Source organism: Podarcis raffonei, chromosome 1 (assembly GCF_027172205.1).
Source record: "Podarcis raffonei isolate rPodRaf1 chromosome 1, rPodRaf1.pri, whole genome shotgun sequence".
NCBI lineage: Eukaryota > Metazoa > Chordata > Lepidosauria > Squamata > Lacertidae > Podarcis > Podarcis raffonei.
This window is the reverse complement of record NC_070602.1, coordinates 46,774,833-46,896,728: the sequence shown is the minus strand read 5'-3', so window position 1 is coordinate 46,896,728 and position 121,896 is coordinate 46,774,833. Positions and strand designations below refer to the sequence as shown.

General features: G+C 43.8%; 3 protein-coding genes and 1 long non-coding RNA gene across 4 annotated transcripts; 1 reads left to right on the top strand and 3 right to left on the bottom strand.

Annotated features, from left to right (window-relative positions):
- Positions 1–4,657: 4,657 nt before the first annotated feature.
- On the bottom strand, positions 4,658–42,939 carry LOC128412025 (cytochrome c oxidase assembly protein COX16 homolog, mitochondrial). The gene is given in 6 exon segments (XM_053384808.1): positions 4,658–4,926; positions 21,463–21,525; positions 33,676–33,753; positions 42,755–42,790; positions 42,792–42,890; positions 42,892–42,939. Coding segments are annotated over 6 exon segments (402 nt in total). The 5' UTR covers positions 42,925–42,939; the 3' UTR covers positions 4,658–4,833.
- Positions 42,940–47,772: 4,833 nt separating this feature from the next.
- On the bottom strand, positions 47,773–50,361 carry LOC128412018 (uncharacterized protein K02A2.6-like; the record flags this gene model as incomplete). The annotated part of the gene is made up of 2 exons (XM_053384763.1): positions 47,773–47,898; positions 48,520–50,361. Coding segments are annotated over 2 exons (1,968 nt in total), but the record flags the coding sequence as incomplete, so codon positions are not given.
- A 14,028-nt stretch (positions 50,362–64,389) lies between these two features.
- On the bottom strand, positions 64,390–107,325 carry LOC128412019 (deubiquitinase DESI2-like). Its single transcript, XM_053384779.1, has 5 exons — positions 106,884–107,325; positions 75,191–75,263; positions 74,341–74,434; positions 72,611–72,752; positions 64,390–66,125 (listed from the first exon to the last, which is right to left on the bottom strand). The coding sequence occupies exons 1-5, from the start codon at positions 106,920–106,922 to the stop codon at positions 65,883–65,885; spliced, it is 591 nt and encodes a 196-aa protein (XP_053240754.1). The 5' UTR covers positions 106,923–107,325; the 3' UTR covers positions 64,390–65,882.
- Positions 107,326–108,140: 815 nt separating this feature from the next.
- LOC128412030 (uncharacterized) lies at positions 108,141–109,783 on the top strand. Its single transcript, XR_008330019.1, has 2 exons — positions 108,141–108,233; positions 109,476–109,783. It is a non-coding gene; the product is annotated as an uncharacterized LOC128412030 (long non-coding RNA).
- The last annotated feature ends 12,113 nt before the right edge of the window (positions 109,784–121,896 follow it).

The following is a 121,896-nucleotide window of genomic DNA, read 5'->3' as shown; positions in this document are numbered from 1 at the left end:
GCTCTGGTCCATGGGGTCACGAAGAGTCGGACACGACTAAACGACTAAACAACAACAACATATTAAACAAAGCTTATAACTGAACTAGGAATTAAAAATCTACAAATTTGCGGTGGAATTCATATTTTTGTGTATGTCATAATAACACCACACCCTTGAATAAAGCCTTTTATATTTGCCAAATTAGGCCAGTATTAGTCCTCCAGATGTTGTTGGGCCACAGGTTTGTTACACCTGCTTTAGTAGGGTGGATTGGATGCCAAAGAATGGCAGAAGCAAGACAAGAGATCTTCCACAATGCAGGTCTGAACAGTATCAAAATGTGTGGCTCAGTAACTCAAGATCCCTGTGGATTTCCTCTCAGACTTACGCTGGGAGATATCTCAAGGGTAATGACAAAGAAATCCCCAGAGATTGTAAGTACTGTGCTTCCACAGAGACACACTGACGGAGGCCATCCTTTAAAAAAAAAAGTGGGGGAGAGTGTCCTTAAAGGGAATACTTTTCTATTAAGTCACTCAAGATTTTCTTCTCCTGCGAAGATGGTTTGGGTTGGGTTTTTTTTTTTTACTCCCTAGGCTCACAGTAATTATGTGTTATGCTCTGCTAAGCTAGAGTTCTCAAAGGCCCAAGGCGAAGCAGCCAACAAGGATTTAAACCTTTAAATTTCAGATTGCATTTGTAATTAAAACATTCTTCCTAGCAAATGCTTCATGCATAGGATGAAATTTACTCAAATTGGTATGTAAGCTTCCAAGCAATAATCCATATGAATCTCTAATGAAACACTGGAGGAAACACCCCCTCTGTGCCTGAAGACGTGTACCATATAACATAAAATTCTCTCTGATCGCATAATAAAACAACGCCATGAATAACAGCTTCTAATCTAAGGCTTCTAATTCAGGGAAGATTCCCCATCCAGTTTATTCCAGTGTGCAGCCCAAGTCCAATGCTAGGTTCCTCTAGACTTTCAGGATTTTGCAGGAGGGATTCACACGCATACTGTAAATTTAAATGAGGTTTTCCGCGCTTAAAACGGATCATGTTGCTCTGTTGCCCTAGCACAGGGGTCGGCGAGGTTTACCTTGCCTGAGCCAGTTCACTCCAGTGGAGATCCAATGTCTGTGTAGACGCAATTTCCGGCGTCTGTGTCTGCGCAGACATGATTTTCGGCATCTGCGCATGTGCAGACGCGATTTCTGGTGCCGTGGAAGCGAGTCCCAGTGCTGTGCTGCACTGGTTTAGCACAGTGCATGGGGACTCACCGAGTGGGCGGCTTGGTTCGGGGGCAGCTCGTGGGCCGCTTGTGGCCCATGGGCCTTAGGTTGCCTACCCCTGCTCTAGCACAACAAATCCACTTTTAAAAAACAGCAATATTTTTTGCAGCTTGGGAAATGATGGGTAAAACGTATTGGCCCCAATGGCTCAGTTGTTTAATGGGATTTGCTTCAAGTAAGTTGTTGGCTTAGTCTCACAAATGCATCACTCCTGAGGACCGTTCTGTACAACCCAGGACTGATTAGGGGTTATAAATACCAGAAAGTGAGACACTTGGGAAAACAGGCAAAGTTACTATTTCAACTCAGGCCTCCATCACACTTGTACGACGACACACTGGAGTTACTTCTCTGTTGCAGCTACAAGGCGTGTGTGACACTGCAATCATATGGACAGGATGTGATCCTCCTGCCAAAAGGAAGAGTGCCAATTGGCTGGGGGCATGGCAAACAATTGGTCTTGCTGTTCTGGCATTTACCCAAATTGCAAATGTACGGACTATCAACCTAGGCGGGGTGGGAGGGGGTATGACTCCCACAGTTGTATGCATGCAAACAGAGCCCCACACATCAGGGGGCATTTTATAGAAAGGTGATGGTAAGATGCAAAGGTCTGCTGTAAACTTACAGAACTCTGAACACAAGTTGGATATTTGTGGCCCAGCCAGGAAATGGTATTTGGATTCTGGGACAGCTGCTTCTCCTCTGGCTGAGGTGAAACCAAAAACCTGCTTCCAAAATTGTGGGCCAAGGAACATTTTCATGGTAGACATCCCTCTTTTCACTGAACATATGAATGTTCCATGGCAGCTTTATTTTTTGTTTGTTTGCCACCTTGATTTGTACTCATGTCTGGAAAGATATAAATATCTTTAAAATAAATATATTCCAAATATTAATGCAGAAAGAATCACACAAGACGACAGAATAAAACAACTGGGCTTGGCCTCCCTAAATCTCAACAGACGGAGGGGGCATGATGAGAAAATGCTCTTACAAAGTGCCACACTTCAGTGTGTGTGTGTGTGTACTGGATCGCACATCGCATATAAAGACTCTTAGATTTCGCACAGGGAAAAGCTGCCAGCAGCAAGACCACTGCAAAATAAAATATGTAGCAGGCAGAATGAGCCATTCATGAGGCACAACTGAGGCTAATGGAACAACAATAAGTCCTCTGGGAAGTGCTAGACTATAGCATCTCGTAACAGCAAATGGAACTCTCTGTGTAAGAAAAGGTTACCTATGGATCACTGCGAGTCCTTAAGGGATGGTCTTGTCAAGTTCTCCCTGCCCCACAGACAGACAGCTAGGAAGCTTGAAACAGGCTTAAGAATCAGAGTTGGAAGGGACCCCTAAGGGTTGTTTAGTCCAATGCCCTGCAATGCAGGAATCTCAACTAAAACATCCATGACCACAATCCAAATTCCAATAGCCTTTCTAGGCCAATGCTCAGCAGTTACAGCACATGCTTTGCATGCACACCCCTGAAATAAAATTTGGAAGAAGCATTCTTCTGGAGCAAACAGAATCCATTTTGGAGAATGCCTGTGACAATTTCTCTGGTTTGGAAATGTGCCCACAGCCCCCCCCCCAAGTTGGCAACCCCTGCATTAAGAGATCTCAAGTACCAAGGCTGAAAAAGAGCTGACGGAGATGCCAGGATTGTCAGCTCTGAGCATTTTCTGTTCAGAATAAACAATACCAGGCTAGATGAACCAAAGCCCTGCTGGCCAAAAGGGTATTGTCAGGGAACTGCCATCGCAGCCAGGAGTGGAGGAAGGGCTCCCAAGCGATGCCGGAGAAGGGCCCAGCAGGGAAAGAGGGGACTCAGCGGCCGGGGAAGGAAATCAGCGTTACACCAGGGAGAAAGGCGGGCAGAGGCGGGCTTTGGAGAGATGGCTCCAGGACTCTTCGCCAGAGACCAGCGGGGAGAGCACGGGTCCTCCACTGCCCACACCCACCCTGCGCAGAAGACTTCCGCGCAGGGAGGCTAGGCGGAGACTATCTGTCAAGGAACTTTTATGTTGGAAGAAGTTCAGGAAACGCCCACTGACGGATTCTGCCAGTGACTGAGACAGACGCAGAATCAGGACTGTCCAGCCAGGGCAAGGTTTATCCAGGCAACCTCGCCGAGAGTGGCGGCAACTTACGCACGAGCAACTCCCAATTCCCATTACAGGTATGAACTTAGAAATGAACTTCGAAACAAAAGCAACAATTCCAATGATTTATTGAAGGAAGAAACGTGCCCAGACCAGCACTGAAGCCTTTTGTCCTGCCTGCCCACCTCAAAAACTGTCCCACAGCTTGGACGTATTTAGTTTTATTATTGCTATATTATTATTAATAATAAATTTATTGCCCACCCCCACCAGCAGGTCCAAGTGCACGTTGCAACAATTTAAAAATTAAAATTTAAAACTGTTAAAATAGATTACAGTTGCAGGAACATGGTGGGTCTGGAAAAGACACATCTCAGGTGTCAAAGGCCACACAAAAGGGGGAAGCTGTATCGCGAAGAAGCCCATTGCACCTCTGTGGGGTAATATGGTGCCGGCTGAAAGAAATCACCATTTAGATAGCCCAGGGCTGGATTTAGGGGCAGGCATCCCCGGCTACTGACTGGGTGCTACCCTTGGGAGACGTGTCATGGGCTATCCTCTCAACTATCCACTCAAGAGCTGAACAAATTGCCCGAACAGTGAAACTTCAATATATAGCTGGTAATCCTGGCCTCTGTGACCAGTGTTATGTTCATGTTCTTTATCATTGTTCTTTGGGGAAATTACAATAAATTATAAAAACCACTTTAGTCACTGCGATCAGATCCATGTTCAAAATTGTAATGCCTTATATGACAGGGATAAATTGTGTATGCAAGTCATGTATTGAAGTTGTGAAGTGTATTGGAAATGCGATCAAAAATAAAATCTGAAGGTTGGTCCTGAAGGGACTCCTTTTTGCATTACTGTAAGGTCTAGCGCCAGACCTGGCTGGACCTATTAATAAGGTGAGAACCTGGACTGAGTAGCTAAATAGCAATCTACCTTTTGGTGTGAGGATTCTGTCCTTAAATCCGCTGAAGAAGCAAAAATAAACTCTTGATGTTCTTAGTGGGAAATGGTCTGTCCATTCTAGAAATGTGTGTAGTAGAGGAATCATCAATGTGGTGCTTGCAGACAAACATGAGCTTGCAGAGGCATTCCCTGGTACCTATAGGATCCCTCCTATGCTTAAAAGAAGCATTCCTTTGTACCTAATAGAACAGGTTGCAGTGCGCATATGGTGCCAACAGTTTCTTTGGTTTGCAAAGATGCCCATGGGTCCAAAAAGGTTGGCAGCCCCTGGGTAGAATATTGCTAATCATTGGGAAACACAGTGCTTCACAATGTTTATTTACAAGGCTTCTGCTAAGACATTCTGTCAGATCAAAACGGTTCTTTTCACGCTAGGGTTAGCTACTGCTTCACCTGTCTGCCGGAAAGAAACAGTTCAAGGTCACAGCAAGCGAAGGCAGTGAGGCTGGCCTCCAGCCAAGGCTTTGCTGGCGCTACCGCTTCTGCTCTTGTAACGACTTGGAATCTTCCCATGGACGGGGCCCTCTGATGTTCTTCCAGTCATCAAAGTTGGCATCTTTCAATTTCTGTAGGCATAAACAACAACAAAATAAACTAATAAACTAGAGGGAAAACATTCTAAACACCCTCAGGTTCTCTTTATAAATTAAAGTGTCTCCTTTGGAACACATAACGACTAAGATTTGTAGAGGAAACCATTAAGGAAGCATCCCAAGATCAACACAAATGAAGCCACAATTCAGCGTGAGCACCGCTATTTCTCTGTAGCTAAAGAAAAACAGGGACTGGAGAAGCAAGATAAGTACCTGGCTCTTTGCAGCACCCCTGGAGCATCTCTTACATTTTGCTGTATCTTGCTTTTGACTTCACCCGTTCTCAACTTCTGAAGCAGGTGGAATTTGTGTGGGAAATAAGAAGCAGTACTGCTCCTCTTGTTCCTGGAAGCCATTTCCCCTCTGAAGTGGCTCTCAACAGCTAAGCTACCTGTTACCTACAAAACTGGTGTGTTTGGAGGAGCAAGAGCATAGCATGCGAATGCACACAAGGGGAAGTCAATGAGGCCCAGCCGTCAAATGATTTTTATTTTTTTTACTGTGGCTTTGAAACCACCACCATCACAACCTAAAGACTCCCATCCCTGCTGGAGAATAAAATAAGGGGGCTGCTGGGTATTTTTTGTCAGCTGTAGTGCTGAGAATGCAAGGCTTACTGTAATTTTAGTCACTGCCTTATCACAAGGATAGCATAGCCACCAACGTTGTTTTCTAAATTTTCTACCCATAACCTAACTATGTGAGGTTGCCCTAACTACTTTATTCTTGCCCACTAACAATCACGGAGTTCAGATGTAGTCAAAATGGATTAGAAAACGTATTTTATCCAGCTTTGTTTTATTATGGAGAAAAGGCAAACTACCGAAAATATATTTAGGAAGATGTTCCAAGCCCTGTTGAGCTCAAGTTAGGGGGCTTCTGATAGGCATCTGTTTGGCTACTATGAGACTAGATTGGCCTTTGACCTGGTCCAGCAGGCTTGTTTATGTTTGTAACCCAGGAGTGGATAAAGAAAGAAGGCAGGCCAAAGCAGAAAAAGAGATGCTTGTATAAAATAGGGTTGCCATACGTTTGTAAATTCCCAGACTTTTTGAAATATGGCAACCCTAGTATAAAATGGCTCCAGCTACTCCAAGTAGGCAGTAATTGCCTGACCGGCTGGCAGGAGAAGTGAAAAGAGTATTCGTTCCTCTGGGGTGGATCAATCAAATAAATTCTTTAATTTACCATATCTTATATGGAAATATTTTTCTAGCCAAGAAATAAGCAAGCTATTGTACAACTTGCCCAGTAATTACAGCAATAGTAATAATGGTGTGGAGTGCAGGAAGATGTAGATGTGAAGGGGGGGCTTTTTCACCTCCAGGGCCTCATTCCCTTTAAGGCAACCTACTGGCACCCACAGGGCAGTGGTGGGTGGGAACAAATCAATGTAAACATTATCTTTGTACAGTGAGCTAGTTTCTACACACAGAGAGACACCCTCTACTCTTCATCCAGGCCAGCAAGATGAAGGATCAGGTTCCAAAGACACATTCTAGCCTGGCCAAAGCACACAAGGAAGGTGCGAAGCAAGCCTGGCGACGGTGTGTGGCTCGGAAGAGGGGTGTAACCTGTGGAGAGTCCCCAAGGGCCAGGTAGACTGGGAGGGCAGCCTTGATCTCCCAGACCTCAGGTTCCTCATCTGTGATCTCCAAAGTAGTGGGACCCAAACTACTGACAAGCATTCTCAGGTACTGAAGTAAGGTGAAACATTAAAAAAATATGCATGGTTTGGAGTGTTTAAAACCATGGTACTAACAGAGCAAGACATGGCTCTTCGTTTTGCATTCACGGTTGTAAGCTGAAATATACTGGGAGTCGAGAGTGGATTTCATGCTCTTTATTCAGCTCATAGTGGTGAGGAGGAATGGAAGTTCCCTCAGAATGTCTGCTTTATATACATTATTTACACAATGGGCCCCACGTGATTGGCTAATTCCGGGATTCACCTGTAGGCCAATCAGGTTGCGGATTCACTTCCACCTGGAGCTGGATTGGGTGGCTCCTGTGGACCAATCAGACTACTGCATTCTGAATCCTATTGTTCTAGGACCAATCAGACTGCTGCATTCTGAATCCTATTGTTCTAGGACCAATCAGCCTGCTGCCTTTTGGATCCTATTCAACTCAGTACATAACATAAGCCATCGGATATTCCATCAGAGCCACATAAAAAAAGAGCCTAGATGAACACAACTGTGGGTTTTAAATGCAGCAAATAAAATCCAAAGGAAATATGAACAGGGACCAACATACTCCACCTCCCCTTCAATCAATAAGATGTCTTTTATAGCCAATTTATTCTGCTTAAGAAGGGCCCCCATGATTCCTTTTAAGTGAGAACCTCAAACCACCTTCTGTCTGGTTAAGGCATTTTATACTCCCTGAGCCAAAAGGTTTTGTTGCTCTATTACCAACTCAATTTTTCATCTTGCTGGTTTGGTTTTCTTTTTGAGAGAGAGAGAAAGAGACTAAAGAGTTGCTATTTCTTGCCTTTTGTTGCTGGGCCAGTGACTGAAAGTTTAATATCTTGTGAATGTGAATAGTTTCTCTCTAACTAACAACCTCCTATGGGGAGGCAGGTTCCTTACAGGTCAGGGCTCCTACTAGTGTTGCAGACATTCAACTGGTGCAATTTCTTCTGTATGTCAACTGTGCATGGATTGTGCAGAAGCTTTACAGGAGCATAGTCTGCTCTAGTCCATTATTTGGCCACTGTGTTAAATACTGTTCTACTGGGAAAGGCAGCATTGAACATCAAATGGCTTCTGGCATTCCACAGAAGATCCTAAACAGAATCTTATTAAGAAACTTCATCAAGAAGTAAGACAGGGCAGCAAAAGTGAACAGCTGACAATTCAAGAGCCCTCTGGTAAAACATTCCATGATAAGAATAAAAAGTTCATCTATTATATATTTTGGAAAGCGGTTTGTCTCTTTGCCTGTCTCTATGCATTTGGACACCTCTTAAGATATTGTAACCAAATTTGCATTATGGTTCCAAAGATCAAAGAGTAGGATTTCTCTATAGTTGCATATAATTGGACACTATTTTGAATTATTGGTTTAATATTTTGATGTTTGGGCTCTTTTGGGAAGAAAGGCAGGATAAAAAAATAACTAATAAAGAAATAAGATGGCAGACTGAGCTTTTCAAAACTGCAAATTTTAATCAAATCATAATCAAAATTTGCACGATGGTGCTTGAAATGAAGGAGCAGTGGTTTTTGTCAGTTTTGTCTAATTGGATGCCATTTGGTATCAAGATGGTGACCCGTATCTTTCAAAACTGCAGATTTTAACCACTGATTCCAAAACTGGTATCTTAGAATTCCTGAGCAATGTTATGCACTCTTTGCCAATTCTAATTTGTAATGTGAGAGGAGATAATTATTTCAACCAAAACACACACACACACACACACACAGAGAGAGAGAGAGAGAGAGAGAGAGAGAGAGAGAGAGAGAGAGAGATATTATGTCAGGCCACTTATGAGGCACCAATATACTTGGATCAACGACACCTTGAAGTGTGGTTCATTCCTTCTGGATCTGGCAATGACTCTGTTGTTACTTTTGGAAACACAAAAAGGGGAACTAGTGCATAAAGAAATGACTGTGTTCATGTTTGTAGTTACTCAGACAGAAAGAGCATGTCACCGGAAGACAGCAAACTTTTTGGTAAAGGGATGGACTACCAAAGTCTGGCAGCTTGCCTTGCCTGAGAAGCTTACACAACATTGCAGAGCTAGCAGAGGACCTAAAGTGAAGGACAAATTTGCAAATACTTGGATGCCTTGCCTAATGTACATTGGCAAAGGTACCCCAGCATTGATCCCACCTTCAGCACATAAAGAGAGGTGTGGCTGCACATTCGTAATGCTTGAATGTGTTGCAATGGAAGTGTGAACTCAAAGAGGAAAATAGGTGACGGGACAAGAGCATCAGTACTCCAAAGTTCGTTGGAGGTTGTTAAGAGTTCATTGTTGTAACAGAGAATAAAAATACCAATCACAAAGTTTAAAGTACCGTATTTTTCACCCTATAGAACGCACTTTTCCCCCTCCAAAAATGAAGGGGAAATCTGTGTGCGTTCTATGGGGCGAATGCAGGCTTTCGCTGATGCTTGGAGAGTGAGAGGGGTTGGTGTGCACCGACCCCTCTCGCTCTCCAGGCTTCAGGAAGCTATCAGCAAGCCTGGGGAGCCCGCGGGAGTTCCCGCAGGGCTCCCCAGGCTGTGGATAGCAGCCTGCTTGCCGAAGCGCGGGGCGCCCTGAAGCAGAGCGCCCCGCGCTTCGGGAAGCTATCCACAGCCTGGGGAGCCCGCGGGAGTTCCCACAGGGCTCCCTAGGCTGCGGATAGCAGCCTGCTGCACGGAGCGCGGGGAGCGCTGAAGCAGAGCGCCCTGCGCTTCGGGCAGACATCGGGTAGCCCCACAAGCTCGGGGGACAGCGGGGAGGCGCAGCGCCGCCATCCCACTGTTCCCCGACCTGGTTTGGGGGGTAGAAATAAAGGAAATTTTTTTTCTTTATTTCCCCCCCCCAAAAAAAAACTAGGTGCGTCCTATGAAGAAGAAGAAGAAGAGTTTGGATTTGATATCCCGCCTTTCACTCCCCTTCAGGAGTCTCAAAGCGGCTAACATTCTCCTTTCCCTTCCTCCCCCACAACAAACACTCTGTGAGGTGAGTGGGGCTGAGAGACTTCAAAGAAGTGTGACTGGCCCAAGGTCACCCAGCAGCTGCACGTGGAGGAGCGGAGACGCGAACCCGATTCCCCAGATTACGAGACTACCGCTCTAAACCGCTACACCACACTGGCTCTATGGGCCACACTATGGGCACACTATGGGCCGGTGCGTCCTATGGGACGAAAAATACGGTACCTCCATGACAAAGGGAGCCAAGTGCTAATGTTATTTTTCTCCTGTTCTAAGCTACGTGTCACTGTAATTGACAGACCACACAGCTGGGGAGGGGGCGAGGCTACAGTGTTTTATATATATATATATTTCACACTAACAGTGAAAAATATTTACCCTTGCCCTTTTCTTCACCAACAGACTGCTAAAGTTCATTCTCTCATGCTCATACAGGGCTTATTGACCCTTCCCTTTTGCCCAGCTCTTCCCAAGAATAGGTTCCCACTTTAAAGCTCCATGTCTGAGTGTTGGGGTTTTTATGCTCCGGTGCTTTCCCTGCAAAAACCTGCTCTTTAGCACTCACTCAGAGCAAACATCGATTTGCGTTTTCTACTGACTGCTGTTTGCTCCGATTTAGCTTTGCAGTGAGGGTTTTCACAGGGAAAGCTGCAGAGACAAAAAAAGGGGCATTCGGACACAGAATTTTAAAGCGCGGATGATGCCTGGAAAGAGTGAAGAAAAAGTAAGTGTGGATAAACCCTCTTGCACACCCAGGAGGCAAAACAGTTGAGTAGTTATGTAAGAGAGATTTTGAACTCTGCCAGAAGAGTGGGTAGCTTCTTATTTGCTTTATCAACAGTGTTGAGTTAGCACTTTCCACGCCTCATGCTACTGCTCCTAGTCAGCCAGGATCACCATCCTTCTAGTCTTCCTTTGCTCCTTAGCTCCTGGAGGGGGAGAAGTGGCTGATGGGCCGAGAAAGGGTGCAAGAGGCTTCTTGGGATCGGGCCTTCCAGCTCACTTGAGAAGGCTGTGGGGTTTGGAGCAGAAACTGGTGTGCTGTAGTTAAAATGCATATGTATTCAAAGTGCTTGGCTTATGAAGACCTCTGCATGGCGTACCTTACACACACAGGTTTATGCTAGCATTCTGTTGGAGCTAATGGGGTACCATGTACAGATTTTTTTAAAAAAATGATTTTCATTTCATTACACAAATATTGGGAGTTTAAATCCTAGTTATGCTCAGGAACTTGAGTGTGTTTGAACCCTTTTTTTAAGCTACATTGCAGAATCCAAATTAAGAACTGAGGTCAAAGCATTCATGTTTTGGGTTGGTGTTTACTTTTTTTTTTAAGTGCTCTATTAAAGGTGAGATGTAAGTGGATTTAGTCTGTATGTATTGGAGGGTAGGGGTTGCTGTGGAATTTATGCCTTTCAATTTTTGTCTGTAGCCAAATTTTTGTCATATACCCTTTGTATGCTATAATATATTAGCAAACTGTGAATAAACCAGTTACAGATAGGTAGCCGTGTTGGTCTGCCATAGTCAAAACAAAAAAATTTTTTCCTTCCAGTAGCACCTTAAAGACCAACTAAGTTAGTTCTTGGTATGAGCTTTCGTGTGCATGCACACGAAAGCTCATACCAAGAACTAACTTAGTTGGTCTTTAAGGTGCTACTGGAAGGAAAAATTTTTTGTTGTTGTGAATAAACCATTCACAATTTAGTTGTGGGGGGGGGGGGAGAGAAAGTGGCTCGTGACCCTGCCTTCTCCCCATGGTTCAGGCTCTCACCCATTCACCATGCTGTGGTTGGAATTCATTATCTCCTGCAGTACCTCCAGTTAAACTATTTCATTAAGAAGAAACGGCACAAGTTTAAAAATAAAGAAGACATTGGGAGAGAAGAAACTGGTTATGGATGTGTTGTGACTTTGCTAGTTTGGGAGCAGCAGTGAGGGGATCTGACAGGAAAAAGAGGGCACTTGCCTGGGGACAGAGCTTCTTGCCTCCCTTGGGTGTTCAGAAGGTGGGGGGCCCAGAGAGCTGCAAGGAGAAGCTGCCACTTAATCAGAAGACAGAAAAAGTGACAAAAATAAAATTGCAGCCAAAGACAGGAGACAGGTTCTTCTTTTCTCCCCCGTCTCTTGAACAGCAATCAATCAAGCCAAGCAAGTTGCTCTGAGCAACAGGGCAAAGGATAGGGAAAGACGTGTGCAAAGTGGCGATAGATTTGTCTTCCCTAAATGTCAGTGCACACCCAAAACACACACCTCTTTCAGAAGTCAGAAGGGTGGCACTAAGGCTGTCTCCACTTGAGAAGAATGCACTGCTCTTCTTTTTAAAAAGGTCAGCAAAATTATGACATGGGAAAAATGAAACAGAACTGGGGGTGGGGGTGGGGAGAAAGTATGGCCGTGTGTCACATGGATACCTCACGCAAAGCGAATGTACAAATCATGGCTCTTGAACATTAAAACACTAGTGTAGCAATACCCTCAGTCTATTCATTCAGCGGGACGCGGGTGGCACTGTGGGTTAAACCACGGAGCCTAGGACTTGCTGATCAGAAGGTCGGCAGTTCGAATCCCCGCGATGTGGTGAGCTCCCGTTGTTCGGTCCCTGCTCCTGCCAACAGTTCGAAAGCACGTCAAAGTGCAAAGTAGATAAATAGGTACCGCTCCGGCAGGAAGGTAAACTGCATTTCTGTGAGCTACTCTGGTTCGCCAGAAGTTGCTTAGTCATGCTGGCCACATGACCCGGAAGCCGGCTCCCTCGGCCAGTAAAGCGAGATGCTCACGCAACCCCAGAGTCGTCCGCGACTGGACCTAACGGTCAGGGGTCCCTTTATCTTTACCTTTACTCATTCAGCAGAAAGAGGTGATGAAGTCTGGACAGAAGGCTTCATGCGGTGGAATATCATTTTTAGAATGCTTCCACACATAAAAGAAAAGAAAGCCAGAAGAAATGACCTCGGAGAATTTGTGGAGATACAAGGTAGGGGCTAGAATCTGCTGTGTGGATTGTATTTCTCTTTTCTGTCAGTAATATCCACTGCAAGCAACCTGAAATGATGCAGCCTATTTCACCAAGGCTTTACCACCTCTTTTATTTGCATGTGTAGTTTCAGCTTGAAGTCTAGAGTTTACAGAATGTCTATGTAGACAACTTAGCCTGCTTGCACACTATACCTTTAGAGCATATTCAAAGCACATTCCCCCCTCAAAGAATTATGGGCACTGTAGTTTGTTAAAGGGTTGCTGGGAACTGTAACTGTGAGGGGGTAAATTAGAGTTATTGGGAGGGGAAAATGAGCTTCAAATGTGCTTTGAAGGTATAGCATGTGCAGCCTATGGCTATTCCATATATAGCTTGAAATCTTCAGTTCCTTCGGCTCAGTTACTCTAGTATGAGGTATGAAAGGCCTCTCTCTCCTTGCCTCAGTTCCCATTCCCCAAGTGTGATGCCATCACTTAATGGCTGAGCAAGATCAGCTCCTCCCTTCTAGCATGGAGCTAACCCATCCAGTGTGTACCAGTTGCTTGACAAAAACACCTAATTGTGTGTGGGCCCTGAACACCTTTTTCACCCCTCAGAAGTGCACGTATCTTCGGGGGGAACGGGGAGAGTGAATGAAGTCACCTAAACTGAGTTTTCCACTGATCACATGCTGTGTGGTCTTGAGTTACACTACATGTCAACGGGGAACTGGAGTAGAGGGGGACAAGTACACACTTTCAGTACAAAAATTAGGGTGTCTTCAACAAGTTTGATTAAGGTGCATATAGGAAGGAGGTAGTTCAAGGGGGATGACTTAATCCTTGATTGATTGATTGATTGATTGATTGATTGATGTAAGGTGGAGAAGACTGGATGCATCAATACTTTTGAGAAAACATGCATGCCGTAACAGTCAGAGATAAGATGAGAGACTCAGGCAAGGTCAGCTACTTCCCCTGTGATCCACCAATGCTTGTGCTTGGAAGAAAAATGTGGGTGTTCCTTTGCTCCCTCTCCCAATTTTCCATGATATTGCAGGGTCCGTATTTGCTACTTCCCAGCTGGCTTTTCTCCATGCAGATGAGTGTAAGGAAGCAGTCTCTGCACGACAGAAAGACAATATAACCTCCTGCAAGCACCATGAATTGGAATAGACAGAGATATGCAACAACTTGACAGTACATGCGACAGAACTGTCACTTTTGGGAAAGGCCTGTGCAAGCTTCCAGGTCAGGTGAGTATCTAGCAGAGGCAAGGCTCAAGCGCCAAGCACACTTGAGATCCAGCTGGTTCCCTCAAGCTCCATCCCAAAGAGGGTTAGCTTAAATGTTCAAGACAAGCAAAGGATTGTTAGGTGGAAGGAGGAGAAAACAACCTCTGCTCAGCTAGACCCTGGGCTATTTTGCACTTTGCAAATGAATAGACATCAGACAAAGTCAGGTACTGTGTTGTCATGGGGATTAAGTTATTTATTTTACATCACATTGGCTCCATTTAAACAGGGACAATTTCCCCTGCTGCCAACCATGCCCAAGCAGGAAGGAGCATTGTAGAGCCATTAGTTTAGAGTCTTTAGAGGTACAGCATTAGTGAAACTTGGGTTTCCTTGCCTCTTTCTCTTGTCACATCCATTCAGAAGGGACAGTCTGTTATTGTTTCTTTCTGGAAAACTGTTAATTCGCATATTTACAGGTTCAGAAAGAAAGAATGAATGAATGAGAAGAGGCAGAAGCAAGGCAGACCCCAGACCTGGAGGCTAATAAGCTTGGAGGTAAAACTGTCACCTACCCCACTGAAAAAGTGTGTGCGTTTGTGCACCCACCAACCCACACAACACGTGCATGGTGTCTGACTTTATTTTACTATACTATATCTTCCCTAGAATTGCTGAAGCTATCCAATTTTTAGTTTTCTTATGAGGAAATCAATATAAAAGCAGAAAAACAGGGTACAATACATGTAAAAATATTAAGATTTTTACTTCCAGGGTGTGGTGTTTGGGACCTGCTTGAGCAAGTTGTTCCAACAGACTAATGAGAAAGATGAAAATGACAAGAGGAAGTGTGGACAAAAAGAATTGGAAAAAGAGGGGAAACACAACCGGGATTAAATTTACGGCATGTAATGCCTTAAGAGAGAATATTATGAAAATGATATACAGGTGGTACATGACCCCAGTCAAGCTTGCAAAAATCTATCATTTGCCCGATAATAAATGTTGGAAATGTAAGGAAAATGAAGGTACATTCTTTCACCTTTGGTGGACGTGCCCCAGGATTAAGGCTTTCTGGGAAATGATATATAACGAATTGAAAAAGGTATTTAAATATACCTTCTTGAAAAAACCAGAGGCCTTTTTCTTGGGCATGGCCGGCCAAGTGGTGCCAAAGAAGGACAGAACTTTTTTCATGTATGCTACAACAGCAGCAAGAATACTCATTGCAAAGTATTGGAAGACGCAAGATCTACCCACTCTGGAAGAATGGCAGATGAAATTGATTGACTGTATGGGACTGGCAGAAATGACGAGCAGAATCCGTGACCAGGGAGAAGAGTCGGCAGAAGAAGATTGGAAAAAATTTAAGGATTATTTACAGAAATATTGTAAGATTAAGGAAAGTTGAATGGTGTTGGATTGAAATTGAGTGGTTTCTAGCTGTAATGATATAAAGGAACATGGATGGGGGAAAAGGGGGTTTTGAAAATAAGGGGATATTATAAGCTGTAATGCTTTAAGTTAAGGATTTGCTGAATAAATAATTTTTAAATGGAATACAAGAAGGGGAGGTATGAGGAGGTCAGAGAAATTTGTTATTGAAAAGTATGCTTTATGAACTATATGTGTTACTTTTTTAATCTGTTTGTTTGTTTGTTTTGTTTGTATAAAAAATTGGAAAATTTAATAAATATCTTTTAAAAAAAAGGAAAAAGAGGGGAAACAGATTCTTTCTTTCAATTCCTCTATGCATTATTCCAGTTATAAGCAAGACATATTTAATACACATACGCAGTGTGGTACAGAAGTCAGAGTGTTGGGCTTGTTGGTGGGAAACAAAACACTGCATTGGCCTGAATATAAGCTGCCCCCCCCCCCAAGTTCCAACTGTGAAAAGTTAAAATGTGGCTTATACTCGGAGCCAAGTGCCGACACCGTCTTGGGGAGCGAGGCACTGAGCGCTGGAAACCCATCCCCATCCCTAGTTCAGGGCAGTAGTGCTAGGAGGCAGGCCACACCCGCAAATAAGCCTTAAATTTTAAAGGTACAGCTTATTTGCTGGTGCGGCTTATAGTTGGGCCAATATGGTACCCACCACAACTGGGTTGCCTTGGGCACGTCACTTGCCTGTACCCAGAAGACTTTGACTTTCATGGATGGAAAGGTTTCACACATCCATTGAAGGCTTTTGACCCAGTGGAGAGAGCCCACCGACAGGGATGGGGAAGCTACCTTTGCCGATTTCCCCCTTCCCCTGCAGCCTCTACCACCATTGGCCCCATTGTTTCAGAGGGTTCCATATCGCCTCAGACCAGAATCAGACAGCAGCAGCCACATGCCTTTTGTGATGAGAGCAGCAGCCCCACATCTACTTTTCCCTCTCTGTCCATGTCCGTTACTGCAAAACATGTGGTGACCTCTCACTCTGCTGTGTATTCTCTTGCTCCAATTCCACGTGAAGGGGCAGGGGAACTCAAAGTGACATCCTGCAATGTATTTTGTAAGGCTAGTTATTATGGGGTAAGAGAGAAAGCGGTGGCAACAGAAGGGCTGCTGCTTTGGAGCTCTTGCGATGTCTGTTTCTGTCCTCACCTGACTCATCAAGGGTCTGGGAACCAAACCTTATGAGGAACGGTTGAAGGAGTTGGGTATGTTTAGCCTGGGAAAGAGGAGACTGAGAGGAGATATCTAAAGAGCTGTCACAGGGGAGAGGGAGAAAGCTTATTTCCTGCTGCTCTGCAGAGTAGGACTTGAACCAATGGCTTTAAGTTACAAGAAAGGAGATTCTGACTGAACATATAGAAAAACCTTATGATGGTAAGAGCTGTTCCGACAGTGGAACAGTCTCCCTCAGGAGGTTGTACTCTCCTTCCTTTTTAGGCAGAGGTTGGATGGCCATCTGTCATGGATGCTTTAGCTGAGATTCCTGCATTGCAGAGGGTTGGACTAGATGACCCTTGGGTCCCTTCCAACTACGATTCTATGATTTTATGATTGCTGTGAGGCAAAGGCCTATCACTTCAGTCATCAGGTGGAGGGTCAAATGACTGAATGCTCCACTGTAACTCCATGTAGAAAGCAAGAATTGAGAGTCTAGGCTACAGCCCTTCTTGCTGACATTCTACTTTTTCTGCAGAAGGAATTCAGCATGGGCCCCACCTGAAGTCTGAAATGGCATAGCCCAGGCACAAATTTGACACCTTTGTGAGTATAAGGCCTAAATTAAGGTTACCAGACATCCCTGTTTCCTGGGGCCAGTCCCCAGATTTACAAATCAGTCCCCATACAAAACCAACTGAGTTGATAAGTGTCCCCGGATTCATTGAAAAAAAATCTGATAACCTTAGCCTAAATGGCTGCTCTTGAGTTCCTCAGAGAAAAAGCAAGGTAAAAAAAATTAACATAAATATGCTACTTTGTAGCTCTGAGGAAGTTTTTTCAGGGTGTGTGTTTTTAACCCTACAGTTCTGTTGACTATTTAAAGCAAATTATCTGTTAGGGATTCGTTTGCCACTTGTACCTGTGTTGGTTTATTTTTGGATTTTCACCCGTGCCCCGCCGCTTCAAATAATGTAGACCGCGGTGTCCAAGCATGAAATGCTATGCTTTGCATTTTTACAATCTGCTTTACAAGGTGCATCCCAGAAGCAGAGCTACATTCCCATTAGTTCTGGTGGCACTTATAGAAAGAGCAATGATTTATTAGGCAAATGAGACAGCCAGGCCTAGCTGACTGCATAAGAACATATAAGTGTGTGAGCAGAATGCTTTAAACTCTGTAGGTGGATGTGGGGGAAACTGGGGGAAGGAGCTTACTCCCAGACAGGATAGAGTTCATGATAGACCTAGAATCATAGAATCATAGAATCATAGAGTTGGAAGAGACCACAAGGGCCATCGAGTCCAACCCCCTGCCAAGCAGGAAACACCATCAGAGCACTCCTGACATATGGTTGTCAAGCCTCTGCTTAAAGACCTCCAAAGAAGGAGACTCCACCACACTCCTTGGCAGCAAATTCCACTGTCGAACAGCTCTTACTGTCAGGAAGTTCTTCCTAATGTTTAGGTGGAATCTTCTTTCTTGTAGTTTGGAACCATTGCTCCGTGTCCGCTTCTCTGGAGCAGCAGAAAACAACCTTTCTCCCTCCTCTATGTGACATCCTTTTATATATTTGAACATGGCTATCATATCACTCCTTAACCTCCTCTTCTCCAGGCTAAACATGCCCAGCTCCCTTAGCCGTTCCTCATAAGGCGTTGTTTCCAGGCCTTTGACCATTTTGGTTGCCCTCCTCTGGACACGTTCCAGTTTGTCAGTGTCCTTCTTGAACTGTGGTGCCCAGAACTGGACACAGTACTCCAGGTGAGATCTGACCAGAGCAGAATACAGTGGCACTATTACTTCCCTTGATCTAGATGCTATACTCCTATTGATGCAGCCCAGAATTGCATTGGCTTTTTTAGCTGCCGCGTCACACTGTTGGCTCATGTTGACCTGAAAGTGCAGTCATTTGCTATATAAATATATGCACCAATTGTAGCTCTCCCTTGAGATCTTGAACACCATATCCAAAGCAGAACTTCGCGCATCTTATACAATTGTTTAGTCGTTTAGTCGTGTCCGACTCTTTGTGACCCCATGGACCAGCACACACCAGGCACTCCTGTCTTCCACTGCCTCCCGCAGTTTGGTCAAACTCATGTTCGTAGCTTCGAGAACACTGTCCAACCATCTCATCCTCTGTTGTCCCCTTCTCCTTGTGCCCTCAGTCTTTTCCAACATCAGGGTTTTTTCCAGGGCGTCTTCTCTTCTCATGAGGTGGCCAAAGTATTGGAGCCTCAGCTTCAGGATCTGTCCTTCCAGTGAGCACTCAGGGCTGATTTCCTTAAGAATGGATAGGTTTTATCTTCTTGCAGTCCATGGGACTCTCAAGAGTCTCCTCCAGCACCATAATTCAAAAGCATCAATTCTTCGACGATCAGCCTTCTTAATGGTCCAGCTCTCACTTCCATACATCACTACTGGGAAATCCATAGCTTTAACTATACGGACCATTGTCAGCAAGGTGATGTCTCTGCTTTTTAAGATGCTGTCTAGGTTTGTCATTGCTTTTCTCCCAAGAAGCAGGTGTCTTTTAATTTCGTGACTGCTGTCACCATCTGCAATGATCATGGAGCCCAAGAGCTTATACAATACAGCTTTGTAATTATTCAGAGGCATAAGCGCCTTCTTGAAATATATGGTACAAGTACTAAGTTGAAACCTTCTGTAAATTCAGAAACGGGTGGGCCCACGGTGGATCAGGATCTACTGGCAGAACTCAGAGCAACTTCTGGAAAACTGGCAAGGATTTCCGACTCCCAATAGCAAATGTCTATCCCCACTTCCAACTGCTAAAATGAAAAAAAGTTATTGGGGCGGCAGTAACCAGAAGTGGAGTTTTGTGTAGAAGGTCTGTAAGCTTTATTATGTTTTTGTTCTTCTAAAAAATTCCTGGGCTCAGAATTCTTTAATTCTAAGTGTATGTCTTTGGCACCAGGTTCCATTTGACAGGTATAAGAGTTCAGAGCAGGGGTGGAGAGGGGTATCAGATTATGCAAATCTGAAATCTACCCACTCCTTATACATATTTTAAAGACTATGTTCCTCTTTGTATTTCAAAAAAGAACTCAATTCACGGGTGGGGAGCCTCTTGCCTGTGAGTCAGTTTTGACCCAACAGGTCTCCTCCCCATGTGACCCACGAGGCTGCTTTGGGCAAGACATGGCCACCTGCCCTCATACATTATGTCAGGTGTGGGGTAGGAAAGGAGGGTGCTTGGTCAACAGGGACCTTGTGCACTGCTTCCCAAAACGTCCAACAACCAACTGAAGCTTCTTCAGCCCTGTGTTCTGTGATTCTCTTTTGGAAAAGCACTATTTGTAGTGTTGGATCAAAAAAAATTTTTTAATAGAAAACCCTCCACTACCAGCTGCTGGCTAGATTGAATTCCCTCTACACAGCCGCATAATTAAAGAAGCCCAACACCTTGAGAGTTTACAGCTCTGTGTACATGTATTTAGCTAAACCCCATTGATTATAAGGTACTTTCAAAACCGAGACAATTTAAATTCCCTTCCACTACGAGAGTTGTTTGGATTTGGCCTCAGTGGGTTTTCAGGCAAAGCAGAAGGATTTTTCAGCCACTTCCTCATCTAGTACAATTCTTGCAAGCATCATCTGAACAGATTTAATGTTTTAAAATTTCATGTTTCTCTGTGCCACTTTTGTGTCATTACTTCTGAATTTCCCATGAGACTCAATACCATTCTGGCAATCTAAATACTGGTCTTCAAGCAGCTACTAAAACCTGGTGGGGAGAAAGTACTGCATATCCAAATTGGCACACAATTCTGAGATGAGTTGTGTGTCAAGTGTAAAGGAGAGAGCCTCTTCTTTGCATTATATGATGGTTTCTTTACATAAATAAATCAGAGCAGAGTTACAATAACCAGCAAGGGAATATAGAAGACAAAAGGCTCTCGAAAGGCAACAGAATTGTGTTAATGGATTTTTAAGTTATGAGTTTGAGGCAAACAATTTCATTCCACTTGCAAAGAATGATGCTTTCTGTCACCCAAACGATGCAGAATGAAATGCATTTTTAAGCATGTCTCCAAGGATTATTGTTGGGCTTTTGTTTGTTTTTACACCAAGGTGAATAGTAAAGCTTGAAGTGAAAGGGTTATTTACAGGAAATGCCTTAGAACGTAGGAAGAGCCCTGATGGATCAGCCCAAAGGCCCATCGAGTCCAGCATCCTTTTCCTCACAGTGGCCACCCAGATGCTTAAGGGAAACCCACAACACATAAGCACAGTTTCACTCTCTCACTCATGTTCCCCAGCAACTGGTATTAATATGCACCAGAGACCATACACAAAGACCACAAGAGGGCTGAATCTACATTGGTCCCAACCCTCTTTGGTGCTCCTTGGGACCTGTAACATACTAGGGATTTGGGGGAGGGGGGTGAGATTGAGCTATGGTCAAGTACGAAAAAAATTATGGAAGCCTCTCCTGACAGAGACGAAATTAATGTTTAATTCCACAGTCTCCCCACCACAACTGCCACCAAACATTTCCCAAGGAAATGAAAAACATTTCTTTGCAAGAGTGTGTGTGTGTGTGTGTGTGTATATATATATATATATATATATATATATATATATATGCTGCAAAAGAGAGCCAGAAAACCTGAAATGTTACAAGTGGTTTGAGAGAACAATTATTTAACAGCCAGTGTCACTAAAGTAATCATATGGTTTTGGAATTAGCCACATGGATCCCATTATAATATTAGCAATATAAATGGAGACTCCTGCACATTCCAGTCAGACCTGCAAATCTTTTATAGACTAACCACAGGAGCAGTTAAAATGTATTTGCAGTGTTGTATTTGGCAGGCGGACATCAAAGAAGAGGAGTGCTATAAAAGGCTTTGAACTCTCAAATATTGCTTCTATCCAAAAGCAAAGGCTGCTTTTACTGGATGCCCATGAATCAAAGCCAGGGCTGTTTTAATTTTAGCTAGGGGAAGAAACACCATTATTATCACTAGTGAAGGGTAGCAAAGAAAAGCCTTCAGTGCTAGAACATGCAGTGAACCATACCTCATATTCTGATTCCAGAGTCACTTTATTCTTCTTGATTCTTTCTGCCAGAGCTGGATCAATCTGCCAAGTCAAAAAGACCAGAAAATATCTATCAAACACTGTACAGTTAAGTTTCGAAAAAACATTCAAAACAGGAAATATCCCCTCCAGTCTGTTGCAGTGTGCTGTTCCTCTGCATAGGAGAAGAATCAAGAACTGCATTTCCAGTTGGCTCTTTGTCACAGTAGATTCTGGCAATATCTCTGAAGCAGAGAGACTTCTGCAAAGAATGCTCCACTTAAAATCCACAGCCTTTCACCTTGATGGTACTACACCTTAAGTCTAAAGAACTGTGGAAGGGAAAAGATGATCTGCATATGAAAAACAGATCATTGAAGATGTCTCTCATACATTTCCATTCATAAAGTGGGAAACTGGGACATGTACACAATTACCTCTCTCTTCTAAAAATGAAAATGAACTCCTTTAGTTCAGTTTTGATCACAAACTAAACAATTTAAGATTGCAAGAGGCTTGCTTAAACTCAGTGTCTCAGAATGGATCACACCAGGAATATGAATGCAAGAACCCTCCCTTTGGGAAGCCACCTTGGAAACTGCAGACTGGCATTCTAGAGACTTGGAAGAAAAGCCCAGCTCTCACATTCAAACACAGCGCTAATGAAATTCAAACAATGAACCGACCATTCGGATTTATCTCCAATGTCTCCTAGGGCTGAATAGTTCCTTTTAGCAGCACAGTGCTCATTCAGATTTGGTTTCCCTTGGAAGGACATCACTAGAGGCTTATGCTATTTTGTAATATTTTATTTATATACAGGTTGAACACAGGTGGAGTCACAGCTTGACCCTCTAACGGACAGCTAAATTGGACAGAGAGGCAGCCCTAACCCCTGATGCACTTAGCTTACAGAATCTTAAAACTTAAGTCTCTCTATTGATCAGAGTCTCCGACTCAAATTACAGTTTCCCAAATTACATTGTCCTTAGCGAAGAATGGGGGACATGCTATCTTTTCAGGTATTTCCTAGCCATTCTGAAGAATTAAGTAAGATTGTCTTAACAGTTAGCTCCAAGGAAAACCCACCACCAACAGAATACCCCCCAGGCTTAGCAAGTTCAAAACTCTCAGACATTGCCTTAAGCTAGGGTTTCCCAAACATTGGGGACATCTAGTAGCATACCGTACAGCACTGATGCTCTTTCTGTAGTGTGTGCTTTATTGCCATTAGTTTTTGAAAAGAACTTTAGGGAACTGTGAGTACTCTTCATCTTCACTGTCTGGAGCCAATCTCCCCCTGAGCCTCTAGCAATAGTCAACAGTATGTTGTGGGGCAGAGATGTGCTATTTTCAAACACATCTGTGATCCTGACAATTCCATCTTTGTCTCAATAAAGGAGAGAGAGGACATCTGTGCTTAATTCCCCTTCCAAATTGTCACCTTAGAGCTAGAATACAACTAAGATAGGTTGTATTTAGGAACCACTGCCCTACCCTCATGTGACTCAATAGGTGAAGGATGACAGACAGAATCACAGCAAGGAACGAGATGAGTGATTGTTAAATGAAAGTAATTTATTTATTCATTATTTAAAAGACCAGATTTTGGAGAGGCCTAGGGGGCCACAAATAATATTTTGTTATTACAGTGGGGTACCTATGGGAGCAGTTAAACTTTTTTTTTTAAAAAAAAAGACAAACCTTGTGAGCACAGAACACTTTAAGTAAGGAAATTTGCATATACTACTGCTATATATACCTTATGATAGTTAAATCACCACAATGGCTTGTTTTGGTCCAAGAATAATCTAGTTTCAAAGCAAGATCTGAACTGCATAAATGCAACTCTCTGTTTTCAGAAAGAATAAAGAAGGAAGGTGGGGGAGTAAGCCTAGCATAGAGTGCAGGTCTCCAAAGCAGACTGGCAATGTCAGTTTCATTCAGCAATCAGAAATAAGAGAAAAGATCCTTTGATGTTTGAGGATCCCCACTCCTATGCCTGCTTAGGACACCATCTCTATCAACCACTGCAGTGAATTCATTCTTGTGTTGTAGAAACATTTCATACCCACTATTTATTTATAGATACAATTTCTGGGCCAAAGGACTGAGATTCACAGTAAAACAAAATCTGCTTTGTCTAAGACCTTTTCCCAAAAGGCCAGAGGCCTTCCTACTAGGAATAATTGGGGATGAAATCAAAAAAGAAGATAAGACATTATTCCAGTATGCTACAGTTGCCGCTAGAATATTAATTGCCCAAAATTGGAAAAGTCCAAACACCCCAGCGATTAGAGATTGGCAAATAAAATTATTTGAATTTGTTGAATTAGCAAAAATGACACAAAAAAATCAGAAACCAAAAAAATACAAAGTTTATTAGCGACTGGAATAAATTTATGATATACATTGAAGGGAATTATAGAAACTTAAAAACTATAGCAGGTTTGATATAGATCTTACGATGTGTAAACCATTAACAATTATCGGCTGCAGGAAAAAGAAAGTATTTATATTAAGAAGCCTGAAATCGGGAGGGATGGAGGTCAATAGGTGTGTAGAGGAAAGATTTAAACATATAAAGATATAAAGACTCAAGTGTGAAGACAAAGAACTGTAACGGAAACTGATGTTATTTTTATGTTATGTTTGGATATCTCTTTTGTAATTGTTGATTTGTTTTCCCTTTTGGTTATCTAAGTGAAATTCAATAAAAAGAAATGGAAAAAAAAAGACCTGGCTGATATTGACCCCATAACATATTACAAAAAAAGAATGTTTTTACAAAAAAAATGACTTTGGAGGTCAACTGTGTGCCTAAGTTCCTAACCAGATCCCTCAGCCCAAGACGTTTTAGTGGACCTTGGACTGTTGTCAGGTAAAACTGGCCACATTCTACCCAGAGGTTGGCAATAACTGAACAAATGTTTGTACTGCAGGATTTTATGGGCTACAAAACTAATTTACACTGCTAGACAGTTCCAGTACATTTAGAACAGTTGTTTTCACCCCAGAAATAATTATTTATAAACGGTACTGTTTACAAATGGAGATCCCTTTCCTGTCATAACCCACCAAGTATAAAATGAATTCAGCTTTCATCCTGGGAGGGGAAAAGAAGTTAATTTCTTTCCTTGTCCCGGCATCAATCATGAAAGGAAGCATACACAGTGAATCCTAGGTTCCAGCAGAGGTTGCTTTTACTGTGTGCTCAAGGCTTGAATCTGGGGAACCTCTCAGATAATTGTGTCTATGTAGGCGGCATTGACATGGTTGAAGAGAATGGCTTCAGGAGACTATAAGTTAGCCGATCAATTTATTGAGTCAAAAAACAAAGATTATCAATTCACATATCCACTCTTGATCAATGCCATATCGGAGACAGAGCATGCCCAATACCCAATGCCCAATACCATTATTTGCAACCACCAGGAAACAATCATCTCATTTTGCAAAGCTTTTAGCTTCCTTTTGGTTATCTTCCCCCAAAGCAATATAAATTGCCCAGCAAGGAAAAGTGGCCCTGCCATCTCCCCTTCCTTTTGCTATGTTGCCATATCCAAATAGGAGAATAGTTGCACACCACTAAAATTGCATACCAGTGAAGACTTTCACTAGTATGACTATGTCTCGAGTCTGTTCTGCCGTTGATTCTAGCAGGTGTTTTTCCTTATGTCTTTCATAACTTCTTCAAGGATTTACCATATTTTTTGCTCTATAAGACTCACTTTTTCCCTCCCAAAAAGTAAGGGGAAATGTGTGTGCATCTTATGGAGCGAATACAGGCTGCACAGCTATCCCAGAAGCCAGAACAGCAAGAGGGATCACTGTGCAGCAATCCCTCTTGCTGTTCTGGCTTCTGAGATTCAGAATATTATTTTTTCTTGTTTTCCTCCTTATGGTCTGGTGCGTCTTATAGAGCGAAAAATACGGTACTCATTTTTTTCATTTTGCCTTAGAGCAGGAGTGGGGGATCTTTTCCAGATCGCGGTCTGGATTCTCACCTTCCCCAACTCCTGACAAAGCCACTGCCATCAGATGAAGACTTTACTTTGCCCAGGGGGTGGATTTCAAACTGCAAACCCTGCTTTTGGAAGGAATTGCATATTTACTTGCTCCATACCTGACAATGTATATGGTGTCAGGTGTAGGGCAAGTGGGTGTGGCTTGGGGGAAATGACCTTGTGGGCCAAATTAAGGCTGCTGCCCATGGGCTGGTGGTTCCCCACCACTGTTTTATATAGCACATCCATTTTCACATTCATTCATAAAGCATCAAAACGTGCTCTGAAATTTGTGTTCAGAATACAAGACAACCCACTCCCTCGTGGGTTTCTGCATTCTCCCATTTTCAGTGACAAATAGCAATGGCTAAATGTGGTCTTTAAACTGCCTGCACAGTGAGGTCTTAAATACAAGTTTAATCTTCCAAAAGACACTCCATATCATTTTCACACTCTCATTCAATAGAATTTTACTAGCTGTCAGTAGCTATCCCAAATATTCATGATGTGAGGTTCAGAATATCACTTCTTTTATCTGTTCAGGAAGCAAGTAAAGGAGAGTTAAAATTGTTTGTGAAGTACAGGATGAATTGTTTTTCCACTACCCAAGTCCTCCGAGGGAAAAAGAAGGGCAAACCTTGGAATGTGTCCTAAATGTTAACAAATTCCACAGTGCATCACCTTTCTCTGGTCACGCTCAGCTACAGAACTTATCCAACTCCCTTGTGTTAAGCTATGAAGTCTAGCCTGTGTGAACCTACTGCACCTTTCTGTGCATTCGTTTCATGGATTTCTTTCTTACCTCAGCTATATATAGAAAAAGAAAAAGCAAGCAACCCCTAAGGCATCCCACTACACATACTCAAATGACTGTAAAAAAATAAAATCAATGCTTTACTCTGAAAAGATGTAAGTAGCAGAGGCTCCTCCTCCTGTCCAACTTCTCCCCCTGACTCTCAGCCACCTGTTTGCTTCTTGTCTTTCATGTGCCTGGGACCTGGGCCCTGCCACTCTACAAGGGGAAGAGAGATCTGAATCATGCCACCAATATGTGTGTAATTTTAAATGATTAAATTTAAATAGCAATTATTTATTTAACTAATACACATACGTGACAATTTACCCTATAATGTTTCATATTTGTATATGAATTTATGTATAATTATTTGTTATCCTGCCCTTCGGTTCTACAACTCCTACAGCTTGCAGTCCAATTAAGAACAAATAAGCAACCAAATAATATGAATTTAAATGAGTATCAAAATAAAATAAAATAAGCTAACTGAAGTAACACTGGTTTTGGCCTATGTAGTCATGGAAATTGCAGGAGCCAGGACAATGAAACCCACTAGTGCACTGGGTTCCCCCCCATTCCCCATGTGCCCCCCGATTGGCTCGGGGTGGTGGGGAGTGCCCCCGTAACAATGCATGGAGGTAGGAGAAGAAAAACTGTTCCGTCCATGTTTGCACTGATGAATTATTGCCTTAGAACAGGGGTAGGCAACCTAAGGCCCGTGGGCTGGATGCGGCCCAATCGCCTTCTCAATCCAGCCAGCAGACAGTCCGGGAATCAGTGTTTTTTTACATGAGTGGAATGTGTCCTTTTATTTAAAATGCATCTCTGGGTTATTTGTGGGGCATAGGAATTCGTTCTCCCCCCCCCCCAATATAGTCTGGCCCACCACATGGTCTGAGGGATGGTGGACCGGCCCGTGGCTGAAAAAGGTTGCTGACCCCTGCCTTAGAACAATGTTGAACTCCATCTGATATCTGAGAAAAGCGGAGGAGAATGTGAAATTCAGAAAATTCTGCAGAGAACGGAAATCAATAACAGATGTGGGTGCAAACAAATTGGAGTGGTGCATAATGAGAAAGGAGAAGTGTTATAGAGGAGAAATAGAAAAGGAGGGGTGGTTAACAGAAGGAAGAGTTCAAAGGAAGCTGTGGGGTGCAAAGAAAGAAGAGAGCATGTGGGACACAGTTAGTGAAATGATGTGCTCCTCTCAAATTAACAAGTGAATGTAAAAGAAGCCCTTGGTTTAGAGCTGTGGTTCCCAACCTTTTTGGGGGGGCCATGACCCACCTAAGCATCTCTAAAATCATGACTGCCCACCCCCACGACATATAATTCTTTTTATTCAAACTCCTATTCACGTGGAGGAAGCCTAAAAGGCTATTCACTGTTAATAACTCATTCTCAAATTGCCCCCCTTAAAAATCAATTTGCCCCCCTGTGGGGCGAGTGCCCTACGTTGGGAACCACAGGGTTAGAGGAAATAAAATATCCTATTTATCTAGAGCATCCATTTACTACTTTTTCAATTAAAAATTCTGGGGCTGGCATATACTCTACTGTGTAAAAAAGCAGGACTGCTGTTGAAAAATGCAGAATTCTTTTGGAACTGGAACTCTGCTGCTGAAGAGCCGGCTGACTCATCCTGAACATAATGGAGGTAGATAGGGCAGGGGAGTAAGAAAAGTAAGACACCTATGTTTAAAATATTAAAAGACAATTCCTCAAGGTGCCTTTGCAAAGCCTCTTTAATATGCTATACCTGTTCTTTTACAAACCACTTAAATAGCCTGAAGTGCAGGATTTAAAATGAAATGCCCTCGAGGCCTGGGCCGAGAAAGAGGAAATGTTACATAGTGCAGAGTTTCAAAACTTCCCTTCTTTTCTTCTGTTCTTCAAAAACGGCGTAATTGTATGAAAAATTCACTGACATTTTCTGCTAGGATTTGAAGTCTTTAAAACGTCAAACTTGCATCTTGAAGTCTCATCTACTGCAGTGTCTTTAAAGAGAAAATCTGCTGGGTCATCACAATTATATCTGTACCATGTGCTCCTAAGTCTTAAAAAACAAAAAACAAAAAACAAACCCAAAACCCCCACCTCTGTATTTGAAACCATTTTTAAATATATGCTCCAGTCTTCCCATTATTCATGTAGCCAGCCCTACTCTACACTGGAACAGTTTGTTGTCTTTTGACGCCACAATGGCACTGGAGTACCTGGTAAAAAATAACTGAGGAGGCTGAAATGACACAGTCCAAAGGCCCAGGCCTCCTTGAGTATGTTCAAATAAACAAACAACAATCCAATTCTATCAGGATACAAGTAATTACTGTACAGTATCTAACCAAACACTACTACTACTACTACTACACAGCCACAATAAGTTTCAAAATGGTGCTTATGTGGGAGCAACTTGGAAGTCTAATAGGGTTACATACCCTACATATATGTAAATAAATTGTGGGATTTAGTCACAGTCTTTTGGCTGATAAGTCTAGTGAAATGTTCTTCAATATTTCATTGAAGGTATCAGGTCTTTAAATCAAACTAATTTGCTTTTCCTTGGGGCTTAAATGGCATAGCAATAAAGAAGGATTCACTTCAAGATTCTCTAAATACCAGTCAAAGTAACTTCTATACTGACATCTAGTGAACTTCTATAGCAACAAGAAATAACACAAGAATTTTAAGCATTTACATAGTACTTTTCATGTTTAAAGTGCTTTACAAATGCTCACTTCCAAATCCTCTGTAGGTAAAATGAGAATATATGCCTTTCTATTATTCTTTTTTATATTTCCAGGAAGCATTTGGATATATATTTTTTTAAAAAAATACCACTTTGTTTTTGTAGCTAATATTCCAGTTTCTTGGAAAGTGTCATTAGAAACATCTAGAGAAGTTACGATTCAGAAAATTTGCATTCAAAATATTATTGATAAAATTGCCAACATTGTTATATGTATATTTTTGGACCACTGCATTCAGGCTTTTTCATCTGGATTCTGCATTCTGGCTTTTTCATTTGAGGCTGGCAAAGATGAGGAGTTTTTAGAAATCACAATTAGCCTGAACCATCATCAATTGCCATGGGTGAAAAGTTGCTATGATTACCAGACAGAAAAAAGGACATACTGACATAATAACCATAAAAGGTACAGCTTCTCATGCAGGTGAAGAAAATAAAAAGCTGCACCTGCCAACATTCAGTCTTCATATAACCATTTGAAGTACATGTACCAGCATGGATTTACTACACCCTGATGTGGCTAACTACATTTTACTCAAAGTAGACCCATTTAAATGAACGGACCTAAGTTAGTCAGGTCCATTAATTCAAATGGATCTACTCAGAGTACAGTATTGGGTACAACTCCAACATTCTAACCCTGACAATGAGAAGTTCATAACAAACTATTAATCTCATCATCGCTTTGGGGACCTTGGCCAAAAAGAGGTATCAAGGAAATATGAAATATACCCCAAATGCGCAGCTGCTTTCGTGTGAATATAGAAGGGCTCTTGGTGGTAAGCTAACATATTAAAGCAATTCTGAGAATTTGTCACAAACACATAGCTATATCAGCAGGAACTTTGAGGCCACTTTATCTCATCTAAAATTATTTCAGCTTCTCTGTATAGAACACAATTTTTGAGCCTCCCCCCGTCATAAGATGAGCTCTGCTGGATCAGACTGAAGGCCTATCTAGTTCAGCATTCTGTTCTCACAGTGACTACCTAGATCTTTGAAAATGCATGGGCCTATCTGTCAATTTTGGGTTCGCTCGTGTTATTATTTTTCCAATCTTAAATTCATTTTGGTACATTTCCACATCAGTTTGAGATTTTTTATTTACTTTAAAAGTCTTTATGGTTTATTTATTTTTTGCATTTTAGTGTGCATTTCTCATGCACAATTTTACCCAGTATACACATTTTTGCAAGCACCTTCCTAATATAATGCATTTTTGTACATTTAACTAGGATTGCCCTAGTACAGACATTTTTGATTGGAGAACTGAATTAAGAGAAGTGCTGATTTTCAAGAATAGCTGTGTTTTGTTTACATATTGTTTTGCGATGTGTGAACTGGATGTGTTTGCATTAAAATGCAAACCAAATTTCTTCTCCGGCCTTACCTATGAGAAGCCCACAAACAGAATACAACCGCCATAGCACACTCCTGCTTGTGATCCCCAGCAATTGTATTCAGAAGCATGCCACCTCTGATTTTGGAGGTTACCAACATGACTTGGAGATTACATAATGACTAGAAACCTAGAAACCTTATCTTCCATGAATCTGTCTAACCCTTCTTTCAAAGCTGTTCAAGCTGGTGGCTCTCAATACATATTGTGGTAGAGAATTCTACTGCTTAACTATGGACTGTGTTAAGAAGTTTTATCTGTCCTGAATATCCCACAGCCTTAAACAGGCTAGATGATCTGATCACAGAACATTCAAAAACAACACACACAGCCAGCATTGTTGCCACATTTTCTCCAGCTACTGTTATCATGGGAACGGCTGGGGCTCCATCTATGTACAACAGCTTGGGCTCATACTAACACTTCCGCATGTGTCCGAAGAGGGACCACTGTAATTGATTGCATGAAAAGGGAAACTCAGTAAAGCCATGATGTATTTTTAAAAAGGATATCATCCCTTCACTCCTCTCTGCTGTGTTCTCTTAGCTTAGTTCAAAACGTAGGCTCAAATAGAGTCTAAGATTATTCACCAGAAGCAAAGCCATTTCTATCAACAACCAATTCTGCATGAAAGGAAAAACAAAAATTGCAGTATTAATTATGCAACTGCATTAAACCTTCCATCAACTGGGATGTGCAGCAATGAACTAGGCTTGAAAGCAAAATTTATTTAAATTAAGCAAATGACTTTTGTTAGTAGAATTCTAATGAATAACAATAAGCTGCTGTTGTTTGATATGAGTACAAAGAAAGTATCTGAATCACTCACAAACCTTGCACATGCTAAATTGCGCTTCCAAGTTTTCTTAAAAATAAATAAATAAATTAGGGGGTGCAGCCAAGTTGCCATACTAATGAATTTATTCTCTGCAAATCAACTTACACAGAGAAATTAGCAAAGGTTTATCTTCATTAAACTTGGAACATAGGCCTTATTGGACCTGCTTAACAAGAAGGGAGGGGGAAAATGATCAGTGATCATCATCAATCCCCTGCCGCATGAAGTCACTGCAATTAGTTTACTGAAAAGCCAATTAAATGTAGAAAGCCTGGCTAGACAAGAGAAGACAATAGTAGAGTCTGCTTCTGCTTTACTGGTTATTTACTCTATGTCTCTCACTCACATACACACGTATCCAATACAGGGCTGTCCACCGCCAATTACCCTATGGAAATATTTCCAAGAGAGAGAGAAGAAAGTAGGGGGAAAGAGGAAATCTTTTACATGCAAAAGCTCCCTAGTTCATGTCTAGGTAGGGCTAGGAGAGAATCCTCTCTGAAATCCTGAGGAGCTGCTGCCAGCCAGTACCAGCTGAGTTAGATGGACCAGAGGTCTGAGGTAGGTTCCTAGATTCTATGTATACAGATAAAGATCACTTCAGAGCCTGTATCAACTGAACCATCCCTGCTCGCGCTCCTGTCAGGTCTTTCTACCACCAACTACCTGTGGGGAAGGATCCCAATGACTTTTTATTAGTTAATTTTTAAAAAAAATGTAATTTAATGTTTCTGTAAGATGCCTGGGGAGGATTTATATCCTTAATGCCAGGGTAATAAATAAACAAGTACAGTGGTACCTCGGGTTACATACACTTCAGGTTACATACGCTTCAGATTACAGACTCCGCTAACGCAGAAGTAGTACCTCGGGTTAAGAACTTTGCTTCAGGATGAGAACAGAAATCGCGGCGCGGCGGCAGCGGGAGGCCCCATTAGCTAAAGTGGTGCTTCAGGTTAAGAACAGTTTCAGGTTAAGAACGGACCTCCGGAACGAATTAAGTACTTTGCCATGAAGTTATAGTTCATACATTGTTTTCCAGTTTTTGATTTGCCTTAATTAAAAAAGCAGGAGATAATATTCCAACATCCTTCTAAGGCCACACTGCCCAATAGACCTAAATTGAAGGCAAGTCCACAATGCAACTTCCACAATGCAAGCCTACAAACAACTTCTAAGGAGCAGCAGTTTAATGCAATCTGCTCAGCGACCAAAATCATGACTAAACGGTATTACAGATGCCATTCTTGTTTATGTCCTTGCTACTCTCCGATACCAAGGAAATTCTCCAACTTTTTGAAGGCAGCCCAGTCCTGTAAGGCTAAACCTCAAAAGAGCTAGTCAAGCCTTTTATTTCTTGTTCACTATCCTTCAGACTTTACCTGCTCAGTGCTGCACAGAGTCCATACATATTTTAACACAGAAAGTGGCCTGTGAGGAAATTAAACGTACTGAACCAAAAGGGCAGCTGCCTGGGGTCTCAATGCTCTGAGGGCACACACACAGCTCAGCAAAATGCAAATGTCCTAGTCAATACCAGGGCAAATTCCAGGTTTGAGGGGGGCCTCAGCAAAGTGGCTTTAGGTGGGCTCCCCTCCTACACCAGAGGAGTCTGGTGGGCTTACCTGGCAGTGGCACCTGGCAACAGTGCTGCATCAGCATTGGACAGATTAGAACTGCCATTTAAAATTTCCGACAGTGGTTCCAATGCAATGATGCTCCAGGGCGTTATGGAGAATTTTATATGGTGGCTCCAAACTACTTGGCAGTGGGTCAGGCAAGTGTCAGTTCAGCAGCAGTGTGCTCTGCCAGCGACAACCCAAAAATGCCATGCACTGATACTGGGGCTGAGGCAATGCAAATTCAACTTCACAGTTATTTACACTCAGAAACTGGGAATATATAGAACCCAAGAAAACAAAAATAGGCACACCAAGTTCTATGCTAAGAAAATCAAGATGTTGTGCTCAGTGAATTAATTTCATCTGTAATGAAATTTGCACAAGCCAGAAGCTTGAGTTCATAATCACATTGCCCATATATTTCAAGCCTAACTCCTCAACCAGGATGTTCAGAAATTTCCTTTTAAAATGCAATGTTTGACAAAATTTGCAAGAGATTTCAGATTCGTTGCTCTACAAAAAAATAAAATAAAATAGGACTTAAAGCCCAACTTTCCAAGCTGTGCCTTTGCTTGCTGTGTGTTGGAGTGTTTGCTGCTATTATGAAATAGACTTTATGGCCTAATCTGGGAGTGCAACTTTCAGTAACCATAGCACCTTGGTTAAGTATGTGTTCATGTGTCAGCTCCCATACATGTATGTGTGCATGCCTGTGCTAATTGGCAGAACCCAGTGTAGACAGTTTGTCTAGTTCTCTTGAAGCTTGTGTTCTCCAAGTACAGGGGAGGATAATTCAGCTTACCTTGCTGTGGAGCTTCTGAGCATCATAGCGAATTTGGGCAAACTCACGGAGCCCAAAAGACCCACCAATTATAAGCAGCTGAAATATAAAAAAGAAAAAAAAATAACCAGAATAGAAGCAAAGGAGTACCCAGAACATTGTGAGCTAAAATACACTTTCAAAAAAGCAAGAGAGGAAAAAATAACTAGGATGGAAGGAAGGAAAGAAAAATCTAGAACACTATGTACAAAGCCAAGAAGCTGCTGGCATGAGCTGTTGCAAGGACTCTCAGGATAATGCATGTAAAGGTTTTAAACAGTCTAAAGGTGTTAAAGAAATGCCAAGCATGCTATAATACAATAGTGACTCAGACTCATTCGCACAGATTGCATGATGGCCCCTCGGTTTTCCAAAGCACATATATTAAAGTCAAAGCTTAATCTTTGTTCATTGATGCAGGCATGTGCATATAAGAGAGAGAGATGCATGGAGAATCTGCTCCAGGGAAGAGATTTGTTCTAGCTTCTGATAATCTAACTTGATTGACTGTCCATTTCATGTCAAATGGATGGGGCTACTAGTTTTCATTCACAAACATATCAAAAATGTCTCATTCTTGCACAGAGGACTTCAGAAGACTGTTTTTCTGAATCTCTCCTACCTCCCATTATATTTCTGACTGTATGTTTCACCTCCCCCAATGCCTTTTCCCTTTAACAGCATTTAGCAGCATTTAGGGAGCCTTAACATCATAGCTCTGGGACTTGTTCTCACCATTTTCAAACCTTTAACAATTGAAGCAACAATGCTCAGCTGGCTCATTCTGGTGCCAAGGTGAAAAGGACCCAATTAAGCTTTTGGAACAAGCCAGCAGATTGGAACCAGAATCCTATGGTAAGTTATTATGTAGCTAGATAAATCAGTCCCTTCTGCACCTATATCTCCATTATAGCTAATAGCTCCAAACCTCTGAGACTTATGAATAGGAGCAATATGTAAGAGAGAGAGAAAAACTGATATATCTATAGGAAGATGACATTTCTCTCTGTCATAAAATGCAAATACAATTTCTGAAATCTTTTACCAAGGCAAACATAGAGATGACATGCTCATAGTTCTGTATTAATATACTTCTTTTTGGCTATCCCTCGTAGCCAAGTAAGACTGTCTTCCATGAACATGGTCTTAACAGTGAGTCCATTACTGACTTTGGAGGCCAATTCTAGATCCACACGTCCTTCCACAGTGGGAACATTGGTTTCTGGGAGGGAGTTGATGACGGTGAGGGTTTGCCAAGCATGCCTTCCTCTTAGCTTATTTCTTCTTTTTGCCCTGAGTTCGAGCTTCTTAGAAGTCCATGACGTCTTTAGTAAGGGCTGTTCTCCAATTGGAGTGCTTGCAGACCAGTATTTCCCAGTTATCAGTGCCTATGTTACATTTTAGGTTTGCCTTGAGTTGGGAATAGAGTAGTTGCTTTGGAAGACGGTAATCAGGCATCTGAACAACATGGCCAGCCCAACAAAGTTGATGTTGAAGAATCATTGCTTCGACACTGGTGATCTTTGCTTTTTCCAGAACACTGACATTAGTTAGCCTGTCTTCCCAAGTGACATGTAAAACTGTTCGGAGATACTGCAGCTTTCTCTTCTAATATACAACAAGCGTGCGGAACTCCAAACACTCAGGCTATTTCCCCCAAAATTCACCAGCAAACCACTACTGACTTTTCAAACAAAAGCCTGGTTGGTATAGCCTTTACTACAAAAAGAGGACAAATAGAAGTCTCAGTGTATGACAGGAAATCAAACCATCCAAGTTGAAATTGGGAGGATGATACGGCCATGCCCTCCCCACACAAGCCTTGTACTTAGGAGCCAGAGGATACTTCAATTCAAATCCCCAATCCCTTTTGATTGGCAAAGGCTCTCCTGAGTTCCTATTTGCCTTATAGCAGGGGTAGGCAACCTAAGGCCCGTGGGCCAGATGTGGCCCAATCGCCTTCTAGATCCGGCCCGCGGACGGTCCAGGAATCAGCGTATTTTTACATGAGTAGAATGTGTCCTTTTATTTAAAATGCATCTCTGAGTTATTTGTGGGGCATAGGCATTCGTTCATTTCCCCCCAAAAAAATATAGTATGGCCCCCCACATGGTCTGAGGGACGGTGGACTGGCCCACGGCTGAAAAAGGTTGCTGAACCCTGCCTTATAGAGTTCCAGCTCTGCGCTCCAAATACCTGAAGCAATCTTCTCTAACTACAGGTGTTCTACTGCCACCGTATAGACTCTTATATCTTTGACTGATTTTGTCACAGCCTCAATATGTTGACCTAACAGAAGATGTAGTTTGAATGAACAAATATTTATTATTATAGTAACAGCTGAATATAACAAGTTCTTATTGTTTGTTTTCAATAACAGTGCTTGGATACTTTGTATTACTTAACACGTGCCTAGAATTCTAATTCTATCCTATACTTTCCCCTACTCCTCAGAGCCACACCAGCCAACCTTCTTCTTCCTCCAAAACCCAACTACCTCTTTTCCTCACACACAACTGTTCTAAAAGTCACACTCCACTCTTAGCCAATCAGCGTAAGACATGTGCCAATATCTCATTCACACCTTACTTTATATCTTACAACTATCTAAATAACATTCTACTGTATAGCTCTTAACATATAAATCTGCTCCTGGGCATGGTCGTCCAATTGGTGCTAAAGAAGGATAGAACTTTCTTTATGTATGCTACAACAGCAGCAAGAATACTTATTGCAAAGTACTGGAAGACACAAGATCTACCCACCCTGGAAGAATGGCAGATGAAGGTGATGGACTACATGGAACTGGTGGAAATGACTGGCAGAATCCGAGACCAGGGAGAAGAGTCGGTGGAGGAAGATTGGAAGAAATTTAAAGACTATTTACAGAAACATTGTAAAATTAATGAATGTTAGAAGGATGTTGGAATGAAGTTATGTGGTTTTAGCAGAAATGTTATAAAGGATTAGGAAAAACTGACTGTTAACTGGTGAAAGGAGGGAAAGTAAAGTTACATTATATTGAGATAAATTACAGGACAAAAATTTGGAAAGATGGAAAGGATTTGCTGAAATAGATAATTGAACTAGAATCCAAAAAAGGGAGGTGTGAGGAGGTCAAGGAAATAAGCAAATGAAAGATAAGTTATGGGAAGATTCGCTGTGTTTTTTAATGGATTTTATTTTTGCTGTTTTTTTCTTCTTTTTCTCTTTCTTTCTTTTTCCTTATTGTGATGTGTTGTTTTGTTTTTGTTTAATATGGTGTTTTTTGCTTTTGCTTTTTGTAACCTTTTAAACTTTAATATTATTTTTTAAAAAACATATAAATCTGCGCAAGTCAGTGACAATGACAAACACCACAGACACTTTTTGCAAAATAATAATAACGATAATAATTTATTATTTAAACCCCACCCATCCAGCTGGGTTTCCCCAGCCACTCTGGGCGGCTCCCAAAAGATTAAAAACAGAATAAAACATCAAATATTAAAAACTTCCCTAAACAGGGCTGCTTTCAGATGTTCAGATGTTCAGATAGTTGTTTATTTCCTTGACATTTGATGGGAGGCGTTCCACAGGGCGGGCACCACTACCGAGAAGGCCCTCTGCCTGGTCCCCTGTAACCTCATATCTCACAGTGAGGGAACCAACAGAAGGCCCTCGGAGCTGGACCTCTGTGTCCGGGCAGAACAATGAGGGTGGAGATGGTCCTTCATCTATAGTTCCACCCACTCTGTAAAGCATCCCACCTCTTAGTGTGTGTGTTGCAGGGATGAGGGATCTGAGGACCTCCAAAATTGCTAGACCCTAATTCCCATCAGCTGTAGCCAAGCTGGCCAAAGATCAGGAAGGATCAAATTTGTAGACCGGCAACATCTGGAGGGCCACAAGTTTCCCACCCCTGATTTACTGGGAGGAGCTGCAAACAGGGGCAAAAAAACATTCAGGGTGAAAGAAGCATTGCCTTCAAGCTGAATGACTTTCTGACATTGGTTACCTACATAGCATTGTAGCATCCTTATTTACAACACGATTTCCAACTGGCTGGGATTAGTCCCAGAAACAATCAGAAACAGTGCTAAGAGGAAATTAAAAGGGGTAATTTACAGACATTCAACAAAAGCATAGGAACAAGTATGGGGTTTAATGCAGTGTGTTTGTCTTCCTTTAAAAATTTAAAACTGCTTTAAATGAACACACATGCTCATAATTTCTTCTTTAATGGTTATTACCACAGTAATCATTTGTACAGGGGCTGACATAAAAAAGGTTAACTGAATGCAGTTTTGCTCTCCATTGATTTACTGAGTATATACATTCCAACAAACCCACAAACCCACAGCAACATGCCCATATGAATAATAGCTGAAACAGCTGTACCAGGAGGGCCTGGCTTCTCAATAGTGAAACTAATTATAAAGCAACACTTAGCTGTGCTAGATCCATTAAGATGTTGTTTGCCTCTCTTCAAGCTTGCAAAGTGTATGCAATAGTGTCCATGTTTCTGTTACATTTCATTAGCATATAGATATTGAGAATATCATAACCTGATTTCCCCCCAGAAAGAAATTGACCAATATTTCACATACCAGAAAAAAGCTAAGGGTGAAATCCTATACATGTCTTTTGAAAACTAAGTACCGGTACTATTGAGTTCAATGGGGCTGACTTCCAGGCAAGTGGGCTTTGGATTGAAGACTAATTGAAATAGCGTGTACATAGATTTTTAAAACTCAGGTGTGTTTAAAGGTCCAGAGAGGTCACTGGAGCTTGTGTCTGATGGATGTCTGCAACTGTCTACAAAGATGTGTAGAAACTAAGACAGATGCTACTATTGTGTTTTTAGCTTTTGTAGCGCCTGCTGTTTTTATTGGGGGGGTTATTGCTATAATTTATTTTTTATGATTTTATATAAGCTGCCTTGGGCATCAACTGATGGAAAGGCATAGTGTATTGATTTTTTTTTTAAAGACCCATAATCTTGGCCTTCCAAAAGGCAGAGAAGAATTTACAGATCATCTTCACACACCATGTATTTTCCTTTCGTCCAGGGGTATACAGTACCATGCTTGTAGCATTATTACTGTAACAGTTAACAGTTAGCATCCTCTACTGTAAGCATTTATGTGTTGGGTCAGAGGTTTTTCACATTTGAGATTAACAACATGAGGAGTCTGCTAATAATATGAGGTCTGTGTGGTGCACAAGAAAACCAGGAGAATTAGGTTTTGAACTTACATGCAGAATTGTCTCACTTTGACTCTGGCTACTGTAAAGCCAGGAAAACATGGCTATGTTAATAGGTTTTTGCATTTTACATCTGAAGGTCACCTTTAACAACACAGAACACCAATACTCCTCACTTAGACCGTGCTTTACAAACTAACCTGGAAACAAGCCAACAGCACAGCTTTCAGAACTATCACTTGATTCAATATTCAAAGAAGGATTTTGTTGGTGTTTCAGTGAGTTCACACCAAGACACACATCAAAAGCAATATTTTTAATGAAATTATATATGCACAGAATGAAAGGTAGAATGAAACATGGGAGGCGACACAGAAGCGCCATCTGTCACATATGCTCAGCAACCTCAGTAACTGTTTCATGAAGAAATTGACATTAATTTCTGTTCAATAGCATTGTGAAAAACTAATTTCTGTTATTTTACTGAAAAGCATGTTAAGTAAACAAATACAGACAGAGCACTGTACACAGAGGATATTAACGCTCATCAACACAAGACAGACATAAATAAAGACTGAATAAGTCAGGCCTCCTCAAACCCTGTGTTCTGCTACAGATTCCGGACTCACCAAATTATTCAGTAAAATCTAAAGCAGCCAACCCTTAGGTTAGCAAAACAACAAGCAGCAATTTCTCCAGCACTGCCTAGCAATTTGCAATGTTAGATCACCTCTGTTGCTAGAGAAACTCATTCCGTTGTTGTAGCAATGATTTTGAAAGCCAGATTACAAAATTACATTCCCTTTGTCATAAATCCCTAAATTAATCACATCACAATATTCACTGCTGGCAACACAGATCATGCACTGGTGAAAAGAAAGCCGGGGAAATGTTATGAAATATTTTACTTGAAGAGGGAATGTGATAATTTTCAAGCCTCTTCTTTAAGACTGTTGTTGTTGAAGCCTCCAGCTATGCATTGTGCAGCTGCAGAACTGGAACAGTCAAATGAAATATTCTCTTTTTACTTCACAGTGATGGGAATTAAAGAGATCCGGGGGGGGGGGTCCCTTTTTTAAAGAAAAACTGCTGTGTGTGCATTTTAGAGCTGCTGAAAGGTCCCAATATGACAGCTCTGAAAACTACAGTTCTTCATTTATTCAAGTACAGCAGGGGCACAAAAAGCAAAACCCCAAAAACCAAATGCTGGCTACCAATATGGCTCAGCCCCAGACACCCTAAAGAGTCCCCAATCTTTTATCTTTCAGAATAATATGGGTTTTGCTAGAGGCAGCTCTCCCAAACAGCTCAGGTGTACCTAAACATTTGTAACTGTGTTGACCCATTCTCCAGGAAGCTATGTGTCATCAAAATGTTTTTGTCCAGGAGACCTTGCTCTGCAATTGCAAGCTTTGAACGCATAGATGAGACTTTAGAAATATCACCAACCACTTATCCTGTCAATTTTCAACTTAAATTAAGCACAGCCAACTTTGGGTTTCTCAGCAGCCTCTGGATTCTCAGCAGTCTAGTAGCCTGGATGCATAGCTTGCTGGATGAATCATACTGTGACAAATGTAGCATCGTTCCTTAGATGCCGTATTCATACCTACAACTTTGTCAAGACAATTATCTTCGCTGTCTCACACAGGAACATAAGATGGCCTATCTAGGCCATCATCCTGTTCTCACAGTAGTCAACCAGATGCCTGTGGGAAGCCTGCAACACAGACCAGAGCGCGACAGCACTCTACCCCCCTGCGATTCCCAGCATACTGCCTCCAAAAGTGGAAGCAAAACACAGCCATAGTGGTTGGTAGCCACTTCTCATCCCTGAATTCGTCTAATCTTCTTTTAAAACTATCCAAGTTGGTGGCCACCACTGCCTCAGGTGGAAGCAAGTTCCATAGTTTAACTATGCACTGCTTGAAAAAAAAATACTTTCTTTTATATGTCCTGGATCTTTCAACATTCAGCTTCATTGTTATTAGAGAGAACTTTTCTTTACTCTGTTTCTCTGGGCCAACCATAATTTTAAAAACAAGAGCCCTCCTTGCTCATCAGCAAGTGGTTCTCAGGCACATTGCCTCTGAACTCTTGAGGTTCCGTATAATCATCACCACACTACTTCTCCATTAATATATCACATCCCCTTTCAAGTCGTGTGAGTGGCCACTGCCTTAGTACCTTGTGGCAGCAATTTACTCCATGAAGTAGCACTTTCCTTTATCTGTCCTGAATCTTCCAACATTCAGCTTCATCGGATGTTATGGAGGAGGAAGAAAAACATTTCTGTCTCCACTTTCTTCATGCCTCATCTCAACTTTTCTCTAAACTAGTAAGTTTAGAGCAACCTTTCTTCACAGGGGAGTTGCTTTACTCACTTGATCATTTTGGTTGCCCTTTTCTGAACCTTTTCACAGCATAGATCTCTACAGACCTGCCCTATCCCTTCATCTTTCATCTCAAGCAACACTGATCCCAGAAAGTCCCCCTACTATCAGTCTCAGTACAGTATGCAAGAGTCACCTGGGAAATGAGTACAGAAGCACACTCACAAACAAACCAATATTGCTATGTATGACTAGACAAGTCCCTCAAAACACATACAAATGTTTTGCAAACGTGTGGGTACGCTCACATTTCATACACCCCTAAACCAGAGTTTATTTTAAACAGCCATCCCCAAATTTGGCCCTCCAGCTGTTTTGGGACTACAATTCCCATCACCCCTCACCACTGGTCCTGTTAGCTAGGGATGATGGGAGTTGTAGTCCCAATACAACTGGAGGGCCGAGTTTGCGGATGCCTGATTTTAAACAATTATTTTAAAACGACATGCAAACCAGGCCTGTGGCCATCAGGTCTTTTGGACTTGCTCTGAATAGCCAGCTTCATTTATTATCATTCTCTCAACTTCCAACTGTAGTCTTTTGTGTTCTTACACAAATGTAGCCAAACGATGGCACCACCAATACATAGAAGGGCAGTACTCCAAGGTCTGTATGAGTACAACTGAGGGGGAGATACCCCCCCCAAAAAACCCAGTCCAATGAGAATTCAATGGTCATAGAACATTGGCTGGTTGAAAGCAAAAAATTCTGATAACCAACTAGAAGAATAGTTGAACAGGGGCGTGTCCAACTGACTGGAACAGTGAACAGGAACGTGCCAGGCTGCAGTACTTTTTGCACATCCCACTTATATATGCCATCAGCAAGCTAACATACATAGAATGGTTGGTGGCGCTAATGATTTTTTGCTGTTTTGTGCCACATCTCAAACCTTGCTACTTGCAGAAGACATTTCTCCCAATAAAATAAAGATGTAATCAGTAGGCTGGAAAACCATCTAGGTTAAATAAAAAAAGATGTAGACTGACATCAGCCTTATTTGGTTCGCCTAATCTAGTTTATGAGTGTTATGAGCAATTCTGAGAGTGGCAAGCATGAAATACCACTTGCCAGGCCTTTGGCTCTTCCATTTGGTTGGAAACAAGCTGGTTTTGCCCTTGATTCCAAGAGAGGATGACTCTGGTCATAAGATGCCTATCCTAAAGCAATTTTTATACTTCCTTCCATCTTGAATGGAGAGGTAAAAACAAAAGCTGCACATTTAATCACAAAGGACTCCCTGTTGAGCAAATAACCTGCTCCTCTGAGCCACACAAGAGAGTTTCTGGATAGGGAGGGGGAACGTGTGTCCCTCCAAAAGTTCACAGAATCATATAATCGTAGAGTTGGAAAGGACCCAAGGGTCATCTAGTCCAATACCCCCAAAATGCAGGAATCTCCGCTAAAGCCTCCATGACAGATGGCCATCCAACCTCTGCTCAAAAACCTCCAATGAAGGAGAGTCCATTCCACTGTCCAACAGATCTTATCATCATTAAGTTATTCCTGATGTTTAGTCAGGAGTGTCCTTTCTTTTAACTTGAAGTCAGAGCAAGAGAAAACAAACTTGTTCCCTCTTTCATGTGACATGTGATTGCAACTTCTGTCATCCCTAACTGATGAACTGATGAGAATTGTACTCCAACAACATCCAGGGGCCACAGTGCCCCTACCCCTGTTCAGTAAAAAAAAGCTCCCTTAGGCAAATTAATGTGATGAAGTACAGAAAAGATATTTTGCAAAAAACACAAAGAACACAAAGAACCCTCTAAAAAGAAGGCAGCCCATATGTTCCTCAGTGCAAGCATGAGCAAAAATGGCTCCTTCAACCAGACTGTTGTCATTTTGCATTACACACAGTGCTTGGCCAGGTCAGATAACAAGGGAATTAACACAGCTGCTTGAAGAACAAGTCTGTTTTGGTGGGTCAAGAACAGCTTTCCTGTTAAAAACAGGGCTGTCCCTTTCTTCCTTTAAAACAAGACACGTTGCATTTTAAGAAGTGAAGAATTCTCTCCCATCTTCATTTCAGCTCCATATGCAACCAGCCTGTCATTGCTTTTTTTAAAAAGAATCTGTAGATACCTAAAGACTAGTATTATTTTTTCAGTAGCTTCAGTAGCAACAGGGAAGCGAAACACCACACACCCCAACACAAGGAATTAATATTCCCTTTTATCACCCAGTGTTCCATGATGTAAGAAATACAGGGCAGAAACAAAGGATAAAGATTTGGAGCCCCCCAGCTCTGCAGTTAAATGCTGCTGCTCTTTCATTAGTTGGGCAGTGACTTTTCCTGGCCACTTAAATGGACTGCAGCAGGGTTGCTGAACTACAACTCCCATCACCCCTGGCCAATGGGCATGCTTGCTGGAGCTGATGGGAGCTGTAGTTCAGCAACATCTGGAAGGCAAAAATTCCCCACACCTGGACTACAGGGTAAAATAAGCTGTGGCAAAACAGCCAAATTCTGAAAAGAGAAAAAGGACTGGGAGGGGCAAAGGTCAAAACTGAGGAACAGACTGAGGAACAGAATGGGATGACAGAAAAAGCAGCTAAGAGTTCCTCTAAATGACAGCATCACCTGCAAAGTACTCATGCTCCCTAAACATGAGGATGTGATGGAGCAGTGCTCAATTTCTGATAATGGCTGAGCAACAGACTTACTTCGAATGGGCCTCCTTTTCTGTGGTCCATTAAAATTGATGGCAAACCTCTAAGCACCACTATCTGTGGTGTACCATGTTAGAATGACAAAGGCATGTAGAGACAGTTTTCCTTAAGCAGCTGGCTCACAAGTATGGGATGCTCTCCCCTAAGGGCTTAGGGTTCACCTTTGCATGAGCATTTTCTGAGGGCAGCTTGGGATAGTATCTGGCTAGTGTTATTTCTTCGTGGTTTCCAATACACATAGACAAACCACTTGACTTTAGGCTTTCATCTTTCTTCTTCCAACATTAAACAGCAGAATGTGTACTATTACACCTCCCACTGCATATATTGCCCATGGCATCAGCCATCAGTAACGATAAAAGACAAACAAAAAACAACAGATGACAGTTGTGGCAAATACAGAGATGAAAATTTGTTTTTCTAAACACAATTAATTTAAGCAACGGGCAAAGTGTCAGCCAGTGTGATGGCTGATTTTATTTTGTCCTATAGAAGTCATGACAATCATTTCTGGAGGATAATATAAAATAGCTGTAGTCACCAGCTTGTGATTGTGATTAGGCAAAACTTGCCAGCCGGCCCTATAGATGCGCCTAAGCTCAGCAGCTTTATTTTCTTATAGAAGTGAATGGCTTCCATTTACTTCATTGGGAAAGAATAAAGCACCAGCAGTGCATGAGAACCCTCCAGAGAACAGGATGAAAGACATTCCAGTCGTGCTGCCTGCCTAACTAAAAATAAACCACATATGATTGCATAGAGACAATATCAAGATTTTTACACCTATCTTCTGTTGGTTTTAAAGGGACACTTTTCAGATGGAGTTAGTGTTCCAAATATGAAATTCTGCATGTTCAGGAAACAGTATAATAGCAGTTTTATTGTACCAGTGACAAAGAACTTTGCTGTCCCAGTACAGTATGCAAGAGTCACATGGGGAATGAATCACTGGCAGCTGCAACTATTATCAGAAAAGTGAAATCAACACCATATTTTAGAAACAGGAGCACCATCTACTGTATTTGAGAGCTAGGTACACTTCAAATAGAATTTCCGAAAAGAAAAAGCTCTCATGGCTCTTAGAAATCACTTTGGAAACAGTACAAAGTAGTAAGAGGCAAGGAGATGTGAAAATCCAAGCATGCGGAACAACCTCTTGTGAGACATACAGTACATATCTACAAGGTCACAAGAATTCATCCCAGCATCTGGACAGATGTTCCCATCCTGGTGCTGTGGGACTTCACACCCTGCAGCGCATAAGCTGTTAAACAGTGTTCCATGCCATTTTACATCACTCTCTTAGGTTCTTGCTGGCTTATGCAAGGCACTGATATGATCACACATATTGTCAAGTTCAAAGGTGAAGAAAGCCAGATTGGAGAATTCCCCAGAATAATCATTGTATTCAGCACATTTACCTGTTTTAGTTATTTTAATCCCTCATAAATCAACTTCTTCTTTGTTCTAAAAGTTTATTTGGTTATTTAATTCACAGTCCTAGCCTTCCTAATCCTGAAATATATGGAAGAGTTACCATAGATTAAAACATAAGCAATACTGGTTTTTGGTGTTTTTTTTAAAAAAGGAAAAGGCAACTGACACGTGGTAAAACTTGATTTCCCTAGAACACTACTATCCACTTGGTAAGTGGGCTCACTACTCAGAAATGGGTCACACCAGTTGCACAATGACCATTTTCTAGGAAGTTGTTTTTTTAAGGATGTGAAAAATGACAAAAAGAGCAGAGGTGGGCATATATAAAAGATCCACATTGCTCATGCTATTGTCCTACAAGCTAAGCCTAGGTGTCATAAAAAAACCAGACAGGAAAGCAGCAGAGTTTACAATCAGCACCAAATTGAAACAGCATCAAATGTAAGATGCACTTTTAAGGGACAACTGGAAGCATACACCAAAGCTCCCAATTCTTCCTTTGCAGCTGCAACTTTATCCCATGCTTCGTGTCATATAGATCAACGCCAGAGGTTCCACACCCATGTGCTCTGGTTTTTCTAAGCAAGAACACAAGAAACTGACAAGATTCCTGTCAATTTTTTTGTAGCTGATCATAGCCTTGCTAATTTTATTCTCATGATGTTTGTATAGGTTGTTCTATGCACATAAGGCTCAGGAGAGAGACCTTTGCTGGGGTCTCTGAAGGGAGGATACATTAGATTTTAATTAAATTGAAAAGTCTTCAATGTTATTAGCAGATAGCAATAGGATAACTGTAGGGAAAGCATGTAGTTCCCATGCCTGATATCAAAGTCTGCTAGACTTTCAGCAAAATCAAATTCACTATCGCTTGCCTTTCTTTGGAACCCCAGAAACTAATAATTCTACATTCTTCCTGTACTATGTCTATGCTGGGTAGAGAAATAAGTATGGAACAACCTAACAAAGCTACAATTGGGAGAATTCTACAAAGCCTTCCACAATTCATTATTCCCTTTTTAAAAAAAGTTACACACAAACACACAACAGCAGGGTTTTTTTGGGGGGGGGGATTCAAACAACTTTTACCCAGTGTGCTATGACTTCCCTATACCAAGTTTATTGTATTATTTTGTATTGTATTAGGCTGAATATGGTATTTTTACATCAATTCTTATGTTTTTGTGTGTGTGTTTGTGCCTTTAACAGTCCGGGTTTTTGTGCTACTTATCTCAATGACCTGTCACATATATTAACGCTAACAAACAAATAATCCTATTCAGTTAATGACATAGGCAGGATTAGTGACTAGATCTTGAAGAGAAAGAATCTAATAGGAACCAAGACTGGAATTCAATCATAACACTAAATTCTGTACAAAGTCACATTTGCTGTCTGTTCAGTTTCTGCAGAAGCATGTACCATTGGAACAATGAAAACTGACCAGAATTCTGAAGCTAATGGCACAAAAACCATCATGCAAACAAACCAAAACAAACCCCTTAAGCAAAATCTACTTGTCAGCAAAACAACTGAATCTTAAAAGCCAGCAAACTAAATGTTGTGCAGCCCATCAGCTATGCATCATGGCTTTTCAGGTACTCAGCAACTTTTCTAACGTTGGCCCACAACTTATGCACATTTAACTTGTGCACATTCAGCTTTACGCGCATGGCAAAAAATAATAATTTTAAAGGCTGAAATATACTCAGAGTCGTGAAGTGATTTCATGCTCTTTATTCAGCTCATAGTGGTGAGGAGGAATGAATGAAAGTCCCCTCAAAGTATCTGCTTTATATACATTATTTACACAATGGACTGCACATGATTGGCTAATTCCGGAATTCTACTGTAAGCCAATCAGGTTGTGGATTCACTTCTATCTGGAGCATGATTGGGTAGTTCCTGCCAACCAATCATACTGCTGCATTGTTCTAGGACCAATCAGACTGCTGCATTCTGAATCCTATTGTTCTAGGACCAATCAGACTGCTGCAGTTTGGATCCTATTCAACTCAGTACATAACACCCCTCCCCTCTAAGTTCCAGTCCTGCCCGGGAGGTCGCATTCATAGTCCTCGAGGTACGCTGGCGGCCTACGTGTGCGTTGCGGCCTGGGGTGTTCCCTGGTCCGGGGTTCAGGTTCTGGCTCGTGTTCCAAGGATGCTGGCTGTGATGGGGCTATTTGGTCTGGCGCAACCGGCTCGCTCAGTCGTGGTTCTGGTTCCGGTGTCCTTTCGGCCTCGCAGGTCCTCTCTGTATTTACTGATTCTGCCTCTCCTGCTGGCCCCTCGTGCTCTATGGGCCTCACTGCCCCTCTGTTCCCTTGGGACTCCTCTGACCTTTCCTCCTCCTGGTTTTCTCCCGGGAATCGTCGCCGTATCTGGTCGCAGTGGCGGCGCCAGCATTGCCCCCCATCTGTTAGCACCTCGTACGACACGGGGCCAGTGACCCTGGTGACTGTGGCGGGTACCCATGTTGGGCCTGCCCCAAAATTCTTTGCGTACACTGGGTCCTGGGCCTCGAAGGTCCGGGGGTTCCTGCCTTCCCCCACCACTACCTCATCCTGAGCTCTATCGGGGTGAATGCGGTCCAATCTGATTGCAAGGCGCCGACCCATTAGTAGTTCGGCGGGGCTCCGGCCAGTTGTTGAGCTGGGGGTGCTGTGCTGTGCTAGAAGGAATGTGGCAAGGCGGTACTCCCAATCCCCTTGCGTCATGCGGCGAAGGGTGTCCTTGGTGGTCCGCACCATGCGTTCTGCTTGGCCATTGGTGGCAGGATGGAATGGCGCCGAACGGATGTGGCGGATGGCGTTCTGCGCTGTGAAGGTTTGGAATTCTCCTGACGTAAATGCAGTCCCGTTGTCTGAGACGAGAGTGTCAGGGAGCCCGTGGGTTGCAAACAGCCTGCGTAGTACCCGGATGGCTGCGGACGTAGAAGTGGACGGTACCAGTGCGACTTCCAGCCATTTGGTGTAGGAGTCCACCACTATGAAGAATGTTTTCCCCTGAAAGGGGCCAGCGAAGTCCACATGCAGGCGTGACCATGGTGCTCGGGCGGACTCCCAGGACTGGACTGGGGCCCTTGGGGGATCTGGGCGGGATTCTTGGCAGGCCTGGCAGTGTTTGACCCAGGCCTCTATCTCTCCGTCGATCCCCGGCCACCACACATAACTCCTGGCAAGGGCCTTCATTCTTACTACCCCTGGGTGTGTCTCGTGTAGGGCTGTGAGGACCCTTTTGCGGAGGGGCTGGGGAACAACGACCCTGCTTCCCCATAACAGGCACCCCTTGTGGGCCGACAGTTCATGTTTGCGGGTTGTGTAGCCGGCGAATTCTGGCCCGGGGCTGCTGCTGGGCCATCCCCTCCACACCCAGTCCAGGACCCGGGAGATGACCCTATCTTTCTTGGAATGGTGTGCAACTTCTTGTGCCTGAATGGGGCGGTCGGGAAGCAGCTCCAGGCTCATAACCTCTTGTGCAGGTGCTGGGTCGGGGCCTGTTTCCGGTAGTGGTAGCCTGCTGAGGGCGTCCGCATGGCCCATCGCCTTCCCCGGACGGTGAATCAGTGCATACTGGTAGCTGGCAAGGAAAATTGACCACCTGAGGACGCGAGGAGACAGCACTTGGGGGGTCTGCTTTTCAGGGGCAAATAAGCCAAGCAACGGCTTGTGGTCAGTCACCACGGTGAAGGGCCGCCCGTACAAGAAATCATGGAATTTTTTTACTCCCTTCACGATTGCCAGACCCTCCTTGTCGATTTGCGAGTAGTTCCGCTCGGTTGCGTTGAGTGTCTGGGAAAAGTATGCCACCGGTACCTCTCTTCCATCCGGGAGTTGGTGTCCCAGGACAGCGCCAATTCCATAGGGCGAGGCATCGCATGCTAGCACCACCGGCAGCCTCTCGTCGAAGTGTGCCAAGACCGAGTTTGAGACAAGCAAGTCCTTGACTGCCTGGAATGCGGCCTCCTGGCGCTGGCCCCACACCCAAGGGGCCCGCTTGTCCAGGAGTCTGTGTAGGGGCTCTGCTACCGCCGCCTTATGGGGAAGGAAGGAATGGTAAAAGTTCAATAGTCCCAAGAAGGCCTGAAGTTCAGTCTTGTTCTTGGGCGCTGGGGCATCACAAATGGCCCGTACCTTGTCCCCAGTCGGGTGGACCCCTTCTGCGTCCACCATAAATCCCAGAAAGTCCACCTGAGGCACTCCTAGTAGACATTTTTCCCGCTTCACCTTGAGACCCGCCGTCTGGAAACGGTGCAGAACGGTGCGGAGGCGGTCCTCAAACTCCTCTGGTGTGGGCCCGGCAATCAACACATCATCGAAGAAGGGGGTGACGCCAGGAATCCCTTTAAGTAGAGAGTCCATTAGATTCTGGAATATGCCTGGTGCCACGCTGACACCGAATTGCAGCCGCTTTACCCTGAATGCTCCTCTGTGCGTCACAATCGTCTGTGCCTCTGCTGTGGCCTCATCTACTGGCAGCTGTTGATATGCTTGGGCCAAGTCCAGCTTGCCAAAAATTTTCGACCCAGCCAGGGTGGCAAGAACATGGCTGACCACTGGCACTGGGTATGCATGGGCCGTGAGGGCCTTGTTTATGGTACATTTGTAGTCTGCGCAGATGCGGACTGAACCATTAGGCTTGACGGGCGTGACGATTGGGGTTTCCCAGGGGGCATTAGGCACCGGCTCCAGCACTCCTTGCTCCACGAGCCGGTCCAATTCCTCGTCTATACGGGGTTTCAGGGCGAACGGGACCCGGCGGGCCTTGAGCCTGACCGGTCGTACTGCGGGGTCAAGCTGTAGAGCAATGGGGGGGCCCGTATACTGTCCCAATTTCCCATCGAAAACCCCCGGAAATTCCTTGCATATGGCGTCCACGTCCACTTGTAAACTAGTGTGGTTCACCCCGGTGACGGCTAGCCCCAGTGGTCCAAACCATGCCAATCCCAGTAAGCTAATGTAGGGGCCCTTGACCACAAGCAAGTCCAGTTGCCGCGTCCGCCCTCGGTATTGCACCCTGAAGGTCCCCACCCCCATTGTGGGGACCTTACGTTTTTGGAAGTCCCGGAGGGTGAATGGGGCCGGCCTGAGTTTGGGACCCCCAGTAGGACACAGTTTCCTTAAGGTCCTTGCCGAGATTATGGATAGAGTTGAACCCGTGTCAAGCTCCATGCGGCATGGGGCCCCCTCTATCTGTACGTCAACATAAATTTTCTCTACGTTGGGGTGGGGCAACTGGTATACCTGGAAGTCCGTGAGCTCTGTCGAGTTGCCTTGGTGCGTTGGGCCCCGGGACCTGGGGCTCTTGGATTGGTCATCTGATGCCTGGCGTCGGGTGGGCCGAGCCCGACACACCCGGGCGATGTGTCCCAATTTTCTGCACTGCCTGCACTCTGCGTTGCGGAAACGGCAGGTCCTCCTCTCGTGACTTTCTCCACAGCTTGCGCAGTTCCCTCCTTCTCGTCGAGGCAGCTGTGGTATGTGGGCTGCTTGAGTGCGCTGCTGTACTCGGTGCACCTCCTCCCTGTCGGATCCTGAGTCGTCGTTGAGGTCTTCGTGGTGGACCCTCGGTTGGGACAGCTGGCTCGGCCGTGCCTCTTGCGTCGACCTCTCGGCAGCTTCCGTTGCCAGGGCCTCCTCCAGAGCGACCTGGAACGTTAGGTCCTTCTTAGCGTAGAGGCGTCGTTGCAGCTTCTCATCCTTCAGGCCACCGACGAGGCGGTCACGAAGCATGTTCTCCAGCTCTGAGAAGTTGCAGAACCGGGCGGCTTGGCGGAGAGAGGTCACAAACCCAGTTATGGTTTCCCCAGGGGCTTGCCGCTTTGCGTAGAAGGCATTTCGACGAGCCACCACTGAGGGCTGCGGCGAAAAGTGCCCCTTCAGCTGTTCCATTATTGTTTTGTATGGAACAGTAGCGACGTCTTCAGGCGCAAGGAGAGCCCGGGCGATTTCAAACGTCTCCTCTCCGCAGACGCTGAAGAATATCGCCCTCTTCTTGGCGTCTTCTTCGTCGGTGACCCCTTTGGCTTCTAGGAGGAAGGTGAAACGGGAGGCGTACGCTTCCCAGTCTCCAGATGCTGGGTTGAATGGCGAGAAGCTGTTGTCGGTTACCATTCTGAGTTCCTTGTGTCCCGGAGCTGAAGCCTGGATACACGGTGCGAGGCAGCGGTGCGGCAGGTGGCGGTGCTGCGTGTGGCAGTCAGCTCAGCGGAATCCCACCTTCGTCGCCAGTGAAATATACTCAGAGTCGTGAAGTGATTTCATGCTCTTTATTCAGCTCATAGTGGTGAGGAGGAATGAATGAAAGTCCCCTCAAAGTATCTGCTTTATATACATTATTTACACAATGGACTGCACATGATTGGCTAATTCCGGAATTCTACTGTAAGCCAATCAGGTTGTGGATTCACTTCTATCTGGAGCATGATTGGGTAGTTCCTGCCAACCAATCATACTGCTGCATTGTTCTAGGACCAATCAGACTGCTGCATTCTGAATCCTATTGTTCTAGGACCAATCAGACTGCTGCAGTTTGGATCCTATTCAACTCAGTACATAACAAAGGCGGAAAGGGGGCAGGGTCCTGGGGAAAATGACTTTGGCAATCCCATCCACCATTGAACCCAATGGATTTTGACTACAGGCAATTTTGGCTTTAGGTACGATCTCTGGAACGTGCCCACTGTGTAAATGCAGGCTTACTGCATTCTAAATGCAGATGTCATCCATCCAAACTCCTGAATTTTTGTTGTGCTTTTCCCCTTGTTCTCACCCCTTTGTTTTGTAAACGCTTGCTATTTTCTGACAATTTGGTTGGTCCTCATAAAGGTGCTGCCTTTGCTTTTTAAACAAGGCCTCACAATACACGGCTGTTAGGATATCCTACTGAGCTTGGTGACCTGGAAGTGCAGTAGGCCTGTTTTCAACTATTAAATTACTGAAACGAAGCACTACAAAGATTTTTCCCGAGCCCCGTTCACATCCTGAACAGAATGTAAGACGCAACAGCGTGTCTGCGCAGCTCGCGTGACATCATTTTGACCGTCTGCGCATGCACAAGCGGCGAAACCCGGAAGTACCGCACTCCGTTACTTCAGGGTCACCGCGGAGCACAACCCGAAAGCGCTCAACCTGAAGCGTATTTATCCCGAGGTATGACTGTACAGTGGTACCTCAGGTTACATATGCTTCAGGTTACATACGCTTCAGATTACAAACTCCGCTAACCCAGAAATAGTACCTCAGGTTAAGAACTTTACTTCAGGATGAGAAAAGAAACCGTGCTCCGGCGGCGCGGTGGCAGCAGGAGGCCCCATTAGCTAAAGTGGTGCTTCTGGTTAAGAACAGTTTCAGGTTAAGAACGGACCTCCGGAATGAATTAAGTACTTAACCCGAGGTACCACTGTACAGGAAAATGAGTGTTGCTACACAGTTAACAGCAAATGGAATAGTAGCTAGAATTCTTAGAATGTCTGAAAGTCAGCTTATTTATGAATTGAAGTGACATGATTGGCACTTAGAAAGTATGTTTGCTACCATTATAATAGAAAAAAATGTTTTTGCTTTGCTAATGCCAAATTTTAAATTTAACTGTCCTCCCTTCGGTAATACTTGTTGCAGCCAACTGGAAATTGCAGGGGAAAGTTGTGCTCAGGTCCTGCATGCAGGCTTCCCCATAGGCATCTGGTTGGCCGCTGTGAGAACAGAGTGCCAGATTAGATGGGCTTTTGGCCTGATTCTGTGGGGCTCTTCTTACATTTAGTCTCCCTGCAATGGCACGAGTTCCAACTGAATGAAGTCCCTTTCAACCTAGCAATGATACCCCAAAGGCATGTGGAAGTTCCTTTCTTCCCCGTGTCGTATCAAAAGAATCTGGAAAGGTCCATCATCTAAGCCGGTACGGCATTTTGAATCTAACGGCATTCGGAGTCCAACGGCAGCCAAGCAGATGCTCCTGGGAAGCTTCCAAGCAGGGCACAAAGACAACAGCCAAGGCATCTGCCAAAGCGCCAGCCACAAAGACAAGAAGGGGGGAGAAGTTGAAAGAGTGCCACACATCAGCAGCCTTCCAGGGCACTAAGATGGTCACCAGCTGCCTCAAATCCGGCTTGGTCTCTCCAATCTCAGGCAAATTGGAGCAGGGCACCAAAGCAGTGGTGCTCTTTTATGCAGTAGTTAGGAAGTCAGAGCTATGAGCTGTAGAATCGCAGAATCATAGAATCAGAAGGGACCATGAGAGTCATCTAGTCCAACCCCAGCGATGCGGGAATCATTTCGCCCAAACCTTGAGATTAAGTCGAGTCTCCTGCTCTACCAACTGAGCTATCCCACATATGCCTGCTCCATGTATTTTGCTCACACCTGCTTTCCAGTACAGTGGTACCTCGGGTTACATACGCTACAGGTTACAGACTCTGCTAACCTAGAAACAGTACCTCAGGTTAAGAACTTTACTTCAGGATGAGAACAGAAACTGTGTTCCGGCGGCGCGGCGGCAGCAGGAGGCCCCATTAGCTAAAGTGGTGCTTCTGGTTAAGAACAGTTTCAGGTTAAGAACGGACCTCCGGAACGAATTAAGTACTTAACCTGGGGTACCACTGTACTGGCCGGGACGCGGGTGGCGCTGTGGGTTAAACCACAGAGCCTAGAACTTGCCAATCAGAAGGTTGGAGGTTTTAATCCCCGCGATGGGGTGAGCTCCCGTTGCTCGGTCCCTGCTCCTGCCAACCTAGCAGTTCAAAAGCATGTCAAAGTGCAAGTAGATAAATAGGTACCGCTCCAGTGGGAAGGTAAATGGTGTTTCCATGCGCTGCTCTGGTTCGCCAGAAGCGGCTTAGTCATGCTGGCCACATGACCCGGAAGCTGTACGCTGGCTCCCTCGGCCAGTAAAGCAAGATGAGAGTCGCAACCCCAGAGTTATCTGCGACTGGACCTAATGGTCAGGGGTCCCTTTACCTTTACCACTGTACTGGGTTACAGCTAACTAATAAAATTATTGGGGGGGCGGTTTTCCTTGTTTCTTTACCCGACAAGCACAGCCACCCTCTAAAAAAAGGGTCAGTTCTCGAATACTGTACTTTAAAAGCCACGCTGTAATGCGTCTCATGCAATGCGGCAAGAAGAATATAAAGAACGACACCCCCCCTCTATTTCAGTATATAATCTCCTCATCTGCCCCTGGGGGGGGTTGTCACGTGACCCTATTTAAGCAGGGGGGGGAGCGCAGAGTGAGCCGTTGCTGAAAAGCTCGCGCCGCCCGACGCAAGGCCTCGTCGCGCCTTCGACGGCCTTCCCAATAAGGTCGCCCCCTAGCGGACGGCCCGGGGCGCTGCAGTCTCCGCCATTGGCAAACGAAGCCCCGCCCTCCGCCAGCGCTTCGCGGCCCCTCTGCCGAGCTAGTTCTAGGCGAGCGTCCCGCCCGCCGCCCCCTCCCCCCGGCCGCTGCTCACCATCATGGGGACTCCATACTTTAGAGTCTTGTTCTTCCGCAGCGCTCGCATTCCGAGCATGGCTGGAGCGGCCCAGTATCTCGCCTTCTTGGGCCCAGAGAGGGGGGAGGCCGTTTCTGCAGCGCTTCCGGCGTCCTACCGAAACGCTCGTCCCTCGGATCCCGAAGCCGGGAGCAGCCGAGTTCCGCCGTGCGAAAAGGGAAACAGGGGTTGTGGCGGGGGGGGGGGGCAGAATAAAAATGAAAATTTCCACTTGCAGGGAATGGGAACCCGGTTAGCGGTCCAGATGCCTGAAGCCGACGGGAGGAGTACTTGGCAGGCAGAAATTCAACGGGTCCAGTTTCCCCGAATTTGGAGGCAGACAAATAAAGGACATAATTAGTAATTAGTGCTGCTTGTGTCCTCGATTTCACCGAATCTATTTAATTCCGCGGCTAATTGGTTCCATCCTGAAAGCACATTTCAGCACACCACAAACTATAAACTAAAGCATATGCTGACGCCATGCCGACGGGTTATTTCGGATCTTTACCCTAAGCATAAGAAATAGGAACAAGTCCCATGTAATCATTAGAAATTGGGGCTTCCAGATCAGATGGGTCTTGTTTCCAGGCAGATTATCCCAGTGTTTCTTTTTCTAGATTTTGTTATATCTGTGTCTATATGAAGCTGGCTATACAGTATTCTGTCTCAAAAACTCATCATATATGTTTGGCAGCAGTGACACTAGCTTTAAAGAATGAAAAAATGACATACTAAATTAGAGGCTGCGAAAGGAAAATAGATCTCAGAAAGTCGTTTTTTAAAGCTGTTATGCCCAAACCTAGACACAGCCCCCCCCCCCCCCGCCTCTCCCGGTAATGCGACCACCTCAAAATTGGCAAAGCAGATTTGATCACTCTGCTTGCGTTTATCCACTAGATGGCATATTCTTTATACCAAATGTTAAAGCAATACCTTTTCTCCTTGCTATGCTGCAGAGAATTAACAGCTATTTTAAAAATGGAATGAAATCCTGTCTTCCATTCAGGCTTCTGGGTTATACAGAGCTCTGCACCAAAACAGAATCAGGAGAGCGTTAAATTATCCTGCTGCTGTTGTTGGCATCCATCTGTCTCCAGACGATGGACTGCGCCTCTGGGGGTGAAGTCAAACCACTGCGTCAGCTGCACCAAAGTGATCTCCTTGGGGCGCAAGCCTGGGCAGTGTGTATGGAGGTCCTGGGCTGCCCAGATGATAACACACACACCCCTTGGCCTCACTGATGTGGTCTAAAGGAAAGCAGAGCAATATGTTTGGCACCAGCTTGGCTGCAGGAATTGCCCCAAGGAGGTGTATAAGGCACCATCCAACAGTCTTAGGGATTCCACTCCAGATTTATGTAGGGTTTACTCCTTAGCCTTCTGTTGTCCAGAAGATATCCCGCAAGGCAGCACAGATTTGGATCAGAGCTTTCCTTCTCCTAGATGCGCTACCTTCCCAGGTTGACGAACCCCATCTGCCCCTAACTTTCCTCTACAGCATGTGCAGAAACCACCTTCTTGACTGTTGGACCCGCTATTAGTCTCGTGTGCTCAATCTGCCAGACCTTGTCTTCGCATGCAGGGGAGGTTCCTAACTCATGGAGGGTTTGAGACCCATCAGCTATCCTCACCTGGTTTAGCCGGCTTTGTCCATCTTTCGTCCCCACCCTGCACTCAGCTCTCACTTGTAGCTCTTTAGAAGCTGCCAGCATGTGACAGCCGCACCAGCCACATCCCACGAATGAATATTATAGATTTGTACTGTTTCAAAATAAACCAGTGGTTAAAAAATAATAATAATACTCCAAACACTGTAGGGTTGGTTTGTTTTGTACAGCAAATATAGAAGTGTAGAGGATGAAGAGTAGCAACACTGCAACATCATATACAACTGCGATTACTACTCACTAACGTACAAAATTGTTGATGCCTTATATACATAAGGGGTCTATCACAGTGATCTGTATAGAAAAAGAACTGTGTTGAAACAACAGCAAGCCACAAACTCCACCTTTTCTTAAGGTGCTGTACAGACCAGAGAGAGGACAGGAATATCCAGTACCTGGTTTGTTTCCCCAGTTCACTGAACTCTAATTCACTGAAGCTGTCTGCCTGAGATGTACAGACCTTGGCTTAACTGTGGCTTCTGTTTTCTAATTGGATGGAAGTTGATTTGAAGGAAAGCGCATCAAACAGGAGTAATTCTCAAGAAGCTATAGGATGCCTATGGATTGTGGCTAACGTAATGTGTACTCAGCTTCAAACACCAATGATGGGAACACACTGGAGCTTGAGTGCATAGTAACATGTACACGACTTTAGGCTGCAATCCTATGCAGACTAACCTGGGGGTATGTTCCACTGAACTCAGTGTGGCTTATTCCTGAATGGACATGCATAGGGTTGTGCTGTTAAAGAACTTCTGTGCTTCCCTTCAATTAAAAAAAAAATCACGTTTGCATAATTAAAACAATAAAATTAAACAGAACCAAAAAGAACCTCAATAAAGACCACACCATATAAAACAGCAAATAAAAGGCATTAAATGTCTTAAAACCAGAACTGTTAGGGAAAATTGAAAGGGCCTAGGATCTAACCTTCTGGAAAATTTCATTAAGATCAGTCATGTAGTTTTAAAAATAACTGTTATGTTTTATCTCCCATTGAATTTCTAAGACAGCCATAAGCAGTCAAGCACTAGTGCTTTGAGGGGACACATTAGTCCAAAGAGCGTGTGTAGAAATAGCTTTTATAGCCAGGATAGAGATAAGCAGCTCAGAATCAACCCTGTTGTTTTGTTAACTCCTCAGAAAACACTCAGCTGCATTGCAGCAAGAACAACAGGACTGCAGTCTGGTATCAATACCAAAGGCCTTCTTCAAACACATTATTGTACAGCACGCATTGGATTAGGCTGCTCATCATCTTTTCTCTGGATGATCTTCATGTGCCTTGAACCAGAGGGGCAAGTACAACACATAATTTCTGCAGTTTATCTAAAGCTTTTTAAAAAGACAAATCCACCCATGAAACAGCAAAACAGCTATGGTTGCTTCCACACAGTGTTTCATTTGGAAAAGCCATCACCCAGTCACTTTTTATGGAGAATCCAATCAAACAATGATTACACAAATATGTCTCTACATATTCAAAAAGATAGGGTGGGAATTACCCAAACTCTTCTCCAAGAATAGTATGGTCCGGCTGAGGACCCTTTGAGGTGAGACCAGGTGAAAATGTGACAGCTGTTCGTTTCACCCAGACCTTTCTGCAGCATCTGCATACTGCTGCTTCTTTAAGGTGTCTAGGGGTACTTCCTTTTTGAATTTATTTTCGCCTAAAGGTGAAGAGAGGATACTAAGTAACCAGAGCACAGATGTCAAGAAATGGTAAGTTGCTTGAGTGACTGAATCTAATATACCATAAAGGCTTCTTTCCAAGGGAAAGTGACTGTCTTACTGAAAGGAGGCATGTCGGAAGTTTTCCATTTCGAAATTTCTTCCAATTTGTTCAGTTGGCTTCTGGATCATTCCACTGAATTGTCACAGAGCATGTACGCAATCTCTTCTGTCAGACATGGGGGGCTATTACCATCGTTCAGAATTGAAACTGATGCAAACCAGCCCATAAAAATTATTTTATGAGAAATGTTTTAGTGTGCATTGTTATCTATATTTTTACCAGTGCAAGGGCAGCAGACACCCAGAGGAAGTTAGCTCCATACACTCAACGTTGTCCAATTCCCCAGCTAAAACTGGCCAGTGTTTTCACCCAGCGTCCACCACAATACGGGCCTGATACACACTGCAGTGCAGGATAGTGGTTAGAATTGCATTCAGTATACCTCAATACCAGTTACTGAGGAACACAAGTGCGAGAATGATACCTTGCTTATGCGCTTCCCACAGGCATCCGTTAACAGCAAAACCAGACGCCTTCATCTGCCCCAGCTGCAACAAAACACGTCTCTCCTGTAGTGGTCTCTACAGTCCCAGCAGGCACTGTGGCTCTCCAATGGTTTGACTTTACCCCTGATGGCACACTCTTTCATTGTCTTTCAAGGCAGATGGATGCCAACATGCTATGTCATGCTGAGCACACACACGAGAGAGAGAGAGAGAGAGAGAGAGAGAGAGAGAGAGAGAGATGCAGCATACAGATATAGGGCTATTGATGTCTGATGATGTACTCTTGGGGTATGATCAACAGAGCTGCCTGCAGTTTTGGTTTTTCCTTTGTCGGCATGGCTATGGGTGTTGTCACAATGAGCTCCTGCATTTCAAAATTCACCTCTAGTTTATTGCTTCTACTGTAGGTCAGAGGGCATAGGATGGCAGCCTGACATTCTTAGATCAGGTATGCTGATACCAGGTGATTCATCTCTGTTTTAATGCAAGGCGTCTCTGTTAGATTCAGCAGCAACTCCCTCTTCATCTTTTTTGAAAGCCTTGGTAGCTGCCTCTTAAGTGCCTCTCATCATGTTTACCAAAAGCTCCCTGATTTTTGCATGCACAAGTTAACTAAATGAGGCCCACTTGAAAAACGCACTTTGAGCACTGACAAGCATTTAGCATTCTCCGCTGGCAGAACGTATACTTTTGAGGGTCAGTGAGGGCACAGGAGTAGGTACATTACGTCCATTTTCTAAATGAACCAAGGCTGGCAATATATAAGGCAGGGAGCTAAAGAATGAAATGTTTCGTCCAGACACTATCACATCACCCCGGAAACTGATCTTCGTCATGCTAATGGGTGATTGGAATGATTGAAATACAAATACAACAGCAGAAGAGAAAAAATAAATAGCACCACAGGGCACAAAAGGGTAGAAATAAAATTGAGGTGATTGTGTGTGTAACTAAACCAAATAAATCTATGTATACATGCAGCAATAATGGGAATTTAATGTTGCATCGGGTCAAGTAAAGAGATAATAATCACTAGGCTTTTGTTTAGCAAATTGCAAAAAAATATGTCCCCCTCTTTCTAATGGCTTTTGGTGGCAGGACAGCTGACATTATTGGACCCCCCAATTTCCAGTCAATAACTGCAAATCAAAAGACCTTGAAACAATGCAAGCACTATGGGCCCCCACGGACCGGTGGGTTTTTTTGCAGTTGTATCCTACAACATAGAATCCTAGAATCCTAGAACTGTAGAGCTAGAAAAGACATATACAGTGGTACCTCGGGGTTACATAGGCTTCAGGTTACAGACTCCGCTAACCCAGAAATAGTACCTCGGGTTAAGAACTTTGCTTCAGGATGAGAACAGAAATCATGCTCCACTGGCGTGGCAGCAGCAGGAGGCCCCATTAGCTAAAGTGGTGCTTCAGGTTAAGAACATTTTCAGGTTAAGAACGGACCTCCAGAACAAATTAAGTACTTAACCTGAGGTACCACTGTATAGGACTGAGCTCTTAAAGAATGACAACACCCATAAAAATACAGAAAACAAGCAAACAAAAAGTAGATGGAGTTCAGACTTGACAAGAGAAATGGTATCTACCAGGAGCAGAATGTAAAGAATTGTCTTTTTAAACAAAAAGCCTTGCAATCAAATGCAGAACAGAAACTCAGCCAATGAATGCCTGCCATAATACTAGGAACAATTTGCTGCTACATCTCACCCCAGATTCCTCTTTCCAAGTGGATATTTTGCAGCAAGCTTTCCTCAGCCCCACCCAGGCAGGACTAAAGCCATGCGTAGCAAGCCATTTCACATAATGCAGGTCACACGGCTGTTTGTTGGCAGAGAGTGAGACCTGGGAATGTCAGAGGATGTTGCATTCAACGACTGCTAACTCTCCAGGGCAATAAAGGGGCAACTCAGCCCCATAATCCCCACCTCCCAACCTGAGGAGCAGCTCTAGGAATTTCAAAATAATGACGATCACCATCATGCTGATTCACATAAATATTGCTCAATGAACTTAGGAGGAAAAGACTGTGCGGTGCCAGTTTGGAGGATAAACAGAGAGCAGCAGACAATGTGGAGTCAGCAGCCCTGAACAGCCACAGGAAAAAACAGCATGTGACTGATTCTGGGCATGGCCATCTGCAATGGCAGAGGGTCAACTCATATTCAGTCTAATAATTACTTCCTAATTCAGATAGCGTTGTTTTTTTAAGAGACAATTTATTTAGACCACTTCTATACCACTTAATGTATAAAAAGATAACTCTAAGTGTTGTACAGAAAGGAGCTTATATTGGAGAGCTTATGCAGTGTGTGTGTGTGTCCGTATATAGTATAGGCTCCATTTTCCTCAGAGACTGCGGTCACTTCCTGATGGCCTGTTTATTGAGAATTCATGATTTGCTTGGACAGATCCTAAATACAGTTCTCCACATTTCTGCAGCAATCTGCAACTAAAAAAAAAAGTCCTCATAAAAATTCGTTAGGACTAGTATACACATTTTCAGGACTCAGTTGTGACTAATATACACATTTTGCAAGACATTTTCTCCAGTATGGTCCATTTCTGCATGTTATTTTCATAAGCGTAAACATGTTTATAAAAAACATTTCCCTACTATATGCATTTTTGCTTGGAGAACTACATTACAGAATTTGGAAAAGTGTGAATTTCAAAGCACACTTGCGCTTTTGTTTGCGTGTTGATTCAAAGTATGCTACTTAGGTGGTTGCTCATCAAAATGGAAACAAAATCAAATTTCCACCCCACCCCTACTTATGAGTAAAGTATACTGCAACACTGCCAAGATCAGGCTACGGGAGTTGAAGCCCATGAGGACGTGGATTTCCAGCTATCTCCAGAACCGACTTCCTGGAAATTCCTCCTGGGACCAATTTAAGGTGTTTATCTTGACATTTAAGGCCCTAAATGACTTGGTCCTCAAATATCTGAAAGAATGGCTCCATCTAGACCAGACATCCCCAACCTTCGGCCCTCCAGATGTTTTGGACTGCAATTCCCATCATCCCTGCTCACTGGTCCTGTTAGCTAGGGATCATGGGAGTTGTAAGCCAAAGCACCTGGAGGGCCGCAGGTTGGGGATGCCTGTTCTAGACCAACCTGCCCAAAGATCTCCAGGGGAAGCCCTGAAAGTGGTTCCTGCATGTAATGAGGTTTGTGGTGAAGGCCTGCTGGTGAATTTTCTTTGCAGCGACCTTTGGAACGGCCTCCCTCTGAGGAGTGCCTCATCCCCACTATGATTTTCATTTGGCACCCAGTGAAGACGTACCTCTTTGCCCAGGTTCAACCCCCTGTAATGCAGGAATCTCATCTAAAGCATCAATGACAGATGGCCATCCCACCTCTACTGAAAAACCCTCTGATGGTTCAAGGGGATCAGGAAAGCCACTGGAACAGGACTGAAGAGGGAGAAGAAGGGGGTTGTTCTATCAGGGCAGCTGAAATGTTTCCTTCTCACAAGTTGAAAAGCCTAACAGAGTGTGTGTGTGTGTGTGTGTGTGTGTGTGTGTGTGTGTATTTCCACTTCGGAACCTATGGTTGGATTATAAGTATTAAAAATATTTTTTTCAATCAAAAAATCCCAGTCCACCATCAAGATTCATCTGTCATTTTTTGACACACCTCGTACTACAAATAGAAGCTTTAGGATTTATGAATATAGGAAGCTGTGCTATACTGAGTCAGATCACCTAAGCTCAGTTCAGTGGTGCCTCAGGTTACGAACTTAATTTGTTCCGGCGGTCCGTTCTTAAACTGAAACTGTTCTTAACCTGAGGCGCACTTTCGCTAATGAGGCCTCCTGCTGCTCCCGCCGTGTGATTTCCACTCTCATTCTGGGGCAAAATTTGAAACCTGGACCAACTACTTCGGGGTTAGCGGAGTTTGTAACCCGAAGCGTTTGTAACTCAAGGTACCACTGTATTGTCTACACTGTCAGTGGCTCTCCAGGTTTCAGGCAGGATGTCTTTCTCAGCCCTACCTGGAGATACCAGAGACTGAACCTGGGACCTTGTATGGAACGCAGATGCCCCATGGCTGAGCAATGGCCCTTCTCTAAACATCAGAACCTGAGCAGTAACTGATGTCTGCACCCAGGGACTAGTATGCACTCAGACTGAAACCCCTTTACGAGGGTTGCCATATTTCAAAAAGTGATAATAAAAAAAAAACCATCATGAATTTCTTAAGGAAATTTGCCAAAATCTACACTTTTGACGTGGGTTGCCGTACATCTGGATTTCCCTGGACATTTCAGCGATTTCCACCAGGACACTGTTTCCAACGGGAAATTCTGGACGTATGGAAACCCTACCTTTACCACCCTGAAAGAAAATGAAGCTTGTACAGGCTTGTAATTAATGCAACGGCACAGAGTAAGAACCCTGTCAGTTCATGAATTTACGCTGGAGCAATTAGACTTCCCTGCTCTCCTGCCCGCCCTGCCCCCGGATTTAGGGGTGTGTGACCATTTCATCCACACTGGGTATCAAGGTAAGAGGGCACTGCAAGGAATGCTGCAACAATGAAAAATCAAAGAAGATGAAAGGCAGCCGGAGGGTAGGATTTGGAGTTGCACAGGGTGCCGCTGAAATTTAAAAACCCAAAGTCTGCCACTGCCCCACACATGCTGAGGAAGATGAACTAGAGGCCTGGTGCAAGGCAACTTACTTTGTTCCTATCTAGCCTGGGCTGCCTTGGACCCTTTGCAATCTTGCCACTCCTCCACTGCATCTCATCCTATGGGCTCTTGTTAGCATTTGAAGATTTGATTTGCAAAAAAAACTGGCAGTCTTCACATAAGACGTCTCAGTGGTGTAACTAGCAGTGGAGACAAGGGGTCTCACCCACAGAGCTGCTACATAGACGGCATTTTGTCTCGCTTAAAGCACTTTGCCAAAGATCGAGATATTGGGGGGTCACAGTACGAAGCTCACAGAAAAGCACATTTTGGAATGCTGGGAATGAACAAAACCAGGCTAGGTATGATTAGGGAAAGGATTGGAAGGAAGGAACCAACACGTCATTATATAAATCAGGGGTGGGGAGCCTTCGGCTTCGGGGCCAAATGTGGCCTTCTAATTCTGTCTGTTCAGCTCTCAGGGCCCTTCCCAGGAGCCATGCTGCACACTCTCTTCAAGGGCTTTTGCCTGGCTGGAATGTGCCCTGGAACTGTGATGCTGCCTCTTCCTTCCTGGATGGAGGATGGTGATGCATGCCTGAGTGCATATATATATGAAACCTATGGCTTTTGCATGACTGGCAGGTAACCTGCTGTAGAAGAAGAGGAGTTTGGATTTGATATCCCGCTTTATCACTACCCGAAGGAGTCTCAAAGCAGCTAACATTCTCCTTTCCCTTCCTCCCCCTCAACAAACACTCTGTGAGGTGAGTGGGGCTGAGAGACTTAAAAGAAGTGTGACTAGCCCAAGGTCACCCAGCAGCTGCATGTGGAGGAGCGGAAACACGAACCCGGTTCACCAGATTACGAGACTACCGCTCTTAACCACTACACCACACTGGCTGTCTGGACACAGGAACTGCCCACCTTTGCCTCTGGAATGTACAGTTATATTTGCCTTACTTTTAAAAAAAATAAAATAAAGCCAAACCTAACATATTTTCAGCTGCTTTCAGCCCATTGATCTAGCCACCTCAGTACAGTGGTACCTTGGTTGTCGAACAGCTTGGGTGTCAAACAAATTGGCTCCCAAACACTGTGAAACCGGAAGTGAGTGTACCGGTTTGCGAACGTTTTTGGGAAGCCGAACGTCTGACGCAGCTTCCACAGCTTCCGCTTGAGTGCAGGAAGCTCCTGCAGCCAATCGGAAGCCGCACCTTCGTTTTCAAACTGTTCCGGGAGTCGAATGGACTCCCAAAACGGAATAAGTTTGACAACTAAGGTACCACTGTATAGTGTATTCTGACTGCCAGTCTTAGACAGAGGTCTTTACTACCTGGATATCCCAGGGGTTGAACTTGGGACCTGATTGTGTGGGGAGTGCAGGTGGAGCAACATTTCCCTACGAAGAAAGTCTAAAGAAGTGGTGCTTTTGTTCTGTTGTGAGCACCGGCCCCCGCTTAGGTACGTACTCAGGACAGCTCCATGCTGGGCTCAGGCTGAAGGCTTCATGAGACCCTATCTCAGAAGTTACTATATTTGCAGTCATCCTCAGTCAGAGCCTTAAATAGGAGCTGTGACTCTGTTTTGGTAACTAGCTCTGCATTGTCAGTTATAATCCAGCCACAGCTAGAGGGACACAGGTTCCCGGATTAAAGACCTGAGATTAAAACCCTGGATTTAAAGGCCTGAGAACCTCTGCTCAGAAAGGAGTTACAAACTTGACTGTTGTGTGTCTTCCTCTCACTCACTCTAATAAATAAATAAAAAGTCAGACTCACACATTCATATATTTTTTTTAGATTAATTTTGCTATTGTAGTTGAAGGGTAACAAGTCCTTCGGTCTCTTATACAATATTCTAACTCACAAAATAATCATCATAATCATAATCTGCGGCGGTAGAAGGGCAGCACCTTTCATTTATCCTTCAGATGGTTTTTAGAACCTAGTGATGACAAAAAGAAAGAAAACTGAGGAGGTAAGAGAATTAACTGGAGCTTGTTGCTGGTCTTGGGGTGAGAAAGGTAAGCTCTGATTTTGGTACTTAAAAGAGGTGCACTATGGGTAAGTTGCCACCTCAGAAAAACAGGAGAGAAGGTGTTTTTGTGGTCACTGCTGGAGGAGGCAGGGGATTAAAAGAGTCCCAGGTAAGGGACTTCTCCGTGTGGCTTCCCTTCAGGCCTGCTGTGCCACATCCCCATGATTCTAGCAGTTTTTGTTTCGTTTTGTGTATTTAAAATCAAAGAGTACCACCTAGCCTCAGGAGCTTAAACCCCACACTCTTTGACGGAGTTCTGGAGTGACGCGGCTGAGAAACAAGCTGTCCTTTAAAAAAGAGGCAAGGGTGTTCATCTTCTCCTTGAGAGGCGAGGCTGTCCAGTGTCCTCGGAGAAGGATGTCAATGGCAAGTGACCAGGCAATGGGGCAGAGGCAGAGGCTGGGCAGGACGGCTCCTCCAGGCACAGTTCAGACTCTTGTGTGTCTGCAGGTCCGTGAAGGGCCTGAGGCGGAGGCCGCTACGGAAGTGGACGGGGATTCCTCGTCGGTGGTGTCTCCCTGCTCTTCCTTGTGGAGACCAAGGCTGATGTGGCTCTGCAGGGCTGCTGGAGTCAGCCATTCCTTGGGCAGGCAGCTTTGCAGGAAGGGAATACAGGAGCTGAAGTAGGCCAGGCGGTTCACCCAGCGGGGGATTTCCTTCCCACACAGGATCTGGGGGAAATGGACAGAAGAGCGACAACAACAGGTAACCATTATATCATAGGTGCCTGATGAAAGGTGATTGCTCCTCACATTTTCCCTTTTCTTGCAAGGAATCCTGTTCAGAATAAGGGAATTTACCTTAAGAAAAGGGAAACGTTGACAGCTATGGTGGGGAGGTGGGAGAGAAATGATGCCACATATCACTGCAACGTTCTATTTTGGAAGTGAAGCACACAGACCATGTGGAAGTGTCACATAAACCCCGAAAGCAAAGAGGAAAACACTTGGCAAGTTGGCATTTCAACTATTTGGGCAACTTGTGATTGGGGGTGCAGTCAGGTAATTTGAGACTTTGGACTTAATGGTTTCATGGGGGGCACTCTTTAGATCAGGAGATCTAACCTTTGATTTGTGAGTCTCCCCCACTCATAAGATATATTTTTTTCTGGACACCTCCCCCACCCCCCCACCGCAAGACCCTGCTGACTTTGGCGACAGCAACTGCAAAAGATTTTAATGAAAGCAGACGCTGTGCTGGAGTGAGTGGGATGCAGCAACCTGATGAGCATATAGCTTACCCTTCCTGGTCATTACATCGATCATGTCATGAGCAGAGCGAAGGTAATAACCATAACCCCCTTCTCAGCATAGCTGCATGGATCAGTTAAGGAATGGGTGGCTGTGTGCCTGAATGTCTGTCTGTCTGTCTGTCTGTCTGTCTGTGTGTGCATGTGGGGGTGCTTGTGGAAGAGTTCTATGTCCACCTTTGCAACTGGCATGTGGACTCCAGAAGGTTGGTCAAAGGTGAAAGTGGCCTTCAGGCCAGGAAAGATTCAGTACTCCTGCTTTAGAGGGTGTGTACTACTTCTCTTATTTTAAACATACACTGCTTGCCCTGTTGTGTTAGGCGGCCTTCCTGCTCAGTTTGCTGAGCAGGGCTCTGGACCTTACAGTTTTGTCCTGGCAAAACCACCACTTGCAACCTAAACTGTGTAATCCCCCTATATCAGGGCTCAGCAAACTTTTTCAGCAGGGGGCTGGTCCAGTGTACCTCAGACTTTGTTGGGGGCCAGACTATATTTTGAAAAAAAAGAATGAACGAATTCCTATGCCTCACAAATAACCCAGAGCTGGATTTTAAATAAAAGGACACATTCTACTCATGTAAAAACACGCTGATTCCTGGACCGTCCGCGGGCTGGATTGAGAAGGCAATTGGGCCAGATCTGGCCCCCAGGCCTTAGTTTCCCTACTCATGCCCTATATGGAAGATTTCCGGGAAATAAAACATACTCATCACTTCGTTTAAATACGAACATGCCCACATACCACCAGAATACAGTCCTAAGCTGGATTTGTTCAACATCTACTGCAGGCAGTGGGGTCAAGGAAGGGAAGACCATACACTTCCCTGAAGAGGGAAACAGAAGACCTACAAGAAGTAACAAAACAAACTAGCAAGTGGCAACAGGCCATAAAATCCATTCTACACGCAAGCTCTAGGGACAGAACGGCCTTCATCTTGCAGCGCTGAGAGAGCATGGCAAATGAGCAGGAGTGGAGAGGCAAGCCCTGCAATGCCTGCTGTGAAACAAGATCCCACGGCGAGAAAAGGGAGAACTAGAAAGTTACTGAAACCAAGCCAACAGTAGCTGGCCTAGAGACCTTTGCAGTCATCTGGCTTTCTGCTTGGAAGTTGATCTAAAGAAGGTAACATCTCTGCCTGTTCTAGGACTGTGATTTTGTGGAACTAACGTAGGCCTGCCAAATCACCTCCTGGCTGGGGCTTCAGTTTCTATAGAACAGGCCTGAACAACTTCTTAACCAAAGCTAAAGCATCTGACCAGTCATGCCTTGTGGTCTGTGTGACACAGAGCATAGGTCAGAAGCAGAAATACTTCTGAATACTAGTTGTTGGAAACCATGGCAGAGAAGAGAGTCCTCTTGGGCTCAGGTTCTGCATATGGATTTCCCACAGGCATCTGGTTGGCTGGCTGCTGTGAGACCAGGATAGTGCACTATATGGGCTATTGGCCTGATCCAGCAGGCTCTTATGTTCTTATTGTGAGGTGTCACACACCAAATCAGACCATTTCTCCATTGAGCTCAGTATTTTCTTCAATGACAAGTAGTGGCTCTCCAAAGTTCCAGACAGAGGCCTACAAAACCCTACAAAACCAGACTTGGAGACCTTGCTGTCTTTCCCATCCACATAGGTGGATACAAGAGGCAGAGCCTTCTCAGCAGTGGCCCCACGCAGTGACAATTCACTAGGCTCCCTCCCTGTCTTTCCGCATTTTGAAGGGAAGCCAGCTTTTAATTGGTGATCACTGTTTTCTTTGGATGTTTGATGATGTTCTTGCTGAAGTTTTAATATTATTGCTTTAATGATTGCTGTTTTTATGTGTATTCCCCCCCTTACCTTGTTTTTTCACTGTAAGTTTCTTTGATTATTAGTTTTTAAAAGGAGAATGGGTATAAATTCAAGTAGGCTGCTGTGGTGAGTCAAAGTTCTTCAGGCTCTGGGCTCCAAAAATTTAAACCTGCCCCTCTGAATAGAGCAGGGAAGCTTGTCAATGTGAATAACTGCAACTTAACCCAGCCTTCCTCAGCCTGGTGTCCTCCAGATGTTTTAGACTACAACTCCCATCACCTCTGATCAACTCCCATCACCTCTCTGGCCATGTTGGCTGAGACTGATGGGAGCTGGAGTTCAAAACACCTTGAAGACACCAGGCTGGGGAAGGCTAGTCTAGCCAATAAGGGCTCAGAGAAGCAAGCCTGACACCCTTGCAATATGCATGAGTCCCCACACTTCTGCGATCCAAAGAGCTTGGTTGAAATGCAGTTCTGCTTTTTTATGCATGAAAGTCCTTGAGATGAAGATTTTTAAGTACAGGGAGCAGCTGCAGGATGACAGGGAAGGTAACAAGTGGCTCTCTGGGGAAGGCTTGGTTATAATTAAGACTAAGATTACTGGTGACACTTGAGAATAATGGCTTTCACTCTGAATGGATGAACAACTGTAAGTCATCTTACAGTAAGCTGCAAGTTTACTGCATTGACACAAAATGGATTTTCTCCCCCTATCCCAGTAGTTGCTACATGGCCACTGTCAGGGCAGCCACAATTAATGGCTAAAGGAGTATTATGATTACACTGTGCTAGATATAAGATGTTATGTATTACAGCTTGGTATTGACCTTGAACAAGTGATGTGGGAAAAGCTGATCTGGCACCTATTGGCCTTGTGCTTACCAAACTGTATTAAAAACAAGGCCTGTAACTCTTATAGATATAGTAATGCAGCCGAAGTTCGGAACCGGAGAGTGCAGAATATGAACTTCCAGATAATCCCAAACTCTTCCAACATTCAGGCTTAGTTCATAATTACATTAGCATCAATCACGCTCATTGCTGCAGCTGCCCCCTTCCCTTCACCACTGAAACTTTGCTGGCAGTGGTGGCAGCAATAAGAAAGACTTCTGTGTCAGCTGTCATTAGGCCACAGCACCATGTTGGGAACCATATCCACGGCGAAATGCCATTTCCCAGGGCTTCTGATTCCTGCCACCACCACTACACCAATGGGACCCAGCACATAATTCCGGGATTGTCCCAGGAATATTGGGCTACTTGGAGAGTATGAGAGGGCCCCCATACAGGATTCAGCTGCAAAAGTGAAACCTCCCAGCTTGTCTTTTAAATAGACATTGCACAACAAGATAGGTGGAAATTGGGTACCAAAACTTGCATGAGTGAAACTGCTTTCTGCTCATGCAAAACTACTACAGAGTAGTATGGCTAGTGCCCATTGAGATTGGCGGAGTGGGAGGCAAGGAGGCCAACAGTAGAAGGCAACAGAGCCAATGACAGCAGAGCCAGCTAATTCTAGTTTTTCATAGAATCAAAGTTGGAAGGGACCAAAAGCACCATCTAGTCCAACCCCCTGCAATGCAGGATACATTTGCCTAACGTGGGGCCCGAACAAACGATCCTGAGATTAAGAGTCTCATTGACTGAGCTTGTCTCCATCCTCTTCATTGTTGGGTTCTGCAAGGGCAAGTGTGAGACTAAGGAAGAGGGAACTGACTGCTCTGGCCACCCCCTGGCCTGGAAGTAAGTAAAAAGGTAGGCATGCGGGGCCTGGGTGAGGACAAACTCATGGACCAATCTTCACTGCTATCACAAAGGATACAACTCCCAAAATGAGAAACATGCCAGTGCCGTAGGAAGAGAAGTGGCTCCAGTTGCTAAGATGCAAATACTTTCCACAAGTCACTCTATCAATCAAATCCAAGAAGACAATGTGGGGGAAAGGAACCTTCAAAATAATAATTGCACTTGAATCCTGGCCTGAAATATAATCACTTCCAACTTAAAATGCATCTACTTGGTTTGAGAGAGATGATATGGCAATTTAGAAAATGCCTCGAGATGCTTAACGTTCTGAATCGACATCCCACAGAGTCCGGGAAGAAAAGAACACATCACACGCCTACACAGCCCATTTCCTCTCTCAAAGACTTCGGAGGAAATGCAGCTCAGGTATACCTGAGTAATTTGACTTATTAAACTACACAGCTAAGCTGCACCCACATTGAATGAAACCCTACCAACCCCTTTTCCATTGCAAAGTGCCTTTGGGGAGGGGACTGTGCATCTGGCAGGGAAGCAGGTGATTAACCCTCTCTCCTCTCGGTTGCCTTCCTTCTGCAGCCCTCTCCAGTTGCAGTAACTCTCCAACAGTTTGACTTCACCCCTGAAGGCACACTGTTCCATTGCCTCCTAAGACAGATGGATGCCAGCCAACCCACCAGTGTCCCAAACCTTGTTTACCTTGCAAGTATGAGTTTAAAACCTCATAGGACTAAAAGTGGGGTGGGGGTGGGGGGAACAGGGAGATACCAGTGGGAAAGTGATGGCAGGAGAAGGGTTAAGCAGAAGGGACCATCAGACTTCATTATTCACAGCTACAGTATGACAAGCAATATACCCAACTGTCAAAAGTTTTGCAATTCTTTCACCTGCGGCCCTAGAGGCTGCCGAACAGGTCGGAATGACTGATTCGGCCTTTTCCTCTCTGCGTCTTTCATTATGTTAAAAAAAAATGTAGAACAGTTTTATAGCAGTCAGGAGACACATAAATAGCTCAGGGAATGGGGAGTTGCTGTGTGATAACAGCAGTTTATGACCTTTTCTATGACACTTCATATGGATTGCACATACAAATCTGAAAGATATCACAGTTGAGAGCAGGGCCATGTTGGATTCCCCCCCCCCCCTTTGAAAGTGGAAAGTACAGTAGCAGCTCTTTTAGTGAGAGCAGCTCTACTCTGTGATTTCAAGAAGGATGCCTTTCAAACAAAGCAAGTTTGTGGCTCCTAATCAATTTCCTAATTATGGACACTTCATCTCAAGGATGCATTGCCAAGGAGAGCAGCTGGGAGCAGCAATCAGGAGGAACTGATGAGTAATCAGCGTTAATTTGTGCAACTACAAAAGGGAGCAGGGGAAACATCAGCTGATCACCAAGTGCCTTTCTGGTCAAAGGTCTTGTGCCGAGGGGTTTCGGGTTTCATTCCTAGTTCAAAGGAGGAATACCGAAGGATTTGCATGGTGCAGACTGGGGCCCCAAATGCATATCCATTCTGGGGCAGAGCAGCCATGAAAAAAGCTTAGCCTGTGCTGCTGTTTCAAACTTTTCTGGGCTATGGATGACCTGATACTAATGGGAGTCCCCTCCCCTCAAGGCTAATTGCCTCCCCCCCCCCATCCCTAATGGCAGGCCTGTTTCGAGAAGTTTTTGATGCTGTATTTTGTTGTAAGCCACCCAGAGTGACAGGGGCAACCCAGTCATAAGGGTGGGGTATAAGAATTATTACTACTACTCCAAAGGTCCTATAATGTAATGTAAGGGTACAGCTCACTGTACTCTTGCAAATCAAGTAAGATCAAGGCACCATTGTGCTGACTGATAGGGTAACCAATGAGAAGTATGGCTATCGTATTTGCAATGCAAACAGGCAAAGAATAGGAAGCAGAGGTACAGAGCGGTACAGAAGTAACTCAGCTCAAGGCCTGTCCATACTTTGGCACAATGTGGATTGTGAACCCCTTGTGACTCCTTTAATTGCCCTTCATCCATGCAGTGCTCTCCTTCAGCTACTGCTGTCCCATACCTTTTCCTCCCTAAATCTGGAGATTCCCTGTGCATTGAATGTCCGAATAGGAGAGCTACATTGATTGTGCCTTTCTACTTGTACATAGATACATTATGGCCACCCTCATAGCTGCCTAATTACCCACTGTAGACCAACTACCACTCAGTGCTATGCTTGTAAAAGCTCTCAAAGGGTAAATGTCCATCAGGCTAGTGTGAAGGGTGATTGAAGGACAATGTTCTGATCAGAGACCTGTTTACGGCTGGAGGCGTGTTGGCCAAAGTGCCATACAAGTACACTACACAGAAACAGAATAGAAGATGAACCAACCTCTGCCAGAGCAGCTGAAAAGTGATTGCAATTCTTGTGCATGAGATGGTAGGCATTGCCCTTGTACTCCTTGCCCAGTTCCTCCATGATTTTATCCACATCTTCTTCTGTAAAGTCTGTAGTGCCCAAGGCAATGGATTCTCTGGGTTAAGCAAAGGTAAGCATCAAAAGCAGGGAACATTCAGTAAGATAATCATGAAAGATGTTAAAGCAGCCCAGGAGAGACACACTGTAGTACAGGTATATTTTACCTGGCAGATAGAGCCAAGGATGGAGTCCTTATGGAATGTTGGAACAGAGTAATGCTACAGACTTCAACAGCTTAGAAAGTAATTCAGATAGTGCTCAGCTTAAAAACAACACAATAACCTCACACAATTAATTAAAAACCATTCTTGCCATGCACACAGGATATAGTACTAGTGTAATCTATTTTTATATTCTCTTTCAAAAGAAAGAGAGAGAGGAAAATATGCTAAACAGAGTGTAGGTTTGAGCTTTACTGATATAGTCTGGGGTTTAAACTTCACATACTTTAAAAATGTTTAATGGTACATGCAACAGGGCTGAGTTTGTAATATTTTTTGTAAGCTCTCCATCCTTGAGCCTCTGCATCAGCAACTTATGCACCAGAAAACCAACGGGGGGGGGGGGGAAGGAGATGATTTGGGTAGTCAAGACCCGCTCTGGAAATGCAAAAGTCTGGCTCATTTTCATAAGCCTGCCTCAACATGCACTTTTCTAAATTTACATTCTAGCTTTAAAATTTGAGGTGAGAGATAAATTTTTAAATGGAACTGAGGTCTATACCATATAGGGTTTTGTGCATGAATGAAGCATTGGACTGGATGCAATAACATATCTGTTTAAGAGGACACTATAGTGGAAGTTTGGGGGACTATTCAAAAACACTCTGGATCTTGTATTCCCTGCTGGTGCTGCCTTTAGCAGATGGGTTCATCATGCTGCATGGCACAACTTGCTTGGGTAACATTTATGTATATAAATTGTGATTGCACACAAAAATGTGTGATTACAGCAGATTGCCCAAATATTTTTTGTCTCTTGGGCCAAAGTCCTTGGCACATTCATTGCTGTTCATTCTACTTGGCAATAAATGTCCTGCCCATGGACATGTGAGAAGTCGCAGACCATTTGGAGGAGAATCCCATGCTATAGTTGCACCCCAAGCCAGTGCCATCCCAAAGTCATAGATGAAGGATGCTGGCATGGGGCAAAGATGCAGCATGGGCTCCTCACATGTGGTCCAGGGGAAAACAGTGCAGCAAGTGGTGTCAGCATGAGTAGGAACAACAAACTCCAATTCCTGGCTTAGTATTACATCTGAAAACCAGAAGCTGAGTTTTCATTCATTCCAAACAAACTATATTGAGAAGCCAAGGTTTGATCTTGGTTTACCAAGCATGGTTTGTTTGAGGGAAACAAACCATAAACTGGTATACTGTGGTGTGTAGGCTGAGCCAGTGTGTACATAAACCTGCAAGGAGGTGATATGCTGGGAAGACTTTTGTTGCTGTCCATCTTGTGTATTTAATGACATAATTTAAACAGCAAAGTGGGAGTCATTCACACATTCATTAACTATGGTTTACTGGGATGTGTGAATGCTGCCACCAGTTGTCAGGTGCTCTCCTAAAAATGCATTGCCCTTTTGACAATTCATGGGCTGCAGGACAGCAGATGTTGAGAGGAGAAGGAAAGGCCCTTACTTGAATTTAAAGGTCTCGCCAAGCTCCACAGCACTGCCTGGTGTGATTTCGAAAATCCCGCTGAAAGGGTAGGGATGCCCTCCATAGGCAAACTCTGGCAAGGAAAGAAAAAGACTGTAAGAAAGGATAAGACCAAAGTTGCATCTGAAAAAGGCCACAACTGTCTCCATGGCTCAGTGTTAGTATTTAAGTCAAATATCTTCCCATAACTGGTTTCATATGGGCCTCAACTCTGCCCTTCCTGTATAAAGAACATCGTGACAACCATAAGAATGTAATAACAGCCTTGATGGATCAGGCCAGGGACCATCTAGTCCAGCATCGTGTTCTCACAGTGGCAGAGGCGTCAAGTTGTACCCCAGATTGGGCAGCATCACTCGTGCGTGTGACATCACACATGTGTCATGCATGTGTGACATCACCCATGCAATGCTGGGATGTGCACTCGGCCCAATGATGCGTGCACAATGCAACATCCTGACATCACATGTACGATGCTGGCATGTTGTGCTTGCGAAGTCACATGACCCCTTCTTAGTCAGAAGCTGCCACACGTGATAGTGTCGCCAGAGAAGTTGCTCTGCTTAAAATCCTTCCTTGATGCAAAGAGTTTGACCACATGGCTACCTCCGATCTTAGACTTATTTGAATCTGGGTGTGTGTTTAAGGCTGGCAGTGCAAACTGTGCACTGGAGCACAGCAACTGCGCATGCATGGATGCCACACTCCTCAGAAGGCAAGTTTCCCATCCGTGATGAGCAGCAAAACAGAGAAGCTCGCAGCCTTCAATTCTGGGACCCAGCAGAAGGTTCGACTCATTTCCAGGCACAACTAGCAGAAAGCTTCCTACCTCTGCCATAGATCTCAATCCCAGAGTGAAAGACTCCAATGCCCAAGGTGGAAGTGTATTCATTTATCCAGTACTAGAGAAAGGGAGGAGAGAGAGAGAGATTTGAAAGTATTAATGAAACAGACATTGCTTGGACAGTTTTATATTTATGCATCATTTTACGTAGCTATTGCATCTTACTTCATCCTGAAGGCTCTGGATAGGTAGCAAAACATTTAACATAGAAAAACAAGCCTGTAAAATATGTCTCATAGGAGTGGGGGAATCAGATATAAAATTGCACGAAACCCAACAAATATAATAATAATAGCTCAAGCACAGCTTAACCTCAGCCCACGTATATTTACCAGTAGGAGAATATGTTCAAGTGCTGCTAGAACGATCACCCCCTGGCTTTGAATGCTTTGAAACATTTTCGGATCATGGCTGACTCTGACCCGCAGAACTGAGTCAGAACACAAGGAGCGGTGGAATGTGTCAAAGCAACCCCAGAAGTGGTCTTCCCACTTGGTAGATGCATCACAGGGGAAGCTCATGCTAGCAAAAGGAGGTGAGTCCACAGAAAATCTTCAGCTGTCAACCCAAGATAGAACAGGCTTGAATGGGGATTTCCCCAAAATTTTGGAAATCAGTGTTATCAAGCAGTTTTCATAACTACAACGAGAGTGGGGAGAGACAGAAAATACCCCCATTGGCTGAAATAGCCAATAATGCTCAAAGACAGCTGAACGCTGGAAGTTTCAGGACAGACGAGGAAGTATTTTTTCACACTGCTCGCTGTTACACTGTGGAAATTGCTTTCACAAGAGGAAAGGATGGCCAACCACTTGGATGTCTTCAAAACAGGATTAGATAAATTCTGGGAAGATAAGGCTATTCACCCTGATGACTACATTCTACCTCCACTGTCAGAGGTAATATGCTTCTGAATACCAGTTGCTGGAAAAGGCAGTGTTCTCCAGAGGCCACTCCAAAAGCACAATGCTGAACTAGAAGGGCCACTGGCTTGATGTAGCAAGGCTCTTACGCTGTTGGCATTATAGATTTTGGAGAGACCCCAAAAGAGAAGATTGGAGGCCAGTGGAAAGTACTGGCTAAGCTTTCTTTCCAAGGCAGGGTCTCACGTGGGAGAGAAGCATCAACATGACAAAAGGTGTCATGTGGCCCATCTGAGAGAAGTTGCCATGGTGATGGGGTGGGGTTCAGAGTGACAGGAAAAGAGCAAGGTGTGCTGGGAAGAACGGAGATTAAAAAAAGAGACTGGGATCCATCCTGCGCAGGCTGGTTGGGAGAGATGCCTTTGAGTCCAGTGCTGCACTGCTGTGGGGAACAAGTCCTGCGTGAGATGACCATGCTGTGCGAGCTGGACTCCCTACACGTGGAATGAAGGTGTAAATAGGTGAATAAACCACATTTATTAAAGCTACGACACTCTCCGCCACATCTTCAATCCGCCAAAGGAGCACAGACGTTGGGTTAGCAACTGGAACTCCCTGGAGTTTTCTACTGCTTGGCAGGGGGTAGCACCCACTATTGTAACATTATGTTATGTTATGTTATGACATCACAGTTTAACTTCCCTGTTACTGCTTCAGAAAAAATCTGCATCTTTGGGGCAGGGTTTTTCCCCTTAAGGTCCAGAAACTTGAGGGTTTTTTAAAAAAAAAAATTCTTAAGATACAGAGTTCAAATTCTGCCTTTCTGTACTTGAGCCACAGAACCCACCATGCCATAGTGATGATGAACTAACTGGTCAGCAACTCTCTCTCTTCTCTCAGCTAAGTTGCTTTCCGCAAGGCCCTCTGCTTCATTCTCTTCAGTGGTATTTTTCTGCCATCTGGCCTTTATAGACCCACCTGTCTCTGGGTGGCCCTGATATGTAGTAGTATCAACTAGTGTGCTCCTAGTGGATATACTTAATCCACTTTCCTTGCCTCCTCCCTTGCATTATTGATGATTCTGCCAGTCCTATTAGCTCCCTAAGTATCTGGAGATGCATTTTGAATGAACACTCAAGTTCCATATAAAATCAGAGTTGCCTTATTATTCAAGAGAGGAATCCCAACGGTGACTGGAAGGAGGGAGGCTCAACCCAAATAGCATCAGCTCCTAATTCCAAAGTGCCTTGCCAGCAATTTTATTCTGCTTTACAAGCCTGCTCCCCTGCCAGAAAGCCCCTTAATGTTCCTTGGACTCCAGCTAGAAAACTAATGCTCCCATTGTAGGGAAAAGCCTCGCATCAGATCTGAGCCTCTGTGGCCCCCGACCCATCTGCCATATCTTCCACTATGCTTCTAATCCCAGTATGTCCCTTATTAAGCAGGCATTTTCCAATGTGAGCAGTGCAGAGCCCTGTTTATATGAAAGCAAAGGAAGGGAGCCAAGATGTCAGAGAATCATAGAATTGAAGAACTAGGGTCATCTAGTTCAACCCCATGCAAGGCATGAAACTGTGTGTGCACACAGACACACACACGCTCTTTTCTGGAGCAGTCATTATGGTTTATGTCTGTTAGAGTCAAGAAAGCAGAAACACACACACACACAGAGAGAGAGAGAGAGAGAGAGAGAGAGAGAGAGAGATCGATCTTCATTTCAGTGGGCTCTGGCTAGGTGAAAGGGACAGAATCATTATAGTGCAATTTCCAGCTAAAGTAGAAATCAGCTGGGTCAGCATTGATTCGTAAAAGCAGGGATGAAGGACCTTTTCAGTTTGAGGACTGCATTCCCCTCACAGGCATACATGAAGGGTCTACATGCCAGTGGTGGCCAAAGCCAGAGGCAAAAGTACACAGAGCAACAGATACGACTTTTCCTTTTTGGACAGCAGCCTGCACACACTCCCGACACACTCTTTTCCATCTAGGCAAGCAAGAGGTGTCATCGCAGTTCAAGATCACATCCCAGCCAGGCAAAAGCACTCAAGGACAAGGCCTGTACAGGGTGTGGCCTAGAGAGAGGAGGTGTGGCCATTTAGAGAGGACTGGAGGGCCCACCCCCACTTTAAAATGTGTGCAGCACTGGCCAACCATGGTGATCCTATCCAGGGCTTTTTTTCAGCCAGGGCTCGCCAGAATGCAGCTCCAGCACCTCTCAGGTAGGCGCCATTGCCATTCTAAGAGAATGAGGGAGGTGTTCATGGTGAGTTCCGGCACCTGTTTTTCTAGAAAAATAGCATTGATCCCATCCCTCTTCCCTCCAAGCACCAAAGATCTATAGTGACCTGTTTTGGCCAGAGTTGGATCATAAGAGGTATAGTATGGCAATATCCACTTGGAAAATACTGTAGTCTGAGTAGGGCATATGGCTCTATACATTGACCCCAAGGCTATGTACATGTTAGTGGCTTTAAAAGTAGCAAGGTCACACACCAATGTTTCAAGCCACATTTGCATGTTGCTGCACACAAACCAGTGAGAGGGCAGGGATGTCTTCACCTCATGTACACCTGATGTTTGGTTTCTTTGCCCCTGCAACCCCTATTCATGAAGCTGTCATCTGCACACGCACTGTCATCTGCACATGTGCAATGAGTGTCTCAAATGTACACTTCAGGTTTTAACTGCAAAGTGAATGTGGCTTCAGTTTTGCTTTTGGAGTGAAGCCAGTTTGAAGGGGAATGCGTCAAATAGCAGCATTTCTCAAGAAACTACACAATAGCTCTGCATTGTGGGTAATATCATGTGTTAAGGTAAAGGTCCACTTTCTGTTAGGTCCACTTCCTGTTAGGTCCAGTTAGGACTGACTGTTAGGTCCAGTCGCAGATGACTCTGGGGTTGCAGCGCTCATCTCGCTTTACTGGCCAAAGGAGCCGGCGTACAGCTTCCGGGTCATGTGGCCAGCATGACTAAGCCACCAAACCAGAGCAGTGCACGGAAACGCCGTTTACCTTCCCGCTGGAGTGGTACCTATTTATCAACTTGCACTGCATGCTTTCGAACTGCTAGGTGGGCAGGAGCAGGGACCGAGCAACGGGAGCTCACCCCGTCGTGGGAATTCGAACCGCTGACCTTCCGATCGGCAAGCCCTAGGCTATGTGGTTTAACCCACAGCACCACCCGCGTCCCCAATATCATGTGTACACAGATTCAAAGCCAGCAGTGGACGTGCACTGGAGCCAGAATAATGGGTAATGTGTAAACAAACTAAGTTTTCTGGTAAACAGCCTATAAATTACTCAGCTTTCTATACTGTATATCATCAGTGAAACTTGTAGCAGATAACGTCCTAAGAAAAGGAAAAGGAAAATAACACACATATACCATTGAAATGTACATCCCAGAACTAATTTGGGAGTAATTCTTGTTGATTTCAGCAGAACTTGTGTCAGGAAGTAGCTATGCTTACTATGTCAGCCTTATTCTTCCTTTGTGGCTTTATCTCACTTTCAGATTACAGATCTACAAATTCTGTGAGATAATAATCAAACATCAATTTCTCACAAAGGACTAGAGCTTGTCTGAGGGTAAGCTTGCTCACAAGACAAGTGGGAATTTACCCCAGCATAACAATACAGACTTTGAATCAGTGTCTCCACATATTTCATGGACATGTAGCAGTATAATGCCTAACTATACCATTTATTTGCTTGTTGGCTAATTCTTTCCCATCAGTTTGGCTCCACTGAGCCTTCTGGGAACCTAATTAAATAATATAGAAGCACATCATGGACCATGATGATGAAAGAATTTGTCCTCTGCCCCTCTGCATCACCAGGAGTCCTCATGGCAGCTAACAATGATACAAACTTAACACAATAAAACACAAGCACAGGGAAGCACCAGTGCAAAACTCCAATCCCTTTTTTAAAATTGAAAATTTATTTGTGTGCATGTGGACGTACCACAGTCTCTAAGCGGTGAGAAACCTCACAGCATTATCACTACAACAGATATTATTCCAACCCTTTTAGGTTTCTAGGTTACCCACCTTCCAAATTCATAGCTTTGGTTCCAACATAGAGAGCTATTCAGGTGTAAGTGTATTCCATGCTAGCCCTGATCTACTGTTCTCCTGGCCTTAAGATGATGTGGCCTCTGTCTAGACGAAGGAAGGAAAGCTGGCCTCATCCTTCTGGTAGCATTGCTGGCTTAGTTGTTGCTAAGGCAACAGACCTGCTCTTGACCAACTCCTTAGACATGTTGAAGGGGGCCATTAACAAAGAAACTGGTTCCATCACTTCAGCAGTTCCCTCTACTACAGAACCCCATCATACAGCTATAAAACCACATGCTAGGAGAGAATCCAAAGATGACATCCAAACCAACCAACCCCCCAATCCAATAGCACTGTTCTTCCCCTTGAAGAGGCCTGCCCCAGACCTACAAAGAAACAACAGAATCACAACTTTCCTTGTAAAGTAATAGCAGCGCCTGGCACAAAAAGCATGTGTGATCAAAAGCACATAGTCATAGCATGGTTATGTCATTAACCATGCCATATGGCTGAAGAAAGCTGGAATCCAATAATGTCTGGGTGGTCTACACGTTCTCCACCTTTGCAGCATGAGAACCATAAAGGCATTTAAAGGATTTTTATTTTTATTTTGGCCTAAAAATGATTGTATCACAGCATCTTCTAATGTCTGGCACAAACCAGCACTCATTTAATATTTATTTTATTATTAAATTTGTATTTAACCATTTGCAGATCTCAGACAATGACAAATTGGAAATAAATGTGCCTCAGCTACTCTGAGCGTGCAGGTCTCTGCCACCTTCCTAATGTATTTTATTTTGATTGTTAAAAGCATTTTGCCTGACCTACCTTTTGAGCTCTCCAAAATGAGATGCATACACACACACAAACAAACAAACTTAACCACAAAATAATGCTCTCATCGTTAAGCGAGAGGGAATGGTGTTGCTTGTTTGTAGGATGAACCAAGGACATTGGGGGGGGATCAGGACCCCCAGCCTGAGCAGTGATGAGCAGCGACAGCACAGGTCCCAGGGTCACAGCTTAAGGAAGGGCACTGCCCTTAGGGGGAAGCAAATGAGGCTTGTTGTGTCTCCCTCAAAAGCATGAGATTCCCTTTGAAGTTCAGCAAGGAAGCTAAAAGCAAAGCAGATGAATCAAAGCATCCACTTTGTCCTCCCTTCACCTTCATCTCCAGAGAGCTGCAGGAGGAGTTCAGGGGTGTGCATGACTAAACTGTGCAAACAACTCATGGCTCTTAGGAACAACCCCCGGTATATCTGTAAGGGCAGCTGCTCTGTCACTGTATATACAACCACACAGTTGCTTAGTGAGCTGGAAAAAGCATGGACTCCTTTTTAGAAACCCACAGGCACGTGGCTGCTTCGACAGCCCAAAGAAGTGTAAGAGCAAAGTGGCAGCACAGTTACAGTAAATAGAGGGACCTCAGTTCTTTGCTGCTCTCTTTGTAACACTTTCTCAGGTCAGGTGACTGTCAGAGCCTGGAATCCTGCACAGAATTTGGACTCCTCCTGTGGGCATCTCAACTTCCATGTTTTGATTGGTGCATGTGGCTAGCCCTCGTGGTTTCAAAGCAGAGACAACAAGTTCCACCCAACATTGGGGGGGGGCTCATCGCATGCGTGTGATGTCACAAGTGGTAGGTGCATGTGATGTCACAAGTGAGACACATGTGTGATGTCACGTGCATTGGGAAACCCAGCAAGGCCCACCGACAGAAGGCCAGCAAGGCCCTCAAGATTGGAGAGGGGCTCAGCCCCATCCCCACATACTTGTGGGGGGCTGCTCATACATTTGGCACCTATGTTTCAAAGACAAACCTGGAAACCTGCCCAGCTTGATTTTGTGATTCTTTCTTTTGAAGGCTTAGCATTTGTTAATGCAAAGCAGCCTTAGAAGTTGTGTACAAAACTAGTTCAAATATATGTTGGAAGTGTAAGGAAAAGGAGGGGACAATTTATCATATGTGGTGGGATTGTAATGTAATGGAAAAAAATTGGGAAATGATATACAATGAATTGAAGAAAATGTTCCATTTAACATTTGTTAAAAAAACGTGAAGCATTTTTGTTAGGGATTGCAGGGAAAGATCTGCCAAAAAAGCTGAAAAACATCTTCATGTATGTGACAACGGCTGCGAGAGTTCTAATAGCACAAGGATGGAAGACTGAAGAAACCCCAACTAAAGAATCATGGCAAGAAAAATTGATGGACTATGCAGAACTGGCAAAACTGACATACAAGCTACGGGACAAGGATAACTGTGACTTTAAAGATGAATGGGAACCCTTTACAAAGTATTTGAAGATGCAACAAAGCGAACTGGACTCCTTGGCTGGCTTTGAATAAACATTCACAACCTTTTTATTGATAATAATCAGCTAAATAGTTTGAGGATCTATACAACTTTGTAACATGCAGAAAACAGCATTCTCAGAGAAATCAAAGACTGGAACTGAGGGAACTCAGGGGGTGGGGGTGGATGAGTTTTGTGTGGGAGGGTGGAGGGAGGGAGGAAAAATGGGGGGAATAAGGATGATATGTTTCTGGATAATATGTTTTGTTTTAATTTTGAATAAAAATATTTAAAAAAGAAGTTGTGATCAAGAGCTTGCAACAGCAGGGTGGGATATGGATGAAGAATGAAGAAACAGGGGCTGCTTAACCCTTCCCCCTCCAATTATTTCCCATACTTGAAATTATTCTCCAAGCCGCTTTCTCACCTGTGGGATAAAATATTCATGTACCTAGGGAGTGTGATCTAACATAAGAGAGTTTAGGCTGTTGCACAAGTGGTTGTACAAACAATAGTGCAAGTGGTAGCATGCAAAGCTTAACTGTCATCAAGCACAATGATGACAGTTACACCAGAGGTTTCACACCATCTTTTGCAAGTGCAGTGCACCTATTGGATTCAGCTATTACTAAGAAGAGGGCTCCCCTTTGCAGAATGCCACTTGTACGAGTGAGCTGCCACAATTGCGTATTGCCCAGTATATTTCCCCCCGCAGGTACAAAAGCTCTGCAGAGAGTGATTTTTAAGAGGAAAAATTGCCAGAGATGAAAGAGTTAAGCAATCCCTCCCCCCCCCCCACACTCTTTTCACTCTTAAGCACACTCCCCAAGGTTGCTTTTCATTTGGAAAGAAAATATATGGGGGGGGGGGGTTGAGAGAGAATCACACAGCTGAGGATCATGTGTAGTTTCAGCCTCAGCCCTGGCTGCAATTTAGCAATGCTGAACAGCTTGGAAATGAGCAACACCGAACATGTGGGAAACATTCCATCAGATCTTTCAAAACCACAGATGTATCACACACGGAGCATTTGAAAGCAAGGGTACAGCTGGAGCCCAATAAAATGGTTTGGGGACATTGTGTTTCTGGTTTGTGATTCAGCCGAGCCAACGAAGGAAGTAAATGCTGCAAATAGGATATGGGTTTAGATTTGGATTCCAAATACATCTATGAGTTCCCGTTTCAGTATGCTGGCTCCACACTAGCGGCCAAGGCTCAGAGTCCAGGAGCACCACTATTATTTTGTTAAGGGCCAGTACGCTTAACATTTTCCATCTGCGTTATACTTCAACAGGCTAGGAGCCAAGGCTAACTTGAGTGTTACTGGCAGCTGGCACTCGGTTTGCCTTCCAAAGATGCATTGTTGGACTGAATTAGTCAGCCTCTGAACAGTCACATCGTGCCTGGATGTACTCTCTGTGCTGATCATGAGTCGTGTTCATGGCAGTGCATTCTTGTTGGGGTCTTGTACAGAGGGAGAAATCCCAAGTCTCCATAGGGAGGTGCATAAGCCATCTCTGCAAGGGGGACACATGAATCTTCCCAGGGCAGACATGCATGATTTGCCCCACTGTACAAGATGTCTAGGAAAAGTCTTATCTTAACCCTTAAACGGCCCTGTAGTAAAAGGAGGCTGAGCAGAGGACGCAGCGGAAGGGAACAGCTTGCAAAGATCATTATGTATCTGGATGCTATAGTGAAAAGCAGTAAAAAACCAAACTCCTGGGGGAAGAGTTAAGCATCCCCTTCTTGCACCACATCACTCAGCCTTACAAATCCATTTTTCATTTTAAAATAGGAAAGGTACATGTGCATCGTTACATGGACCAGGTAGTTCCCCCTCCCTGAGGTGCGGAAAGGGAATGTGTGACACCCAATGTCATTTAAAGCACATATAATGGTATAGACATATGTGGCATGAAGACTCTATAGGGTGTTTCTGAGAGCCTTTTCCACATCAGATTCTGAGGTAAACAAAACTGGCTATGGACAGTACTGATTCTGATCGCAGGTGTGTGTGTGGGGGTGTTTCATATTGACACATACCAATCAAGCCAGCCTATCATCACGGGGCAGGGGGTCAGGAATAATGTAGAAACCATTTCCCATGTGATTGCCACAAGGCAGAAAGAAAGAGAAAGAGAACCTTCTCAGTGGTGATGACTCATTTATAGAATTTGCTGCCCAAAGAGGCCTACCTGGTACCAACATTGTTATTCTTCTTGGGCCAGACAAAGATGTTTCCATTCTCTCAGACTTTCCAATGCATTTAATATATATAAAAGATGATAGATATAGATGATAGATAGATTAGATAGATAGATAGATAGATAGATAGATAGATGATAGATAGATAGATATAGATAGATGATAGATAGATAGATGATAGATAGATATTCACATGTTTATCCTGTATTTTATTGATGTATTATCTTGTAATTCATAAACTGTCCTGGAAGCTCTGCTGAAGAATGTCATTTTCCATCTATAATCTGAAAGGGCTGACCTGAAATTCCTCCGTAAAATTATTGATTGACTACCTGGCGATACTATGTGATGACAAAGCATTACCACGATGCCAGTTAGAGTGACAGTAGTGCTTTCTGCCCTCACTCTCAGACGTGTTGAAAGGAAAAAATAGTGGAAGGTAGCTGCAGAGATTTTGGGAAGCACTATCATTCCCATAACCTTGAAACAGGTATTGGCAGTGGGAAATGGTAACCTGGTTGTGTATGGAGGGATATTTGCTCCCTTCCCACCTGAGCCCCCAAATTGGGGGCATATTTTTTTAAAAGAGCTTTCAGCTCAGCCCAAGTTTGGCATGGTATAGTCCAGGATCATGTTTATCCTTTGATTATTTGCCACTTATGCAGAATACTTGTCACTCCTTTTCATTTTGTGTTGAGAAAAGTGTTAAAGGAAGGTTTTGACCCAATCCTGTATTTATGGACACAAATGTTTGTACACCAACTTTCATAAAAAATTGATTCCAGTGTTTATGCATGAGAACATGTTTGAAGAAGGCAGATGTAGCTGCAAACACATAGCTACATAATTCATGCGAAACATGGGAAAATCCATTCATGATATCAAGGTTGAAAAGGAGCCAAAATCATTATTAGAGCCAGAGCCATATTGATTGAAGGAGTCGGCTTCAGGCATGGAAACAGGAGGTCGGGGTGGGAAGGAGGTGAAGTACAGTCTCGACATTAACTTCTTGGGTTGTATTGATCCTGATGTGAAAAATAAGATCATGGCAAAGGGGAAAGGAGCTACAATATTTTCAAAAAGACAACAACAGTGAAATTGTCTAGCAGTTGTCTCTCGCCACCCCTCACCCAACACTAATACTTACTTGAGCCTAAGGAGTATTGTAAACAAGTGGAACCTGCTACAAAATCCTGCAGCGTGCAGTTCTCAATTTTAAAGTTACAGCCAGCCATGTCCTCTTTTGGAATATTCCATTCCATTGTGCTCCCAATAGGCCCTCGATGTTATATGGCCACTGAGCATATACTCATTCTCCACTGGGCTGTTTTGAGGGTCACTCCCACCTGTTCCGATTCCATCAGTCACCCCCCCCCCAGTTGATGGAATTTGCATTTTAAAAATTGCATTTTAAAAATCCTGCACATCTGATCCAAAGAGTCTTGGTGTAATTTGGCCCTCACCTACAGTATAAGACAAACCTCTCCCCCACCACTTCTGTGACTGATAACATTCACCCGGCACGACTTCACTTTAGAAATGTGATAGACAACATTTCACAGTTGCAAATCAATCTAATGACACATGTTGGACTTGGTGTTGCTGTTTTTTTTTATAAAAAAATTGAGTGGGAGTCAAGTCACAATTACAACAGGAAAAAAAGTGAGACCAAACCAAATTATTAAAGATTCTCTATTTTTTTCATTGTTGGGAGATTCTGCAGTTATCCAGGGAATGCAAAACAGGCTGAAAATGAACATGAAACCATATTCTGTGGCCCAGTTTTTTCGGATCTCCCCAACTACTCCAAGTAAACCTTGTGCCATATTCTCTGGTGGCAGCAATAATGGGAAGCTATTGACAAAAGGCAGCTGTTTCTTTCTCACAATGAGAACTATTTGCTAAAGGAGGCAATTGGCACTTAAAAATTGCCATGTTACTGTGGGGAAATTTCATGGCTAAGTGCTGCACATAGAGGGATTATCACAGCAGTGAGATGGCCGGCGAGAGGAGAGCTCAGCCAGAAAACACTTTGTTGAATAGAGCATATTGTGGCACAAATCATAGTTTGCAGAGGGAGACGATGCAAGAACATAAATGCTGTCCAAAAAGTATTGTAACACCTTGCGCCATTGGTTTTCTGAATAGCTGAGCTATTCATGATGCGGTAGAATATGAGTTGGCATTAAACCTGTTAGTGTATCCTAAGTCCTCTATGTTTGAGTAACATGTGAAGAGGACTCCTTGCCGAAAAACTTGGAGAACCATGGCCATTCAGCCTCGACAATCCTGGCTACATGAACCAATGGTCTGACTTCAGTTCCCTTGGACATTTTTATTTAGATAAGTTTTTAACATTTATATTTAAATGCTTTGTCACAGAGCATGTTTTCAAATACATATGTAGATACTAATGTACCTCCAGACTGGATGACTGCAATGCGCTCTACGAAGGGCTGCCCTAGAAGCTGCAGGTAGTGCAAAATTCGGCAGCTCAACTGCTCTCTGCAGGGGAATCTTACCGTCATATTAGGCCAGTTGAAGGAATTGCACTGGCTGCCAATTGGCTACTGGGTTAGGTTCAAGGTTAGAACCAGGATGCCTAAAATCTCATCTCTTCCCCCTGCATGCCCAACCAATCCCAGCATTCTGCAGGAGAGGACATCTTGCAGATACAGTGGTACCTCGGGTTACAGACGCTTCAGGTTACAGACGCTTCAGGTTACAGACTCCGCTAACCCAGAAATAGTTAAGAAATTAGCTTCAGGATGAGAACAGAAATCCTGCTCTGCGGCGCGGTGGCAGCGGGAGGCCCCATTAGCTAAAGTGGTAGCTCAGGTTAAGAACAGTTTCAGGTTAAGAACAGACCTCCAGAACAAATTAAGTTCTTAACCTGAGGTACCACTGTACCATCCTACCAGGAGGTCTGCTCCACACGATGTCAAAATCAAACACAGAGTGTAGCAGCACCTACCCTTTGGAACTCCCTGCCACTGCATATTAGACACATGCCTTTTCAGTGCCTGCTAAAGTAGCCTTTCAAGAAGCCTTCTAAAACCTTTACCCCAGTTGGTATCCGTCTTTGAATTGAATTGAATTGAATTGAGTGTGTGTGTGTGTGTTGTACTTGCTTTAAACTGTTTTTATATTTATAATTTTTCAAAAATTGTTTTTACATATGCAATTCATTTTAAGTGTTTTTTGAGATGCAACTGTTTTATATCTGTTATTCTAAAATTGCTTTAGGATGCCTCATGGAAAGTCATTCAAAATAATACTTTATCTCAATGTGCACACGTGTAAATATATTTTATTCTGAAATATGTATTTGTAGTGCATTTTGTTATTTTTGAGCTGAGAAGTGTATCACAAAATTCAGAGAACTGCAAAAACCGGGAGCTGCAGATCAAGAAGGTTTGCATTGGAATTAACAGATACTGAATTCCTCAAGCGTCACTATTAGACTTGGCACAGATGATGCACAAAGAGTCACTTGATGGACTTTTTTACAAGGGGAGGGGGCGCCAATTGGCACACTGAGACCCTGCTCACTTGGATTTGTATCCAAGTTGCATGGGTCATTAAATGCCATGTTGTATAGCTAGGGAGAATCAACACTTCGTGGTCACAGTAGGTCTCTGGTCCTGATCCAGTAAGTGCTACGCATTAGGAAACCTGTTTCCATGCACAGCCATGCTTTGCTGGATCAGATGAGAAAATGGAGTAGGGGGTGGAATTAGGGGGAAGGCCTTCTCTTTGATCGTCTCCTTCTTCTTCTTCTGGAGTGGCAGGAAAAAATTGGATAGAGCGAAAGGCAGGAAAAAATTATGCAAAACACATTCTCCCCTGTCCCTCACCAGCCCAGGTCTACACTCATACGGTATAAATATATAACTCTCTTCAAAGTCTCCCACTGTGACATGCAATTACTTTGCAGCATATTCTTCTACACGTACTGCTTAAGTATACATTTCCAGGATCTTTAAAGCCATTACCAGCGAGGGGAGAATGCATATGGAAATGTAAAAAAATAAAAATACAATTGCATACACTCAATACTTTTTTGTTCCCCTCTGTCTCCACCCATTTTTGCCTGCAGGAATTTATAAAGGAATTGATTTAATGTCTCAATTATTCCTAGTGAAGTCTCACTCACAGTCTTGTCTCATTTAAGTAGAAAGCAAAGTGTAGAATCATATCTGCTCTGTTCCCAGTGGCATGGTTTACAATTTAAATGAACTGTCTTTATCAGGTAAGCAAATTTCTTTGTACTTACTGATCAAATGTGTCCAGCAAGAATTAACTAATAAATGCAAATATTTAGAGAAGACATCAAGCATGACCCCATAATGATGACCTATGTAAATCCCTAAGGGAACATAAGTCTGGATCTCACATGCTTGCTCATCACTTGATGACTGCAGCATCAAGCCATCAAGAGTGTGTTAACTAATAATCATGTGTAAAAAAAGATATCACCTCATCTCTGACACAATGCTTTGTAATAGATTCATTTCACGCATTAAGAACATAAGAAGAGCTCATCTGGCCAATGGCCCATAGTAGTCAAGCATCGTGGGAAGCGCACAATCAGCAGTGGCAAACTCTGGGCTTTAAAATTTCATTGGCACCATGTGCAATGCCAAAATTGGTCAGGCATAGCCAGTGGTCAAGCACGGTGGCAGCTGAAGTCTGGGTCACAATCTGAAGTCCCCTTCACTGCTTTAAAGCCATCTAAAGGCCATCACTGCATCTTGTGGCAGCAAAGACCATAACTTAATGATGCATTAGGTATGTAAAACAGGGGCAGTGCTCTTTTCCTCTTTCCAGAGGCACCCAAGGGTTGAAAGAATGCTGTTGCATAATGTGGTGAAGGACAGAAGTATTTTCTGCATGTAAAAATAGCTGCACAATTTACATTAATTTTCCTAAGGGAGCAAATCCACTGACCACTCACATGTGCACACTTCTGTCCTCGTCAGAGAATGAGTGAACCATGCTAATTTTGCAAGGCACACCATTTATTGATGCATTTTCATCATTTCATTTATATATTAATCTTAATTTCTTTCTTTCTTTTTGAGCAACAGACTGGTTTACAGGCAATAACATAGAATACACAACCACAACTAATAAGAACAATATTATTAAATCTTTAAAAAAATAAATAATAATAAACAGCTTATAAACTCCAGGGTTCGTTCCATTTGCCTCTAGATCAGCAATGGATACCTTTTTGGTTGTGTTCTGGTGCTGGCATTTCCCTGATTGCTGTCCTTCATTATTTGTACCCTTGAGGCTACAGTATCTTAATTTTCACAACCAAGTTAAAAAGTGAGAAAAAAATGGAAGTATGTGACTTGGGGTGGCACTTCTCACTGTCTAGGAAGAGTATTTCCACACTTCCACTGAAGTGTGCACAGAAGTCAGTGGCATCAGCAGGGCGGGACTTTGGGGTAGAAGTTTAAGGCCCTCTCAGCAGACTGGGGGTGAGGGCAAATACAGCAGACCTGGCTTGCCGCCATTTGGACCATAGAAATGCTGCCTTACATGGAGTCAAACAACTCATCCATCTAGCTCAAAACTGTCTACACTGCATGGCAGCGTTTCAGACAGGCATCTCTCCTGCTTCTACCTGGGCTTGTGTGAGATTGAACCTGAGACCTTCCGCATGCAAAGCAGTTGCCCTACCACTCTGGCCCTTCCCCATGTAAGAAGAAGAAGAAGAGTTTGGATTTGATATCCCGCTTCATCACTACCTGAAGGAGTCTCAAAGCGGCTAACAATCTCCTTTCCCTTCCTCCCCCACAACAAACACTCTGTGAGGTGAGTTAGGCTGAGAGACTTCAAAGAAGTGTGACTGGCCCAAGGTCACCCAGCAGCTGCATGTGAGGAGCAGGGACGCAAACCCGGTTCCCCAGATTACGAGACTACCGCTCTTAACCACTACACCACATTGGCTCTCAAGCAATGACCCTATCAAGAGCACCCATCTCACCATTAGACCACTAACCCCAGACTCTCTAAAAGGATCTAGCTGCACCCATGGAGAGAGAAGTGAAGAGCTCTATTTAATATTATTGTTTTACTGGGCCCCGTCAGGTGGCCCTCACTTCAGCCAGGGCTCCCTCCAGCCCCTGCTCCTTATGGAGCAGTGCTGTTAGAAGTTTTCTTGGGTCACAAAAGTACGTCCTGTTTTCAAATCAGAGAGTCCTTCGTACAAGTCAGTGGCCTTCGGTGTGAGACCTTACTGTTGTAGGCAACATGGGGTTGGAGGGAAAGAGCAGTGGGGAGGAAAAGGAGGGAGGGAAGGCCGTAAACTTTCGTCCTTTTACATAGTGCGTGAGCAGAGCTTTTGTGTCAAGGTCAGGTAAATAAGTATCTTATGGGCAACTGTGGATCCTCTCTGGCCAGCCTTCATCTCTCACCTCCCCCTGCCAGATTTCCAAGCCCCCCACCCCACTGAGCTTTGGAGAGAAAGGATCTGTCTGTTAAAATTCCCCTTCCGAAGGCAATTAGGAGCTGCCACTCAGCCTGTCCCCTCCAAAGCCCTCCAGCCGCCCTCCGGGGCGAGGAAGGGGACGGCGGGAGAGGCAGCTGTGCCCCTGGCCTCCAGGCTTTATGCTTGATTCCCCTTTGTTCCAGCTCCCTCGAAAAGAGGTTCCCTTTTATGCACAGGGGACCGGCTTTGCTAGGAACTGGCCCACGCACCTGTTCTCGGCCTTTGTCTTCGACAAGTATTTAGCCGCCGCGGAGAGCGATTCCCCGAGGCGCAGAGCTGCCACCGCCACAGCCTTTGTGACAAGGGAAATGTGATTGCAAAGAACTCTCTGCATCTAACCTGCAGTTTTCTAAATGGGGTGTTTTTTTGAGGGTGGGGGCAAACTCACTTTTTCTGTTCTATAGCCCAGCAGCTCCCAACAGAAAGCGAAGGGTGAGGCACAATGTCTGCGGGTCTTCGGCAAGGGTTTCATGCAGGACAGAGCTTTCAAGAGATGTCATTAAACATGGCCTTCCTCTGCGGTTGGGCCTTTCCCTGCCTGAAAGTGCCAGGCAGATTTCTGGCTTGTCAGGTTGATTTTGGTTTGCCCACTCCACCACCACCTCAACAGCTCCCAGCCAGAGCTAGGCGCTAAAGTCATCTGGTCAGAACGAAAGCACATTCTGAATTTGTTTCCCTAAGACAACTGAACACTCCAAAGTCTTTCCCACACCATACATGGCTACCCTCAAAGAATCCTGGGAACTGTATCTTACCCCACACCAATCTACAATTCCCAGCACCCTTGGCAAATGTCAGTTCCCAGGATCCTTTTGGGGGGAGCTGCATGCTTTGCGCATGCTTTCAATGTGCTTTGAAATGGTTGTGTGGTGTGCATGCTACTAAGCATTCTTGATTTCAGCTGCCTAATTTAGGTGTTTTGTTTTTGCAGGTGGTGAAATGGTATATGATGCCTAAATGCTGTGTAAAGAAATCGTCTCCCCTTAGTTTGCGGCTGGGCAGCGTGTTGCTGAGAGAAACTTCACTGTCCTTTTTATTGTCTTCTTCACTCTTCTCTCCTCCTTCCTCCCTCTGTTCCACCTGCTTCTGCCTGTCTCATGCCTCCATACCAGCCAGGTGCAGTCTGCCTTTGGCTGAGGCCAATTTGTTGTTTTGTGCAGACTGGGCTACTCATAGAGCAGCCAAGATTTTGGTTCTGCCTGCCAGGCCTACCTTACAAGGCTGTCATAAATCTACAAAGATAATGTATGTCGAGTGTGTGAACCAACTAACATGATATATAAATGCCCTGTGAAGAAATAATTTATAGTTTGTATAATGAAATTTTGACTGCACTGATTGGCATCTGCTTACCTGCCTTCCAAGATTCTGTAATTAGATGGATTAAAAAGACTGTCATTCAAAGAGCTCCTTGCTGGTGAGCAAAGATATTATCAGTTTGTTGTTAATTTAAAATTTACCCATTCCACAGACTCAAATAGGCTTACACCTTCAAAATATTATGCACCTAGGTACACATGTACTGGATATCATATCCCCCTTCTGATACTCTCTGGAAACACACTGACATACTGTGTTGTGCATAGAAGATGGGATAAACTTGGAAAGGAACTGAGCCATCAATAGTACATTGGTTTTTAGCTACTGAAAAACACCAAAGATATTATAACCTTAACAGGTGGTAGCAGGGTGGAAGGAAAGACTGGGCCTGATGACTGTGTGGGTGGTAAAAATAATAATCCTCCTCCTCCAAGTGAATTGAAAAATCAAATCCAGGAGAGGATTTGGATTTTTCTCCAACGGACAAGGAACAAATGCAAGCAAATTCCTTTCTGCACACTATGTCTAACTGGGCAATAGTGCAAAACCTTGCAATGGAATGTATGGTGGTTGGAATTAATATACAACCTTCTTGTATATTATTGTTATTAATAGAATAACCTTCTTGTTAGGTCAGACATGTGGTCTGTCTATCTTAGAAGGAGCACAGCAAAAAAGGAAATGGCTACAGTCGTAGGTGCATTAACAGATTGCTCCATTCCTTGCTATTTACTGCTCCAGCCCTCACCCATCTTTTCCTCCACAAGCCTCATTTCTGAAGCAAGATTTATAAATTAAGCACCTGCATGTTTATGTTTAAGCACCTGGAAAGTAGCTTACAACCAACAGCAGTGGTTTCCTACTGGGAAATCCAAACTACTACAGAAGACTTCTTTGGATATTTTTAAGCAGAGGCTGGATGGACACCTGTTACTGGTGCTTTAGTTGAGATTCCTGCATCGCAGGGGGTTGGATTAGATGACCCTCAGGGTTCCTTTCAACTCTACTATTCTACGAGTCTATGAGCTACCTGCAAAGGACAGAATATGGGCTTTATTTACTTGCAGACTTAGAAGAAACAATATCAAAGGCCATTTGTCTTCCACAGACTAACAAGCCTTCTACTTTCACCAGAGGCACAGGGGGTTCAAAAGATGCAGGAACGTGCAGGGGCCATGACACCTCTGCATTCTGCACATCATCTAGCACAGTGCTACCCTGTCTAATTGGCTCTATAGGTAGCCAGATGCAAAGGGGAAAAAATGCAGGACTGCTCTGTTTTGAATAGTTGTGCAGAGGAGGGCATTTCAGCTAGTGTAGATTGCTGAAATGCCTTCTTCTGTACAACTATGGAAGGGGGGGTGCCATCCCCTTCTGCACCTACTCATCTGAGGTATAAAGAAGCAGATTTTGCAATGGTGCAGGCTACCTTGACTTCTATAGGATTTCAGCAGCCTAAATTTGTACAATATTGTAGCCCTTCTGGAAAGTCCCTTTTAATTGATTAAGTAAGCTCCCTATTGCTCCCAGTTCCATTTCTCCACATTGCCTGTAGAGCATAAACCTCTAGGCAGAACTCTTTATATTTCCCACCCAGTTATTCCCCCCCACCCCAATTTTTTCAAAGTTTCAAAAATAAAACACAGTTTTTTACACACACACCCAAACCCCACAATCAATCCGTACCTTTATGGGGTTCCCTGAACCTCAGGACTCCCCCCCCCCCGCTTCCAAAGTTATTCCTCTTTTAACTGCCTCTGATTAATTGACCAGTTATAAGTACTTTGTTGCCATTGATGCTTTATTGTTAGGGCCTATTATCAATAACAATATTTATAGCCTACCTTTTTTGCCAAAGGGAATTCAAGGTGCTTACACCTGTTTTTTTTATATTTCAGATGTAAGTGATACATCGACCTTTTATTAGTGGGTGTATAAAGCATTCCCTCTTTTAAGGTGCTTGTCTTTGGAGAAGCAAAGTGTTTAGAACATAAGAAGTGCCCTGCTAAATTGGACCAAACACCCATCTCGTCCAGCATCTTGTTCTCACAGTGGCCAACCACTGCTATGAGGATGATGAGCATGAGGATGATGACAGCCAGATGCCTATAGAAAGCTGGCAATGAGCATGGAAAGATGACCTGAGCATGAGAGCACTCTCTCCATTTGTAATTTTCAGCAACAGGTGCACAAAAGCAAACTGCCTCCGATGGTGGAGGTGGAACATTGCCCTTATGGCTAGTAGCCACAAATAGTTTCATCCTCTATGAATTTGTCTAATCCTCTTTTAAAGCCCTCCAGGTTGGTGGCTATCACTACATTTGCAGGAGAAGCATCCAGAGAAATTGTTCTGATATTTGTGGGAGGCCCAGAATTGCTGCACTTTTTCAAAAGTCCCCAAGAAGAAGAAATATAGTAATTTTGCTGATCCTATTTGTGAGATCTTATTTTATCTCAGTTTCTGCACATCACATAGTGATTTTGGTCAGATAACAGCAGAAAAATAGCCTGGGAAATGAGTGTAATCACTGTCTAGAGTTAGACGCCATCCACTTGCTTTCTTTTTTGAACATTTCTTTAAATTTGGAAAATCTGAAATAAGTATAGTACTCATTCAGGAAAGCATTTTGTTAAATTGCTAATATTGCTGTTGTGATTCTCCATGCCCCAGTTATTTGTAATTTTGTATGTAATTTTAGTTATTGGTCATTAGTCCACTGAGGGCTTTTTTGGCTGACTAGCTTAGAATAAAAAGAAATAATAAAATACTAAGGGAACAGATAGTAAATCAGTGTACATTTTGAATTTCATTCCAAAGCTGGTAAAAGTCACTCCTAGCTTTTGAGGTCACTTTTGGATTTTTAACGACAGAGATGGCTCCCAAAGCACCCCTATACTATGAACCTATACTATGAACCTGCTCCTTCAGGCAATTGCCAACTATATGGACTCAGCAACCACCTACTCAGAGAGCCTCTGCCTTGCCAAGATTCAGAGACACTTTCTTGGCCCTCATCCAGCTACCACTGAGTCCAGGCACCAGTCCAGGGCTTGCACAGCCTCTCCTGAATTGGATGTCACAGAGAAATAGATTTAGGTGCCATCAGCACACTGATGACGCCTCACCTCAAATCTCCTAATGATGTTAAACAGCACTGGAAGCAAGATGGTACGCTGTGCTCCTCACAGCACAACTCTCAGGAAGCCAATATAAAACCATCCAATACTCTTCTCTGCAACTGACCCTGGAGATAGGATGGGAACGAAAGTGAATTATTTTTTTAAGTGCTTCCAATACCAATCTCACCAGGAGGAGATCATGGTCAATGGTATCAAAAGTCACCGAGAGATCAAGAAAGACTAACAGGGTTGCACACACCCTCTCCTTCTCCTGATAAAGGTCATCTGTCAGGGCGACCAAGGCTGATTTAGTCACATAGCCAGGCCTGAACCCGAATGGGGATGGGTCAAGATAATTACAGTAGTTCCATCCAATAAAACTTGCAGTTGTTGTGCATTTCAGCCCCATTCAAATCATTACATACAAACATACAACCGGGATACAAACATATGTCTACCTCTCTACAGGGCTAACCTAAAACATTTTGTTGCCCAAGGTGAAGATGAGATGTTCAGTTGAATCTGACTTTAATGCTGGCTTGTATGGTATCTTTCTCCATACCAGAGGGCAGCAGTCTAGTTCTGGCGGGTGAAGAGCAAGGTGCATGATCCACACTGGTCTGACCTCTAGTAGGGGGGAACAGCTGGGCTGCCCCTCACATCGATTGCCTGAGGCAATCTCCCCACTCTTCCTAACAGTAGGGCCAGTCCTGCATATGTGTAAGCAACAGAGGTTAGCTTTTATATATAAGTGTTTTACCCTATATAACGATACAGTGGTACCTCAGGTTACATACACTTCAGGTTACAGACGCTTCAGGTTACAAACTCCGCTAACCCAGAAATAGTATCTCAGGTTAAGAACTTTGCTTCAGGATAAGAACAGAAATCATGCTCTGGCGGCGCGGCGATAAGCAGGAGGCCCCATTAGCTAAAGTGATACCTCAGGTTAAGAACAGTTTCAGGTTAAGAACGGACCTCCAGAACGAATTAAGTTCTTAACCCGAGGTACCACTGTATATACCTATAAACATAGGCAGAAAATGCTTCTTTACTTACAAAAGAAAAAGCAAATCAAGGAGCAGTGCGCAGCTTCTTGAAGGATGACCATGTACATTGCTACATGTCTACGCATTTGTCTGGTCACCACCCAAGCAGGCAAAGCAATTCATGCTTGCGTAGACTGAGATAGCAAGCCTGGGGGTCCTATACTCTAAAGTGGCCCACAGTACACTACGCTGCAAATGACCGTAATATCTAATTCTCTTTTAGCAGAAGTGATATTCCTGCAACGCATGACGCTGTGATTGGTTGCCAGGCGATGTTGCTAAGCATAATCTCTCCATCAGTGACAGAAGAGGCTCTGGATGGTATTATGCAGCCACCCACGCAATGTAGCTCATTAAATCCAGCAAGGATTGCATTTATATCTCGCTATCTCCCCATGTTTGAAACACACTAACGACACGCCAGCGTCATCTTCAGTGAGAATCTTCCAGTTCCTTTCCGTATTTATTAATCAGTTTTTTTATTTTTGGGGAGGGAGGGGGATAGTGTCATAGTTTGTTCTCAGTAGTGATTTATCTAGTAATTAGAGATGGGCGGTGACTGAGACTTCCAAAATGCTTGTGGTTTAGCATTACCCCCATTTGTCTTCAAGTGGATTAGGGTGCCCTTTGGCTGCTTTGCCCTTAGCAGCCGAAACAAGTTTGGCTTAATGTTATTCCCCAAGCAATGACCAGAGGGAAACCTGCCAGCTCTAGGCTAATGGGTGTCCATAACAATCACATGCCATGACCGATGGGCTGATGGCACTGCAGTCAAGAGCACGGGCTGTGCAAAGCCAAAAGCTGAACATACCCCCGAGGGAAATGTTATTTGGAGGAAGATATTGTAGATTTGTTTTCAGTCTCATGGGGCTGTCAATTCCCAGAAAAGGTAGGATTGATCCATTTGAGGGCAACACAAATATCAGTTGAAGCTTTAGCCATTCCACCTCCCTAGTGTTGCAGCTCAGTGCCCATCACCAAGGACTCTTTGTCATGTGATGACTTCAAGATAGGAACATAGGAAGATGCCTACACAGAGTCAGGCCACTGGTCCATCTAGCTCAATATGGTCTCAGTTGACCGGTCATGGATCTCCAGAGTTTGTGGCAGGAGTCTTTCCGGCCCCACCTGGAGATGCCAGGGACTGAATCTCACATGGCTTGAATAGGGTCTTTTGAGGAAGGGCATGACTGGGCCAGCATACAATCCATTGGAATGAATAGTGCTTTTCAGAATTAGGTTTAAAACTTAACGTTCCTGGTTCTGGCAGCATAACAACCACACTGTCATATTAGGAAGCAAAATTACAACCCTAAATTAGTTAAACAGTCATAGGTCCCACATTCACTTTGTGGAAGACTAACTTTACACCTGGATAGCTCAGTTGGTTAAAGCATGGTGCTGATAATGCCAAGGTTGCAGGTTCAATCCCTGTATGGGAGAGTTGTGTATCCCTGCATTGCAGGGGGTTGGACTAGATGATCCTGAGGATCCCTTCAAACTCTATGATTCTATGACTCTTTATTTGACACCCCTGAGTCTCTCATACAATTAGAATTCTCTCTTGCCTTCCGCCCTCCTCCAGCATAGACTTACCCAAAATGTCCTGGAGATTACAGACTAAATTCCCCGCACAGTGGATGATTTGGTAAACGTTCCACTTTGGACCATAAGATGGGGCTCACATGACTTAATGTGTGTGTGTGTGTGTGTGTGTGTGTGTGCGCACGCGCGCTTAGTAACATAGCAAGGTGGACTAGACTCTGTCTCCTTGACAGTTATGTTTCCTGTGTGCAGGGCTTTTCTCTCCTTTCAGTCATGTGAACACTATCCTGCCATTCAAAGTGGTACACTCCAGAACTCAGGTTTACCCCCAACTGAGCATCATCAGTGCAATTCAATGGCCATTGTTGTTTGCTCATGCTAATTATATTGTAGGTGGTTCAGTGAGTCCTGATCAATGAGCAAATCACTCATGTGTTGTGCCAGGAAAAGAAATTAAAGTAGGTCATAAAATCACTGTGTGTTACTTTTCCATTGATCCTTCATATTGAAGGATACCAGAAAGCTAAGCCAGCTAGAGTGAAGCTGCTAATGTTTTTAAAAGTGTACAACCACTCAAACACCTCTTAATTGTTTTAAGGTAAGAAAGAATAAGAGGCAAGCCCCACAAAAGACACCCACCTCTCAAAAATACAAAACTAATATGAATTTTGGAGTTTCAGTACGATTCTGGCAGAAAATATAATGAGCCACAGATTTTTCCTTTGTTTTTTCAAAATTAAAAATTAAAGGTGTCATACACCCACACCAGAGATAGTTGCCTGTAATTTGGCAGGCTACGTCAATCCACTCTAGAATGGCTCCTGTGTCTGCAAATTTTATCTACTTTTGCCAAAAGTGAACAATTTAAAGCTTCTCATAAAAGTGAATGGGGAACACAGAGCACAGAGTGACTCAGAAACGTATCAGATTTTTTAAAAAACCACAACTACAGATACAATATGACTTCTACAATATACCAGTATGAAACATATTCACTATAAACAGTTGCTTATGGAAATGACTGCCTGATGCCATATAAACTTGCCTTATTTGAATATCATCCTTGGAGGCCCTGACCTAGGTTCCCCTGCCATTGGAGGTTGAAAGGGTAGAGTCTGGGGATAAGAATTTTCTGTAGTGATGCCCCTACTGTGGAACACTCTCCCCAAGGATATTCACTTGGCAGTCCTGATGAGCTATAGGTGCCAGGTTAAAACTATTCAATATGCCCATAAATTATCATTGATGGTTTTTACTGCCACTTCTGTATTTTATTGCTATGCGGTTTTATGATGATGTTACCATTGCTTTCTGCTGGTTTATTGATCTGTTGTAGTATTGGATTTGATGGTGTTTTTATGATGTTTTTTGTCTATTTTAATTGGAAGTCACCTCAAGAGATTTGTTTTGTTTTAATTGAAAGGTAGCATATTAAATAAAACACCATCCCAAGCTGGTTATACCACTTACTATAAGGATATATGGTTTGTCCGAACTTTGTTTGAAGTCCAAAGAAACACACAATTCCTGGCTAGCAGAGATTGACATTGTCATGAAGAGGTGCAGCTCTTCAGAATAATTCCTGCTATTAGATCTGGGTTTATTGAAAGCTAAGGACATTTTTAAAATCTAGACTGAGATTATTTGAGTCACAAGAAGGCATGGCAAACAGTCAAGTCTTCAAAATCTGAAATATTTTAAAATACAAATATGTAGTTGACCAATCAGATAATAATAATATATTGTCTTTTCTTCCAAAGGAGCCCAGGGCAGCAAATACACAAATATTAAAACATCTTAAAACACATAAAAACCATTCAAGTACAGATGCAGACTAGGAAAGATCTCTACTTAAAAGGCTTGTTGGAAAAGGACAGTTTTTTATAACCTCTATAACTACAAATCCCATTCTCCCTGATTGGACACAACACTCAGGAGTGTCCTTTCCAATGAAGAAGGAAAAAATCTTCTCAACTGCTAAGTCCTCTTCACTACTGGTTACCTCCTGCCCCTTATTGAAGATAATTTGCTTTGCTTGGAGAGCATCTAGGATGAATGGCTGGTGGGGGAACACATTTTGAGGTGAACCCAAATTCAAAGGGGGCTAGGCTGGCTAAAAAATGGGCAGAGGCTTTTTGAACTTGGGGAGTTTGTATTCTGAATCTTCTCCCCCTGAACCACTCGGTGCAAATTTGCCCCATCACTATTTGCTATTATAGCTGTTATCCATATTACACTAGATAGGCCCTTAGGTCTGTGAATTAGGCTTTATTTTAGGCAGGCTTGAATCCTGACAGCTCCCTGACTTACAACTGATTGCTATTCCATACACTACCTACTGCTGATAATTATTTCTTTCTTTTAAACCAAAACTTCCCTAGCTGGATATGAATTACTTTCTTGGGCTGACAGGAGCAACTGAAGCTACCAGACCTTCAGAGTCCAGGGATTTTCTTTTCATTTGCCTTCTGTCTCGGCAGCCACAGGTTAACCATTAAAAGAAATCTTCAGAGAATTTTGGATTCAGGTTGATCCAGTTGGAGACAAAAATGCCATTGTTAAGCCCACAATTTCAATTAGCCATCCAATGAATCACCTGTTCCCCACCCTTCACAGGTTTCTTGTCTGCACAGGAAACTTAATATGTTCTTCTCCTACATTGCCTTATTTAAGTAAAGGAAAGGTGAGTGGTTGTGAGTTCTTACTTGATGTGACAGGAAAAAAATATTATAGGTGTCATTTGTTAACATTTCATTAAAGATGTGGCATTTCATTCTTGTGTATGTCGAGCACAATGAAGATAAACAGTTAGAATCCTTGAATAGACAAGACATCAGGGCTTCATGAAGCGGCTATTTCATATGTGCACAGAGGCCATTAATTGAACTTTTGTCCTTAGGCTATGCTTTCCTGTGGCTAAAGTGCTCCCCTGTTACACAGTCAAGTGATATTCTTTCCCAGGCAAGACAGAGCTTTAAATTCATGTTAATTGCTATCCCTGGATGTCACCCCGCTTCCAATAGTCACCGTTACACTACTAAGCAGTTACTGTTTTGTAACTGTTGTTTCACAGCTTTTCCCAATCCAAAGATATATGTCTGCCATGATGCATGATCATTGTGTATCAAATAGGAGTATGTGCTGAATATAAGATTCAGTTCAGATCCTGCCTGGAAAGAGGGTTGAATCAACTTGGACCAACTTGGATCTGAATCAGAAACTTGGCATTTCCAAGCTACGTACCTAGGCCATTGGAGGAAGCGTCCATACTGGCAACTGGTGTATATTCTCCACGTGGGAGCCACCTACCCATAGAACCTCCATTTTCCCAGATTCAAACTCAGTTTATTGCATTCAGTCCACCACTGTGTTAAGGCACTGAACCAGGGCTTGTCCAGACTCTCCTGAATCAGATGTTAGCTGCATGTCATCAGAGTATGGACAACACCATGCTTCAGTATCCCTACCGGCGATTCCCAACAGTTTAATATACTGTAGATGTTAAATAACATTCAGGACAAAATGGTGCCCTGAGGAATTCTGTAGTTGAAGGGGCAGTGTTACCATGCTATTTGAGCTGTAACAATCTGGAGGCAAAACACATAACTAGGCTTCAGCATTTACTACTACTGCTACCAGTCTCACACCTGAGGGAACCATTACCTTCATAAAAAAACAAAAAACAATGAAGCAATTAATATAGTAGTAAAATGAATCCATCTGGAAAGCATACTATTAATTCCAGAACAATTAACTGTTGATTTAAAAAAAAAAATTAAGGGGGTGGAAATCTAAGGAAGGAATAGCAAGCAAAATTCAGAGCAAGCCACATTCTGCTCTTACTATATTACACATTAAGGCTGCAATCCTATACCCCCATACATGGGAGTAAGCCCCACTGAATTTAATGGGACTCACATAAATAGGATTTATTTACTTATTTTACAGATTTATAAACTGTGCCACACAAAAGCTACTAAAGTGGTGTACAATAAGACAAAAAGAGATAAAATATAAACGATACAGATTATTAAAAGGGGGGGAAACCACAAATTATTACAATTGTGCAATTCATATGCCATAAAATGACTGAGTCATACTTCAGGAAAAGCCTTCTAAAACAAAAATATCTTCAGTGGCTACTAAAATGTCAAGATACTAGGCCCCAGTCTAATTTCAGCTGGTAACTGATTGTAGAGGTCTGGAGTTGCAACACTAAAAGTTCAGTTTATAGTACAAACTAAGTGACCTCTCAGCAGTGTCCCACATGAGGATTGCAGTTGCAAGGAAGGGACATGTGGAGTGAGGCAGTCCCTTAGGTAACTTGGTCCCAAGTTGTTTAGGGACTGCATTTGGGCAGATCAATCCTGAAATGGGAATGGTGGGTGATTCTGTGGCAGAGAAACAACCACTCCTTAAGCTTTCAGTGCATGCCCATGAGGTGCAAGGTAAGGAAAGTAGCTTCTTCTTCTTCTTTTTTGCTGTGGTCAAGTTTAAAAAACCCCAAACCCTCTCATTGATCACTTTGGGCTGTATCTAACTAATCACTGAAATTAACAGATGTAAGCCAGCCATGCCTATTAGTTTCAAGGGGTGTACTTTGAGCAGGACTAACATTGGATACAATGTAATAAATAATCTAAGCCAGCTCCAGGACTGGTGTAGTTTTGCGACCAGTTTGGGGGAGTGTGATGGAAACAAGGAGACTTAGGAACCTGCAGATCCATGGCCTCCTCTGATACACACTGTTTTGGCCGCCACCATTGCCCATGGAACAGTGATGGCAGTGAAGTTGTCCACTAGGAGACTCCCAGCAACAGACCTCTCTTCTCTGTACATAAACCTCCCTCTCCTGCTGTGGAGGAGATCAATGGGATCCAACAGCTCCTCAGCTGATCTTCCCAGGAGCTTCCTAAAGCTACAGTTTTAAACACAATTAACAGGGAGCATTAACTAGGACTTGCCGATCGAAAGGTCGGCGGTTCGAATCCCCGCGGCGGAGTGCGCTCCCATTGCTCGGTCCCAGCGCCTGCCAACCTAGCAGTTTGAAAGCACCCCCGGGTGCAAGTAGATAAATAGGGACTGCTTACTAGCGGGAAGGTAAACAGCGTTCCGTGTGCTGCGCTGGCTCACCAGATGCAGCTTGTCACGCTGGCCACGTGACCCGAGAGTGTCTCCGGACAGCGCTGGCCCCTGGCCTCTTAAGTGAGATGGGCGCACAACCCCAGAGTCTGTCAAGACTGGCCCGTACGGGCAGGGGTACCTTTACCTTTACCTTTTTAACAGGGAGCAAACTTAATTGAGTACACAAGTGTTTATTTCTCACTAAATACAACGTAAGATTTGTATTTCATTTTGCAAAGAATTATAAATCAATCTCTTTATTAATGACTAATATTGCAAATAAGTATATTTTAAGAGCATTCGTTGCAGTAATTTTTCAAGTACCTCCTAAAAAAATTGAGACGAGAAGCTCCTAATGTGTTCCTTTGGCTTAAAATGGGAGATGGGGCTTGAGTTAATCCTTGAAAATAAATCACACTTTCTGGGTGCAGTTTCCAACTGGAAGGGCACAAACAATGCAAGAGAAAGGGGAAACAACATGATTTGAGAAGCTAACATTTAAAACAATGGGAGCATTGAGACAGACAGATATTGACATGACACATACTGCTCTTCAGGCCAAGTTAGTCTGGTGGGAGCCCCTAAGTACGTCCTGAAAATAACAATGCATAAAAATGGCACAGAATTTTTATCTGATTCTGGTTATGGCCAACAAAAAGAAGAGATGGGTAAGCAAGACTGCTTTCTTTAGAAATGTTTACTTATATTTGCAATGATTTTTTTAAAGAGAGTTCAGTGCCCTTTGAAGTGTGTCAGCCCAAATATCACTAGATAGATAGATGATAGATAGATTAGATGATAGATAGATATAGATAGATGATAGATAGATAGATAGATAGATAGATAGATAGATAGATAGATAGATGATAGATAGATAGATAGATAGATGATAGATAGATAGACAGATAGATAGATATAGATAATAAACACACACACACACACACACACACACACACTCCTGCCATTTATAAACCCAACACATGGTGAGCCTTTAAATGTCTGGAACAATTTCAAAACAAAACACTGCCTTACAGATGGCTTTGTGGACACAGTTATAGCAACATAACAGATCTGGCGGAAGAGAGCTTCCAGGGAGAGACTGCTCTTTATAAAGGTTAAGGCATCCAGAACTGCCACAGACATAGGCTGTAACTTTAAGAACCTGTTCTTGAACTTGCTTGTCACTCCTCCCTTTCTTTTCCCTTGTGTATCCTGTGTTTTCATATTGTGACCCTGAGGGAAAGGACCACCACAGAGGTGATTTTTGTAAGTTGTTCTAAGAGGTTTATTGGCTAAAGGGGGGCGGGGTATAAGTAAATTATAAATAAATACCAGAACCTGTAAAATGCAAATTATCAAAATGTTGAAACGGTAACCAAACTAAAGTGGCCACCGAGACCACAGAACACAGAACACTGACCCCGAAAGACCTACATTGGCTTTCAGTACACTTCCGAGCACAGTTCAACGTGTTGATGCTGACCTTTAAAGCCCTAAATGGCCTCGGCCCAGTATACCTGAAGGAGCGTCTCCACCCCCATCGTTCAGCCTGGACACTGAGGTCCAGCGCTGCCAGTTCCCTTACTGCGTGAAATAAGGTTACAGGGAACCAGGGAGAGGGACTTCTCGGTAGTGGCACCCACCCTGTGGAATGCCCTCCCATCAAATGTCAAGGAAATAAACAACTATCTGACTTTTAGAAGACACCTGAAAGCAGCCCTGTTTAGGGAAGTTTTTAGTGTTTGATGTTTTATCATGTTTTTAATATTCTGTTGGGAGCCACCCAGAATGGCTGGTGGAAACCCAGCCAGATTGGTGGGGTATAAATAAGAAATTATTATTATTATTAAAGTTCAGAATAGAAAATTATGATTTTACCCCAGGAAATAAACTGTCACAGGGGCTGAATTAAACTGACCAGTGGGTCAGATTAAGCCCCCAAAACGGACTTCGGATATGCCTGCTCTGATTGGAATTCCTGAAAAACCTTTTATCATCATTCTTTAATGAGGGCTTTGTGACTTGTTGCTACAATTTAGCTTTCATTAGTGTAACAGATCCTTCATAAATTTTTCAGAGGTGAAAATGAGCATTTACCAAAAAAAAGCCAGCTGCTTGGCCTAATTTGACAATAAAATTGGATGATGTTTTGTGACGTCTGACAAACATTTGAGTATTAGATTAGAAAATGCAGGGGGGAAATCACTAAAAGAGGTACTGGCTATATACCACAGCCAAGCCTATTCTTATAAGAGAGAAATATATTAAGTCATCCTTGAGAGTCCATGAGAAACTGTATATTAAATACCCCCTATTCCTTGATATCTCATTTTAAAAATAGGGGTTAATCAAAATTATTTCCATCATCACCAGGAGAGGACTGCACAGAAAAACAACAAAAGATCAAAGTTAACAGCAAAGGGAGTTTCAAAATCTCCAACTAGGTAAAATCTGAAGAGAGTGTTTCTCATAGGCATCACTGCCTGAGAAAGTGCTTTATTATAAAACCTATACAGAGCCTGCTGAATCAGGCCAATGGCAAATCTAGTCCCGCATCCTGTTCTCACAGTGGCCAACTAGATGCCTGTGGGAAACCTGCAAGCAGGACCTGAGCATAAGAGCATTCTCCTCTCCTGCAATTTCTGGCAACTGGTATTCAGAAGCATTACTGTCTCTGACCATGGAGGCAGAGCATAGCCATCATGGCTAGTAGCCATTGATATACCCTTCTCTTCCATGAATTTGTCTCATCCTCTTTTAGTCATCTAAAGGCCATCAGTGCCTCCTGGGGGAGTGAGTTCCATAGTTTAACCACGTACTGTGCGAAGAGGAATTTTCTTTTATCCATCCTGAATCATCCAACATTTGGCTTTACTGGCTGTATATGAGTTCCAGTGTTGTGAGACAAGGAGATGAACCCTGAGGACCCAGTGATAGAGGCTTTGCTACTTAAAATAGGGTATTCCTCTGGTGACAATATTCATCTTCAGATATCCCCAGCTACCATTCGATCAAGGTGTCCCCACTGACTTCACTCATGCTCCTGAGGTCCTAATGTGGAATGTGAACATGAAGGCTGCAATCCTCTGCACACTTACAAGGGAGTAAACTTCATTGACCTCTGTTGTATTTTTTTCCACACAAGATCAGGTTTCAAGAGGGTCTGACATATTAAATCTCTCTCCCCATTCCTCTCTAGTCTAGAGTGTTTAATCGCCTTGAATGTCAAGGGCATCTAGCTATGAAAACAGGCTATTCTGTCACATCTCTCCCGCTGCCTCCCCCCCATCCCCAGTTGGGCTTTTGAAAATTAAAGAGGAAGGATGAAAAGTCTTCCCCCAAAATTTCCTGTCATCTTTTTACCTTGAGCTTGCTCTGACAGGCTGTGAAAAAGCAAAGAAGCAAGTGTCGGCGCCAGCATCCCTGTCACACCAATGGCTGTGAAAATCTAGCCCGGCCAGTGCTGTGAGTTGTGCTGCTTGGCTCATCATAATAGAATCTCTTGTCCAATCAACATCCTGGAATCGTCTTCCTCACCGCCCCCCCAACCACCACCACCCCAACAGAGGCATCAGATTGTTTCTTACTCACCATGTCATAAACATTCAAAATCACTGGTTCATTTGCCATTGTGGATTGCAGCGAAGGCTGGATTTTAAGCCTTTAAATCCCTGCCAGATGTGGCAATGCCCAAAGGGATGGGGTTTTTTTCTTTCTTTCACTCTTAGCTGCACAGGGAAGAAATGCTTGTGTGAAGAATAGTCTGTTGTGATGGGGATGTCCAAGAAGGGCTTCCCCCGCCCTTTGATGCCAATTTTTTTTGGAAAAGATGCTCCCCTTTCACCTCCGAACAGAACATTCAGTCTTTTGCTTGCTTTCCTCTTTTAATACTGCAACTGACTGATGTGGCAGCGTTTGTATAGCATGCTCAAGCCAGACCCCGTCCTGCCTCTCTCCTAACTGCAAATCCCAAACAGCACCAAAGGGCTGGATTGTTTGCGTTGTGGATGAACCCTTGTCCTAAATCTCTCAGAATGGGGGAGACCACAGAAGGGAGACGAGAGGATTAAAGGCTGGGTGGGGGGAAGAATCCGGAGCAGACTTTCAGCCAAAGTGTAAATATTTATAATGAAGTTCAAAGTGTGGAGTGACATTGGGAGCGGGGAGATGCTCTAGTAAAGAGTAAAATAATAATAAAAAAACACCTTAAAGTGAAGCTTAGCACCAGGTTTCTAGACTAGAACAGCTCTCTGACAGGCATTGCACACAAAATAAGAGCTCATCTATGCAACACAGAGAGCCTTTAAATTCAGCTAAGGAGAAAGCAACAACACCACACTGCTTCCTGGGGGTCTCTTCTCTGTTCCCAAAGTTTCGGCACCTGCGGGAGCTCTCCAGGGTCCTGAGGTTTACGTCTTAACACCTTGGCTCTTCAAGGGAACTGTAGCAAGCAAGCCATCTCATAAGATCTCTTTGAAAAAAGCAAGAAAAGGCTTGGATAACTCTTTGAGGCTCTGGTGGTGGGGGGACCCATACTCAGTAGGGGGATGAGTTTTCTTAAAGGGAAGCTGGACGTGAACAAAAGCATTTAGTTCAGCCTCTGGAGCGGTTCGGCGGAGGAGCTGTCCAGAGTGCTGAAGTCCCTCGCGCCGTCCATTCCTCGGAGCCGCACACTGGAGACCCGTTGACGAGAATCGCGTGCAAAGAGCTCTCCAGATGCTGACGAGAGGACAGCAGTGACCCGGAAAATCCTGAGCGCAAAGACTTTGCTCTTCTCAGCACTTTGCACTGGAGGCTCAGACACCTGATTTCTGCGCCAGCTCGCCTCAACAGAAGCATCCCTTGGTGGCTGGAAAGAGCAGAAGAGTTCCACTCCATCTTCTCCGAAGATGATGCATCTCCGAAGGGAGACGATTCGACAACCAGGAGCTGGGGAAGGAGGTCAGTCACAGCAGCTGAGACTTCTCGCAGAAGGAGGGGGAGGGGGAGGGAGGGTGTTGTGGACTTTCTCCTATCCCGTCGCTAGTTAGGGCTGCGGGGGTGTAGCGGGACTGTGCATCCTTGCCGGAGACTCGCAAATCCCGTTCAAATCGGACCTGGAGGCCAGAGTAAAGTATGAATCCATTGCGGTATATTTCTTCCTGTGATCGCTCCTCCCTCCCCTTCCCAAAAAAACATAGTGGGATGTGCAATCAAGAGATAGGGAAGGGAAAGGGGGGGATAAGGAAAGAGGGTGGTCTTTCTGTGTCCGGTGAATTTCAGGGAGGGGAGTAAGCTGACCTGAAAGCTGGGGAAGCGCAGATCCTGCTTGGAGTAGCCAAAAAAGGGAGCTGGGATTACCTCATCTGAGTTGGAGGCGTAGCTGAGGCTGGCTGCCAGCTTGCAGCCAACCACATCTGAATGAAAATTGCAGAGAGCCTGTTACATCAGCATAGCCCAGCATTCCCTGGTCTTTCGCAGGCAACAGCTGAATGCTTTCCCCCAGCTGCATGCGGACCATTCAACAGAAGAGACAGAGAGAGAGAGAGCCTTCCTACCTTCCATTTGAGGAATGGCAAGATCCAGCAGGCATATTGATGCTGAGGATAAAAGGTCCGGCTCACCTGCCTAAGCCCCCCCCCGCCCCCCCCGCTTCTCTGTTCTGAACGAGGGGAGACCCATTTTATTCTTCTGCAGTTTTTTCTACAGAGAGGGTACATTTCAGTGGATTTATCAGGATGGTGGAGATAATTTTATGCACCACTACTTAAAAAAAAAAGGAGGAGTGTTCTGAATTAGAATACAGGACTGACAGGGACTCATTAATCCCAGTGAATGCTTAGAATGTATAAGATGCAAGGACGTGCTTCATGGGATGTACGAGGAGGTCTCTCTCTCTCTCTCTCTCTCTCTCTCTCTGTGTGTGTGTGTGTGTGTGTGTGTGTGTGTGTGTGTGTGTGTGTGTTGTGTACAGCCTACATCCCATCTGTTGGGTTACTCATTAAATCCAAGGATGCAATCCTGCTCCTGCTGAGCTCAATGGCAAAACTCCCTAGCTTACAAGGGAGATGGCTTGGATCCCAAACTCCTAGTGTTGTGATTGATTGATTGATTGATTGATTGATTGACTGTAATATCCTATGTGACATCATACTCTCTTGGACTGAATAATTTTGACCTAACATATTTTTTTCCTGCTCCCAGCCCCTTTTCTTTCTGCAGCAAAAGTTGTTTTGTGAAATATTGTCTGCAGGGTGACAGCACAGGATCTCTGAGTGCCATCCAAGAGTGAAATACGACTGGAGAACCTGGGAAATGTGGATTCTACAGCCATCCATCCTGCCCCCTTGAGATTGCAGAGGAACAGCTCAGTCTAACCACTGCAAGCCACTCAGTCCACCCAGCCACTTTCTTTGATGCTCTGTCAGGTTAATGCAGGCTGCAAAAGGCAGCACTGGTTTGAATTAATGGGAATAATAAAGGTTGGGGCAGGCTATGTGCACTGGAATTCTCACTGGAGCAGACTTTCGTCTGAGGTTTGGTGGGAGAGGCTGAAGAGGGGTGAATATCACTCCCTCACCCCCAGCCCTCACTTCAGATCTGGAAGCTGGAAAAAATCTCAGGCAGAGGCAGCAAGCTTCTGAATGCCAGTTGCAGGAAACCACTGAAGGGGAGAGTACAGTCATACCTCGGGTTACAGACGCTTCAGGTTGCATATTTTCAGGTTGCGCACTGCGCCGAACCTGGAAGTACCAGAATGGGTTACTTCTGGGTTTTGGTGCTCGTGCATGCGCAGAAGTGCTAAATTGCACTTTGTGCATGCACAGAAGTGCCGGATTGTGACCCATGCATGCGCAGATGCGGCGCTGCAGGTTGCGAATGTTGCGGGTTGCAACGTGCCTCCCGCACAGATCACATTCGCAACCCGAGCGTCCACTGTACTCTTGTGTTTGAATCCTGCTTGCTAGTTTCTCACAGGCATCTGGTTGGCTACTGTGAGAACAGGATACTGGACTAGATGTGCCATTGTCCTGATATAGCAGGCTCTTCTTATGTTCTTATGGAAGCTGGATAAAAATCTCAGTCGGGCAGGGGGCAGGGGAAGCAGGAAAGACATAACACCAAGCTTTACACCAAGTCAGACCATTGATCTAGCACAGTCCTATCAACACAAGCTGGCAGCTGTCCAGGTTTTCAGACAGGGAACATTACCACTCCTACCTGGAGATGTCAGGGATTACACCTGGGATGTTCTGTGTGCTAAGAGATGGTCTACCCCAAATCCCGTGGCCCTTCTAGAAGTTGTTAGATATCTAGAGGATGGCAGGTTTAGGTGAAGGTCTGTAGCTCAGTTATAGAGCAACTGCTTTGCAAGCAGAACATCTCAGGCTTAATCCCAGGCATTAAACAGCCAGAAGTGGTTTGCCAGGTGAAGTGGTGCTACTACGCTAGCTTCCCAGGCAATGGGTTGCTGTTACTTACTGGGAGAGAGCTGGGGTGGTGGTGAAGAGAAGGCTGGTGCAGTGCAAATGCACCAGCAGAGCCGCCAATCTGGTGCTTCTGCTAATGTATTTCCACTGCACTGAACTCCTCAACATCTCTATAGCAACCCACTGTTGGGAGCCTGCCCCACCCAGTGAGCTGCTTCTGTTTTCAGCATCCCTAACCATTCACCATGCTCTCTGGGGCTAATGAAACTTATATTCTAATGATCTCTGGAGGGCATCAGGTTCGGCTCTGATTTGGTTGTAATCTAATGGCAGTGTACCTCCCTTGAAGTGTGCTTCAAGGACTTCGAACTGAAAGCCTCAATTTCAAGTTGCATCTCAGTATCTATTTATTTGATGCATTTACAGTCTAAGTTCTAGGGTAAAACTTTGTGAATAAAATGTCAACAAAAACACATCCATTAAACAACAAAACATTAAAACAAGATAAATAAATTGATGCCTAAAGCTGTCACAATCAAAATATGAAAACTATCAGTTAAATGTCAAGTAGAAGAGAATTTTTAAAATAAAGCTATCAAGGAGGGGGCCAAAGGTAGTACCCATGGGAGGAAGTTCCAGATATGTGGGGCCGTCACTGAAAAGGCCTTGCCCCTGCCAACAGCTTGTCCTTAACAGTGGACTAAAGAGCTCAGCTTTTGAGGCTGATCTCACAAGTGGTGAATTCACTAAGCACCAATGAACAAGTCATTATCTCTCCATCTGCAAAATGAGAAGAACAGGAAACAAAAGTGAACAGGTGGAAATGGTCGTACTTTTTGGAAGGTTCAATTAATATTTTGCCGCTGCCATGGCCACCATGATCCAAGCTCCCATTTTGAACCAGAATTTATTATTTTTAGCCAATCTATCCAGTCTAATAACACCACACTCTATTAGGAGAAACGGAGAATTTAAACTTATGCTGAAATGTTAACTAGACTGTTCATTCTCTAACTATTGATGGGTTTTTTTTAGAGTTACAATGAAGAACTAAACGGTGCATGAAACTGTAACTGTCAGTTCAATCCTATACATGTTGCCTCTGAAGTAAGCCTAACTGAGTTCAAATGGACTTACTCCCAGGTAAAAGTGTATAGGATTGCAGCCAATGCCATTTTGTTACAACCTTTATCAGGGATACTGTAAAACAAAGCAACACCATGTTTTATATGTGGTCTGTTAAAATGTGGTTTTTTAATAGAATTATTGCTGACATTCAGGTAACTCTAACTTAACTTTGTCTTAATGAAGTGGGCTTTGTCTGCATATTAGAACACAAACAGTGAAGCTCCTGGTTAAATTTTGTAAAGTGTGTGTTTAAAGTAGGTTTTGAGAGTAATATGAACTTAGAGTATATATCCTCTAATAGCTTCCAAGAAACCATTACTGTTAATTAACAGATTGCATGCTGTGTGCAATGCTGGCAGTTGCTTCCTTTTCTCAGTATTATGAAGATTTTAGATACTTACCCCCTCCTTTAGCACCCATTAGGCTATTTGCATGCTCTGTTGTTTTATTTGTGAACTTTATATACCACCCTTCCTTGACAAGACAGTTTACTACATAGCAACATAATAATAAACAATATAATGTACCTACATCATAGCCATAAAACAGAAATAATATAAATATAAATATAACATGTCTTTCTGAAATTAGCCAGGCTTCATCCTCTCAGAAAGAGTAACCCTGCCTAGAATTTGCATTAAACTCTGGCCCAAATTTAAATATTAATGAATTGCTTTAATAACAACAACAATAAAAGACACAATGAAAGGTTCTCTGCACAAAACGCTGTAGATGGATCTACCTGAAATTTGGTAGACTTAATCGGGGGGGTAGGGGGGCTCATTTGTCTTCAAATTTTATCCACTTGTGTGAAAAAGAGAAAGTTATGGCTGTTTTTAGACTCCCCATTCCCTAGTGAATCTCAAGCATAGGAAATCTTCAGAGATGGGTGCTTGTTAGAAATAATAATAATAATAATAATAATAATAATAATAATAATAATAATTTTTATTTATACCCCGCCCTCCCCAGGGCGACTAACAAGCAATAATAAAAACAAGTTGAATGAATACAACTTAAAAACAAGATTAAAATACAACATTAAAATATTGAAACATTAAAATATTAAAATGCAGCCTCATCACAGGAGGAGAAAGGAAAAAGGAAAAAGAAAGAGTGGGAGGGAATCAGATTGGCTCCAAGCCAAAGGCCAGGCGGAAGAACTCTGTCTTACAGGCCCTGCGGAAGGAAATCAGATCCTGCAGGGCCCTGGTCTCATGAGGCAGAGCGTTCCACCAGGACGGAGCCAGAGTTGAAAAGGCCCTGGTTCTGGTTGAAGCTAATCTAACTTCCTTAGGGCCCGGGACCACTAGGGTGTTGCACTTCGTGGGGCATACCGGGAGAGGCGGTCCCGTAGGTATGAGGGTCCTAGGCCTCTGCACTTTGTGCAGAGAATGGAAGAGGTGTAAATTGGAAGGATTTCCTCTTGGGTTCCTGTTAGACAGATTTAACTAAAGAGAAGATGCTGTTGCGTTTTGGGAAGCGGTCTGCTTGAGGTGCGCCTATTCTGGGGGACAAAGGTATTTCTGAACTTTCTCTTATCAGGTTAGGTCATATTTTCTTGCTCTTCACTTTCAGGAAGCTGGAGGGAGATTGTGCCGTTTGGGTACTGAAGCACAGTGAAGTGTGTAAATCCAGCGGTAAATCTGTCTTGCAGGCTGAAGGTCCAAGGTTCAATCTTCAGGTAGGACTGGGAAAGATTCCCTGTCTGAAATCCTGGAGAGCTGCTGACAGCTAGTGTAGACACTCCTGAGCTAGATAGACCAATGATCTGACTCTGTGTGGCAGCCTCCTGTGTTTGACTTAGCTCTAGGTAGCTGCCCTCTTATTGGGGCTTTGTGGATGGTTGCTTTGGAACAGAGATGGGGAACGTGTGGTTCTTCAGATGTTGTTGGACTACAACTCCCACCATCCCTGACCATTGGTCCTGCTGGCAGAAGCTAGTGGAGAGTTGAAGTCCAGCCATGCCTGCAGGGCTACAGGTTCCCCCACTATTGCACTGGAGGATAGTGCAGCACTGAAGCTAGGTGGCTTTCATATCCAGGTCATGGCCATTTGGATCCTGGCCTTTCTTATTTCTGCCCATTTGTGAAACAAAATGAAACTCATTTCTCCAAAGTACAGCGTATTTGCCTTGTCCAATTCTAGTACTGTCCAAAACCACTCTCTCCTTCACCTCTCTCCAAATCTCTGTGCTTGAAACTGAAGTTGACATCATCACTCTGAATCTTGCAAGCTCATCTGTCTTTCAGAATGACAGCTTAGCAGCATGTCAGGATGAATCTTCATATATTTCTAGGGACAAAGGTATTTCTGAACTTTCTCTTATCAGCTTAGGCCACATTTTATTGCGCTGGGCTTTCATAAATTGAGAGAGAGAGAGAGAGAGAGAGAGAGCGCAGTTTGGGTACAGAAACACACTCAAGCCTACAAAAATTCAAGTTTAGTTATATATGATTTGGAAAGGACATCCGCCAACTGTTTTCTAAGTAGATTCCCAACTTATCATTCTGATGCAATGACCCCAGACCTCTAGTAACTTTTCTATACCTTTTTTTAATGCTATACCATAAATTTTCAAACTCTCATGATATACTTTGGCATAGGGATGGACAAATCTTTCATTTTTGATTTCTCTCAGTTTGAATTTCCCCCCAAACTTTCTTTTCAAATCTTTCTCCACATTTCTGCAGCTATTTATTTATTTAAAACAATCCTCCTTAAAACTAGACAAATCAGACCAAAAAGTTTACTTTTCAAAAGGACCTTATATGAGGATATTGTTCTAAACGTTAAAACTTTTACCACTGCTATTACTGCTACTACTTTTCTGACAACAGGAAGTGCTACTTGTTTTACTCCACCATGGACTGGCAGTCTAAATGGCAACCACACTTCTCATTTTGCTAAAGCTATGAAAGATGACTTCACTAGAAGCAGCAACTTTAGCCATGCAAAACCTGCCAAACAGCTCCTTGGGAAAACCAAGTTCTACATTAGTTTCATTTAAATACACTTAACAGGGCAACATTCCTTTGTGAGACAAACCATTGGGTAGAACTACTCTGTCTCCACCTGCTGGCAAACCTATATGTCATCTGATGGCCTTTGCTTTGCTTCATGGTTAGATCAGGTGATAGATCAGCAGAGGCTTTAATTTTTAAAGCACACACTGGTCACCTGTTAAGAACAGCAGCAGCAACAACAACAATCACAGCTGTCTATTCTAGAAGTTAAGGAAGCATGAATTACTGTGGCCAGGTCTGACCTCTCTAGGAAATGGGACAACTGCCTCATCAGCCATCAGATAATGCTTAGTTACTGTGACTACCACATCATCTAAGAGTGGTGCTACATCAAGAAGCATCTACCCAAGCATCAAAGTTGATTTTTTTTTTTTAGAGTAGCATCACCCCATCCAAAACAGGATATGCATTTACTCCCAGATCAGGTGTCCCACTAAACCAGACATTCCTCTGTTTCTTCTGAATTAAGTTTCAGATTGTTTTCTCCCATCCACTCCCATAAAGTTAATTCCACTGCATCCCTAGGATCTGAAAGAAATGAGAGACAGAGCCAAGTGTCATTAGCATACTGATGAGTCCACAGCCCAATTTCAGGACAACCTTATCAAGCAGACATGGAAGCATTTAAGGGATGAGATCAAAATGTTGTGGCACAATGAAAGCCAAAGGAAGATTGGTAACCTTCTACCACAAGCGCGGGGAATCTTTGAGCCTCCAGGTGTTGCTGAACTACAACTCCCATCAGCATCAGAAACAATGGCCAAGGATAATGGAAGTTGCAATTCAGCAACACCTGGAGGGACAAAGGTTCCCCACACCTGCTCTTGAAGACCAGTAGTCCCCCAGCACCACCTTGCAGGACCTATCCTCCAGAGATGAGCAGAGCCACATGGCTCCTGTGCCTGGCAAACTCATTCCTAAATTGGCACATAAGAATTCCATGATCAATGGCATCAAAAGGATCTGGAGCAGCCTTTCTCAGCCTTGGGTCTCCAGATGTCCTGCTACGGGTGATGGAAGTTGTAGTCCAACAACATCTGAGGATCCGAGGTTGAGAAAGGCTGATCTAGAGCAGGGTTTCCCTGCTGTTTTTGGACTACAACTCCCATCATCCCTAGCTAGCAGGACCAGTGTTCAAGGATGATGAGAACTGTAGTCTAAAAACAGCTGGGGACTCAAGTTGGGAAACCCTGATCTTGAGAATCAAACAGGGACTTGAAAATCAACAGGAGAGATAGATAGCAAAACATCCCCAGTTGATTCTATAAGGCAGTCACAGGACATAGAAATGGATACAGTCTTGTGCATAGGAAGTCTGCTCACGTTTACTCCAAAGAAGTTCTCACTGTGTTCAGTTGGGGTGTTGGGGTAGTGTGTGCATTCTTTGGTATGTAAATAAAATGCTGATTGCTGGCTTCAAAGCAAAGGCAAACAAGAATAAGGCTTCCTTCGTTTTGTTAGGAATTCTGGGTCTGCAACTACCAATGGCATGCCATTACTGGTTGTTGTGGCACACCCCTTTAAGTGAAGAACAATGAAGCCTGCAATTTAAAGGATGTGTTTGTACATTGAGGAGAAATGTTTGGAGCTGAATGAAAAGGCAGAGTTTACGCTTGAGTACGGCTTGTTGTGCCAGACCAGCTGAGCTGCATCAAATGCAGACAAGGGGAGTCATCAAGAAAAAGCAACCTGTGACTCACTTTCCATGGTCCCAGTGAGGTAAAGTCACATGGGAAGTAGGATGGAGTCCTGCAATTTAGAACTGCCAAGACATCCTCCATCTGCAATGAAAACAAAGGACCATGGGGTGCTATTGGTTTGAGTAGAAACAATTTTCAAATGACTTACTTTGGAGCATTTCCATTGAAGTCAATGGGGCTACTCTGGCTTTAAACATCATTTAAGAAACACAGCAAGTCCTGAATCCTGTGCTTATAAGGAGCAGCCTGAAATCTGGGATGGGAATTTGTGGCCCTGAAGATGTCCCAGTAGCCTCAGCCAGCATGATCAACGGACAGGGATTATGGAACAACATCTGGAGTGCCACAGGTCCCCAATCCTTGTCTTAAACATTGCTGGGGGGTATGCAAAAAGCAGAAGGAAAAACCCTGCCAAGGAAGATATATTTGATGGGTTCAAAATTTTAATTTAGTACATTTAATTTCAATGGAAGGCTCTATTCTGAATTAAGTTCAAATGCAGTCTAGACCTCAGTTTTTATTATTACATATATCTTGCACAAGAGGTAGAAATCAGATCCTAACTGTTAAATTATTCTAACTATTGAGCAGTATGAAAAGAGGAACTGCTGGTTACATTGACTGTGAAACAAAAGTAATGCTAATAGGAAATAATGGGATCTTTCTCTCTGGTACAATTGTATGCATCCATCTGCAGAGTAACCTGGGGTTAATGTAAGTGCATTTAGCTTTCATTATTTTATTTGTCAGCTACAGAAAGCAGATCAGCCCTGGAGAGGCTGCTGTGCTAACACAATTTGCTTTTCTTTGCAAAGATTGCATGGCTGCTTTGTGTCATATTATACTGAAGTGAAGTGAGATAAGAGGGAAATGATTTTCCTTAACCATTGCTCCTTTTAATCCACAGAGGATTATATCTGGCAATCTAATTGCAGGTCATCCAAATATGCACACTCATAGACCGGAACAGAGATTCTCAAACTTTTAAGCCCCGTGGCCCACCTGAGAAGGCTGAAAATTACTGAGGCCCAGAGTGTGGCATAATCTGATGGTGATTACAGACATCGTTTTCTACTGATATCTTATCCATCTTTGGAAATTGGTAAATGCATTTTCCTTGCGGCAAGGTGTTCCATAGCTCAGCTTTCCCCAAGTTAAGTATGACATTGCTCTGGATGTATTGTGACTTCCTGCCCTCCTCCTTTCAGACAGAATTTGCTAATCCAGAGGCTTTAAGTGGAGATCTCCCTTTTATATACAGTGGTACCTCGGGTTAAGAATTTAATTCGTTCTGGAGGTCTGTTGTTAACCTGAAACTGTTCTTAACCTGAGGGACCACTTTAGCTAATGGGGCCTCCTGCTGATGCCACGCCGCCGCCACGCAATTTCTGTTCTCATCCTGAAGCAAAGTTCTTAACCTGAGGTACTATTTCTGGGTTAGCGAAGTCTGTAACCTGAAGTGTCTGTAACCTAAAGTGTCTGTAACCCACGGTACCACTGTATTCCCTTCACACTCACACATGACTCTCCAAGTATTTTTCACTCATCTCCTGCAGTCTTTTCCTTCCATTCCCCTTCCATTTCATACTTAGATTGTACCTTCCCTTTCATACTTAAATTGTACCTTATTCTCTCCCCTCCCTCACCCGCTTGACCTTTCTTCCCTGGTCTTTTTACATCCACTTGTTCCTTCCACAACAGTTCTCCATTTCCCCCCTCTGTTACCCTTTCCCCTCAGAAAGGGGAGACCTGTGAGTGTGTTTGTGGAGAAGAAAAGGCAGACCTTTACAGGGACACAGGAGAACCAAGGATTCCTTAATAAATCTGCAAACTGAAGGATAATTTTAATTGAGAGTATATTTAGAGTAGAGTAAACTCTTCTGCTTCCCAATCATCTATTTCAAACTCTATCCAATGACCTAGATCAAGGAACTGAAAGGACTGTGCACACACTATGTGCACTCTCTTTCCCTCAAACAACTCTGGGCAATGGAGTTTACTGCTCAGAGTTGCAAGTCTGGTTGAGACTTGGGCAAGTCAAATAAATGAATAAACAAAGTTAGTGTGTGTGCGCGCAACAAAAAATTGCTCTTTCCTGTCTCCTATCTCTGATTAACAATGTTCACAAGTGCCACTCTGGCGTCACACCAGTGAGCTGGCAAAAGATTCATGTCGGCTTCTCATTTTTAATGACCCAGGAGACATTTCTGAGAGTCCCTCCTCTGTCTGGAAGGATGTGGACATTCTTATCTGAATGGATAAACCCTATGAAACTGGTGAGCCTCTTTGCTGAACTATTGCTGTTTATTGGTCTGGCTGTGAACCAGTCAATATATTATTCCTTCTTTGCCAGCACTAAAGCAATGTCCTATCTTGAAAATGTAACACGTTCTAGTAATAATGTGACTTCCAGGATACAGAGAGACTATGTGCACACTCTCATCCACTGCACCCCTGCCAGTAGTTTGGGAAGAGTGCACATTAGCCACAATCCATATCTATCCAGTACCTATCCCATCGTTTCTTATGAAACTCTGCCCTTTGATGCATTTCCCCCCAAGCTAGTATTGATCTGAATTGAAAAAATGAACAGCCTTGTGGCATGTTAAACCTGCACTGTGTACACAGACTTAGATGATTGCAGGTAGACCTAAGGATGTCACAGGTCATCCTTAGAAGTAGAAGGCTTCAGTTTCACCTGTGCCCTCCCTTGTGGCACCATGTCTGTCCTTGGCAATTGTGCTTCCTTCAGCACAATTAAAGTTGTTTCCACCGATATCAAGGAAGCCTTTAGTGCAGACTCCCAGAACAAGTGAGCAAGAACTGTCTATAAACAGTGATCCCTTACTTTAGCTCTGCCTCTCCTTCTCTGCCTCTGTTTCCCATTGCCCTTGGCACCTGCTGAAGGGAAAGAGAGAGGAGCTCAGCCCTACGGATCAGATTTTGCAGGGGTGGCGGAAGAGCCATCTGCGAAGTTGACTAAGGGCTTGGCTTGTAGGAGAAAGATGCCATATTAATAAATGTTTCAATTTAACCTTGTAGTCTAAGCCCTTAGACAATTATGCCACTCATCATTCTCTTAGGAGCCTGCAGGGAGAGATGAGCTGTGAAATTGACTTAAGGACTTGGCTTGCTGGGCAAAGAGGTGATAGTGACTAATCCGAGCACTTGGCAGTTACCTAGCAACAACCCCATGTGCTCCTCAATTACTTCTGGATTGGGGAGCCTGCCTAATGTGCACCAGCTTCTCCCTAAACTCTCCAGCAGTGATGACAGACTCTAGGGTTGCATGATTCACTTCAAATCTTTCCTTGTGTCAGTACAAAGCTCTCCCTTCACCACCACCTTCCATTCCCCCCTGTATTTAAGTAGGAGTGTGTGGAGAATAAAACATTTAGCAGGTGAAAACGCCATGAAGATACACACACACGGAAGTGAAAGCCAAGTGTTTGGGTAATGCCCTCTTCATCTGAAGAAAGCCTCCATTTTCAGGCGGACTGTACCAAGTTTCTTCTTGTAGCTCCTCAACGGTAGCTCCTTATTGCTGCAAGACAGTTACACTTTTCTATTTCAAAACACTGGACCCATGTAACACACTAAACGCCAGTTGTGCAACACCAGTGATTACCTTTGTTTGCTCTCAGCATCCTTCTGAGGCAATTGTAACAATCACAAGTGACAGGGGCCTGGGTGTCTCCAAAAGGCTGATCATCCGAATAGAATTTATTGGATGTACCTCCCCCAGGCCAGCTGGTTAAATATGGATGTGATACATCATAGGCGCCGACTCCATGGGGCTTGAGGGGGCCCGAGCCCCCTCAAAAATTCGTTTGGGGGGGCTCCGCCCCCCCCAATAATCTCCGGCGCCCCTCCAGCAGAGCGCCATCGCCGCCCCTCCCCCAGCCCAAAATGCACAGGGGGGGCGGGCTGCATGCCTCCTGCCCTCCCTCCCGAGCAAAAGCTCCACCCAATTTCCTTTGGAGCTGATTAATAGGCGCAGCACGCTCTCCCCTATTCGCTCACGAGGAGGCGGCGCCACTTTATTTGCATATTCATGAGCTTATTTATTATTCATGAGCTTTCCCGGGCCCCCCCAATATTTTTTATAAGTCCGCGTCGCTGTGATACATGTAGTCAAAACAAAATAAAAATACAGCTCATTTCAAGACCACCATTTTACAGTGCAAGAAGATCCAATTATTGGTCATCATTACTAAGCTACAAGAAGATGCAGCACACATGAGACCTGCAACAAAATGTTGCTTTTCATCGCCATATCTGGGCCCACATCTGAAAGGCCACCCTGTTGTAATGTTGGCTTGATTGAATTTCATTGGCCCGATGATGTTCTGTGACCGTGCCTTACAATGTCAATTCTGCTGAGTTGACCAGTTTAATCCCTTTAGCTGTTTCCCCCATCCAGGAGGCCTCCTGAGCCGTACTGAAGCAATTTTAAAATCATATAGGCAATACAGGAGCAAAGTGTCTCCCAGGCTCCTGTAGCGAGCAGCCTGCCAACAGGGGCATATCTAGTAATGCAGGCCTCCTGCCCTCTTCTCCACATACGGACAATGCAAAGGGCCCTCTGCGTTGACCTGGTGATCCCCCCATCTATAGCATTCTTTATTAAACAAATTAGTTAATGAGCAGGGCAGGAAGAGTCATCAAATGACAATGAGGGCGAAGAAACAGAAACACAAACAACCATTTGGAGTCTCATTACAAAGACCGACCACAGTGGGCAAAACGCTAAGCGTACACAAGCCTCACTTTGTAGGCCTTCCTTGTATATAATGATGACTTCATTTTCTCTTCTGTGAAGCCCCCAACTTTATTGAAATGATTACTTAGCCAACTCAACCGCTAGCCTTGTTCAAATGGGGATGCTGCTATTCAAATATCCATTAGGAGTGACTCAGATTTCACAACAGCTTCCTGAACGGACAATAAAGATTTGCCTTTCTAATAGTTCTGTGTGGTAACCAAGGGAGGCTCTGGAGGCAGTTCTCGGAAAAAAGAGACCCAAGAAGACTACATTCTTGTTGGACTGTAGAGTTCCCATTCATTTCCCCAACTTGAAAAAAAGAAGCATTTGTTGTGCTAGGCAGGGAAAACTCAGGGGAAATTTCCTGAGTTTTTTTGTCCCAGGGCATCCCCAAGTGGTGGGGAAGAGAATTTGGAGATTCGGACTGAGATAGTCTAACCATTTGTTTTAGGTCCTTTTCCACTGCTTTGCAGGTGAACCTCCCAAGTGGTTAAGAGAATATATTAAAACAATAAACTTCACTTAAAAATTGTAAAATAGCAAAAGCATGCTAGAATGGATTTATTTATTTTTAAT

What these genes read in the sequence shown, in the direction of transcription:
- LOC128412019 (XM_053384779.1), bottom strand. Translation starts at nt 106,922, where the DNA reads ATGGCAAATGAACCAGTGATTTTGAATGTTTATGACATG. An exon ending in TTTTGAATGTTTATGACATG is followed by an intron (nt 75,264 to 106,883) that starts GTGAGTAAGAAA and finishes CCCTTTCTCTAG; the next exon opens with TACTGGATAAATGAATACAC. An exon ending in GATTGAGATCTATGGCAGAG is followed by an intron (nt 74,435 to 75,190) that starts GTAGGAAGCTTT and finishes TTTCCTTGCCAG; the next exon opens with AGTTTGCCTATGGAGGGCAT.